This window comes from Molossus molossus, unplaced genomic scaffold (genome assembly GCF_014108415.1).
Source record: "Molossus molossus isolate mMolMol1 unplaced genomic scaffold, mMolMol1.p scaffold_m16_p_7, whole genome shotgun sequence".
Lineage (NCBI taxonomy): Eukaryota > Metazoa > Chordata > Mammalia > Chiroptera > Molossidae > Molossus > Molossus molossus.
In genome coordinates, this window is record NW_023425401.1 from 80,842,616 (window position 1) to 80,986,794 (window position 144,179).

A 144,179-nucleotide genomic window follows, 5' to 3' on the forward strand; every position below is an offset into this window, starting at 1 on the left:
AGCTTAATTTTTTTGCATGTAGCTGTCCAATTTTCCCAATACCATTTATTAAAGAGGCTGTCTTGACTCCACTGTATTCTCTTGCCACCTTTGTCAAATATTAACCGGGCATATTGTCTTGGGCTAATTTCTGGGTTCTCTATTCTGTTCCATTGATCTATCTGCCTGTTCTTGTGCCAGTACCAGGCTGTTTTGATTACAGTGGCTTTGTAGTATAACCTGATTTCTGGTAATGTGATCCCTTCTACTTTGTTCTTGTTTTTCAAGATTGCTGTGGCTATTCAGGGCTTTTTTTGGTTCCATATAAAGTTTTGGACTATTTGTTCTAGTTCTGTGAAATATATCATTGGTATTTTGATGGAGATTGCATTGAATTTATAGATTGCTTTGGGTAATATGGACATTTTAATGATGTTAATTCTTCCAATCTATGAACAAGGTATATGCTTCCACTTTTTTATAACTTCCTCTATTTTTTTTTTTTTTCAATGACCTGTAGTTTTCTGTGAATAGGTCCTTTACTTCTTTGGTTAAGTTATTCCTAGGTATCTTAATTTTTTGCCGCAATGGTAAATGGGATTTTATTTTTTAGTTTCTCTTTCTGTCGGTTCATCATTGGTGTATAAGAATGCCCCTGATTTTGTGATGTTAATTTTGTGCCCTGCTACTTTGCCATATTCATTTATTAAGTCTAGTAGATTTTTGATGGAGTCTTTAGGGTTTTCTATGTACAATATCATGTCATCTGCAAATAATGACAGTTTCACTTTCTCCTTTCCAATTTAGATCCCTTTTACTTTTTCTTCTTTCTAATTGCTGTGGCTAAGACTTCCAATACTTTGTTAAATAAAAGTGACGAAAGTAGACATCCCTGTCTTGTACCTGTTCTTAAGGGAAATGTTTTTAGTTTTTGCCCAGTGAGTATATTGGCTGTAGGTTTTTCATATATGGCCTTTATTATGTTGAGATATGATCTCTCTATTCCCACATTGCTGAACATTTTTATCAGAAATGGGTGCTGGATTTTTTCAAATGCTTTTTTAGCATCTATTGATATGATCATGTAGTTTTTATTCTTCATTTTGTTTGTGTGGTGTATCACATTTATTGATTTGCAAATATTGTACCATCCTTGCATCCCTGGGATGAATCCCCTTGGTCATGGTGAATAATTTTTTTGATGTATTGCTGGTTCTCATTTGCTAATATTTTTTTAAGGATCTTGGCATTTGTATTCATCAGGGATATTGGCCTGTACTTTTCTTTCTTTGTAGTGTCTTTTTCTGGTTTTAGATTATGCTGGCTTCATCAAATGAGATTGGAAGTCTCCCATCTTCTTGGATTTTCTGGAAAGTTTGAGAAGAATGGGTATTAGATCTTCTTTGAATCTTCAGTAAAACTCCCAGGTGAAGCCATCCAGCCCTGGGCTTTTGTTTTTTGGGAGTTTCTTAATTACACTTTCCATTTCTTTTGTTGTTATTGGTCTTTTCAAGTTTTCTATCTCTTCCTGGTTCAGTTTTGGGAGACTGTGTGTTTCTAGAAATTTGTCCATTTCGCCTAGATTGTCCAATTTGTTGGCATATAAGTGTTCATAGTATGTTTAAATAATTCTTTGTATTTCTGTGGTGTCAGTTGTTAATTCTCCTCTTTTGTTTCTGATTTTATTTGGGTTCTCTCTTTTTGTTTCTTGGTGAGACTCGCTAAAGGTCCATCGATCTTGTTTATCTTTTCAAAGAATCAGCTTTTTGTTTCATTGATCTTTTTACTGTTGTTTTTTTTTTTAGTCTCTATGTTGTTTTTTTCTGTTCTGAACTGTACTATTTCTTTCCTTGTACTTCTCTGGGGTTTTCTTTTTGTTTTCTTTCTATATATTTAAGTTGTAGGGTTAGAGAGTCAATTGGGCATTTTTCTTGTTTCTTGAGGTAGGCCTGTAGTGCTATGAACTTCCTTCTCAGGATTGCTTTTGCTGCATCCCATAGATTTTTTGTTGTTGTGTGTTCATTTTCATTGGTTTCCAGAAAGTTTTTAATTTCTTCCTTGATCTTGTTGGTAACCCATTTGTTCTTTAATAACATCTATTTAGACTCCAAGTGTTTGAATGTTTTTGTGTGTTTTTGTTATAAGTGTCTTCTAGTTTCATGCCACTGTGGTCTGAGAAGATGCTTGATATGATTTCAATCTTTTTGAATTTGTAGAAACTTATTTTGTGTCCTAACATGTGGTCTATCTTTGAGAATTTCCTGTGTACACTTGAGAAGAATGTATATTTTTCAGCTTTGGGGTGAAATGTTCTGTAAATATCAATTAAGTCCAAATGATCTAGGACGTCATTTAAGGACTTTATGTCCTTGTTAAGTTTTTGTCTGGAAGATCTATCCAGTGGTGAAAGTGGGGTGTTAAAATTACCCATTAAGATTGTATTGCTATTGCTCTCTCCCTTGACGTCCTCCAAAAGTTTTAAAATATATTTTGGAGCTCCAATATTTGGTGCATATATGTTTACCAGTGTTATATTCTCTTGTTGGATTGATCCTTTTAATATTATGTAGTGACCTTCTTTGTCTCTTATTATGGACCTCATTTTGAAGTCTGTCAAATATGAGTATTGCTACACCAGCTTTTTTTTTTTCATTTGTGTTTGCTTGGTAAATTTTTTTCCATTCCTTTACTTTCATCCTCTGTGAGTCTTTAGTTGTGAGTTGAGTTTCTTGTAGACAGTAAAAATATGGGTCATGCTTTGTTATGCAATCAGCTACCCTATGTCTTTTGATTGGAGCATTTAAGCCATTTATATTTAAGGTTATTATTGATAGATAGTTATTAGTTGCCATTTTTATTTTATGCCTGTGTTCATCTTTCTCTTTCTTTGTTTCTTCTTATTCTTCTTAAAACAGTCCCTTAAGCATTTCTTGCAGTGCTGGTTTGGTGGTGGTAAATTCCTTTAGTTGTTTTTTTGTTTGTTTGTTTGTTTGTGTTTTTGTTTTTTTTATCCATGAAGCTCTTTATTTCTCCTTCAATTTTAAATGATAGCCTTGCTGAATAGAGTAGTCTTGGATTCAGACCCTTGCCTTGCATTACATTGTACACTTCATGCCATTTCCTTCTGGCCTGCAATTTGGGGCATGTTTTTGTAGTCTTAAATCTTGTACAGTTTTTTTTTTTATTTCCTCAAAGGAAATTTATAATTTTACATTTTTCTTTCTTTATTTTTTGATGTTTCTTTTTCTTATTAATTTGTTTTTGTTTCAGATGTTTCTCCTTTTCCCCCATTGATATCCTCCTCCCATCCCCCCACCCCATCCCCAGCTTTGTTGTCTGTGTCCATTGGTCATGCATACATGCATATAAATTCTGTGGTTTATTTCTCCCCCCAAATGCCCCTCCCCCTAAGGCTTGTCAGTCTGTACCCCATCTCTATGTCTCTCGGTCAATTTTGTTAATCAGTTTGTTTAGTTCTTTGTATTCCACAAATAAGTGGGATAATGTAATATTTGTCTTTCTCTGCTTGGCTTGTTTCACTTAGCATAATACTCTCCAGGTCCTTCCATGCCATCTCAAATGATAAGAGTTCTTTCTTTCTTACAGCTGCATAGTATTCCATTGTGTACATGTACCATGGCTTTTTTATCCACTCTTCTACTGATGGACACTTGGGTTGTTTCCAGAGCTTAGCTATTGTAAGTTGTGCTACTATGAAACATTTTTCTTTATTAAAAACACAGCACAAAGTATGCAGTTTTCACTGTGTTCCTTGCCATACCTTAAGCACATTCAATATTGTCTGATTTCAAGACTTTTCTCTGTAAGACTTCTTTTAGCTGTCTCCTTGAACAGCCTCCTTGCCTCATGGGACCTCAGTGCAGTCTTTTCTGGTTGTCCCTTGCAATGCTTTATAATTTATTCCTCTCCTCCTTGCCTTTTGGATTGCAAACTCCATAAGAGCTTAAATTTTTTGTTCATAGTTAAATTCCCATCACTTGTAGAATGTTTGGTGAATAGTAGTAATTCAATTTGTCAAATACATAATAATAACTGACACTTGTCAGGCACTATGTGTAATCTTCACATGGTCTTGTTGAAGTAAATATTATTTGTGTCCTCATTTTATGATGAGGATATGAGATGCAGCAAGGTTTAGTGTCTTGCTCCAAGTTACTGAATTAGGAAGCTGAGAGCTCGAATGTAAACCTAAGCATTCTGGATTTGAACCTACCCAGTCTCACTCCAGGATTTTCACATTTACCATGATACCACACCAATTCATTCATAAATAGATGAATATATATCATTCTTGTAAATTCTGTTTTTAATGGCTCAGAGGAAAGATTTTCATATTCCTTGCAACTTATTTAAACCACTCATACGTTTAAATTCATTTGTTGGACACCCTTCTAGTGCTTGTTGATGTGGAAAAACTCAAGTGGAGGAAGAAAACCTGACAATTCTTGACATCAAATCAACACCCATTTAATTCCACTGTGGCTTAGAGCAGTGGTCTCATTTTGTCCCCTATGGAATATTTGGCAATGTCTAGAGAGATTTTGGCTGTCAACACTAAGAAGTAATACTGCTAAATACCCCACATGCACAGGACAACCCCCTACAATAATGTCAACAGTACCTAGGCTTAGAAACATTGATCGAGAGTCTATATTATACACTGGGGAGCAAAGATGAAAAAGATCTAGGTCTTCTGCCCTCAATGAACACACAAATGTTTAGTATTTATTAACAATGCAAGTTAATAAGGGTCAGACAATGTGTACTCTATCTTTACCATTAGTATAGAAGGAGGGAGTCATAAATTACCTAGAGCATGTTAGGGGGAGTCATGGGTGATTTCAAATGAAAGAAAACTTTTTTAGCTGGGCTGGAAGAATAAGCGGTATTTTGCTGGGTCTTCCAGTCACAACTTACCCATCACAGTAAAAGTTAATTAATTCATAAGAGAGGCACAAGCAAAACACCCAAGAATCAGAGGAGAGAAAGGTCATCTGTGGTACCTTGACCAAGGTTAACCCTGGTAGAGAAGAAGGAATTTGAATCAGGTCCTAAAGAGTAGGTGAATTTTGACATGGGACATCTAATAAAATCTAGATGGGAGAAAGAAAGAACTTTGTATATTTTATAATTGAAATTATGTTGTCAAACCATTTGGAAAACATGCATACTCTAAAACAATATGTTGTATAGTGCAACAATATTTGACTTGAATATTTAGCTGTTCATTGTTGTGAATTCTCCCAAGTATTTGAAATCTTAGAAAATTGTAAAATTGTGAATTAATTTTAGTGTGTTTGGTAATATCCAAACTAGAGTACATTTACTCTTCCTTTAATAAGTTAATAACAGAAAAGAACCATTTAATACACATCTGACTTTTGGTGAATATTTGACTTCCTCTAGGCATCATATAAACAGACTGTTTTTCTCACTCATGTGGACAGTTTGGAGAAATACCCTTTATGAAAGTCTTTAAATTTCACCCCACCCCCTCATTTCTAATCCCAACCCCACTAGGTTTATTGTGTAAGGTGGTGCATATTTAGGCCACTTTTTGGAGGGAGCAAGTGGAACTGAGAAAACCATATTCCCACTGACTCTGGTCTGTGCCAAAGGAAGAGAGGGCATATTTTTCTAATTTTCAAGGGTATTTCTATAGGATAGTGATGGCCTGGTCTCAGTGCCATCACAAATACTTCCAAATGTGTTCCCTTGATGCAGCCTCTGCTGGCATCTGCCAATCTCCTGGATGCTAGTGCTGCATTGCTATCTTCAGAAACTCATGGATTATGTCTTTGCCTGCACTACTGATCCAACTTGTTTTAACCTCATTTCCATGTAAAACAAATCCTTCCCAATTTTGATGGGGTTTACTATCTTTTGGTATTTTTCTAGTTTTCTATGTTTAAAGAGTTACTTTCTATGCCCACTGATTCTGCTCAGAGCACCCTCCCCCACACACCTTAGTTCTTCAACTTTCCTTAATGATACAGCCCTAAATTACCATCATGGAACACAAACTGTAGAAACGTGGACATGAATCTTAACCTGTATGAACTTGTTTTCTCATATGAAAATCTTGTAAAAGTAAATGAGAATAAAATTATTCAGTGCAGTATTAGTAATAAAGAGGTATTTGTTTCCTTTTACTTTGTGTTGAAGAAATAAAACTCTAATCCATTTTACCTTTCCTGTTTTCCTTATTCCCTTTGTCTTACTATTTCAGTTCTGTGCTGCTCTTAATGCAAAACTTGCCATAAACTTGGCTATCACCAAATTGCATATGACACCAGGTATATTATTATTTTCCTAGCTTTACTGAAATGTTTTGGTATTATAGTAGATAGGAATATTGTTCAACAAACATTCACTTACCTCTTCCTGACATGTTCCCCTTTCCTGCTGACTTGGTTTGCCCATGTGACTTCCATGGGTGGTAGTAACAGGAGGCCTTTTTCTAGAAGAACTCCTCACCCTCTTGCACCCATGCATCCTCCTGAGAACAGCATTTTTAGCTAGCAGCACAGCTAAATCTTCAGCCTAGGTGCCAGCATGACATAATGCAAATCTCAACTCAAGCCTAGTTAATACTGGGAACCCAGCTAGCCATATCAGAGCCCTAGTCACAAGTAAAAACTAATTGTTTATTAATTAAGCCTCTGGCACTTTGAGATTGTTTACTGTACCAGGAAAAAGCTGACTAATACAAAAATTATGCAGAGAGGGTCCAAGCATATATAGCTTCTGGCTGTATATTTCATTCATGCTGTTCCCAGGACGAGTACTCTGTGTCTTATTCCTGGATTCTACAACCCTCCCCTCCCTTACCTATTCCATAGCCATTCATTGGTACCCCTATATTGGTCTCTTTTATTGTGCAGAATTGTTTTTCCCTTGCCAGTGAACTTGCAAGAGACTCATCAGCTTCATTGTGTGTATCTCATTTGCAATGTACTTACCCAAGTACATTCTCAACAATCAGGCTTTTCTCCACAATTACTTTACCAGCTGCAAGAAAAAAGTTTTCATTATATGTTACATTAGATAGATGCTTTTATCCTGTAATCTCTTCTGAGATGTAAGTGAATCTTACTCAAGTTTAGGTAATCATGTTCGTACCTGGTATTTATTTCCTAAGGACTTGTACCTGTTTCTTATTATTGCTATGACAAATGAACACAAACCTAGTGGCTTAAAATAACATACTTTTTTAAATTTCAGAATTCTGAAGGTCAGGAATCCAAATAGTTCTCACAGGGATAAAATCAAGATGTCAGCCAAATGTGGTTCTTTCTGGAGGCTCCAAGCAAGAATCTGTTTTCTTGCCTTTTCCAGCTTCTGGATGCTGCCTACATTTCTTGACTGCTGACTCCCAGAAATCAAATTACTCTGACCTCTGCTTCTATCTCTCTCTCTGACTCCTTCTTCCCCTTTGCACATATAAGGACACTTATATTTTTACTGGTCTACCTAGAAAATCCAAGATGATCTTCCCTTTTGAGACCCTTAACATAAACATCTCTTTCCCCTTTGTGTTAATATATGTCTTGTAAATAGATACTTTTTGGTGTAAGGTGATAGCTCCTTATAGTTTTGATATACATTTCCCTGATGCTTAGTGATGTCAGCCACCTTAAAAAAAATGTTTGTATTGATTTTAGAGAGAGAGGAAGGGAAGGTGGAGAGAGAGAGAGATCAACAGGAAAAAGAAACATGAATCGGCTGCCTCCTACACATCTCCTCCAGGGATGGAATCCACAATCTGGGCATGCACCCTGACTGGGAATCAAATGGGTGACCTTTTGGTGCAACTGAGCCAACCAACTGAGCCACAATGGCCAGGGCTCAAGTACCTTTTAATATGCCTGTTGACCATTTGTATGTCTTCTTAACAGTGTCTATTCAGTTCCTCTGCTCATGTTTAATTGGTTTATTTTGTTTTTGCTATTGAGTTATATAAATTATTTATATGTATATAGGATATTAATTCATTTTCAGATATATTTTTTGAAAATATATTGTCCTATATCATTGGTTTTCTTTGCATTTTGTTGATTATTTCTTTTGTTACTCAGAAGCTTTTTTGTTTGATGTAGTGCCATTTGTTTTTTGATTTGCCTGAATACTTGACATATCAAGGCTGTTGACCTATTGTCATTTTATTGCATATGTCATTTTTGTTGCATATAACAGAAATAATTTTCATTTGGATTAACATATTTTAAATTGGTGATTCCTTGTAGTAATCGACTCTACTCTCAGTAATAAATTTACCCTTTACTGAACTATCATGTTATTTAAATATGTCTTCTTCATATGATCATTAATATTTTTTCTCTAGACATAGTTACTACTTATATCTGATTACAATGTTTTTAAATCTAGAGCAGTTTACTCACAGAGCTAATTATGGTACATTTGCATTTTATTTTTTCCTATTTCAATGATGAATAATTGTGAACCTTCTTTAGTCTCTATAACTAAGAAATATTTTCTCTACATAACCTTTCTTCTATTGATTTATTTTTCCTTTGCATCTGATTCATAAATAATTATAAGGTAATAGGAATTTGGAAGAATTTGTCCTGAATAGGAATTTAAGTCATTTGTAAGATATTTTATTTGATATGCACTTCATTTATTAAACAAAACAAAACAAAACAAAGCCCCTGCCTTTTCTTTATTAAAGAAAAAACTATAGTTCTAAAAAATCTTTTTTTATTGTCTGTCTCCTCATATAATTACAAGTCATCCAGTGGACAATTTAAGTACTTCTCTGCTTTTTAAAGTAGGGTTTTATTGTAGGATACATAGAGATGGAAACTGATCTGAGATAATTCTCAGGCAATGTATGTTTTTCATTAGTATGTACAGATTCAGATTATATAGGACAAAAATGCTTGATGTTTCCTTTGTCTTGTCTTTATAGACTGATTATATATATATATATTATCTATATATATATATATGTATATATATATGTATATATATAGATAATATATATATATAATAGATAAACATATCATAGATGAACATATTGTTCGTAATACAGACTTTAACACTCAGGAACTGAGGATGAAAATCAATTTATATAAAAGTAACCAACAATTGTTTAAAGGAGTCAGAACTAGTTAGGGAGAAGAGGTGAACCAATAGACAGTATAGTCATGAGGAGAAAAGGGAGTCCAATGAAAGAAAGGGAAGAGAAGGGGAGAGGAGAGAAGGAACATGGAGAGATGGGGAATACCTGAATAGGTAGAAAAAAAGAAATAGCAAGGAGAAAACAGAGGATCTGGGGCAAAGAGGCAACTAGACAAAGTTGAAATGGGAAAAGGCATTAAAAATATGTTTAAGAGAAAAGAAACATGGGGTTGCCCTAGCTGGTTTGGCCCAGTGGTTAAAGCGTTGACCAATGGACCAAAGGGTTGAGGATTCAATTCGGTCAAGAGTGCATACCTGGGTTTGCAGGTTCTATGCCCAGCACTGGTTGGGGTTGTGTGGGAGGCAACCAATGTGTGTCTCTCTCTTTCTCCCCCTTCAGGGAAGGATTAACAACAACAAAATGAAATGAGGTTAAAAATGAGTTGAGAGAGAAGAGAACTGGTGCTTTATTTTGTAATGTATGTTGGCTATATAGAAGCACCACATCTCTGATTTTGTCTGGAAGATTCCAAGAAAGTGCTCCATAGATCTTACTTCCTACTTATTATGATCAATGTATAGGCCTAGATTATTCATGCATATGTGTTGACTGATTTTCTCCTTTTATGTTTTTTATATTTAGAATTTTTATAATGCTGTGCTACTTTTACTATGATTGATTGTTTCACTTGGGATTTTGTTGGAATATTCAACCAGCAGGGAAGTACAAGTAGAATCTAGGACACCTGATTACCTTGAGCAATTAAGGTAATTGAGAGTGCAGGAGAAAAATGTTAATCAATGTGTACTTCAGATACTTATTATTCACAGAGAGAAGTCAGGTGTTCCAGTCAACTAATACTTACTGAGTTCTCATTATATGTCCAGTAATATTTTTTAGTTAACTGGAGAGGGTACAGATTGAAAATCTTTTATTCTTTTTTAAGAAATTATGTTTTAGTTATATATATATATATATATATATATATATATATATATATATTTCCATGCCTTGTGTGGTAGGCAGAATTATAAGATGACCCCCAGTGGCCCATGCCTTGAGTGTGGATGGACCCTGTGAATATTATGAGATACCATTCCCATGATTATGTTATCTTTATGACAAAAGGGAGATTATCTGTTTGGACCTTATCTGATCACATGAGTGTTTTAAAGCTAGATCTAGAAAGTCAGACAGAAGAAGTCAGAGATGTAAGTATGAGAGAGATTTAAAGAGAGGAGAATTCTCCTGATGGCTTTGAAGGGGACCATGTGGCAAGAACATGTAAGTGGCCTCTAGGAGCTGAGGTCATTTTCTAACAAAAAGCGAGTAGGAAAAAGGAGACCATAAGCTTGCAGACACAAACCACTGAATTCTTCCCACTCTTTTATGAACTTTTAAGAGATCCCTGAGGACCAGATGAGAATGCAGCTAGTGGATATCTTGATTTGAGACCCAGAGTAGAGAGAAGATAGAAGTATATTATTGTAAGGTTCTTATGATACAATATTATGTGAAATGATATAATATTATTGGAAGATATGCTGTGATATGGTGTGTATGTGTGCTAAATTCAAGAGCAACCACAAAATTAAAAATAAAATAGATATAACCAAAAGTCAATAGTAGAAATAACATGAAACCTTCCCATTAAAAATATGTATGCAATTTTTCCAATAGAAGGGAGAAAAAAAGGAAAAGCCAAAAAAATAGGGACAAATAGAAAACAAGTAATATATGGTCAATTAAAATTCAAACATATCAATAATTCATTAAAGGTAAATAATTTAAACACTTCAATTAAAAGGCAGAGAATCTCAGTATCAGATAAAAATAACAAGATTTTCCCCAGCTGGTATGGCTCAGTGGATTGAGCATCATCCCATAGACTAAGAGGTTCCGGTTTGATGCCGGGTCAGGGCACATGCTTGAGTTGGGGGCTTGATCCCTAGTAGGGGGCACGCAGGAGGTAGCCGATAGATGTTTATCTCTCACGTCAATATTTCTATCTCTCTCACTTCCTCTCTCTCTAAAAAAAGATAAATACAAACATATTTTTGACAAATAGTAAGATTCAATTCTATACTGTCTATAAGACACCCACTTTAAAACAAAAACAAAAGGTTATTAAAAATAAAACAAAAAATAATATACCATATAAACACTAATCAAAAAATTGTATTAGCTATATTAATACTAGATGACGTAGATTCAGAACAAGAAATATTACCAAGGAATATTCTCTTTTTCTAATTTAAACCCCCTTTTTCTCCTCATGACATAGGGTTTATTTAATGAAGAAGATATCTAACCCTAAATATGTATATATATAGTAACAGAGCTTCAAAATACATTACGTAAAACTGATACAACTAAAAGGTGAGACAAATCTACAATGATTGTTTCAAACTTCAGCACTTTTCATTCAGTAATTTATAAAACAAACAGACAGGAACTTCAGCAAAGATATAGAAACACTATGACTTTGATATAATTGACATTTACAAAACATTCTACCTGCAATAGCAGGATACACTTTTTCTTCCAAGTACACCCAAAACATTCATCCAGATAAAGCATATTCTGGGACATAATGAATGCAAATCTCAACAATTCACAAAGATTAAAATGTTGTAAGTATGTTATTTGACAACAATAAAACTTGAAATCAATAAAAATATATCTGAAAATCCCTTGATATTTAGAAATTAAACAACATACTTCAATTAACCATATGTCAAAGAAATTTCTAAAGCAGCTTTAGCAGGACAACTAAAATGGTACTTGAGAGGAAAAGTTATGCTATCCTTGATTATATTAAAAAAAGAACTATCTCAAATGAAAAAATGTAAGATTTCACCTTAACAAACTAGAGGAAAAAAGCACACACACACACACACACACACACACACACACAAAGCTTAAGGAAAGACATAAAGAGCTGAAATCAATAAAATAGCAACAAAAATTAGTGAAACCAAAATTATTAAACTTATAGCCAGAATGATCAAGAAAATAGAAGATGCAAATTGCAAATATCAGAAATTAATAAAGAACCCAAATTATGGATTATATAGATACAAAATGGATTATAAGGGGAAAATATCGATAACTTTATTCACATAAATTTAATTACATAGATGAAATGTACAAATATCTTAATAGTATAAACTCTTAAAACTCATTCAAGAAGAAATATCTAACATGAATAGACATCTGAATACTAAAGATACGTAGCTAAATGTTCAGATGGCTTCCCTTATTCAACATAATGGTAGAAGTTCTACCAGTGTGATAAAGTCAAGAAAAGGGAATAAAAAGTGTAAAGATTGGAAAGGGAAAAATAAAAATTTTCCTATTTGAAGATGACATAATTGTATACATATAAAATCTGAATAAATCTACAAAAAATTTCTAGAACAAAAAGTAAATATGTCAAGGTTGAATAATATAACACAAATATTCAAAAATCATTGATATTTCTTTCTATATACTATCAATGAACAAGCGGACATCAAAATTAAAAATATTACTTAATAAATGAAATAAAACATGTATGGAGTTTATATACTGAAAACTATAAAATGCTCAATGAAAGAAATAAAAAATATGTAAATAAATGAAGAAATATGTTTGAAGATTAGAAGACAACATATTAAAGATGCTAATTCTTTTGAAGTTGATGCAGATTTAATACAATCTTAGGAACATTCCAGCAAGAATTTTTGTAGACATAGGCAAAATTATAAAATTTATATGGAAAGGCAAATGAACAAGAATAGCTAAAACAATTTTGAAAAATAATAAAGTGGGAAGAATTATAAAACCTGATTTAAAGACGTATTGTATAGCTACAGTAATCAAGACAGTGTGGTATTGGTGGAAGAATAAACATATGGAATAGAAGAGAGAATGCAGAAATAGACCCAAACAAATATGCCTGACTTCTGACAAAGTTGTAAAAGCAATTCAAAGCAGAAAAAATAATCTATTTATAAATTGCAGCTGGAGCTACAGAACATCTGTAGGAAAAACAAACAAACAAACAAAACTTTTGACCTTAGTTTCACACCTTCTATGAAAATAAACTCAAAACAGATCATGGACTCAAATATAAGATATAAAAGTATAAAACTTTTAGAAAACAAAAAGGAACAAAACAGGAGAAAATCTTTGGCTTCTAGGGCTAGGTAAAGAGTTCTTAAATGTGACACCAAAACCATGGTATATGAAAGGAAAAACTGATAAATTACACTTAATACAAGCTACAATTAGAAAAAAAATTGCAAATTAAATATCTGACAAAACACTAGTAGTTATCTAGAATACATGCAGAACTTCTAAAACTCAATAGTAAAAAAAAAAAAAAAAAAAAAAAATGAAATGAAATGAAAGAAAGAAAACAAAGAAGCAAGCCAGTTAAAAAAGAACAAAATATATGAAAAGACATTTCACCAAAGAAGGTATGCAGAAGGCAATAAGCACATGAAAAGATTTGCAACATCATTAGGGAAATGAAAATTAAACCTACAGTGCACCACTATATACCTATCAAAATGACTAAAATGAAAACAGAGTCAATGTCAAATACTGGTTAAGACACAGAAAAATTGGATCACTCATACATTGCTGATGGGAATATAAAATGTTGCAGCTGCTCCTAAAAATAATTTGGCAATTTCTTTAAGTACTAAACATATAACTACTACACAAATCAGCATTTGCACTCCTGGGCATTCATTTTAGAAAAATGAAAACTTATCTTCAAACAAAATCCTGTACACTAATGTTCATTGCAGTTTTGTTTGTAATAGTCCCAAACTGGAAACAAACCACATGTCTTCCAAGGGTTGATTGGCTAAACAAATTGTTGAATGTCCACACTATGAAATACTACTCAGCAGTAATAGATTGATACACTATTGATACACACCTCAATCTAAGTGAATTACTGGAGAATTATGCTGAGTGTAAAAGCCATCCCCAATGTTTACCTACAATATAATTCCATTGAAACCATATTTTTTTAATGCAAAACTACAGAAACAAGAAACAAACAGATTAGTGGTTGCAAAGAGTTAAGGAGGTAGTGGGAGATGGGAAGAAAATGAGAGTGGCTATAAAAAGGCCACAAAAATTATCCTTGTGATGATGAAAATGTTCTATATTTTAACCTACCAATGTGGATATCTTGGTTCTTGAAGTATAGTTTGCATGGAGGAAACCAAGGGCAAATGAGATTTCTGTTACTTCTTTTGTTGTTGTTGTTTTGTTTTTTGTTTTTGTTTTTGTTTTTGTTTTTGCTTTTCTTCTCCCTCAGATGACTTTATTGATTTATTTTTTCTTAAGTAATTTATTTATTTTTGTTACAGATGTTTTTCCTTTTTCCCCCACTGATTCCCCCACCCACTCCCTTTCCGCCCTCTACCAAGCTTTGTTGTCCCTGTCCATTATTCAGGCATGCATATAAGTTCTGTGGTTTATCTTCCCCCGCAGGCCCGCTTCCGGGGCTAGTCAGTCCGTACCCCACTTCTATATCTCTGGGACTAACCCATTCCTCAGACTGTTATGTTCATTATATTCCACAAATAAGTGAGATCATATGATACTTGTCTTTCTCTGGCTTGTTTCACAAAGGATGACACTTTCCAGGTACCACCACTTATTCTCAAAGAATAAGAGATCTTTCTTTCTTACAGCTGCATAGTACTCCATTTTGTATAAGTACCACTACTTTTTTATCCATTCACCTACTAATGGACATTTGAGCTGATTCCAGATCTCAGCTATTGTAAATAGTGCTGCTACAAATATAGGGGTAGGGTACATATATTCTTTCAGATTGGTGTTTCAGGCTTCCTAGGGTATATTCCTTGAAGTGGGATCACTGGGTCAAATGGAAGTGCAATTTTTAACTTTTTGAGGTAACACCATATTGTTTTCCACAGTGGCTGCACCAGTCTGCATTATCACCAGCAGTGTACTAGAGTCCTCTTTTCTCCACACCGTCGCGAACACTTGTTGTTTGATGATTTGTTGATGGCAGCCATTCTGACAGGTGTGAGGTGATACCTCATTGTTGTTTTAATTTGCATCTCTCTGGTGATTAGTGATGTTGAGCATTTCTTTATATGTCTCTTAGCCATTTGTATGTCCTGTTTGGAGAGGTGTCTATTCAGATCCTCTGCCCATTTTTTAATTGGGTTCTTTGACTTCCTTTTGCTCAGTTGGATGAGCACTTTATATATATTGAAAATTAACCCCTTATCTGATATATCATTGGCAATTATGCTCTTCCATATAGTGGGTAGTCTTTCCATTTTCATAATTGTATTTTTTGCTGTACAGAAGCTTTTGAGTTTGATGTAGTCCCATGTGTTCATTTTCTCCTTTGTTTCTGTTGCCTTAGGTGATGTGTCAGTGAAAATTCTGCTGTGTATGATGTCTGAAATTTTGTTGCCTACATTTTCTTCTATGATTTTTATGGATTCATGAGTCACAATTAAGTCTTTTATCCATTTTGAGATTATTCTTGTGTAGGGTGTAAGTTGATGGTCTAGTTTCATTGTTCTACATGTAGCTGTCCAATTTTCCCAGCACCATTTATTAAAAAGGCTGTCCTTACTCCACTGTATGCTCTTGCCACCTTTGTCAAATATTCATTGATCATATTGCCTTGGGTCCATTTCTGGGTTCTCTGTTCTGTTACACTGGTCTATATGCCTGTTCTTGTGCCAGTACCAGGCTGTTTTGTTTACAGTGGGGTTGTAGTATAACTTGAAATCTGGTAATGTGATTCCTCCAACTTTGTTCTTCCTTTTCAAGATTGCTGTGGCTATTCGAGGTCTTTTTTGGTTCCATATGAACATTTGAAGTACTTGTTCTAATTCTGTGAAGTATGCCGTTGGTATTTTGACGGGGATTGCATTGAATCTATAGATTACTTTGGGTAATATGGACATTTTAATGATGTTAATTCTCCCAATCCATGAACAGGGTATGTGCTTCCAATTTTTTATATCTTCCTCTATTTCTTTTTTCAATGACCTGTAGTTTTCTGCAAATAGGTCCTTCATGTCTGTGGTTAAGTTTATTCCTAGGTATCTTAATTTTTTTGCCGCAATGGCAAATGGGATTGTTTTCTTAGTTTCTCTTTCTGTGACTTCATCCTTGGTGTATAAGAATGCCATCAATTTCTTGACGTTAATGTTGTATCCTGCTCTTTGCCAAATTCATTTATTAAGTCTAGTAATTTTTTGATGGAGTCTTTGGGGTTTTCTATGTATAGTATCATGTCATCTGCAAATAATGACAGTTTCACTTCCTCCTTTCCAATTAGGATCAATTTTATTTTTTCTTCCTATCTGATTGCTGTGGCTAAGACTTCCAGTACTGTGTTAAATAAGAGTGGTAAAAGTGGGCATCCTTTCCTTTTTCCTGTTCTTAAGGGAAATGCTTTTAGTTTTTGCCCATTGAGTATGATGTTGGCTGTAGGTCTTTCATATATGGCCTTTATTATGTCTAGATATGATCCCTCTATACCCACATTGCTGAGTGTTTTTATCAGAAATGGATGCTGGATTTTGTCGAAGGCTTTTTCGGCATCTATTGATATGATCATGTGGTTTTTATTGTTTATATTATTAATGTGGTGTATTATGTTTATTGATGTGCGAATATTGTACCAGCCTTGGATCCCTGGGATGAATCCCACTTGGTCATGGTGAATAATTTTTTTGGTGTATTGCTGGAGCCGATTTGCTAGTATTCTGTTCAGGATTTTGGCGTCTATATTCATCAAGGATATTGGCCTGTAGTTTTCTTTCTTTGTAGTGTCTTTTTCTGGTTTTGGAATTAGAATTATGCTGGCTTCATAAAACAAGTTTGGAAGTCTTCCTTCTTCTTGAATTTTTTGAAATAGTTTGAGGAGAATGGGTGTTAGGTCTTCTTTGAATGTTCAGTGAAACTCCCCCGTGAAGGCATCTGGGCCTGGGCTTTTGTTTGCTGGGAGAGTCTTGATTACATCTTCAATTTCTTCTGTTGATATTGGTCTGTTCAAGTTTTCTATCTCTTCCTGGTTCAGTTTTGGGAGACTATGTGTTCTTAAAAATTTGTCCATTTTGCTTAGATTGTCGAATTTGTTGCCATGTAATTGTTCATAGTAGTTGTTAACGATCTTTTGCAGTTCTGTGGTGTCAGTTGTTACTTCTCTTTCATTTCTGATTTTGTATATTTGGGGTCTCTCTCTTTGTTTCTTGGTGAGTCTAGCTTAGGGTCCATCAATCTTGTTTATTTTTTCAAAAACCAGCTCCTTGTTTTATTGATCCTCTGAATTGTTTTTTTGGTCTCTATGTCATTTATTTCTGCTCTGATCTTTACTATTTCCTTCCATCTACTTGCTCTGGGGTTTTCTTTTTGTTTGCTCTCTAGTTCTTTAAGTTGTGAGGTTAGATAGTCTATTTGAGATGTTTGTTGTTTTTTTTTTAGGTAGGCCTGTAGTGCTATGAAGTTCCCTCTCAGAACTGCTTTCGCTGCATCCCATAGATTGTGTTGTTGTGTCTTCACTTTTATTGGTTTCCAGGAAGTTTTTGATTTCTTCCTAGATGTCCTCGGTGACCCATTCATTGTTTAATAACATGCTGTTTAGCTTCCATGTGTTCAAATGTCGTTGGATGTTCTTGTGGCAAATGATTTCTAGATTCATGCCATTGTGATCTGAGAGATGCTTGATATGATTTCAGTCTTCTTGAACTTGTAGAGACTTAGTTTGTGCCCTAACATGTAGTGTATCTTTGAGAGTGTCCCATGTGCACTTGAGAAGAATGTGAATTCTGTAGTTTTGGGATGTAATTCTCAATAGATATCTATTAAATCAATTTGGTCTAGTGCTTCATTTAGAGTTTCTGTTTCCTTGCTAATTTTTTGTCTAGAGGATCTATCCAGTGATGTCAGCAGGGTGTTGAAGTCTCCTTCTATGATTGTATTGCTATTGATTTCTCCTTTGAAGTTCTCCAGAAGATTTTTAATACATTTTGGTGCTCCTATATTGGGTGCATATATGTTTATGAAGGTTATATCTTCCCGTTGGATAGATCCTTTCAATATGATGTAGTGGCCTTCTTTGTCTCTAGTTATAGCCTTCATTTTGTAGTCTATTTTATCAGATATGAGTATTGCTACCCCACCTTTTTTTTCCTTTCCATTTGCTTGGAAGATTTTTTCTATCCCTTCATTTTCAATCTATGTGAGTGTTTTGTTGTGAGGTGGATCTCTTGTAAACAACATATAGATGAGTCATGCTTTCTTATCCAATCAGCTTCTCTGTGTCTTTTTATGGGAGCATTCATTCCATTTACATTTAAGGTGATTATTGACATGTACTTATTTATTGCCATTTCTGTTAGTGTGGTTCTATTTTTCCTCCCATTTCTCCTGCTAATTACAGCAGTCCTTTTAACATTTCTTGCAGTGTTGGTTTGTTGCTATTGTATTCCCTTAGCCTTTTTTTTTTTTTTCTTCTGGAAACTCTTTATTTGACCTTCCATTTTGAATGATAGCCTTGCTGGGTAGAATAGTCTTGGATTCAGATCCCTTTTTTTCATGACCTTGATTACTGTATGCCATTCCCTTCTGGCCTGCAGTGTTTCTTATGAGAAGTCAGCTGAGAGCCTTATGGGGGTTCCTTTGTAGGTAACCAGTTACTTATCTCTTGCTACTTTTAGGAGTTTCTCTGTCTTTAATTTTTGGCAGTTTGATTACTATGTGTCTTGGTGTGGGCTTGTGTGGGTTCTTCTTACTTGGGGCTCTCTGTGCTTCTTGAACTTGAATGCCTTCTTCCTTCACCAAATTAGGAAAGTTTTCTGTCACTATTTATTTGAATATATTCTCTAACCCTTGCTCATTTTCTTCCTCTTCAGGGACTTCTATGATGTGAATGTTATTACGTTTCCAATTGTCCCAAAGTTCTCTTAAGTTCTCAGTCTTCCTGTTTTTTAATTGTTTTTTTTTTTCTTTTTGGTTTTCTGATTGGTTGATTTTTTCTATACTGTCTTCAAATTCAGCGATCCGGTCCTCAGCTTCCTCTACTCTGCTTTTTAGACTTTCCAATGTGTTTTTCGTTTCTGATATGTCATTTTTAATTTTCAACTGGTTGATTTTCAACATTTCTATGTCTTTACTCATGGTGCTCATGTCCTTACACATGCTGTTGAGCTTCCTCAAGATCATGGCTCTGAATTCTAGTTGTGTTAACTTGCTTAACTGCACCTAATTTATCTCATCTTTGGTAGAGGTCTCTTGTTCTTTCATTTGGCTTTTGTTTCTGTGTTTCACCATTTTGGCTATCACAGTGGGCTTTGGAGCCTGCCAAATTTTCTCTGTGGGTGTTAGTGTTCTGCTGTTTGTGGCTTCCTCTCCTAGGTTTGGATGAAGCTGGAAGGACCCACTTGAAACACCACTGTCAAGTCTTAACTTTCCTCTAGCTTTTTTTTGCCTGGGGCTATTAGTAGAGGTCACTTGAAGAACCTCAGTTTCTGAGTTGCCTGAAAAACTCCCTCAGGTGCTCAGTGTAAGAGGATTTCCTGAGGGTGGGGCTAATGCTGGTTGTTAATGGGCCTCAATTAGCATTTCAATGGCCACCAGGTGAGGTTGAATCTCTGAGGGAGGGTCCACTGACTCCCCCAGGGCCCTGGGAAGAAGTAAGATGACCACTGTCCTGCGTGGCTGCACTCAGCATAAGCTCTGAGCACCTTCCAAATCCTGAGTGTCCACACACAGTTCCAGTCCTGTCTGCCTTCCTTCTATGGGAGCCCAAGGAGAGTGGCTGCTGCCAATTTAGCCTCAGTCCGACTCTGTGTCATGGTGCCACCTGGTACTTGTAACCCGAGGGTGCTGCTTCCAGCTAAGGGCGGCCGAGTCTGTGGCACAATCCAAGGGCATAGCTCTCAGCCGAGTTCACAGGACTCAGCCTCGGCAGACGCAGCCGAGGTGGCAGCAGCTTCCAGCCGAATCCCCTGGTCCCAGCCTAGTCCGCTGGTCCCAGCCCAGGCCTCTGCAGACCGTAAGCTCGCAGCCCCCTCTCGCATCCTTGCAAGCCTACCAGGAGTGAGTTAGTGTCCCTGGTTATGTGGTCCCCCTTCCTGACGATTTGTCTTTATTTTCGTTGTAAATCCACTTTGGTCCTGGGAGATGGTCTGTGTAGCTCCATTCCTCCGCCACCATTTTTTTTTTCCACCTTTGTCAAATATTAATTGAGCTTAATACCTTGGACCCATTTCTGGGTTCTTTGTTCTGTTCCACTGGTGTATATGCCTGTTCTTGTGCCAGTACCAAGCTCTTTTGATTAAAGTGACTTTGTAGTATAACCTGAAATCGGGTAATGTTGTCCCTCCTACTTTGTTCTTCTTTTACAAGATTGCTGTGGCTATTCACGGTCTTTTTTAGTTCCATATGAACTTTTGAAGTATTTGTTCTTGTTCTGTGAAGTAAGTCATTGGTATTTTGTTGGTGATTGCATTGAATCTGTAGATTTCTTTGGGTAGTATGGACATTTTAATGATGTTAATTTTTTCAATCCATGAACAAGGTATGTGCTTTTACTTTTTTACATCTTCCTATTTTTTTTTCAATGACCTGTAGTTTTCTGTGAATAGGTCCTTTATTTCTTTGGTTAAGTTAGTCCTAGGTATCTTGATTTTTTTGCTGCAATGGTAAATGGGATTGTTTTCTTAGTTTCTCTTTCTGTGACTTCATTCGTGGTATAAGAATGCCATCGATTTCTTGACGTTAATGTATCCTGCTACTTTGCCAAATTCATTTATTAAGTCTAGTAAGTTTTTGATGGAGTCTTTGGGGTTTTCTACGTATAGTATCATGTCATCTGCAAATAATGACAGTTTCACATCCTCCTTTCCACTTTGGATCCCTTTAATTTTTTCTTCCTGTCTGATTGCTGTGGCTAAGATTTCCAATACTATGTTACTATAAGAGTGGCAATAGTGGGCATCCCTGTCCTGTTCCTGTTCTTAAGGGTAATGCTTTTAGTTTCTGCCCATTGAGTATGATGTTGGCTGTAGGTCTTTCATATATGGCCTATATTGTGTCTAGATATGATTCCTCTATTCTGACACTGCTGAGCATTTTTATCAGAAATAGATGCTGGAATTTGTCAAAACTTTTTCAGCATCTATTGATATGATCATGTGGTTTTTAGTCTTCATTTTGTTTATGTGGTGTATCACATTTATTGATTTGTGAATATTGTACCAGTTGCATCCCTGGGATGAATCCCACTTGATCATGGTGAATAATTTTTTTATGTGTTTCTGGATCCGATTTGCTAGTATTTTGTTCATTATTTTTGTGTCTGTGTTCATCAGGGATATTTGCCTGTAGTTTTCTTTTTTTGTAATGTCTTTTCCTGATTTTGGAATTAGAATTATGCTGGCCTCATACAACGAGTTTGGAAGTCTTCTTTTTCTTGAAATTTTTTAAATAGTTTGAGGAGAATGGGTGTTAGTTCTTTTTTGAGTGTTTGGTAAAACTCCCCCGTGAAGCCATCCGGGCCTGGGCTTTTGTTTGCTGGGAGAGTCTTGATTACATCTTCAAGTTCTTCTGTTGTTATTGGTCTGTTCAAGTTTTCTATCTCTTCCCGGTCCAGTTTTGGGAGTCTATGTGTTTCTAGAAAGTTGTCCATTTCACCTAGATTGTCGAATTTGTTGCCATATAATTGTACATAGTAGTTGTTGACAATCTTCTGTATTTCTGTGGTGTCAGTTACTTCTCTTTCATTTCTGATTTTGTGTATTTCGGTTCTCTCTCTTTGTTTCTTGGTGAGTCTAGTTAATGGTCCATCAATCTTGTTTATCTTTCTGCAAAACCAGCTCTTTGTTTCACTGATCCTTTGAATTGTTTTTTTGGACTCTATGTCATTTATTTCTTCTCTGATCTTTACTATTTCCTTCCTTCTACTTTCTCTAGGGTTTTGTTGTTGTTTGTTTTCTTGTTCTTTAAGTTGTGAGGTTAGATAGTCTATTAGAAATTTTTCTTGCTTCTTGAAGTACACCTGTAGTGCTATGAACTTTCCTCTCAGAACTGCTTCTTTTGTTTCCCATAGTTTTGTGTAGTTGTGTGTTAATTTTCATTGGATTCCAGAATGTTTTTAATTTCTTCCTTGATCTCCTCATTTACCCATTCATTATTTAATAACATGCTATTTAGCTTCCATGTCTTCAAATGTCTTTGCATGTTCTTGTTGCAATTGATTTCTAGTTTCATGCCATTGTGATGTGTGAAGATGCTTGATATGATTTTAATCTTCTTGAATTTGTAGAGACTTAGTTTGTCTAAGTCTAACATGTGGTGTATCTTTGAGAATATCTCATATGCACTTGAGAAGAATGTGAAATCTGTAGTTTTGGGTTGTAATTCTCTGCAGATATCTATTAATCTATTTGGTCTAGTGCTTCATTTAGAGTCTGTTTTTTTGCTTTTTTTTTTTTTTTTTTGTCTAGAGTATGTATCCAGTGCTGTCAGTGGGGTATTGAAGTTCCCTGCTTTATTGTATTGCTATCAATTTCTCCTTTGAAGTCTTCCAGAAGATTTTTGATATATTTTGGTGCTCCTATATTGGGTGCATATATGTTTACCAAGGTTATATCTTCCTGTTGGATAGAGCCTTTCACTATTATGTAGGGGCCTTCTTTGTCTCTAGTTATGGTCTTCATTTGAAATCTATTTTATCAGATATGAGTATTGCTCCCCATGTTGTTGTTGTTTTTTTTTCCCTTTTCGTTTCCTTGGAAGATTTTTTTCCATCCCTCACTTTCAACCTTTGTGAGTGTTTTGTTGTGAGGTGGGTCTCTTGTAAACAACATATAGATGAGTCATGCTTTCTTATCCAATCAGCTTCTCTGTGTCTTTTTATCGAAGCATTCAGTCCATTTACATTTAAGGTGATTATTGATATGTACTTATTTACTGCCATTTTTGTTTAGTGTGGTTATATTTTTCTTCCTATTTCTTCTGCTAATTTCAGCAGTCCTTTTAATATTTCTTGCAGTGCTGGTGTGTTGGTAATGTATTAACTTAGCCTTTTTGTTTTTTTTTGGGGGGGGGGAGCTTTTTATTTGACCTTCTATTTTGAATCATAGCTTTGCTGGGTAGAGTAGTCTTGGATTCAGATTCTTGTTTTTCATGACCTTGATTATCTCTTGCCATTCCCTTCTGGCCTGTAGTGTTTCTGTTGAGAAGTCAGCTGAGAGCCTTATGGGGTTTCCTTTGTAGGTAACCTGTTGCTTATCTCTTGCTGCTTTTAGGATTCTCTCTTTGTCTTTAATTTTTGGCATTTTAATTATTATGTGTCTTGGTGTGGGCCTGTTTGTGTTCTTCTTACTTGAGGTCTCTGTGCTTCTTGAACTTGAATGCCCTCTTTCTTCACCAAATTAGGGATGTTTTCTGTCACTATTTCTTCAAATATATTCTGTAACCCTTGCCTATTTTCTTCTTCTTTGGAGACTCCTATGTTGTGAATGTTTTTACTTTTCCAGTTGTCCCACAATTCTCTTAAGCTGTCTTCCTGTTTTTTAATTTTTTTTTTTGTTTTGTTTTGTTTTCTGATTGGTTGATTTTTTCTACCCTATCTTCTAATTCACTGATCCGGTCCTCAGCTTCCTCCACTTTGCTATTTAGACCTTCCAATGTGTGTTGTTTTTTTAATTTCTGATATGTTATTCCTCATTTCTTCTTGGTGGTTTTTAATTTCCAACTGGTTAATTTTCAACATTTCTATGTCTTTACTCATGGTGCTCATGTCCTTACACATGCTGTTGAGCTTCCTCAAGATCATGGCTCTGAATTCTAGTTGTGTTAACTTGCTTAACTGCACCTAATTTATCTCATCTTTGGTAGAGGTCTCTTGTTCTTTCATTTGGCTTTTGTTTCTGTGTTTCACCATTTTGGCTATCACAGTGGGCTTTGGAGCCTGCCAAATTTTCTCTGTGGGTGTTAGTGTTCTGCTGTTTGTGGCTTCCTCTCCTGTGTTTGGATGAGGCAGGGAGGACCCACGTTAAACAACACTGTCAAGCATTAATTTTCTGGTTAGAGTTGCTAGCCCAGGGAATGGTCCAGTTATCCTCTAGCTTTTTGCCTGGAGGCTATTAATAGCAGTCACCTTAAGATCCTTGGCTTCTCAGTTGCATGAAAAACTCCCTCAAGTGCTCAGTGTAAGAGGATTTCTCGAGGTGGGGTAGATGTTGGTTGTTAATGAGTCTCAATTAGCATTTCAGTGGCCACCTGGGTGGGGTTGAATCTTTGAGGGAGGAGCCACCGCCTCTCTCCAGGGCCCTGGGAGGAATATGATGACCACAGTCTTGTGTGGCTACAACTCAGCAAAAGCTGTGAGCACCCTCCAAATCCCGAGTGTTCCCACACAGTTCCAGTCCAGTCTGCCCTCCCTCTGCCAGAGCCCAAGGTGAGTGGCTGTTGCTATTTTAGCCTCTGTTGTTTCTCTGGGCTGTGGAGCTGCTTGGGAGTTTAAGCTGAAGGTGCTGCTCCCAGCTAAGGCTGGCGCTCCAGGCCGAGGCTGCCGCCGCACCCACCTGCTGCTCCCAGATGAGGCTGTTGCTGCTCTCAGTCGAGGGGGCAGCTCCCAGCTGAGGTAGCCACCACTCCCTGCTGAGGCTGCATATACCAGCTGAGGCTGATGCTGCTCCCAGTCGAGGCAGTAGCTCCCCACCAAGGCCACAGCTCCCATCCGAGGCTGCTGCTGACAGTGGGCTCCCAGCCCCCCTCCTGTCTCCACAAGCCTACCAGGATTGAGTCAGTGTCCTTGTTTATGTGGTCCTCCAAGCTGCCCTTCAGTTGCCTTTTCCTGATGATTTGTCTTTATTTTCATTGCAATTCCAGTTTGGTCCTGGGAGATGGTCTGTGTAGTTTCCACTCATTCCACCGCCATTTTTTCTGTGTCTCTGTTACTTTTTACAATAGCATGTAAAATGACAATAATAAAAAAAAAAAAAAAAACTGAGTTAAAATTACATAAATATAAAAAGAATTACTAGAGCAAAATGCACTCCTCTGTAGGTCCGGGTACCTAAACATAGATAACTCTTTCCCACCTAATATAATTTTAAAGAGCTTTACTTAATGACTCTACTTCTTTGAAACTTGTAATTATTCTATACAGTTGGACAGCCAGGCTCTGTTCTATGTGTATGATGTTCATATTTCTCCAGAGACATGCTAATTTTCAGTAAAAATAGATTTTTTTGATGTATTTATTTTTTTAAACAATAGGTGGCATCTTAGTTTCACAAATAAAATTGATGATTCTTCCTTTTGTATCAGGAAATAAAACTGTAGTTTTAAAAGTAGTTTGAATTTAATTTATGGTATTCCTCATAGTTTATAATATGTATCTAAGTATTGGTGAGCTGACTGAAAGAGTAAACATTTTCTTCTAAAACTGACATTAGGGATTTTGCTACTTTTTTAAAAAATGTGAAAATAACCTGTGGATTTCATAATGCAATTTTATGTCCCTCTGAATATATTGTAATTTATACATTGTATGAGAATTCTTTTTCTTTCAAATCATACTGAAAGTTTTAACTAAAATTTAGCAAATTCTAATCAAATGTTAACTTTTCTAATGTTAGTTAATATTATTTTGATATGTAGAGAAATCTAATATAAGTATTCAATATATGAATAATAGTAACTTTATTGTCTAATAAAATTTACATTATTTGGAAATATTAGCCTTCCAAGTCTATGAAATTTGACCACTTTTAAATCTTAGGCACCAAATGATTTCTTGTTGCCCTCCTTTAGGATTTTAAAGTTATTCTGGGGTTATTTTAAGCCTGAGGGGAACCACCCTCAGTGAGACTAATCACTTCCTATTGCTTTCAGGTGTCATATTTGTTGGCTGCTTCTACTCAGTTTTAAAAAAATGCCTAGAACCTTCCATGTTATTTCTCTAGTTGTAATCACACATTTATTCAGAGTTGTTAACTTTATTCCCTCCTAAGAACTATTAGGCTATATTGTTCTGAATATATTTATATTTTATGTTGTCTTTGTTTCATGGCTGTCACACATAACCCTTCAGAGGAGGCCAAGAAGGGTGCACCGTCCAGCTTTGCCATGACTGTCTGGGTCCTGCCTTCTGTCTCTGCCTCCCAGCCTAATAGGATAAAAACTTAAACCCGACTCCATGAGTTGTAGAAACAATTCCAGGTTTTCCATCGAGAGGCTTGACTTGAATTCATGCCCTGCCATTTTTGAACTCAGAAACCACTGTTAAATTTTCAAATCTAAGATTCAATTTCATCTATAACATGATCTGGTGTGAGAATTAATCTAAGTTAAACGATGTATGTGTAGGCTATTCTACAACAGGGACCTTATTCATTTTTTTTTTTTTTTTTGGTGTTCATTAGAATATAAAAATTAAAAATTTTAATAAATAAGTTGAAGCTCTTGTTAGAAGAGTATTAAATATGAATTTCCATTAATACCTTGCTAGCAGTTGTCAGCTATAGGATATAGGAAAAAATGGAAATGAAAAAAAGGTGAAAGAAAAATTTTCTCATTCTAGTTTGGAAGTAAGTGCTCAGGTGGAAATGTTCTGTATTGTCACAGTCTCACCTAACTCATCCAATATACTGCTATAAGGTCTTTGAGTTGGTAGTTTGGAAAAGCAGAAGCAGTCATACAGAGAGCCTATTTTCACTGAAAACCAACTTCAGGAGAGATGAGCAGTACTGGAAAGGCTTTGGTACTCTGGGAAGTGTGTTGGGGGAGAGGGGCTATCAATTCTGAATCGAGTATGTAAATGTATGGCTTAAAAACCTAAACTAAGCCCTGGCTGGTTTGGCTTAGCAGTTAGAGCATCAGCCTTCGGACCAAAGAATCGCAGGTTTGATTCTGGTCAAGGGCACGTACTTTGGTTGTGGTTCAGTCTCTGGCCCTGGTTGGGGTCGTGTGGGAGAGAGCCAATCGGTGTGTCTCTCTCACGTTGATGTTTCTCTCTCTTGCTGTCTGAAAATAAATGGAAAAATATCCTTCGGTGAGGATAAAAAAAAACAAACCTAAACTAAGATATCATCTCACAGCAATATACTATCATATCATAGATAATGTTCATTATTTAATCATTTTTGTGGGAATACTATATAAATATATCTATTTCTGTGAAGATAGCTTTTGGAGTGGGAGTGGTTTATATTTCTGTGTCCCTTAAAGTATCAAGCACTATAAAATATAATCTGATTATGTAACAGATACTAAATCATGACAAATTATTAGCCTTTTCATCTGTAAAAATAAATTCGTAAACTATACATCTAGATTACAAAATGGTTTTTATTTTACTTTGAAGTTATATTTTATTTTCATTTTTACCTTTATGCTCTTCAAGGATTTACTGTAGCTAAATCTCTTTAACCGAGAATTATTTATTTTCTATAATTTTATGTAGAAAGATAGGAATACTCCTAACTGTATTCCTACTTGAGATGAGTGATAACTTTCAAATATAGAGTGTGGAGCAAAAGTAGGTGTACAGTTGTGAGTATGCAAAACACAGTTATTCTTATATTATTATTTATTAATTATTGTATTATTTTCCCATATGAACAACTGTAAACATACTTTTGCCAAATTCTGTATTTATAGATGCCAATTTAGCTAATGAGGAAAATGTTTTGCTTAAGACCTTGCAGATAAGAGGAAGAAAAGGTAGGTTTACAGTTGTTTGTAATATATAATACAATAATAAATAAATAATATAATAATAAGTAAAATTTGTGTTTTGTATACTCATGACTATAAACTTATTTTTGCCAACCCTTGTATAATTAGTATGTAAATGAAAAAAAAAAATCCTTGTGGCAGTGGAGGTAACACAATCACTTATTTGAGCAATTTCTCAGAATTTACTATGAATTTGACTGATGTAGGATACTCAGGATAAATTTTAGGTGCCTCAAGGAATCATGTCTCAACATATTCCCTTTCACTCCTAAGACTATAATGTCCATAAATTATCAAAGATATATTCAAATGATTTAATAATATATCTAGGTTTGTTTTGGTTTTTTTTTTTTAAGTAAGCTACATTAACTTATTTTAAATTTAGATTCCGTAATAAAGAAGTCGTGTCACTCTTTTGGTGTACCATATCTATAACAAACTGCACCAGGGAGAACATGGTTGAATATTAAATAATATGGATTCCTTCTGGTGTGGTTCTTTTCTATTGATTTACTTTATCAATCACTATGTTTATAATTAACTGGCCAAATCAAACTAAACCTGCTGAATTTAGAGTGAACATGATCTTTGTGTTCTGTGCTGAAACGTTCATCCACAAACTGTCAACAAATTCTATCAATATTCTATTGTCTGCCCAGTGTGAAGCAAAGCCTTTCCCCGCACACATACACTTATGGGAGAGGAGTTAAAGAGAAGGGCCATGACATGGCCCCGTCTTCTTTTATTTATGAAAACATGGTTCTCCCCTTGTGTGCACTGGGTAGGAATATAGTAGCACGCTGCAAGCACATTCACTGTTCAGTTATCTGTGAACATGAGTTTATCTGTGAAGATGACTTCCACGTGCAAATTTAAATAAAGGAGAAATATGCTTAGATGTTTTTGTATAGCACAAATGCCACCCTCATATAGTATTTCCTTTTGCTTGGGAACACTGCTGAGCTCAACTTAATCTGTAGGTGCTGTAAATTGTCTAATAAATCTTCAGCCCTGCTATATATTGAAGAAAAAATACAGTGATGTGACAAACACATCAGCACTGGAAATGACTGTTCATACCAAACGACCTAGTGCTAGGATTAGTTTAACTTATTGGTTTAGTGAACATTCCATATAGTAGAAAGTTTTAAGCAGATCTTGTTATTCATGTTTCCTATTAATTTTAGTAATATTAAAAGTTAATCCTTTAGCCTGGCCAGTGTGGCTCAGTGGTTGAGCATCAACCTGTGCACCAGGAGGTTGACAGTTTGATTTCTGGTCATGGCACATGCCCAGGTTGTGGGCCCAATCCCCAGTAGGGGGGCATGCAGTAGATGGCCAATTGATGTTCTCTTTCATTGATGTTTCTATCTCTTTCTCGCTCTCCCTTCCTCTCTCTCTAAAGTCAATAAAGAAAAAAAAATTTTCATTAAAAAAAGAAAATCCTTTAACTGTTGAACTGTAGCTATTGTAATGGTGGGTGGCAGTGAGTTATTTTCCTGATTGGTCCTCTTCTGGTAAATGCTACTTATGGATACTTTCATCTGCTATTTAGCTTGACTAAATTCTAACATTAGTAGAGTGATAAATATGTGTAATATGTAGAATATTTATTGTAACAATCAGAGTCCCAGAAAGAAATAGAATCAAACTTAGATGATATGAACTTTTATAAATACAGACTTTAAGGAATTATTGCAAAATTAAGGAAATCCACAAAAAAGTTGAGGAACGTAGAGACAAGTAGTACAGTAATACATTTACTACTAGCCCAGTGAGAGCTGGAGTCTGCAGACAAGGAGTGATAGACAGAAACTGTAGTAGTGGAGGGATGCAAAGCATTGCCAAGAAACACATTTTAAAGGAGATAGGGAATGGGTAATACACTAATTCCTTTCTCCTAGCACCCTCTAGTTACTGATGCCTCCAATTGGCTAAATACAAATGGCAGCCACTTGGCAAGATGCAGTCCATAGGGTGCAGTATCTTGGTGTATAGAGCAGGGCACAAAGATGGCTAAGAATGAACATGGGGCAAGGTAAGTGGCAAAAGGTGAATAGCCAGCAAAGTCTGACAAAAATAAACTTTACTAAAGTAGCCTTCTGTAATGACCACTTCTTATGTGAATTTTTCTAGGTTGGACACCAACTAGAGATTTAGTGGTAATTCTTATCAATTTAATAATAGAGAGGTTCTTTAATTTAGAACTTGATATGCTGTGGTTCGTGTTTCTGGTGGTGTCCCAATGCAAAATATCCACTTGCATCTTTAATGTACACAGAAGTCATGGAACCCAGGAAAAAAAATGTCTTAAACTCTTCCTCAATGGGATTCAGACAAGCTGATCATTAAGGAGGTTCTAATAAATGCTAGTTTGCAGAGAAAAAAGGGAAAGTAGTCTGGTGATCTAACAATAAAGCTTCAGTTAGCAGGGAAGTATGTTACACTTACAACTACATAGCTGATTTTTGGTAATTTTACTACTTCTGGCCTCATTACCTGGGAAATCTTGGCTGCAACACTGCTTTGTGTTGCTTGTTCTGAAATCAGAGGAAGTAGGCTGCCTTGTGGTGGCACTGTATAGCAGGAGCTGTGCCTCTCCACACAACTGTCCTGAGCTTTGAAATCCCAACTTGGTTTGCTATGGTGACCAATAGAAAAGCTGTATTAATAGCCATCAGAATATTTTATATCTCAAACAACAGGATATACTCCCTACCTCTATTGAATGCAACACAGAATATTCGTCTTTTCATATCTCAGAAGCAATAATGTAGAATTCCTACTTATTAGCCAGTCACAGTGATCTCAAAGGTAGCGATACCTTTGTCAACTTTTGACCCTACCTTTGTCAACTTTTGACCCGTCCTGCAGGTCGAACAAGGAGGACTCTAGAGGGGGAGTGAGGATGAGGAGGGACAAGAGACAGGAGAAATGGAGACAAGACAAGGCTCTTATCAAGTCTCCTTTATTCTGGGGAAATCCACACTATATATAGGGCAAGAAGCAGAAAAACAAGAACATTTGTTGCCAAGAGATAAGTTTGTGGTAATCACCCCAAGCAATTTCAAGTAAATATCACATAAATATCATGGGTGGAACAAAAGATAAACAGAGCATAACTGGCTGAGTAAATGGTTACTTAAAGGAATGCAGAAACATTGTATACAGAGATATCCTGCCTTGGGGCAGGAGATGGCAGAGCAGATTTTAACAAAATGGATGCCATGTAAATAGTCTCCCACAAATTTTGATGTAGTGGATTTACAGCTTCACTTGGCCACAGTTTCTATAGAGTGAGGATAAAAAAGATGACATTGGAACTCTGAATTCTGCTGTGGAGCTCAGTTATCACTATTGTGGGACAGTGAAATCTGTCCTGATTTGTTAGCAAGAGCACACATATTATTGTGGTTCTATGACAAAGACTGAACTTCCCATAGTGTAGCAGGTGGGTAATTGAACACAGATTTGAATATTGATGTGACTATATCTGCATTCACCACCTGGTGGAGCTCATTCACTGAATTTATAGCTCATATACTGAAGTTATAAATAAATAAACTGTGAAAGGATAATCTACTAAAATATTAATTTGAGTGTGTTCTCCCTATAGTTTACCTCTCTCTCCAGTTTATATAGGTTGCTAGGCTTGGTAATGTCTTGCCTGAGGAATTGGAGAAGACTGAAAACAGAAGGGCTTTAAATCAAAGGCTCTTCACTTCTTTGGCAAAAGCAGAGAAGGATAGTCCTTGGAATAAATGGTGTAGGGAAAACTGGATATCCACATATAAAAGAACAAAATTGGACCTCAAAATGTTAAACCTTTTGAATTCAAGAGGAAAAGCTAGAAAGAGAAGGTTATTGAGCACAGAGAGAGGAAAACTTCCCAGAGATTGGAAAGGGATAAGATAGGTATCTATGGGTTAAAAAATGGTTCATTTTTTTCACACAGGCATTGCAAAGAGGCAGTGGGCCCTTATAACCAGGGTTCTCATCTACCCTGAATAGTCCGTGTCCTGAGTGTGGCCTGCATGCCAGAGTCCAGAGGAGCAGGCCACCTGGGAGAATGATTATTAGTACAGATGGATTGCTAATGAACAAGGCTTGCCTATCCAAATCTCTGTGAAACCTTGCAGTGAGGTAGGAGCCCCGAATGTAATTGAATTGAATTGAATTTCCTGTCAGCATGGTCAACAGAGGTCCAGAGATGTAAATAGTTTACAAAAATTTGATGCAGTGTTTTTGCATTGTAGAGTGTATAGACTGAGATTCCTTGACCTTACCAATGATTTCTATTACAAAGGGCTTTAACTAATTTCTTACAAGCCTTTTTGATTAGAATCTGGTTCAAAGTTTTAGTCAGTGTGGCCAGGGACACCAGTCATCTATGTTCTTGTCCAAGTTGTGTCCCTCCCCCCAGCCCCCACATCCTCAGGTCACAAGAATACTCATGTGATTTTTTATAACCTCTATTCTCAGTTTCTATGTATGCATCTGCTCAGAGATATCTCTAAGGAAAGCCTTTATCTAGTGATACCTATGAAATCTTGCCTACTAAATATGCTTTTAAAAAATGTGGGGGATCTTCCCTACTTGTTTACTTGGTGTTCGGCATAAGGCTATATCCTAAAGTCCTAAAAAATGGCTGCAGAACCATGTAAAAAATGATGAAAGCCACTTTTTCTTTGGCTCAGAGCACCTCTTGCCACATTGTACTCCATATCTTTTCTCCCATTGTTATCTCATCTCCCCCATGATTCTTGACTATGTGCTTTGCATCTTGTGTGAATTTTCTCATTAGTCAGCGATTTGCATTTGAAAACCCAATTCTAGATTTGTTTATATGAGGTATAAGATATAATGGGACTTGATTGCAAACTATATTACAAACTTATGTTTTTTTAATAGTCTGTTATAGTATTACAGACACACATATCAATGGAATAGAATATAGGGCTTAGAAATAAATCCATATATATACGGTCAATTAACTTTTGACACAGGCAACAAGAATACATGATGGGGAAAGGATAGTTTCTTCCATAATTGATGCTGGGGAAACTGGGTATTTACATACAAAAGAACAAAAGTAGACCTCTATCTTCTACCATACACAAAAAACAACTCAAAAAAGATAAAAATTTTGAACATAAGAGTGAAACTGTAAAAGTCCTAGAAGAAACATAGGGGATAAGATTCTTGACATTTGTTATGGCAATGATATTTTGGATTTGGCACCAAAGCACTAGCAACAAAAGCAATAATAAACAAATGGGACTATCTCAAACTAAAAAGCTTCTGCTAGGCCAAGGAAACTACAGAATGCAAAGGCAATCTACAGAATGGAAGAAAATATTTGCAAACCACATACTCGATAAGGGGTTAATATCCAAAATATATAAGGAACACATGTAAGTCAATAGCAAAAACCAAATAACTAAATTACAAAATGGGCAAAGGAACTGGATAGACATATTTCCAAGGAAAACATACAAATGATCGATATGAAAGGCTCGATATCATTCATCATTAGGGAAATGCAAATCAAAGCCACAGTGAGCTATCACCTCACATTTTTTAGAATGCCTATTATCAAAAAGGCAATATTGAACAAAGATATGGAGAAATAGGAAACACTTGTATACTGTTGGTGGAAATGTAAACTAGAATTGTATATTTGAATCTGTATTATTATACATGTTACCTTCATCAATTGTTTAATTGACTCATAAATTACATGGGCTTTGGAATTTGAGTTTTCTTTCTCTAGAATAAGATTTCTCAATTGCTATGCTATTGACTGTTTGGGGCAGATGATTTTCTTTTTTGGAGACTGTCTTAGGCATTTTAAAATGTCTGGTATCCTTGGCATCTACCCATCGTATGCCAGTAAGCATCCCCTTGCCCCCATCATGACAACAAAAAAATGTTTCTGGACATTGTCAAAAGTCCCATGGGACAAAAATCACCTCCAGTTGAAAGCTAAAGTTTTAGGATAACTCATAGTTTAATTTCTGTTTTGATATGTTATTAATATGCACAACACACACTGAAAGTTTTTTACATTCCCTTTTTTCTTTTGTTTGTATGAAGTCATTTAGCATTGAGAAGTACATTGATGGTATTCTACATTACCACAATTTCCTTTAGGTCTACAGATACAAACCTTAGAATCTTTTAAGAAGACAACTTTTAGATTAAACAGAAATGCATACAAATGTGGTTTATTCTTGTATATTTTTATGTGAATCCGTTCACATATAAATTTATTATTATATCCAAGAACAGAAATTCAAATGAATAGTGGTGCTTAGCTTAAAGAACAAAAACTAAAGAAATGATGTTTAGTGAATCAGCACCCAAGCCTCCAGAAAAAAGGAAAGCTAAAACTTTGCAATAAAACTCAAAATGCTGGCATTTTGAAGTAGTTATAGATACAAAGAGTCAGATTTCCTCAAAATGTAATATTGTAAAAGTTGTACCAAAAGAGAATTTCCTGGTTTTATGACAATAAACTTTATATTCGACACATTTAATTTGCTAATAAAAACTATTCATTCATAAAAATTTCTAAAAAGTGCTCAAGTTATTTCCCCAAAGGCTTTTCTTCAAAAGATAAGCAAGTTCAAATTTAAACCTTCTTTTTGACTGTATTAAGTACAGCTATTACACTATATTTGGGCTATAAAATCTTTTCTAATAGAAGCAGAAAAAAATTAAACCTGTGTTCTGCATGCCAAATCTTCCCAGTACTCCCCAGCTGTGTTGGCATTTTAAGGCAGAATCTTTCTCTGGAGTCAATGTAATGAGCTATAATTGACGGTGGCAATGATGATGAGGGAGCACCAACAGAGCATTTCTCATGTAAGCTCATTCAAGGAGTTTTGTGCAATCATTTCTGTGTCAGAGTTCTTTAAGTTTTCACAGTGAATGAACAAAATCATGAAAAAAAAAAAAACCCTCCACTTTGAACTTCTTTTTCTTTCTGAATTAAAAATCTGAAAGTTCTTTTCTTGCTTTGCAGTGGTTCTCAACCTTTCTAATGACATGACCCTTTAATATAGTTCCTCATGTTGTGGTGACCCCCAACCATAAAATTATTTTTGTTGCTACTTCATAACTGTAATTTTGTTACTGTTATGTCTTAGGTGACCCCTATGAAAGGGTCATTCAACCCCCAAAAGGGTCGCAACCCACAGGTTGAGAACTGCTGCCTTAGAGGTTTAAAACTGGATTCTTTTCCATAGCTAAAGTTTCCTCCATTCTATCAGCTTCTTGAAAGTGCTTAATAATATTAAGAAGAAAAGTTATAAATTAAGCATAAGATTAGGAAATATAATTTCTATGTTCTTTTGGGTGCTGTAACAATTTTGCTGTAAAAATTCAAAATAGTGTGCAGCATGTTATATTACTAGTGAGTGGAAGGGTATATAGCATTAAGTTAAATAATGTCCTGATGAATAAACTGTGCTCACATATAAAGAAAAATAAATATTGAGGCCTTTTATAAAAAATATTAAAACTTCGGTTAGGAATCGCTGACTAGTTCAAACATAAAAATCCTAGAGTTGATAGGGACCAAGTACAGATTCCCAAGTTCTACAAAAATCTTGTCCAAAAGCAGTGTGATTACTGGAATGAAACTTGATGAGGAACTTTAAGGAATGATGAGGAATTTGAAGCTATCTAAGAGCTAGTATTCTCTCCTGGTTAAACATCTTTATAACCCTATTGTTTAAATGTTTGCATCTTTAGTTTATAGAATAGAAAACCATAGCTGAGGAAGGCAAAGTAAATTGCTTATGAATTTAAAGATGGAAAGTAGGTGAGTAGGCATTTAAACCTCATTTCTAAAGGCCAAAGCTCTGTCTGCTTGGTCACATTTCTGTAATTTCCTTTTTTACCCAAATGTTTTAAAAATAATTTTCCAAGCATTCAGAAAAATTGAAATAATTTGTATATACCCTCTATATAGATTATATTTTATACTTGCATTATTACACATCCATCTATCCATCCATCAATTCATTTTTTAATTGATGCATTTCTAAGTAGGTCATGGACATTAGTATACTTTTCCTCAATATATATATATATATATATATATATATATATATATATATATATTTATTATCACCTGAGGACATTTTTGCATTTCTCTTCAGATAGAGCAGGAGGGAGAGAGGTGAGGAAGAGAGAGAAACATTGATGTGAGAGACACATCAACTGGTTGCCACCCACACGACCCCAATTGGGACTGGGGACAAACTGCAACCAAGGTATATGCCCTTAGTGGGAACCAAACCTGGAACTCTCTGGTCCGTGGGCTGGTGCTCTAACCACTGAGCCAAACCGGCCAGGGCTATTTATATTTTAAGATAACATTTATATATAATGAAATGCTCAAATCTCAAGTATACCAAGGAATGAGTACCCACAAATGCATATATGTGTGCAACCCAACCTCCTATCAAGATACAGAATATTACTCAAAAAGATTCCCTCATGTCTCTTCCCAGTATACTCCCTTCCTCCATCAAAATTATTTTTATTTTCTTCTACCCTAATCAGTCTTGTTTATTCTAGAACTTTATATAAATAGTCATACAGTATATACTATTTTGGGTACTGCTTCTTTTTCTCAGCATACTATTTTGAGATTCATCAATGTTATTATTATTACTTTATCCTTTTTTTGTTGAATAGTATTTCATTATTGAATACATCAAATTTTGTTTATCCATTTTCCTATTAATTGACTCCTGAGAAGTTTCCAGTTTTTTATGTATCAAGAACAAACTGCTGACTTCTAGTTTCTATTTTGACAGGTAGGAGCTTGAAGTCACTGCTCTGTTTTAACAAATAAAAACTGAACACATTGAAAAATCAAGTCTTATCACGTCCTTAAGACAGGGGAGTAGACAGGGTGAACCTCTGCCCCTCAATTTGTAGAGACAGGTGAATTCAGGGAGTCATGACGTAGCAGAGCAGAAATTCACAAGCAGAAACTGCTGCAGGGACCAGTAGGAAAACCTGATGAATTGAAGAAATAAGCAGTTGCTGGAGGCTCAATGTAGACAAGTCTGAGAGTTAAAACTCCAAGGGGACCCCCACAATATTTTTTTTATTTACCTCCTAGAACTTCACTAAAAAGTAGAGAAAATCTCCATACTTCTGGCAGAGAGAAGGGGGAAAGGAACCATTATGCCAAAGTACTCTGCTCTTAACAAGAAACTATCTAACCTGAGCCTAACCTACTGGGGTATTATCAGAGCCTAATTGACCAGGGGGAAGGGACATATCCAACTACAGCCCCTCTGGCCATGTTGTCTTACCTAAAAGGGGAGGAAAATGCTAAAATTCGTGGATGTCCACAATTCAGTGGCACAAGCTCATTTAAAGACTGAGGCCTAATCATAGGACCATAGACTGTTTCTCTGCCCCCACATATTATCACCACATTACTAGTGATCTATTTATAACTTTTCCTTTTATCTGGTATATTCTGTCCAGCTATCAAGAAAAAAATGCTAAGTATACCAAATTGCAAAAAAACAAATATGAAGAGACAGAGTAAGTACCATAAAAACATGGTAGGGATGTCAGAATTATCAGACCAGAAATGTAAAATAACTATAATTAATATGTAAGGACTTTAATGGTTAAAACAGAAATCATACAAGAAAAAAAGGGCAATGGAAGCAGAGATTAGAGTCCAAAGGAAGAACCAAAAATAAATGCTAGACATTTTTTAAATAAAATAATATTTTATAGTTGACAGAAGTAATGGATATCTAATAAATAACATAGACAATAAGCCTTTTTAAAATAATGCTTCTTGAGAAATAATTTAATGTAGAGAAGATAGAGGTATATAAAGTTATTATCAGCATCCATTTTCTGACTTGGAAATCACATTCATTACTTTTCTATAGTTTGTAATGTCAACATTCAGTACTTGTTTTCAACATTATATTCTAAACGTTCATTCCCCCTGGCTATAATTATTATTCTCAATAGGAAAAGTATAGCTATGTAAAGACTCACATTTGGGGAAAAAAATCATCTTAAAAGTAGTGACGAGATTTTTCAGAACTCTGTGGCTTTCATATCTGGACAAAATTATCTTCTATTTTTCATTAAGATGATAACACTAGATGGTCCAAATCATGGTGAGCTGCCTTCATACTTACTCTGTTTATATATGTTATTATAGTAAAAACATTATTTTGGGGTGTGGCTAGAAAAATTATTATTTTTTTTCGAATAAAGTTTAATGTATAAATTATGGAATCATACAAAAAGGAACATTTTTGCCCTGGCCGGTTTGGCTCAGTGGTTAGAGCATCGGCCTGTGGTCCAGAGAGACCCGGGTTCAGTTCCCTCTAAGGGCATGTACCTCCGTTGCAGTTTGTCCCTGGCCCTGGTTGGTCGTGAGGGTGGCAGCCACTCGATGTGTCCCTTTCACATCGATGTTTCTCTCTCTTTCTCTCTCTCCCTCACACTTATCTGAACAAAAAATGGAAAAATGTCTTCGGGTGAGGATAAAAAAAAAAGAACATTTTCAATTTCAGGCACACGCAGTAATTTTAATGGTAATATGATTCTAGTAAGAAGTCTCAGTGATTACTTTAATACACAAATTGATGAACTACATTTGTAAATAAGTGCATCTACTTTGGTTTAAACAGTAGATGTTCTAAAAATCCATAAATTTTTTTTTATTTAAATATGTTTTATTGATGTTTTAGAGAGATTAGAAACATCCATGTAAGAGAAACATTAGTCGGCTGCCTCCTGCACGCCCCCTACTGCAGATTGAGCCCGCAACCTGGGCATGTGCTCTGATGGGGAATTAAACTGGGACCTCTCAGTCCATGGGATGATGCTCAATTCACTGAGCAAAACTGGGCTAGAATTTATTATTAAAAAATGTAAGTAGATTAAAATTTCAGTGCTAAAAATGACTTTGGAGATGACTTGTCAATAGGGGAAAGTCATCTGTTTAGCAAACTCATTCTTTATAGAAAGGGAAATAATACATTTCAGTCCAGCTCAGTTTAAATGATCAAACATCCAAGATTATGCTGAAATACTTAAGATTCAAATATAGCAAATGTATAATTTTGTCAAGAGCTTATGTATATATTTTCATATTTTAATTTCTGACATAAAAAATTCACTGTATCAATCAAGAAAAATTTAACTCACAGATAAATTATAATTTTAGAGTAGCAAAATTTTATTTTTAACTGAAATAAAAATGTATGGTTTCTCATGGGACATTTTTAAAACTGATCTTAAAGAGGGAAAAAAGAGAGAGAAACATTGATGTGAGAGAGAGATATCGATTGGTTGCCTCCTATACTTGCCCCAACTAGGGATCAAACCAAAACCTTGGTGCGGGCCCTGACCTGAAATTGATCCCATGACCTTCCTTTGCACTGGATGATGCTATAAACAACTGAGCCACACCAACCAGGGCCTTCCTGTTACTTTACGTGTCCTTATTTAGTGAAAAAAAAACAAAAAAATTTTTACATAATTAAAAAGATTTACATTTTTTTTTGCATCAGTGCAAAGTCTTAGAAGTCATGCCCTGGCCGGTTTGGCTCAGCAGTGGAGCGTCGGCCTGCAGACCAGAGAGTCCCAGGTTTGGTTCCTACTAGGGGCACGTATCACACAAAAGAAAAAAAAAAAAAAGAAGAAGAAGAGAAGTCTTGGAAACATTTGAGTTTTTAATATTTTTTTCTTGTGTTTTTTTAATATCTTCCTCTATTTTTTCAATGTCCTGTAGTTTTCTACTAATAGGTCCTTTACTTCTTTGGTTAAGTTTATTCCTAGGTATCTTAATTTTTTTGCTGTGATGGTAAATGGGATTTTTTTTTTAGTTTCTCTTCTGTGAGTTCATCTTTGGTGTATAAAAATGCCATTGATTTCTTGATGTTAATTTTGTATCCTGCTACTTTGCCAAATTCATTTATTAAGTCTAGTAGATTTTTGATGGAGTCTTTAGGGTTTTCTATGTACAATATCTTGTCATCTGCAAATAATGACAATTTAACTTCCTTCTTTCCAGTTTGGATCCCTTTTATTTTTTCTTCATGTCTAATTACTGTGGCTAAGACTTCCAGTACTATGTTAAATAAAAGTGATGAAAGTGGGCATTCCTGTCTTGTCCCTGTCCTCAAGAGAAATGCTCTTAGTTTTGCCTATTGAGTATGATGTTGACTGTAGGTTTTTTTAATATATGGCCTTTATTATGTTGAGATTTGATCCCTCTATTCCCATATTACTGAGTGTTTTTATCAGAAATGGGTGCTGGATTTTGTCGAATGCTTTTTCAGCATCTATTAATATTTTTTTTCTTTTTTTTTAATCCTCACCCGAGGACATTTTTCCATTTTTCACTCAGATAGAGCGGGAAGGAGAGAGAGGAAGAGAGAAACATCGATGTGAAAGGGACACATCGAGTGGCCGCCACCCACACGACTCAACCAGGGCCGGGGACAAACTGCAGCCAAGGTACATGCCCTTAATGGGAACCGAACCTGGGTCTCTGTGGACTGCAGGCTGACGCTCTAACCACTGAGCCAAACCGGCCAGGGCAATATTTTTTTTCGTAAAAATATTTTAGTCATGAGGTATTCAATGTAGGTTTAAGGTCTGTGGAAATTAATTTTGGTTTTAGTACTTTTGTACAATTTTTTAGTATAATTTTTTTTTTTTTTATCCTCACCCGAGGATATTTTTCCAGTTTTTGTACAGATAGAGTGGGAGGGAGAGAGAGGCAGGGAGAGAGAGTGAGAAACATCGACGTGAAGGGACACATCGAGTGGCTGCCACCCGCACGATCAACCAGGGCCGGGGACAAACTGCAACCGAGGTACGTGCCCTTAGCGGGAACCGAACCCGGGTCTCTCCGGACCGCAGGCCGACGCTCTAACCGCTGAGCCAAACTGGCCAGGGCTTTAGTATAATTTTTATTCAGTTAACTAAAATTTACATAACAGAATTCCAAGTTTAAGCAATTTTAAACTTATTTCATAACTTAAGTTACAGATTTACTCCCAAGAATACTGTATCTTCATTTGTGCATTCTCATGTCCACCATATACTACTGTTCCAATAAAAAGTTCTGCAGTGATAGAAAAGTTCTACATCTGTGTTCTCCAATTTGGAAGCCAGTAGCCATGAGTCCTTAATATGTGGAAAGTAATTTTTAAATTATGTTTAATTTTAATTAATTTAAATTGTTAGTGACTACCATATTAAACAGCATTGATTCCAGACTTTTATGTTCCTAGCTGGAAATTCTACTTTATGCCATGAAGTTCAGCAGAAAATAGCTATGGTCTAATTCCTGACGTTTCCAAGATATATACATATATATGTATATATGTATATATATGTATATATATACACACACACAAATATACATATATATACACACACATAGATATACACATACATATATATACATATATACAAATACAGTGATACCTCGGTTCTCGAACGCCTTGACTTTCGACCAAATCGGTATTCGACCAGGAGATTCGAGAAACTTTTGTCTTGGAATCCGAACAAATATTTGGAACTCGAACTTCCGAGATGAGCCCAGTTGAGCCGAATGGTGTTCATTCGGCCCAGCGCGCCTTGCTTGCGTCATCAGTGTGAGTGCAGAGAGAGAGTCACGCTTTGTGGAGAGAGTCACGCTTTGTGGAGAGAGTCACGCTTTACACTGAATTTAACCCTTAGACATACTGTACACTTTTATTTCTTGTTGAGACTTATGTTTTTCTACATATTATATATAAATTAGGCCAGTAAATAGGCATTTTCTGGGGCTTGGAACGAATTAATCCAGTTTCCATTATTTCCTATTGGGTTTTATTGCTTCGGTTCTCGAATAATTTGGTTCTCGACCGTCCTCCTGGAACGAATTATGTTCGAGAACCGAGGTATCACTGTATATATACCTATATATATACATACATATATATATACATATATATATATATATATATATATATATATATATATATATAAAATCTCAAACCCACAAACTTTTGGTGTAAGCACAATGCTCCAACCAACTGAGCCATCTGGCTAGGGCTCCAAGATATTTTTTAAGTTCAAAAGCAACTAACATTTGAAAAAAAATGTTTATTAATAGACTGACCAACACCCTATTATTTTGAGTTGTGCCTCTTTCTCTTGTACAAAAAATAAAAAATAAAAATAGAAGCATTAAAAGATGTGAGAGATCTGAGATATGCATTTGAGTTTACATAATGGGGAAATGCAAAAACAAAAACTTAAGTTAAAGAAAATGAAGCCACCAACCTATGTTCTGAGACAAACCGATATTCAGTCCGGGGATAGGGTAAAGAAGTGCCCTGGGTTATCTAGTGACTGAAGAAATATACAGTAAATAATCAAATAGCAAGTATTTACTGTGCAGCTCTTTTTGTGTGTCCAGCATTGACTTAGGTAACATGGAAAATACAAAAGGAATCTAAGATACCGTTTATTTTCTAATGAGAAAATAACAATAAATCCAGATGAATCAGGCTAAGAGAAGTAAAAGATACAGAGCTGTAAGTTGAGCAGTGGAAGGCCAAAGACTTGAGGGGAAAAGGATGATTTGTATGGATACCTCCTTAAGTAAGTCCATCAGTTATATTGTTTCTAATCTGAATATTATGTGATCATTATTATTATATGATTATATAATGATTATGAGCATTTTTTTCATTGAAATAACTTCAGGTAATTAATTTAAGCATAATTACAATTGTTTAGGAGCAGTGAATTCTTACTTGGGATTTATTACCATGTGGAGAAAAACTAACAGGTATGGCTGATGGATGACTGTGAATAGAGTCAAAGTTCAAAATTGATTTCCTGTCAGCTTTTAGTATCTTACTCTACAATAATTACATACAGTAGTATTCATTGTTTTTGGCACCGAGTTCTGTTAGTTTTAACACATGCATAGATTTTTGTAACTACCATCTCGCTTTCATATAGAATTATTGCAACATGGCAGGAGGTTCTCTGTTGTTGACCCTTTTAATCAGACCCTGTTTCTACCTACCCATAACCACTGGCAACACTAATATTTTCTCATTCTAATATTTTTCCCCAGAATGTCATATTAATGGAATAATATGATATGTAACAGTTTGAGACTTACTTCTTTCACTCAACAAAATGCTTTTGAGAATCAAGTGGTTGTGTATGGCAGTAATTCCATTACTTTTATTGGTGGATAGAATTCCTTTGAATGAATGTACTTCAGTTTATTAATTCACTCACTGAAGTATATCTGTTTTTGTTTTTTTTTTCAATTTGGGGCAATTTTAAATTGTGCTGATATAAACATTCATGTAACCGCTGAGCCAAACCAGTCAGGGCAAACTGGGAGAAAGTGGTCATTGCTTTCACAGAGACCTGAGAAATGTATTTGAGTTTGCATAAGTGGAGAAATTAAAAAACAGACCACCAACCTATGTTCTGAGGAGAACCAAGATAATCATCTACAAAATCTGGCCTTCCTGCATTTAGGTATCTTTCTGTTTTTCATATTATTTTGCATTACTGTTAGAGCTATATTATAATGTTCCTATCATTTTTTCCTTTCAGAACAAGATGAAATCCTTGCAGGTTTAACATTACCATTCAATTTCCCTAATATTATTTTCCTTGTTTCAGGGAAAATCTTTTCTTATATAGTTCAAGAATAAATTTTTGATATTCTAAACACAATGTGATTTTCCTACTCTGTGGCTTATCTTTTCATTCTCTTAACTGTTCTATCAGGGCATTTTAAAGTGAAGCAGTGGGAGAAAGTGGTCACTGCATTTACAGAGCTGCTGTACATATTGAAAACATGAGAGTATTGCCCTGGCTGGTTTGGATCAGTGGTTAGAGTGTTGGCCCTCTGACCACAGGGTCATGGATTTGATTTCTGATCAAGAGTATATACCTGGGTTGCAGGTTTGATCCCCCGCACTGGTAGAGGTGGTGCAGGAGGCAACCAATCCATATGTCTCTTTCACATTGATATTTCTCTCTCTCTCTGTCTCCCCTTCCCTCCCTTCTACTCTGTCTAAAAATCAATGGAAAATATCCTTTGGTAAAGATTAACAAAATAATAAATTAAAATAATAAAATATAAGAGTGTCTGAGCATGAGCTCTGGCATTTGGAGAATTTTAGATGTGGGAAGCCAGGTCACAGAAGTGATCAACCAAAACATGTGGGAAGGAAGGACATGTGATTTCCTAATTGTTTTAAGGCTGAACATATTAATGGAGACCAGAGAACAAAACAGAAATTTGAGCAGAAGTAAATCATATATCACCCGGAGCTTAAAAAGGGCAGGTGGTAGTAAAGGCTTTGGGAAACAAACATAAAATGATGTGTAGAGAGAACAGTGAAGGAAAAGGCGTATATGAAGGAGCTGGAAAGAAAAACACAACTAAGCAGAAAAATGCCTAAGTGGTAGTTTGTGGCTATGGCTGTTTCTAGAAATGGTAGTTCCACTTCAGAGTGCTCTCCTACAGACAAAGACTTCAATGATAGTCGCAGCTGTGCATAGGAAAATAAAGAAACTTACATTGTTTTCAGAAGAAACTGTCTTGGAGAAATTTAATGCTGGTTATCACATTCTTTTTTCAGGTGTTTTCTGAAATCAAACTGTGTTCAGGCCCTGCCTTTGTTTACTCTAATATGCTCTTGTAAACCACAATGTGAAGTAGAGACTTCTAAAGAAAAATTTCCCCCAAAGATTTGACTTCTATTTAGTGATATCAAATAACTCATAGAAGATAAAAAATATGTAGTAAAAATAAAATAATAAATGATAAACAATAAAATTTAATAAATATTTATATGCTGTTATGGGACTGTTTTGTAAACTCCAATTATTATTAAGAACAGTATAAAATGGGTTTTTGAATTTAGTGATGGTCAGGATCAGAGGGAAAGTGAGTGTGTGAGAGAGTGAGCGAAAGTGTGAGAGAGTATGAGTGGACGTGAAGGTGGACGACCAAACCCTAGCACAGAAAGTTCCTGTGCTGTGGACAGAGCAGCTGGCTACCACAGTAAGGATCCCTTCAGGGCACTTCTCCCTGCACCACAGGGAGGTCCCACTATTTTGGAAGATCCCCGGTCTTCCCTGGGAAGAGGCACTGGGAGCAGCTAGGGCCAACAACCTGAGCCCACCAGCACACCTGGCACCATCAGACCAGTGGACATTCTGTGTCAACACAGACCAGTGCACAGTAGTGGAGCTTGCTAGGTTCTGGCCATAGACAGCCTGGAGCCCAGCACCATCTCCCATAGTAGCAGCTGGATCAGAGTCTAGATATACCCCCAGGAACAGAGGCTGAGGAGCAGACATCCATCCCCAGGCAACAAAAGCACAGACCGGCAGCTGAGACCCATCCCCAAAAACTACAGCAAAAGCTGAGTAGGAGTTGAGCCCCACGGGCAGCAGCACTTCCCAGCCACCAGAAGTGGACCTGGGGATCCACAGAGGCCTATGAGGTCCAGTAGCTAACATGAGCAGTGGGAAGCCAGAGCCCGAGAGAGACTATAGCCCTTGGGAAATGTAGGGTGCAGGGGCACCAGAGAGGCCAGTGTGAACCAACAGGGACTGTGCCATATAGTTACCCACTGGACGAGTGGGTTGCTGCAGCACCAGAGAGACCAGCACGATCCAGCAGGGACTGTGCCATCCAATTGTCCATGGGACCTGTGGGGTGCTGAAGCACCAGGGAGGCCTATGCAACCAAGCAGCCCATAACATAGGCATAGAGCCAGGTGCCCAAAGGGACTGTGCAATTTAGTTACCAGCAGGACCTCAGAGTGTGGGGACACCAGGAAGGCCTGTGTGACCCAGCTATGCACATGATAGGCATAGAGGATGTGAAAATGGAGGCGGAGTGAATCAAAGCTACACAGAGGATCTCCCAGGACCAAACGGAAATTACAACTAAAATAAAGACAAATCCTCAAAAAAAAGCAACAGAAAAGCAGCAGGACAGGACCATATAACCAGAAACACTGGTAGGATCTGCGGAGGTGCCAGAGGGTGATGAGTTGAAAACCCATAGACAGCAGCACTCTTAGCTGTGAGCAGTGTCTTTGGGGAATAAAGACAAAGCTCGCTCCACAGTCCATAGAGTTAGGACAGAGCACTAAATAAGCCACAGTCACTCACCTCAGGGCTACGACAGAGGGAGGGCAGACTGGGCTGGAACTCTGTGGGGAAACCCGAGATTTGGAGGGCAATCAGAGTTTTTGCTGAGTTGTGGCCACAAAGGACAGTGGCCAATGTGCTCCTTCCAAGAGCTGTGGGGAAAAGCAACAGCCCACCCCTTGGAGATTCAGCCTTTCCCAAGAGAGGCAAAGAAATGAAAATTGAGGCTCATGAACAACCAGCATTTATCCCACCCTCTGGAAATCCTTTTATACAGAACACCTGGGCTCCATTCCAAGGCACTGAGTAACTGAGACTACTAGCTACCAGAAAAAAGCTAGAGAATAAATGAACATTTCCTGGGCTTGCAAATCTACCCAGGAAAGTAAGACTTGACAGTGGCGTTTAACGTGGTCTCACACAGGCTCATCCAAACGCAGTAGAGGGAGCCACAAACAGCAGAACACCAACACCCATAGGCAAATTTTGGCAGGCTCCAAAAGCATTGAGATAGCTAAAATGTAGAGACAAATCCCAAATGAAAGAACAAGAGAATTCTATCAAAGATGAGATAAATAAAATGCTGATAGCAAATTATCAGAGGTAGAGTTCAGAGTCATGATCTTGAGGAAGCTCAACAACATGAGTAAGGACACCAGCATTATGAGTAAGATAGAGAAGCATCAAAAACAAACAAAGTAGAAATGGAGCTTGACATAGCAGAAATTAAGAGCACATTGGAAAGACTAACCAGCAGAGTAGAGGAACCTGAGCACCAGATCAGTGAATCATAAGACAGGGTAGAAATAATCAACCAATCAGAAAGCCAAAAGGAAAAAAACAATTAAAAAACAGGAAGACAGTTTAAGGGAACTGTGGGACAACTGGAAACCTAATAACATTAACATCATAGGCATCCCTGAAGAGGAAGAAAATGGGCAAGGGTTAGAGAATATATTAAAAAAAAAATAGTGACAGAAAACATTCTTAACTTGGTAAAAAAAAAAAAGGCATTCAAGTTCAAGAAGCACAGAGAGCCCCAGGTAAGAAGAACCCAAACAGGTCCACACCAAGACACATAGTAATTAGAATGCCAAAAATTAAAAACAAAGAGAGAATCCTAAAGGCATCTAGACATAAGCAAAAGGTTACCTACAAAGGAAACCCCAAAAGGCTCTCACTGACTTATGAACAGAAACATGACAGGCCAGAAGAGAGAAGAGAGTGGCATAAAGTAATCAATGTCATGAAAAACAAGGATCTGAATCCAAGACTACTCTATCCAGCAAGGCTATCATTCAAAATAGAAGGTCAAATAAAGAGCTTTCCAGACCAAAAAGAAAAAGAAAAATGGTAAGGGAATATATTAACACCAAACCAGCACTGTAAGGTATGCTAAAAAGCATGCTGTAATTGGTAGAAGAAATAGAAATAAAAATAAAAATAGAACCACACTAAACAAAAATGGCAATAAATAAGTACACATCAATTATCACCTTAAATGTGAATGGTTTGAATGCTCCAATGAAAAGACAGAGTAGATGACTGGATAAGAAGACATTGGAAAGACTAACCAGCAGAGTAGAGGAACCTGAGGACCGGATCAGTGAATCAGATGACAGGGAAGAAATAATCAACCAATCAGAAAACAAAAAGGAAAAAAAAATTACAAAACAGGTAGACAGTTTAAGAGAACTGTGGGTTCTCATATATAGGTTGTTTACAAGAGACCCAACTCACAACAAAAGACTCACATAGGTTGAAAGTGAAAGGGTGGAAAAAAATCTTTCAAGCAAATGAAAAGCAAAAAGAGCTGGGGTAGCAATACTCATATCTGATAAAGTAGATTTCAAAATGAAGGCCATAACAAGAGACAAAGAGGGCCACTACATAATACTGAAAAGAACTATCCAACAGGAAGATATAACCTTGGTAAACATATATGCACCCAATTTAGGAGCACCAACATATATTAAAAATCTTTGGAGGACTTCAAAGGAGAAATCAACAGCAATACAATCATAGCGGGACTTCAATACCCTGCTGACATCACTGGATAGATTTTCTAGACAAAAAATTTAACAAGAAAACATATACTCTAAATGAAGCGTTTGATCAAATGGATTTAATACATATGTACAGAGAATTACACCCCAAAACTATAGAATTCACATTCTTCTCAAGTACACGTGGGACATTCTGAAAAATAGACCACATATTAGGACACAAACTAAGTCTCTACAAGTTCCAGAAAATTGAAATCATTTCAAGCATCTTCTCAGATCACAAAGGCATAAAACTAGAAATCAATTGCAACAAGAACATGCAAAGACATTTGAAAACATGGAGGCTAAATAGCATGTTATTGAACAATGAGTGGGTTACCAAGGAGATCAAGTAAGAAATTAAAGCCCTGGCCGGTTTGGCTCAGCAGTTAGAGCGTTGGCCTGCGGTCCAGAGAGACTCGGGTTCAGTTCCCGCCAAGGGCACGTACCTCGGTTGCAGTTTGTCCCCGGCCCTGGTTGGGTCATGCGGCTGGCAGCCACTCGATGTGTCCCTTTCACGTCGATGTCTCTCTCTCTCTCTCTCTTCCTCTCTCTCCCTCCCACTCTATCTGAACAACAACAACAACAAAAATTAAAAAAAAAAAAAAGAAATTAAAAATTCCTGAGAACCAATGAAAATGAACACACAACAACACAAAATATATGGGATGCAGCGAAAGCAGTTCTGAGAGGGAAGTTCATAGCACTACAGGTCTACCTCAAGAAACAAGAAAAATTTATAATAGGCTATCTAACCTCACAACTTAAAGCATTAGAAAGAAAACTAAAAGAAAACCCCAGAGAAAGTTGAAGGAAGGAAATAGTAAAGATTAGAAAAGAAATAAATGACATGAAGACCAAAAGAACAATTCAAAGGATCAATGAAACAAAGAGCTGGTTCTTTGAAAAGATAAACATGATTGATGGATCCCTAGTTAGACAAAGAGAACCCAAGTACACAAAATCAGAAATGAAAGAGAAGAAATAAAAACTGACTCCATAGAAATACAAAGGATTGGTAACAAATATTGTGAGAAATTATACGGCAACAAGTTCGACAATCCAAGCAAAATGAAAAAAATTCTAAAAACACATACTGTCCCAAAATTGAATTGGGAAGAGATAGAAAACTTGAACAGACCAATAGCAATAAAAGAAATGAAAGATGTAATCAAGACTCTCCCAGCAAACCAAAGCCCAGGCTTGGATGGCTTCACATGGGGAATTTTATCAAACATTCGAAGAACTAAAACCCATTCTCCTCAAACTACTTCAAAAAATTCAAGAAGGAAGACTTCCAAACTCATTTTATGAGGCCAGCATAGTTCTAATTCCAAAACTAAAAAAGACACTGCAAAGAAAGAAAACTACAGACCAATATCCCTGATGAACATAGATGCCAAAATCCTGAAGAAAATAGTAGCAAATAAAATCCAGCAATACATCAAAAAAATTATTTACCATGACCATGTGGGATTCATCCCAGTGATGCAAGGCTCATACAATATTCACAAATCAATAAATGTGATACACCATATAAACAAAATGAAGAATTAAAGTGACATGATCATAACAATACATGCTGAAAAAGCGTTCAATAAAATCCAGCACCCATCTGATAAAAACGCTCAGCAATCTGGGAATAGAAAGGTCATATCTCAACATAATAAAGGCCATATATGAAAGACCTACAGCCAACATCATACTCAAGGGGCAAAAATTAAAAGCATTTCCCTTAAGAACAGAAACAAGATAAGGATGCCCACTTTCACCACTCTTATTTAACATAGTACTGGAAGTCTTAGCCACAGCAATCAGAAAGGAAGAAAAAATAAAAGGGATCCTAATTGGAAAGAAGGAAGTGATACTGTCATTACTCACAGATGACATGATACTATACGTAGAAAACCTTAAAGACTCCATCAAAACTTTACTAGACTTAATAAATGAATTTGGCAAAGTAGCAAGATACAAAATTAATGTCAAGAAATCGATGTCATTCTTATACACCAAGGATGAAGTCACAAAAAGAGCGACTAATAAAACACTCCTATTTACCATCACAGCCAAAAAATTAAGGTACCTAGCAATAAACGTAACTGAAGAAATAAAGGATCTATTTAAGGTAATTAAAAAAAAAAAATTGAGGAAGATATAAAGAAGTGGAAGCACATACCCTTGTTCATGAATTGGAAGAATTAAAATCATTAAAATGTCCATACTACCCAAAGCAATCTATAGATTTAATGCAATCACAATCTAAATAACAGTGACATACTTCACAGAACTAGAACAAATACTTCAAAAGTTCATATGGAACCAAAAAGAACTTGAATAGCCACAGCAATCTTGAAAAAGAAGAACAAAGTTAGAGGGAGCACATTACCATATGTCAGGTTATACTACAAAGCCACTGTAATCAAAACAGCCTGGTACTGGGCCAAGAACAGGCATATAGACCAGGGGAACAGAACAGAGTACCCAGAAATGGCCCAAGGCAATATGCTCAATTTATATTTGACAAAGGTTGCAAGAGCATACAGTGGAGTCAAGACATTCTCTTTAATAAATGGTGTTGGGAAAATCGCACAGGTACATGCAAAAAATGAATCTAGACCATCAACTTACACCATACACAAGAATAAATTCAAAATGCGTAAAAGACATAAATGTGACTCATAAATCCATAAAAATCCTAGAAGAACATGTAGGCAACAAAATTTTAGACATCATATGCAACAAAATTTTCACTGATACATCACCTAAGGAAAGAGAAACAAATGAGAAAATGAACACTTGGGACTACATCAAACTCAAAAGCTTCTGCACAACAAAAGAAACAACCACCAAAATGCAAAGGCAACCACTGTATGGGAGAGCATCATTCCCAATGATACATCAGATGAAGGGTTAATTTCCAATATAAATAAAGTGCTCATACAACTCAACAAAAGGAAGACAAAGAACCCAATTAAAAAAAGGGCAGAGGAGCTGAATAGACACCTCTCCAAACAGGAAATACAAATGGCTAAGAGACATATGAAGAAATTCTCAACATCACTAATCATCAAAAAGATGCAAATTAAAACAACAGTGAGGTATGACCTCACACCAGACAGAATGGCCACCATCAACAAATCATCAAACAAGTGTTGGCGAGGGTGTGGAGAAAAGGGGACTTTAGTGCACTGCTGGTGGGAATGCAGTCTGGTGCAGCCACTATAGAAAACAATATTGTGTTACCTCAAAAAGTTAAAAATTGAGCTTCTATTGGACCAAGTGTTCCCACTTCTAGGAATATACCCTAGGAAGCCTGAAACACCAATCATAAAGAATATATGTACCCCCATGTTCAGAGCAGAACTATTTACAATAGCTAAGATCTGGAAACAGCCCAAGTGTCCATCAGTAGACGAATGGATAAAAAAGCAGTGGTACATATACACATTGAAGTACTATGCAGCTGTAAGCAAGAAAGATATCTTATCCTTTGAGACAACTTGGATGTACCTGGAAAGTATTATCCTAAGCAAAATCAGCCAAACAGAGAAAGACAAGTATCATATGATCTCCCTTATTTGTTGAATATAATAAACATAACAGTCTGAGGAACAGGGCAGTTCCAGAGTTGTGGAAGTGGGGTACAGAGTGACAATCCCCAGAAGAGGGGATGGTGGGGGTGAGATAAACCCAGACTTATATGCATATATGCATGAACAGTGGACAAGGACAAGAAAGCTCGGGACAGGTTAGGGAGAAGGGGAAGGGGGGAATCAGTTGGGGAAAAACGGGAAACATCCGTAACAAAAATAAAGAAATTAATAATAATAAAAAGAACGGTATAAAATGTCTCACTAGATGTTAGGGTAGAAGGAAGCAATGGTTTGTAATCCTGTGTACTTTAGGTTACAGATCACTTACCTATTTTTTTATATAAGAAGCAAATTACTACTTATCTATATCTACTTAACTATATATATTGATACATATCTCATATGTATATCTATATATGCAAAATAGGAGAGAAATGCCTCAAATAAAGGGCTATTAGATGAAAAGGGCTGGTGGAAAAAGCATTAGCAGTTTGAAAGTACATGAGGCAGATGTGTGTGTCTAAGTTTCACCTCGTGGACCAGTTACATAATCTTCTGGAGACTTGGTTTTCTAATCTGTAAAATGGGGATGAAAATACCCACTGTCTACCTTGGTCTGGGCAATTAAACAAAGTAACAATGTACAGAGCCTAGCAGAGTGTCTCATAGATATTAGTTTCTTAAAAAATAGCCAATGATATTCTCCTTTCCTGGTTTGTGAAATACTACTCTTGCTAGACAACCGAAGCACTCCTTCTTGACATTAGAAAGTAAATGTTCTATCTTTATATTTCCGTTTATTGAACCACCTTATAAATAACCTGAACCTACAGTTTTAACTGGGGTCTTTGGCAGATATGCTTTTTCAAACTACCCATCTTCCACAAATTGTGAAGCACTCTCCTTCAGAGGGGAGGTCTCATGCCACTGAGGATCATTCATCTCCAGACAGAAGATTTGGAACTCAGAGAAGGGTATCAGGGTCTTGTGAAACTACTATGGTCATTCATGCCTCTGAGGCTTTGGTCTTCTTGTTTAATTCACCTAGACAGCCTCTCCTTTCTTATAACTCCCCGTATATTATCTCATCTTCAGATCTCAGATCAAGGACCCTTTCTCCATGAGGCATATCATTGCCATATGAAGTACTTGGAATTTCTAACATATTTCTACCGTACAGTAAGTGCAACATAGTTCAGGCTATATAAACACATACATTTTTTTCTTTTTATTTATTTATTTTTTGGTACATGCCCAGAGCAGGAACTGAACTGAGACCCTCTGGTCTGCAGGATAACGCTCCAGCCACTGAGCCAAACTGGCCAGGACCACACATACATTTTTCATTTGTGTAGTTTGGTCTAACTGAAGTTTCATAGATTCTAAAATTATCTCTGTGGCTCCTCTCAAGGGAAATTGATACAGATCTCCAAACAGATAAAGCAATAGTGGTTCATTTAATTATTATACAGTCAGGTGGCTGGCTAAGGACAGAGTTCTTGAGAAAATGCCGGAGCAATTTCAGATGCCAAGGTTGAATACAGCCAGAGAATCCCAGGCCTATCTGTCTAAATTTGCACTGTCTTGTCATTCTCCTTGGTCTATAATTAGACTTTTCCTTTTACTAACAAGTTACTATCCTGAAATACATATAGAATACACTGCATTTTACTCTTTCTACTGCTGCCACCCTGGTCCCACTCCCACCACCAATCATCTGGGTTATAACATCCTTTCCATCAGACTCCCTGCTTCCACGCAAGTCTTGCCTTCAGTTTATTTTGAACAGAACTTTCAGAAAGATCTCTCTTGAACCTCCTCTGAATTCCTGCCCTTTTCCAACTAAAATCTAAATTCTTTATAATGACCTCCAAAGCCTTAAAATTTTTAAATAAAAGGACTATTTTATTTCTGTCCTTTTCTCTATTTCATTCCTTCTTCAAGGCAATGGCTAACCATATAAGAAAATAACTAGGTATAGATGAAAAAATGATGGCAGGGTGAATGGAAGCTACACAGACCATCTCCGAAAACCAAACTGGAATTACAATGAAAATAAAAACAAATTGTCAAGAAAAGCAGCTTGGAGGACCACATAAGCAGGGACACTGACTCAATCCTGCTGGATTGTGGAGGTGTGAGAGGGGGACTGGGAGCACCCGGTCTGCAGCAGCCTTAGCTGTGAGTAGCACCCTCGGGTTAAATTCCCAAGAGGCTCCACAGCGCAGAGCCAAGACAGAAGCTAAAATAGCCACAGCCTCACACCTTGGGCTCTGGCACAGGGAGGGCAGACAAACTGTTGGGGACACTCAGGATTTGGAGGGCACTCAGAGCGTTTGCTGACTTGCGGACACACAGGATGGTGGTCATCTAACTCTTTCCCAAGGTTCTGGGGAGAGGCAGCGACCCCTCCCTCAGAGATTCAAACCCACCCAGTAGCCATTGAAATGCAAATTGAGGCCCATTAACAACCAGCATCTGCGCCATCCTCAGGAAATCCCTTTATACTGAGCACCTGAGGGAGTTTTTCATTCAACTGAGAATCCAAGGCTCTTCAAGGAACCTCCACTGATAGCCTCCAGGCAAAAAGCTAGAGGATAACAGTACCATTCCTGGGCTAGCAACCCTAACCAGGAAAGTAAGACTTGACAGTGGTGTTGAACGTGGGTACTCCCAGGCTCATCCAAACCCAGTAGAGGGAGCCACAAACAGCAGAACACCAACACCCACAGACAAAATTTGGCAGGCTCCAAAGCCCACTGTGATAGCCAAAATGGTGAAACATAGAAACAAAAGCCAAATTAAAAAACAGGAGACCTCTACCAAAGATGAGATAAATGAGGTACAGTTAAGCAAGTTAACAGAACTAGAATTCAGAGCCATGATCTTGAGGAAGCTCAACAGCATGTGTAAGGACATGAGCACCATAGAAATGTTGAAAATCAACCAGTAGAAAATTAAAAACGACCAAGAAGAAATGAAAAATGACATAGAAGAAATAAAGAATACATTGGGAGGTCTAAATAGTAGGATAGCAAAGGCTGAGGACTGGATCAGCGAATTAGAAGACAGGGTAGAAAAAAATCAACCAATCTAAAAACCAAAAAGGAAAAACAATTAAAAAACAGGAAGACAGCCCTGGCCGGTTTGGCTCAGTGGTTAGAGCGTCGGCCTGCGGTCCTGAGAGACCCAGGTTCGGTTCCCGCTAAGGGCGCGTACCTCGGTTGCAGTTTGTTCCCGGCCCTGGTGGGTTGTGCGGGTGGCAGCCACTCGATGTGTTCCTTTCACATCGATGTTTCTCTCTCTCTCTCTGTTTCTCTCTCTCCCTCCCACTCTACCTGAATAAAAAATGGAAAAATGTCCTTGGGTGAGGATAAAAAAAAAACAGGAAGACAGCTTAAGAGAACTGTGGGACAACTGAAAACGTAATAATATTCACATCATAGGAGTCCCCAAAGAAGAAGAAAATGAACAAGAGTTAGAGAAAATATTTGAAGACATAGTGACAGAAAACTTCCCTAATTTGGTGAAGGAAGAAGGCATTCAAGTTCCAGAAGCACAGAGAGCCCCAAGTAAGAAGAATCCAAATAGGCCCTAACCAAGACACATAGTAAACAAAATGCCCGAAATTAAAGACAAAGAGAGAATCCTAAAAGTAGCAAGAGATAAGCAAAAGGTTACGTACAAAGGAAGCCCTTTAAGGATCTCAGCTGACTTCTCAACAGAAACACTACAGGCCAGAAGAGTATGGCATGAGGTAATCAAGGTCATGAAAAACGAGGATCTGAATCCAGGACTAATCTATCCAGCAAGGCTATCATTCACAATGGAAGGTCAAACAAAGAGCTTCCCAGACAAAAATAGGCTAACGGAATACATTACCACCAAACCAGCGCTGCAAGAAATGTTAAAAGGACTGAGGTAATTAGTAAAAGAAATAGGAAGAAAAATATAACCGTACTAAACAAAAATGGCAATCAATAAATACATATTAATAATTACCTTAAATGTAAATGGTTGAATGCTCCAATAAAAAGACACAGAGTAGCTGATAGGATAAGAAAGCATGACTCATCTATATGTTGTTTACAAGAGACCCACCTCACAACAAAAGACTCACATAGGTTGAAAGTGAAGGGATAGATAAATCTTCCAAGCAAACGGAAAGGAAAAAAAAAAATGGGGTAGTAATACTCATATCCGATAAAATAGATTTTAAAAGGAAGGCCATAACTAAAGAAAAAGAGGGCACTAGATAATATTGAAAGGATCTATCCAACAGGAAGATATAGCCTTGAAAAATATATATGCACCCAATATAGGAGCACTTAAATATATAAAAAATCTTATGGAAGACTTCAAAGGAAAAATCAATAGCAATACATTCATAGCAGGGGACTTCAATACTCTGCTGAGATCACTGGATAAATCCTCTAGGCAAAAAATTAGCAAAAAAACAGAGACTCTGAAGGAAGCACTAGACCAAATGGATTTAGTAGATATCTACAGAGAATTATATCCCAAAACTACAGAATTCACATTCTTCTCAAGTGCACATGGGACATTGTCAAAGATAGACCACATGTTAGGACACAAACTAAGTCTCTACAAGTTCAAGAAGATTGAAATCATATCAAAGATCTTCTCAGATCACAATGGCATGAAACTAGAAATCAATTGCAACAAGAACATGCAAAGACATTTGAACATATGGAAGCTAAATAGCATGTTATTAAACAACTAATGGGTTACCGAGGAGATCAAGGAAGAAATTAAAAACTTCCTGGAAACAAATGAAAATGAACACACAACAACACAAAAATCTGTGGGATGCAGGAAAAGCAGTTCTGAGAGGGTAGTTCATAGCACTATAGGCCTACCTCAAGAAAAGGAAAATCTCTAATAGACTATCTAACCTCCCAACATAAAGAACTAGAGAGCAAACAACAAGAAAACCCCAGAGCAAGTAGAAAGAAGGAAACAGTAAAGATCAGAGCAGAAATAAATGACAGAGTCCAAAAAAACATTTCAAAGGATTAATGAAACAATGAGCTGGTTTTGCAAAAAGATAAACATGATTGATGGACCATTAGCTAGACTCACCAAGAAACACAGAGAGAGAACCCAAATACAGAAAATCAGAAATGAAAGAGGAGAAATAACAACTGACACCACAAAATACAAAAGATCGTCAACAACTACTATGAACAATTATATGGCAACAAATTTGACAATCCAAGTGAAATGGACAACTTTCTAGAAACACACAGTCTCCCAAAACTGAAACGAGAAGAGATAGAAAACTTGAACAGACCAATAACAACAGAAGAAATTGAAGATGTAATCAAGGCTCTCCCAGCAAACAAATGCCCAGGCCTGGATGGCTTCACGGGGGAGTTTTACCGAACACTCAAAAAAGAACTAACAGCCCTGGCCGGTTTGGCTCAGCGGTTAGAGCGTCGGCCTGTGGTCTAGAAAGACCCCGGTTCGGTTCCCGCTAAGGGCACGTACTTCGGTTGCAGTTTGTCCCCGGCCCGTGCGGGTGGCAGCCACTCGATGTGTCCCTTCACGTCGATGTTTCTCTCTCTCTCTCTCTCTCTCTTCCTCTCTCTCCCTCCCACTCTATCTGTTTTTTGTTTGTTTGTTTTTTTTTTATCCTCACCCGAGGACATTTTTTCCATTTTTTGTACAGATAGAGTGGGAGGGAGAGAGAGAGAGAAACATCAGCGTGAAGGGACACATCGAGTGGCTGCCACCCGCACGACCAACCAGGGCCGGGGACAAACTGCAACCGAGGTACGTGCCCTTAGCGGGAACCGAACCTGGGTCTCTCTGTACCGCAGGCCGACGCTCTAACCGCTGAGCCAAACCGGCCAGGGCCCTCCCACTCTATCTGTACAAAAAATGGAAAAATGTCCTCGGGTGAGGATTAAAAAAAAAAAAAGAAAAAGAACTAACATCCATTCTCAAACTATTTCAAAAAATTCAAGAAGAAGGAAGACTTCCAAGTTCATTTTATGAGGCCAGCATAATTCTAATTCCAAAACCAGGAAAGGACATTACAAAAAACAAAACAAAACAAAACAAAAAATTACAGACCAATATCCCTGATGAACATAGACGCCAAAATCATGAAGAAAATACTAGCAAATCGGATCCAGCAACACATCAAAAAATTATTCACCATGATCAACTGGGATTCATCCCAGGGATGCAAGACTGGTACAATATTCACAAATCAATAAATGTGATACACCACATAAACAAACTGAAAACTAAAAACCACTTGATCAAGTCAATAGATGCCGAAAAAGCCTTTGACAAATTCCAGCATCCATTTCTGGTAAAAACGCTCAGCAATGTGAGAATAGAGGGATTATATCTAGACATAATAAAGGCCATATATGAAAGACCTACAGCCAACATCATATTCAATGGACAGAAACTAAAAACATTTCCATTAAGAACAGGAACAAGACAGGGATGTCCACTTTTGCCACTCTTATTTAAGGTAGTATTGGAAGTCTTAGCCACAGCAATCAGACAGGAAGAAAAAATAAAAGGGATCCAAATTGGAAAGGAGAAAGTAAAACTGTCATTATTTGCAGATCACATGATACTATACATAGAAAACCCCAAAGACTCCATCAAAAATCTACTATACTTAATAAATGAATTTGGCAAATAGCAAGATACAACATTAATGTCAAGAAATTGATGGCATTCTTATACACCAAGGATGAAGTCACAGAAAGAGAAACTAAAAAAAAAAAAAAAATCCCATTTACCATTGCGGCAAAAAAATTAAGATACCTAGGAATAAACTTAACCAAAGAAATAAAGGACCTATTCGCAGACAACTACAGGTCATTAAAAAAAATAAAATAAAGCAGGATATAAAAAAGTGGAAGCACATAGCTTGTTCATGGATTGGAAGAATTAACATCATTAAAATGTCCATACTACCCAAAGCAATCTATAGATTCAATGCAATCATGATCTAAATACTAATGACATACTTCACAGAACTAGAACAAATGCTTCCAAAGTTCATATGGAACTAAAAAAGACCTGGAATAGCCACAGCAATCTTGAAAAATTAGAACAAAGTTAGAGGGAGCACATTACAAGATTTCAGGTTATACTTCAAAACCATTGTAAGCAAAACAGCCTGGTACTGGGCCAAGAACAGGCATATAGACCAGGGGAACCGAACAGAGCATCCAGAAATGGATCCAAGGCAATATGCTCAATTTATATTTGACAAAGGTTGCAAGAGCATACAGTGGAGTCAAGACATTCTGTTTAATAAATGGTGTTGGGATAATTGCACAGGTACATGCAAAAAATGAATCTAGACCATCAACTTACACCATACACAAGAATAAATTCAAAATGCGTAAAAGACTTAAATGTGACTCATAAATCCATAAAAATCTTAGAAGAAACTGTAGGCAACAAAATTTCAGACATCATACGCAGAAGAATTTTCACTGATACATCACCTAAGGCAACAGAAATAAAGGAGAAAATGAACACTCAAACTCAAAAACTTCTGCACAACAAAAGAAACAACCATCAAAATGGAAAGGCAACCCACTGAATGGGAGATCATAATTGCCAATGATATATCAGATAAGGGGTTAATTTCCAATATTTCTAGAGTGCTCATACAATTCAACGAAGGAAGACAAAGAACCCAATTAAAAAATGGGCAGAAGAGCTGAATAGACACCTCTCCAAACAGTACATACAAATGGCTAAGAGACATATGCAGAAATGCTAAACATCGCTAATCAGCACAGAGATGCAAATTAAAACAACAATGATGTATCATCTCACACCTGTCAGAATGGCCACCATCAACAAATCATCAAACAACAAGTGTTTTTGAGAGTGTGGAGAAAAGGGGACTCTAGTACACTGCTGGTGGGAACGCAGACTGGTGCAGCCACTATGAAAAACAATATGGTATTACCTCAAAAAATTAAAAATTGAACTTCCATTTGACCCAGTGATCCCACTGCTAGGAATATACCCTAAGAAGCCTGAAACACCAATCAGGAAGAATATATGTACCCCCATGTTCATAGCAGCACTATTTACAATAGCTAAGATCTGGAAACAGCCCAAGTGTCCATCAGTAGACGAATGGATAAAAAAGCTGTGGTACATATACACAATGGAGTACTATGCAGTGGTAAGAAAGAAAGCTCTCTTATCCTTTGAGACGACATGGAGGGACCTGGAAAGTATTATCCTAAGTGAAATAAGCCAAGCAGAAAAAGACAAATACCACATGGTCTCACTTATATACGGAATACAATGAACATAACAGTCTGAGGAATATGGTAGACCCAGAAACATGGAAGACTGACATCCCTCAGAAGAGGGGGTGGGGGAGTGGGAAGAGATAAACCACAGAACTTATATGCATGTATGCATGACCAATGGACATGGACAACTAAGCCGGGGATGGGGCGAGGTGGGGGAGTGCCAATGGGGTAAAAAAGGAGAAATATCTGTAACAAAAAAATAAATAAATAAATAAAAGAAAAAGGAAGGAAGGAAGGAAGGAAGGAAGGAAGGAAGGAAGGAAGGAAGGAAGGAAGGAAGGAAGGAATACAATATGGTGTTACCTCAAAAAATTAAAAATTGAACTTCCATTTGACCCAGTGATCCCACTTCTAGGAATATACCCTAAGCTTGAAACACCAATCAGAAAGAATATATGTACCCCCAGATTCGTAGCAGTACTATTTACAATAGCTAAGATCTATTAGCTAGGAAACAGCCCAAATGTCCATCAGTAGATGAATGGGTAAAAAAGCAGTGGTACATATACACAATGGAGTACTATATAGCTGTACGAAAGAAAGATCTCTTATCCCTTGAGAGGACATGGAGGGACCTCGAAAGTGTCATCCTAAGAGAAACAAGCCAAACAGAGAAAGACAAGTATCATATGATCTCATTTATTTTTGTAATATAATTAACATAACAGTCTGAGGAATGGGGTAGTCCCAGAGATGTGGAAGTGGGGTACAGACTGACAATCCCCTGGAAAGGGATAGTGGAGAAGAGATAAACCACAGAACTTATATGCATGTATGCATGAACAATGGACATGGACAACAAAGCTGGTGACAAAGTGGGGAGGGAGGGGAAGCGGGGAGTCAGTTGTGGAAAAACTAGAAACATCTGTAACAAAAATAAATTAATTAATTAAATAAAAAATAATAGGTATATGAGGAGACTCAAGAGGATATTCTGCCATATAGTTGACACATGTGTTGTGGTAGTCTGCCACTGTGCCATTGCAAAAAATAAGGTTGACCTAATAGTTGTTAGCAGAAATCTTACAACTGTTTCCTGAAACAATTACAAAAAATCCTTAGTGGGGTTATAGTCAATGGATGAAGGAAATCTGTAGGATTGGTTCTTTTTCTCACTGCTTTAGAGTTTACAAAACTTTAGTGCTAAAGCTGTGCTATAACTTGACAAGGATTAAAAAAAGTAAATTGGACAGGGATGTAGTTGCGGTTTGGGGAAAGGTTTTAATCCTGTAGTAATGTCCCCTATAAAATGGTCAGGAATCTAAATCATTGTATCCAAGTATGAGATACAATCTGTATTCATACTTGGCAGATGTCAGTGTCACAGTAGAGCTAGTCCAGAGCTGTAGGGTGATAAGACGCATCTTGGGGGGCAGGGAGAAGAAATAGTGGCTATAGACTGCTGTATGATGATGGTTTGCACTTGGAAAACATTGAGTTATAGTTGGATTCCAGTTAGCAGAGATTGGGATGTTAATCTGTGGAGTTTGTAAGAGTGAGATAAGACATCAGTATACCTGCCAAATGCACTAGGGTTTAGTTAGGTAGGTCTCCAGGTTTTTTGTTTTGTTTTTCTTTACAGAGGAATCTGGAGGGCAACCAAATTTGTGAAGGCAAAATTATCATGAGAAAGGAGGAAAAACAATTTATTGGTGTTAAAGAGGATGCTAGGATACTTACCATACGTGGGTGGGTAATTTACATATAGCAGCTTATTTTGACCTTTTAATTAAAGTTATTCAGAGGTTTTCCCCAGGCACATCAGGATTAGGCAGGAAAATAAGTTTTAAACCTAACCTAGTCAGGCAGGATTATTTCAGGCCTTGGATAGATCTGAACCTACAGGTTATTGAATTTATATACCCACAGCTAGGTGGAACCAGGATGGCAGATTGGGTAATTCCTAAATTCAGTCGTTCTCAACTATGACACAGATTCACTGTGTGTGCAGTATCTACCTGAACCTGCATCGTTATCATCCCACAGACTTGACAGAGGCAAAGGGAACTAATGCAAACATGAAGTGCATGCTGCTTACTGTGCAATAAGCAATAAACTGTCTAAATCCACTGGAACTAGTTTTCTTCTTGCCAGCCAAATGTGTGGAAGTGTGGCAAGCCAGCCTAGCAGCAGCTCCTACACTGCTGCTCAGGGACTGCTTAACTACTTGCCAGGACAGAGGAAAAAATACAAAACATCACTCACTGTGCTCTTTTCTGCCTTCCCTAAGTCTACTAGTATAATAAGAGTTCTTTCCCAGATCTTGAGAAATTGAAAAGTATAAATGTTCTAGGAAATGCTCCTATATTTGGACAAGTTCATTATTCAGTGTAGTTAAGTTGGGCAGATTTCTTGGTCATCTTTCCCATTTCCCAATCATGCCACATTACCAAACAAAACTGGTTTCTGTTATTTAAAAATATCATTAAAGTAGATATCGATTTTTTTAGAGCTGAGCTTCACATATTTAGAAAATAAAATATTTTCTCTTACATTTATTAATTGCTATATTATGCCACATTTTATTAGATGAACTAACATGTGGACTGAGTCTGCTATATAGGACACATCTCTGAAGGAGACTATCTGGTAAACTGAAAAAAAGAAATTGGTGTATTCTAAATCCTGATCTCTGGGGGAAAGAACTAATTTTATGCTGAGGGGTTTAATGAGTCAGATTTATCTTTGAAGCATTAGAAAAGATATGGAGCACAACTCACCGACATACCTAACAGAGCTTTAACAGAGACAGGAAATATTTCCAAATTAATGTCCTTGATAAATATTTAAATAGGGGTGAAATATAATGTCAAAGTTACTATGTGGACAGAAATAATAAAATTAGTACTCAGATTCAAAAAATGTTCATTAAAAGTAAACTACAATAAGCATTTCAGTTCTCTTGAATATAAGAAAACTGTGATTGCATGTTTCCCTATGGATATTTTGCCAGTTTTCAATAGAAAACTATGTACTGAAGCTTAAAAACAAGGCATATCACATGAGATAGTGCTGAAAACCAGTAACTACATATAATTATATACACATTAAATGAGAAGAAAATAGAATACCTAGATATTCATTATAAAATAACACATGCTATTACAAATAGTAAGAGGGGCGATTATTTTTCTTGCTGAGTAGCTGCTAAAGTAAAGTTGAAATCGTACAGAACGGGTCTGAGGCTACCTGTCACTACTTGAGCCAAATTAAGCAGGGTTGAATCATTTGCAAGTGTTTACTCCAGTAATGCTGGCAGTATGGAGAGAGCCACAGGATATCTTGTAAATTCTGCTCTAACATTTCTTATTAGCTGGCTGGTTGTATAAAGATAAGAAAAGGGCTGCATGGTGGACAGAGGGGCAGAGGGCAGTGGGCAGGGTAAGGGCTGCAGGTCCATGGTTTGTGTGTCTCCTTTCAGGATCTTGACATTTGATAACAAAGTAGTTAATTTTCTATGATGTTAAAACAGATTTTCCCATTCCTGGGACCAGAGAATGGTCAGCATTCCTGAAGCAAACTCCTGGAGTGGAGTTAGGGTCCAGGCACAATAACCAAATCAAAGTGTGTCCTGTCTTCTGTTTGTTCTCAAAATGTATTTTCTTTTCTAAATAATGGACTCTCCAGTCTCTAAGGCATTTTATCCTTTTTACAGTCTTTTTTCCTTCTTGCAGCACATTCTCCAATTTCCCAGAGTATGTAAGAAATAAATCTCTTATCTCTAGTTAATAAGGTGAATAATCATCAAATAACTTTGGTCCTATTCCTATTATGTATACCTCCCCCCCACCCCCCCATCAAAGTGACTGTATGTTGGGAGTAACTCTCAAGGTTAAGTGTTAACAGTTTGTATAGCCCTCTATGTACTTTTTTTTTTTTTTATCCTCACCCGAGGACATTTTTCCATTTTTTGCTCAAATAAAGTAGGAGGGAGAGAGAGGAAGAGAGAGAGAGAGAGAAACATTAACGTGAAAGGAACACTTCGAGTGGTTGCCACCCGCACAACCCAACCAGGGCCGGGGACAAACTGCAACCGAGGTACGTGCCCTCAGCAGGAACTGAACCTGGGTCTCTCTGGACCTCAGGCCGACGCTCTAACCACTGAACCAAACTGGCCAGGGCTCTATGTACTATTTGAGAGGTAAATGATAGATATAATTCTAGCCATAGCATTAGTAAACAAAAGTACTATCAAATTTCTTTAGGGAGGAAAGCAACAATTATTTTCAAGTTTGAAGGAAAACTTCAGTTCAGGTGGGTTAAAGATAATTTGCTCTGTTCCGAGTGTTTAATATTCTGGGCCCTTGAGGGGTAGCCTACTGGCTGGAAAGAACAGGGTGATGACATGACAAAGTCTATATTGGATGCATCTCACAACTTTTTTTATTCCATATTACCTTAGGATTTCAGGCCATTGGTCTCTCCTGCCAGTTTCAAAAAGTGTTGACATCTGGAAACTTTAGCTGGCTTCTTTTCAATTTAAATTTGAGTAAGCATCCAGCTTGTAGTATGTCTTTTTAGTGACCTGGAAATCTTTAGAAACTGTATCAGTTATTCCCCAAGAGAAAAAGAATTTACATTAATAGTAATAAAAAAATGTCTTCTTCTGTTGTTAACATATTTATTTTTAAACATCTGAGTATCCTGAAAGATTCCTGAGTTAGTTCTTCCATTATTTAAACTACACATAAAGGTCTTTAGTGCCCGTCTTAGCCCTATTAAATAGGCCACTCTTAAGAGCCATAACTTCTCTGAGGATTGATATAAGTGGACTAGAATGGCCCAATTTAGATTTTTCCATGGCAAAAATTCTTTCTTGACAATGGTATAGAAATACAAAAATAAATATCTATGTATTTATGTGACCACATATCTCAGAAATATTTGCCATCTTGTTGCACAGGAGCTCTGTGAATATAGAGCAGATAAATTAGTCACCAAACTCTTTTTTTCACCAGTTTTCCTTAGTGGCATAATTGCAGGAGAACTTATCCCTTTTTTAAAAGACAAATCAGATAGTTCTTGATATCAAGAACATTCTATTTCTGTATTTAAAATATGTGGTCAATTCATCATCAAAAATAGATCTGATTTATGCCATCACATATCCAACAAGAACTAAGTATTGTAAGAGATATTAGTGAGAAAATTGTGGGACAAGTGAGGGAGAAAGAGCTACAAAGTTTTTTTTTTTAAATCAAATTTCTATTCTTCTGTGACCTACAGATGTAGATCTACACTTAAGTCATTGATTACTATGGATTTTGAGTTTTTACTTTTCACTAATGAAATATAAAATATGAAATTTTGAAAATAAATCTTTCAGGCTTAAAAAACAATAACAACACTAGGAGATAATACTCCTGATGGTTTTTTTTTCCTAATAATATTTTTCATATGTACAGTTGTGTTAGTAGCAACATTTAATTTATTCAGTAGAGATTTTGCCACCTTCTGTTATCATATTGGTTTTTACTTTCCTGGATAATAATTTTTTGTTTTATGAACACCCACAGTACATTTGAAATTCTGAGGAAATAAAGTTGACAGCTTTAGGAAGATTTTATCTCTATCTAGAAAATTCACACATATCTGATATTTGTTTTTACATGATATGTTTAAATTTACCATCACAATTGCTCTGAAGTAGATGTTTTCATGCCAAATCATGAATAAAACCCAGACTCACAGAGACTTTACCAAGCCAAATGACCTTTACCACACTAAGGAAGAGATACTAGATTCAAAGCCACATAATCTAATTAAAATCCAATGGTCTTTTTAGGACTCTATAACAAATTGGAGATTTGTGGTTGTTCCAAGCTATCTATCTTTAGAGGAAAGGTGATTAAATACTTCAGGAGGAAGAAGCTTCTCTCAATTGTTTTTGAGAGAATAAAAACATAAGGGACAATTTTCTTACACACTTAATGAATATTTTATAGGAGAAATTCTCCAGGTTGTAGAGTATAAATCAAGGCTGAATAGAAACAACTGCAGAGCTTGAGAGCAGGAAGCAAGAGAATGTGGTAAAATATGATCAGGTAAGTGCCAGATCTCCAGATAACCATGGAGAGTGCCACTGTCTGGGAAGGTAGAGGTTTAGTCATCATAGCTGAATGTGTTACAACCTAAGCATTTTTTTTTTTTTTTGCTAAACCATGACAGTCACCCTGACTTAACTGACTAGGGAACCCCAATATAGAGAAATATTTACCAGGAGGAAATAAGAGATTTTCACCTCATTTTCCCTAAAGCTTTACCAGAACCAGGCACAGAAATAAAAGTGATTTGGGGGGGAATGTGGACAAATGAATTTTGTGACATCATCCCAAAATATACCACACCAATTAGAAAACTAAACCACTGTAGATGCACTTATGTTTCTGAGCTTAGAAAAAATAGATTTTCTAGGAATATTGGGTGGTGTGTACATTACATATATTGAGTTTTTCTGGTTCTGTAGTTCAGGGACCCTCCTCTTGCTTCCCGGGCATCAGCCACAATTTGTTAGGCAGAATCTGCCTGAACTCTCTCTGCAGACATAGATTATGGCTTTAATGGACTTGTCAATTCCATGCTAGGAGGAACTGAAAGCTAGTGAAAACTGCAACCTTTTCAATCTTTTAAATGGCTTTTAGGTCTATGCTAATAAATTTTAAATTCATAGTTCATAATTTTTGGCTCAAACACATAATTCTTATTTTGTATACAGTCTCAAGAGTCTTAGCATAAAATGCTACTTTCATCATTCTAGACCCTTAAGAAAAATTACCTGTCAGTTTGAATTAAAGGTAGTTTCATTTTTTAAATATGTAAGAAAAATCTTGTTTGAAAGTACTAAACAAGCTCTAAACTTTTTGTTCAGATACTTTTAAAATGTATAATAATGTTGCAATTAGCTAATTATTAATAATGGAAGGGAGAAAGGAGAAGGCCAGACATTATAGGCATATTCCCTGCAAAACACTGGGGGAAAGGGACTGGACACAGAGGAGACAGGCACATGCCCAGTAAAGCTGGGGTGACATAAGGAAGATTCTTGCCTGTCAGTCATTCCTGGGAACAGAGGTCATTGGCCAGAATGGGCGTGGCCACTGCAAGCCCCAGAAGACTTAGTATATTTAACCCCCCAAGAAGCTTGCTCTCATATGCTCTTGGCTCTCTTGGGACACATGTGACTCTGGGCTTGTGGGGCTCTTTTGCTCCTGCTTTCTTGCATTCACCCACAAGGCCCATGGCCATGTAGATCCCACACACAATGGACTGATAGACTGTAACTAACCTGATACTCAAATGGACCCAGATCCAACATAGAACAGAAACTCTGGACACTAGCTTTGCTTTTAGCTTTACTGAAACCCCAGCTATACTTCTTCCATGACTGGGCTAAGGAAAATGGGACTCTGGAAACAGGTGTGTAATTCCATGGAAAAAAGCTTTGTAGATTCCAAAATGGCAATGGAGTAAATGGAAGCTGCACTATTTCCCAGGACCAAACTGGAATTACAACTAAAAGACAAATCATTGGGAAAAAACAACAGAAACGCATCTGGAGAGGACCCATATAATCAGAGACAGAAAGTGGACACTAAACTGAGCCTGGTAGGAACTGCAGAGGCATGAGAGCAGGCTGAGAGCCCATGAATGGCAGCAGTTTTAGCTGTGAGCACCTCTCTCAGGGTTAAAATCCCAAGTCGGCTCCACAGAACAGAGGGCCAACACAGAGTACTAAATTAGCTCCAGCCACTCACTTTGGGCTCTGGCAGGGGGAGGGCAGACTGGACTGAAAGTGGGTGAAGAGACTCCGGAGCTTGGAGAGCTGGGACAGCAATGGGAGTTTTGTGCTGAATCACACCCTCACAGGGTAGTAGCCATCTTACTCAAAGAGCCCCTTTCCAGACCCCCAGGAGAAGCAACAGCCCCTACTTCAAGAATTTAACACCATCCAGCCAGGACAGAAAAATGCAAATTGAGGCCCATTAACAGCCAGCAAGCATCTGCCCCACCCACTGCAAATCCTCTTATCCTGAACACTCGAGGGACTTTTTCATTCAGTTCAGGGCTACAACCCAAGGCTCATAAGAAAAACTGAGACTAATAGCCTCTAGGCAGAAGGCTAGAGGATAACTGAACCTTTCCTTGGCTTTCAAATCTACCCAAGAAAGTAAGACTTGACAGTGGTGTTTAACATGGGTCCTCCTACACTCATCCAAACCCAGTAAAGGGAACCACAACCAGCAGAACACCGACACCCACAGGGAAAATTTGGCAGGCTCCAAAATTCACTGAGACAGCCAAAAAAATGAAACAAAGAAATAAATCCCAAATAAAAGAACAATAATTAGACAGAAGATGAAATAATTGAAAGGGAATTGAGCAAGAGAATTCAGAGTAATGATCATGAGGAAGCTTAACAGCATGAGTAAAGATATTGAAACACTGAAAACCAACCAATTGGAAATGAAGAATGACATAGAAGAAATAAAGAACACATTGGAAGGAATAACCAGGAGAGAAGAGGAAGCTGAGAATTGGATCAGTGAATTAGAAGACAGGGTAGAAAAAATTGCCCAATCAGAGAACCAAAAAGAAAAAAAAACAACAACTAAAAAACAGGAAGATAGTCTAAGAGAACTGTGGGAAAATATGAAATGTAACAACATCTGCATCATAGAAGTTGCAGAAAAAGAAGAAAATGAGCAAGAGTTAGAGAATATATTTTAAAAATAGTGACAGAAAACTTCCCTAACTTGGTGAAGGAAAAAGGCATACAAGTCCAAGAAGCACAGAGAGCCCCAAGTAAGAACCCAAACAGGCTCACACCAAGACACATAGTAATCAAAGTGCCAAAAATTAAAGACAAAGAGAGAATCCTCAAGGCAACAAGAGATAAGCAAGAGGTTACCTGCAAAGGAACTTCCACAAGGCTATTAGCTGACTTTTCAACAGAAACACTATAGGCCAGAAGGAATTGACAGGAAGTAATTAAGGTAATGGAAAACAAGGATATGAATCCATGACTACTCTATCCAGCAAGGCTATCATTCAAAATAGGAGGTGAAATAAAAGCTTCCTAGACAATAAAAAGCTATGGGAATATATTAGCACTAAACCAGCACTGCAAGAAATCTTCAAAAGTCTGCTGTAATCAGTAGAAGAAATAGGAAGAAAAACAGAACCAAAATAAACAAAAATGGCAATAAAAAAGTACATATCAATAATAACCTTAAATGTAAATGGCTGAAATGCTCTGATCAAAAGACACACAGTAGCTGATTGGATAAGAGAGCATGACTCATAAATATGTTGTTTACCAGAGACCCATCTCACAACAAAAGGCTCACATAGTGAAGGGATGGGAAAAAAATCTCCCAAGCAAATGGAAAGAAAAACAGAACTAGGGTAGTAATACTCAAACCCAATAAGATAGACTTCAAAATGAAGTCCGTAACTAGAGACAAAGAAAGCCATTACTTTATATTGAAAGGATCTATACAACAGGTAGATGTAACCTTGGTAAACATATATGCACACAACATAAGAGCACCAAAATAAATTCAAAAAAAACTTCTGGAGGACTTCAAAGGAGAAATTGACAGCAATACATTCCTAGAGGGGACTTAAACACCCCAGTGACATCACTGAATAGATCCTCTAGACAAAAAATTAACAACAAAACAGAGACTATAAATGATGCACTACATCACATGGATTATATACATATCTACAGAGAATAACACCCTAAAACTTCAGAGTTCACGTTCTTCTCAAGTGCACATGGGACACTCTCAAAGGTAGACCACAAGTTAGGACACAAACTAAGTCTCTACAAGTTCCAGAAGATTGAAATCATATCAAGCATCTTTTCAGATCACAATGGCATGAAACTAGAAATCAATTACAGCAAGAACATTCAAACAAATTAAGGCTAAATAGCACATTATTAAACAACTAATGGGTTACCAAGGAGATCACGGAAGAAATTAAAAACTTCCTGGAAACCAATGAAAATGAACAGACAACAACACAAACTAAGGGACGCAGTGAAAGTGGTCATAAGAGGGAAGTTCATAGCATTACAGGCCTACCTCAGGAAACCAGAAAAATTTCTACTCACTATCTAACCTCACAACTTAAACAACCAGAAAGCAAAAAAAAGAAAAACACAGAGCAAGTAGAAGAAAGAAATAGTAAATATCAGAGCAGAAATAAATTACATAAACACTAAAAAGAAAAACAACTCAAAAGATCAATGAAACAAAGAGCTGGTTCTTTGAAAAGATAAACAAGAGTGATGAGCCCTTAGCTAGACTCACCAGGAAACAAACAGAGAGGACCCAAATACACAAATTCAGAAATGAAAGGGGAGAATAACAACTAATACCACAGAAATACAAAGGATCATTTAAAAATACTATGAAAAATTATATGCCAATCAATTGAACAATCTAGGTCATATTGATCAAGGGAATAGACCAGAGAACCCAGCAATTGGCCCAAGACATTATGCTCAATTAATATTTGACAAAGATGGCAAGAGCATACAATGAAGTAAAGACAGCCTGTTTAATAAATGGTATTGGAAAAATTGGACTGCTACATGCAAAAAAATAAAACTAGACCATCAACTTACACCATACAGAAGAATAAACTCAAAATGGATAAAAGACTTAAATGTGAATGGTGAATACATAAAAATCCTAGAAGAAAATGTAGGCAACACAATTTCAGACATCAAATGGAGCAGAATTTTCACTGATACAATGCCTAAGGCAAGAGAAAAAGGATAAAATGAACACATGGGACTACATCAAACTCAAAAGCTTCTTCACAAGCATCAAAATGGAAAGGGAAACCCACTATATGGGAAAGCATAATTGCCAATTATACATCAGATAAGGGGCTAATTCCCAAAATATATGGAGTACTCATACTACTCAACAAAAGAAAGACAAAGCACCCAATTAAAAAATGGGCAGAGGAACTAAATAGACCTCTCTCCAAACAGGACATACAAATGGCCAAGAGACATATGAAAAATGCTTAAGGTCACCAGTCATCAGAGAGATACAAATTAAAACAACTATGAGGTATCACCTCACACCTACCATAATGGCTACCATCAACAAATCATCAAACAGCAAGTGTTGGCAAGGGTGTGGAGAAAAGGGGACTCTAGTACACTGCTGGTGGGAATGCAGACTGGGCATAGCTGCTATGGAAAACAATATGGTGTTTCCTCAAAAAATTAAAAGTTGAACAGCCATTTTACCCAGTGATCTCACTCCTAGGAATATATCCAAAGAAGCCTGAAACATCAATCAGAAAGAATATATGTACCCCTATGTTCATAGCAGCACTATTTACAATTGCTAAGATCTGGACACAGCCCCAGTGTACATCAATAGATGAGTGGATAAAAAAGTTGTAGTACATATACACAATGGAACACTATGCAGTTGTAAGAAACAAAGATATTTTCTTTTGAGATGACATGGAGGAACCTGGAGGGTATTATGCAAAGAGAAATACTGTAAGCCAATCAGAGAAAGACAAATACCACATGATCTCACTTATTTGTGGAATATAATGAACAACAACAACAAAAAACTGATGAACGAAAACAGACCCAGAGACATAGAAAGGTGTATGGTTCAGACTGACAAACCTCATAGGAGGGGGACAGAGGGGAAGGGATGCGATAAACCAAAGAACTTATATGTATGTATGCAGAACCAATGAACATAGACAACAATTCTTGGGGTGCGGGGATAGGGAAGATGGTGTCTGTAGGGAAAAAGGAGAAAAATCTGTAATAAAAATAAATTAATTCATAGAAAAAAGAAATAAAACTTCATAAAACTTTATACCATATCTCATCCTCCTGTGGGGACCTGCATGCACAAGGGAGAAGCCTTGCTATGAATCAAGGTCAACTGCTATCAGTACCAGGCCTGGGACAGATAAAAAAAGGCACAAGACACCCTAAGACCTGCTGCCACCTAACAGCTTACTATAAGGCTCTACCACTGAAGAGCATTGGGCAGTATGGGAGTTGGATGGGGCAGGGTCTGAGGTAGTCACCAGTCTGCAGTGAGTAGTATTTACCAGGTTAACACAGATTCAGATTTGGTGCCAGTGCTATGCCTGTGGCCACTCAGCAAAGATCTCAGGATACAAGGAGGCCAGCCACCAACACCTGGGGCCTGCTGACCTTTTTTGTGGGGTGTGGTCTCAGGTAAGCATCAGGGTGGACCTAGTGGAGTTCACCAGGCTAATGTAGATGCAAATTTCGTCCTGTGGGGGAAGGGCTCAATACAAGAACAAAGGTAGCCCTCTCTCCAACCCTCATACTAAAGCAAACAACTCAATTTCTACCTGTATGTCCCTGGCATTTCCCAATCTGCTGTCCCTTTGCCTGTGAGCAAGTGAGTCGGTGTATGGGATCTTTGAGAAGATGTCTGGGTTCCCAGTAATCTTCTATCTCACCCAGATGTATGGAACACCCCAACGATTGTCACAGCCATATGTTTTGTGGGTTCCTCTTCCTGACATTGGTGCTTAGGACTTGGGAATTTGGTGTGGGGCTGGGACTCCTTGTTCCTTGTGGGGAACTCTGCAGCTAAAATATCACCCCATCCCATCAATTCTCAACGGTCACCTGTGGGTGTGGGTCCAGCATGGTTTGTGTCTCTGCCCCTTCTAACAATCTCCATGAGGCTTCTTCTTTATATTGCTATTTGTAAAGACTTCAGCCTTTAGTTGCAATTTTAATGTGGTCATGGGAGGAGGTGAGCACAGTGTTCATCTACTCTGCCAACTTAAGGGAACCTCTGTCTTCTCTGCTCTCTTTAATAACCCAGTTTCTCTTAAAGGCATTTTTGCACACTGGCTCTGCTTTCCCACTTCCCTTTACTTTTCCTTTTGTGCCAATCCACTAGGACAGCACCCCATTAACTTAAATTGCTTTCATTAACAAAGATTGAATTTGTTTTCGAAGAATGTTTATTTGGAGGATAGCTTTTCCAAACTCTCACAACTCTAGGTTCAGATCTGTCTTCAATAAATACTTCACTCAAACCATGATCTTGTAATTTTTGGTCTGTTTCTGTTATTGTGTACGGGGAGTTTTACTCTCTTATGTCTACAAGTTTATTGTTTCTAGGAAATAAATTTTAAAAAAGGTGACTCAGTTATAGTTCCAGAGTTGGGAATGAATCTTTCCACCCCATACCTAGTAAGAATTCAATATAAAGTTATTTAAATTACTTAATCTAGTAGTTGCCTTCTTGTTTTTAATTCTGGTAGTTTACTAGTTGTATCCTAAAATGAGCCGACAACACATCAGGTCAAGAATAAGGGGATGGGAGTATAGTATTTTTAAAAAATCCAATGTCTTTTTTATAGATTGGAGTTATAAATGTGTGTAAAAACATTCTGTTATTTTATTTGAACATTACATTTAAAAGTATTGCTTTTCATTGAATCTATAGATTGCTTTGGGTAGTATGGACATTTTAATGATATTAATTCTTCCGATCTATGAACAGGGTATGTGCTTCCACTTTTTTATATCTTCCTCTATTTCTTTTTTCAATGTCCTGTAGTTTTCTATGAATAGGTCCTTTATTTCTTTGGTTAAGTTTATTTCTAGGTATCTTAATTTTTTTGCCATAATAGTAAATGGGATTGTTTTCTTAGTTTCTCTTTCTGTGACTTCATCATTGGTGTAAAAGAATGCCATCGATTTCTTGACATTAATTTTGTATCTTGCTACTTTGCCAAATTCATTTATTAAGTCTACTAAATTTTTGATGGAATCCTTGGGGTTTTCTACATATAGTATCATGTCATCTGTGAATAATGACAGTTTCACTTCCTCCTTTCCAATTTGGATCTGTTTTATTTTTTCTTTCTGTCTGATTGCTGTGGCTAAGACTTCCAGTACTATGTTAAATAAGAGTGGAGAAAGTGGGCATCCTTGCCTTGTTCCTGTTCTTAAGGAAAATGCTTTCAGTTTTTGCCCATTGAGTATGATGTTGGCTGTAGGTCTTTCATATATGGCCTTTATTATGTCAATATATAATCCCTCTATTCCCACATTGCTGAGCATTTTTATCAGAAATGGATGCTGGATTTTGTCGAAGGTTTTTTCAGCATCTATTGATATGATCATGTGGTTTTTATTCTTCATTTTATTTACGTGGTGTATCTCCTTTATTGATTTGCGAATATTGTACCAGTCTTGCATCCCTGGGATGAATCCCACTTGGTCATGGTGGATACTTTTTTTGGTTTATTGCTGGATCTAATTTACTAGTATTTTGTTCAGTATTTTGGCATCTGTGTTCATCAGGGATATTGGGCTGTAGTTTTCTTTCTTTGTAGTGTCTTTTTCTGGTTTTGAAATTAGAATTATGCTCACTTCATAAAACAAGTTTGGAAATCTTCTTTCTTGAATTTTTTAAAATAGTTTGAGGAAAATGGGTGTTAGTTCTTCTTTGAATGTTCGGTAAAATTCCCCATGAAGCCATTCCGGCCTGGGCTTTGGTTTGCTGGGAGAGTCTTGATTACTTCTTCAATTTCTTCTGTTGTTATTGGTCTGTTCAAGTTTTCTATCTCTTCCTGGTCCAGTTTTGGGAAAACTATGTGTTTCTGGAAATTTGTCCATTTTGCTTAGATTGTCAAAGTTGTTGCCATATAATTGTTCATAGTAGTTGTTAACGATCTTTTGTATTCCTGTGCTGTCAATTGTTACTTCTCCTGGTTCATTTCTGATTTTGTGCATTTGGGTTCTCTCTCTTTGTTTCTTGGTGAGTCTAACTAAGCGTCTATCAATCTTGTTTATCTTTTCGAAAAACCAGCTCTTTGTTTCATTGATCCTTTGAATTTTTTTTTTTTTTTTTTTGGACTCTATGTCATTTATTTCTGCAATGATCTTTACCATTTCCTTTCTTTTACTTGATCTGGGGTATTCTTCTTGTTTGCTCTCTAGTTCTTTAAGTTGTGAGGTTAGATAGTCTATTAGAGATTTTTCTTGCTTTTTGAGGTAGACCTGTAATGCTCTGAAATTCCCTCTCAGAACTACTTTCTCTGCATCCCATAGATTTTGTGTTGTTGCGTCTTCATTTTCATCGGTTTCCAGGAAGTTTTTAATTTCTTCCTCGATTTTCTTGGTAACCCATTCATTGTTTAATATCATGCTATTTAGCTTCCATGTGTTCAAATGTCTTCGCATATTCTTGTTGCAATTGATTTCTAGTTTCATGCCATTGCGATCTGAGAAGATGCTTGATATGATTTCAGTCTTCTTGAACTTGTGGAGACTTAATTTGTGTCCTAACATGTGGCTATCTTTGAGAATGTTCCATGTGCACTTGAAAAGAATGTGAATTCAGTAGTTTTGTGGTATAATTCTCTGTAGATATCTATTAAATCCATTTGGTTTAGTGCTTCATTTAGAGTCTGTTTCCTTGCTAATTTTTTGTCTAGAGGATCTATCTAGTGATGTCAGCGGGGTGTTCAAGTCCCCTGCTATGATTGTATTGCTATCAATTTCTTCTTTGACATCCTCCAGAAGATTTTTGATATATTTTGGTGCTCATATATTGGGTTGATATATGTTTATCAAGGTTATATCTTCCTGTTGGATAGATCCTTTCAATATTATGTAGTGGCTGTCTTTGTCTATAGTTATGGTCTTCATTTTGAAATCTATTTTATCAGATATGAGTATTGCTACCCCAGCTTTCTTTTTTCTTTCCATTTGCTTGGAAGATTTTTTCCACCCCTTCACTTTCAACCTATGTGAGTCTTTTGTTGTGAGGTGGGTCTCTTGTAAACAACATATAGATGAGTCATGCTTTCTTATCCAATCAGCTACTCTGTGTCTTCTTATGGGAGCATTCAATCCATTTATATTTAAGGTGATTATTGATATGTACTTATTTATTGACATTTTTGTTTAGTGTGTTTCTATTATTCTTCCTATTTTTCCTGCTAATTACAGCAGTCTTTTTAACATTTCTTGCAGTGCTGGTTTGGTGCTAATGTATTCCCTTAGCCTTTTTTTTTCTTTTTCTGGGAAGCTCTTTTTTGACCTTCTATTTTGAATGATAGCCTTGCTGGGTAGAGTAATCTTGGATTTAAATCCTTGTTTTTCATGACCTTAATTACCTCATGCCATTCCCTTCTGGCCTGTAGTGTTTCTGTTGAAAAGTCAGCTGAGAGCCTTATGGGATTTTTTTTGTAGGTAACCTGTTGCTTCTCTCTTGCTGCTTTTAGGATTCTCTCTTTGTCTTGAATTTTTGGCACTTTGATTACTATGTGTCTTGGTGTGGGCCTGTTAGGGTTCTTCTTACTTGGGACTCTCTGTGTTTCTTGAACTTGAATGACTTCTTCCTTCACCAAATTAGAGAAGTTTACTGTCACTATTTCTTCAAATATATTCTCTAACCGTTGCTCATTTTCTTCTTCTTTGGCGACTCCTATGATGCAAATGTTATTACGTTTCCAGTTGTGCCACAGTTCTCTTTAGCTGTTTTTTTGTTTTTTAATTAGTTTTTCTTTTGGTTTTCTGATTGGTTGATTTTTTCTACCCTATCTTCTAAGTCACTGATACGGTCCTCAACTTCCTCTACTCTGCTATTTATACTTTCCAATGTGTTCTTTATTTCTGCTATGTCATTCTTTATTTCTTCTTGGTGGTTTTTAATTTCCAACTGGTTGATTTTCAACATTTCTTTGTCTTCACTCATGGTGCTCATGTCCTTACACATGTTGTTGAGCTTCCTCAAGATCATGGCTCTGAATTTTAGTTCTGTTAACTTGCTTATCTGTATCTCCTCTTTGGTAGAGGTCTCTTATTCTTTCATTTGGCTTTTGTTTCTGTGTTTCACCATTTTGGCTATCACAGTGGGCTTTGGAGCCTGCCAAATTTTCCCTGTGGGTGCTGGTATTCTGCTGTTTGTGGCTCCCTCTCCTGAGTTTTGATGAGGAAGGGAGGACCCAAGTTAAACATCACTATCATGTCTTACTTTTCTGGTTAGACTTGCTAGCCCAGGGTATGGTAGTTATCCTCTAGCTTTTTGCCTGGAGACTATTAGTAGGGGTCACCTGAAGAACCTTGGTTTCTGAGTTGAATGAAAAAATCCCTCAGGTGCTCAGTGTAATAGGATTTTCTGAGGGTCGGGCAGATGCTGGTTGTTAATGGGCCTCAATTAGCATTTCAATGGCCACCTGGGTGGGGTTGAATCTCCGAGGGAGGGGCCACAACCTATCCCCAGGGCCCTGAGAAGGATTAAGATTACATCAGTCCTGAGTGGCTGCAATTCAGCAAAAGCTCTGAGTGCCCTCCAAATTCAGAGTGTCCCCACACAGTTCCATTCCAGTCTTCCCACCCTCTGCCAGAGCCCAAGGTGAGTGGCTGCTGCTGTTTTAGCCTCTGTCTCGGCTCAGAGCTGTGGAGCTGCTTGGCAGTGTTACCCACGGGCAACACTTCCAGCTAAGGCCGACGGTCCAGGCCGAGGTTGCCACAGCTCCCAGCCAAGGGTGCAGGTCCCAGCCGAGGCTGCCACAGCCCCTAGCCCAGGCCATAGCTCCCAGCCCAGGCTGCTGCAGACTGTGGGCCCCCCACCCCCTCTCGCATCTTCGCAGTCCTACCAGAATTGAGTCAGTGTCCCTGGTTGTGTGATCCTCCAAGTTGCTTTTCGGTTGCCTTTTTCTGACGATTTGTCTTTATTTTCATTGTAATTCCAGTCTGGTCCTGGGAGATTGTCTGTGTAGCTTCCATTCACTCTGCCACCATTTTCCCCTCCTATTTTTTTAAAAGAAAGATGTTGTATTTTTTCTGGTGTGAAAATTTTGTTGTAATCACATTAATTTGAAAATTGAGATGTGATATGGAAACTTGTGATACTTTTTGAATGCAATGAATAAATAATATAGGCTTGAAATTTCCTTCTGAAATGTGACTCCTGGAAACAAAGAAAAGCAACTGATTATTAGAAATTATGTTATGAATGATACACAGTTGCTTAAACTTATAAGGACCTACTTTAGAGAGGGGTCCTAAAAAAGATTTCTATCACAGCTATTACAACTCTCCCTGGCCAGTTTGGCTCAGAATTTAGAACATTGACCCTCAGACTAAAGGGTTGAAGGTTCAATTCCAGGTCAAGGGCATGTACCTGGGTTGCAGATTTGATACCTGGTCCCAGTTAGGGTCATGAGAGAGATAATCAATCCATGTGGCTCTCTGGCATAGATGTTTCTCTCTCTCTCCTCCCACCCCCACTCTATCTTGAATAAAAAAATCAATGGAAAAATATCCTCTGGTGAAGATTAAAAAAATGAAATAAAAAATAACTATTAAAATAGCAACAATAAGGGTACAAAGGTGAACATATCTAAATGTTCAAATAAGTATAATAAAACGCTGTATAAAATGACAAATCAGCAGATTTTGTGTTGACCAATGAAAGGGTTTATTAAAAAGTAATTAAGTAAACTGAGAATAGAAAATTATTATGGGTACAATAGTTGCTCTTTATTCACAGTTTTGTTCCCAATGGTTTCTTTTTTTAGGATACGTGTAGCTGAAGTGAGCACATGTTGGGTTATTCTTATGTGCACTACATTGTCAAGATTTAAGAGTTTGATGCAAGATTGATTTAGAGTCTATATTACTATTATGCAATATTTGGAGTCCTACAAAGGATTTGCTACTTTACTCTGCATCAAATGTGGAAAAAAATAAAAATCTTATATATTATGGTCTTTTAAAATATGTGTGTATTTTCGTTTTATTTTACCCTGACTGTGATGGAATGCAATAAGCTAAAAGAGAAAAAAATTTTAAACTTGAAACCACAAAAATTCTAGAAGAAAATATAGGCATTAAAATCTCAGACATTTCTCTTAGCAATATTTTTTCTAATGTATTTCCCAGGTCAAGGGAAACAAAAGAACAAATTAACAAATGAGACTACATCATACTATAGACTTTTTTTACAGCAAAAGAAACCATCAACAGAATGGGAAAACATAGTCTAAATGGGAGAACATATTCACCAAAAATACATATAATAAGGGCTTAATATCCAAAAAATATAAGGAACTCATATAATTTAACACCAAAAGAAACAAACACTCTGATGTAAAACTGTCAGTGGAACGCAGGTCGATGTGGCTTAGTGGTCTGGTACACCAAAAGATGGCAGGTTAAATTCCCGGTCAAGACATATCCAGGATGCAGGTTCAATCCTGGGTCAGGGTGTGTTCAGGAGGCAACCTATCAATGTTTGTCTCTCTTTCTCTACCCCCATTGCTAAAATAAATAAATAAAAATGGACAGAAAATATTAACCCTTTTTCAGAGCCGTTGTTTGCAAATATCTTCTCCCATTCATTTAGCTGCCTTTTTGTTTCGTTGTCCATTTCTTTTGCTGTGCAGAAGCTTTTTAGTTTGATATAGTCCCATTTATTTGTTTTTGCTTTTGCTTCCCTTGATTTTGGGGTCAAATTCATAAAATGTTCTCTATGACCAAGATCCATAAATGTATTACCTATGTTTTCTTAAAGGGTTAATATAAAAATTACATAAAGAACTCATAAAACTCAACACCAAAGAAACAATTCAATTAAAAAAAATAGGCAAAGAACCTGAGCAAACAAGTCTTCCAAGAAGACACACAAATGGCCAACAGATATATAAAAAGATGCTCAACTTCACTAGCTCTTATGGAAGTGCAAATCAAAATTACAATTAAATACCACTTCACACCTCTTAGAATGGCTATTATCAACAACACGAGAAATAACAAGTATTGAAGAGGTTGTGGAGAATAGGGAACCCCCATTCACTGCTGGTGGGAATGTAAACTGAAATAGCCACTATGGAAAACAGTCTGGCAGTTCCTCAAAAAATTAAGAATAGAGTTACCATATGACCCAACAACCCCTCTTTTGAGTATCTATCCAAAAAATTTGAAAACATTTATTCGCAAAGATATGTGCATCCTCTATGTTCACTGCAGCAATATTTATGGTAGCCAATACATGAAGACAACCAATGAAGATAGATGATTAGATAAAGAAGATGTGGTACATATGTACAGTGAAATACTACTTAGCCATAAGAAAAAAGAAATACTGCCATTTGCAACAACATGGATGGAACTTGAGAATATTATGCTAAGCAAATGTCAGTCAGAAAAAAACTAAGAATCATATCATTTCACCCATATGTGGGATATAAAACTGAAACTCATAGACACAGACAATAGTGTTGTGGTTGCCAGAGGGAAGGGTTGTGGGGTGGCGATGGAAGGGGGCCTAATATATGGTCATGAAAGATTATTTGACTTTGGGTAGTAGGCACACAGTGCAATATGTGGGTCTTGTATCATATGAATGTATATTAGAAACTTATATGATCCTATTAACCAATGCCACCTCAAGAAACTTAATAAAAATAAATCATAAATAAATAAAAATAAAAAATGGGCAGAGGAACTGCATAGATATTTTTCTAAAGCGGAAATACAGAAGGTCAATAAACATATAAAAAGATAACATCACTAATCATCAGGGAAGTACAAATTAAAAGCACAATGAAATATCACTTTACATCTGTCAGAATGGCTGTCATTAATAAATCAACAACAATTGTTGGCAAGGATGTGAAAGAAAGGTAACACTAAGTGCATTGTTGGTGGAGTTGTAAATTGGTGCAACCACTATGGGAAACAGTATGGAAGTTTCTCAAAAAATTAAAAATAGAACTGCCATATTACCCAACAATTTCTTTTCAGGATATTTTTCTGAACACACTAAAACTCTAGGCTGCCTTTAATTTAAAATTTAAAAAGAATATATTGATATCAATAGTTCTTAACCTGGGGAAGTTCACTGATGCTCTCCCCATAGTTATCTTTGATGATTCGAGCTAATAGGGAGTAGAGGTCACCTTTCATCTATGTCACTCAGTGATAGTTCCCTTCTTGAAGCTGCCACTCTGAGTATCCACCACAGCCATCCCTTTTCCCTGGCTGGCTTTATCTCATGCTTGACATTAGTCTTCTTTTTTTGTTTTCCACAGAATCATCTCATGATTGTCACACCTGGAAGTCTTTTATTGAAATTTGAGTGATTGCAGAGAGCCTAGGAAAAACTTAATACTGCTTATCACTGTTTCTAGAAACTTCCTGCTATTTCTACTAACACATTGTCTTTCTTACCTGTCTTGTCTCTCTGCATGGCCCTCTCTTCCCACCACATTTCCAGATATAGTTTTGCTTTCTCACTATCTCCTTTTTGTTGTGTAATTTTATTATAATACACCTCACATATTTCCTTCTTAATTTTGTGGAACATTTTAAGTTTTTTGTGGTTGTTTTATCCTCTCTTTTCAATTCACATGCAGGGCAGTAGTTGAGGTATGACTACTACTGCAGTAACTTTTCATGCTCAAATTGGTTCATCAAAGTATTTTTATAGACAAAAAAGAAAAGAGAAAGCACACCTCAGATAATCATTAGTATTGAGATTTCCCTTAAAAACAAAGCCACTGCAGTCAATGAACCTTGAACTTATCGTCAGATTCTACTCAGACAACACCTATCTGGCAACCTATGAAAGGGTAAGGGTTCTCCTGAGCATTAATTCTAAGATGTGTTCTAACATGTCTCTCCATACTTAATGATCTGTGTGATTGATGGACAGACATTTATAGTATAGACAACAGGAATAAAATGGACCTCTGATAATAACACATAGAACTTGAGAGGTAGATATGAATTGTTTTCAGTACCACGTGAGGCTTAGAGACAGTTGTTTTTCAATTTTATAAGGTCTGTCACTTGGGATCAGTTCTATTTAATTATGTGGCTTCCATAACTGTTTTACTACCTCCTTATTTAAGGAACAATTTATGCAAAATCTGTGAAGTAAAAAAAATAACATCTGGTGAAAATATAAATAAAAATGTGTTTACCATCATAATTGTGAGGTGTCATTGTTTATATTTCACAATTAAATAAAGAGGAATGCAGAGTAATGAAATGATTCTCAGCCCATATATCATATGATTGGCACAGTTGAAAAATAAGGTCAATGAACTCTTGTTTCTGATTCACTATTTTCAGTTCCGGTCAAGTTCATTCTCTCTAGTACACATAAAAAAACTTCAGGAATTTTTTTTTTTTTTTTTTTTTATCATAGCGAAGAAATTTATGTAATAAGGGGAAAATATTTTTTAGCCACTCTTTAAATTTTAGAAGCTATGGATAAGAATCTTCTAATTTTACGAACAGGTTAACTGATCTGGCTCAGTAATGGGTGAAATTTCTCTGTATTTATATATCCTATGTCGTTTGAGGCCCTGCAAGAAAACTGTACATTGTAACCTACTTGTTTAAGCACTCATTTCTTATTAGCCAAATGTAAAATAGTCAGGAACATGTACATAATAAATTAGTTTTGGTTGAAGGGAGTGGTCATGGATTGAGATTAATGATACTACTCAGTTTTGTATCATTTTGCCCAAACCCCAGCTAACACAGCTAAATACAGCAAGAGACTTAATCTTTATTGAAACCGATAATAAGTGTGAATTGTCTTAAACCATATAAAAGTGTCTATGGTAATTATGACCTTGAGTTTTTTGAACTATAAATTGTTGCAGAATATCTTCTCCCAGCTTGAATGGAGTGAGAGATGTAGTCTCATCATGGTTATAATGTAAGTGCTCTCAAAGGGGATAGAGCACCTTGAGCAGTTTCTGGCACTTAGTAGGAGCAAAATAAACTGAAATTTTCCCTTACCATTGCTTATAAAGTTTTTAAACAGGTAACAAAAGAAAACTTTTCAGTTTTGAAAGAGTGTATATTTCTAGGAATTTTTCCAATTTGTTGGCAAATAGTGGTTCATAATATTTACCCACAATCCTTTTATTTTTTTGATGTCAGTTGTTCTCTTTCATTTCTAATTTTATTTATTTGGGTTCTCTTTCTTTTTATCTTGATGAGTCTATTTGAAGATGTGTCAATCTTGTTTATCTTCACAAAGAACCAGCTCTTGGTTTCATTGATTTTTGTATTTTTTAAAACTCTATTTTGTTTATTTCTGTTCTGATATTTATCATTCCCTTCTTTCTACTCACTTTAGGCTTTTTTTGTCATTCTTTTTACAGTTTCTTTAAGTGTAAATTTAGATTTTTTTTTTTTTTTTTTTTTGATATTTTTCTTGTTTCTTGAGTTAGGCCTATCATGCTGTGAATTTCACTCTTGGGACCACTTTTGCTGTGTCCCGTTGATTTTGGGTTGTGTTATCATTATCATTTGTTTCAAAATATCTTTTGATTTATTCCTTGATCTCATTGTTAATTCATTTATTGTTTAGTAATGTGTTATTTAGCCTTCATGACTTTGTGTTCTTTCCAGTTTTTTTTTTTTTCTTGTGATTTATTTCTGCTTTCATGCCATTGTGTTCAGAGAAGATACTTGATATAATTTCAGTATTCTGAAAGTTATTGAGAAGTTTTGTGCCTTACATGTGGTCTATCCTAGAAAATTGTTCATGTGCACTTTTAAAAAATGTATATTCTACTGTGTTGTAGATATTAATTAAATTTATATAATCTTATTTGTCATTTTAGGCTGCTTTTTTCTTTTGATTTTCTATCTTGAAGATCTATCCATTGGTATCAATGGAGGTGTTAAAGTCCCCTACTAAGATTGTATTACTCTCAATCTCTCCCTTCATGTCCATCATTTTGCTTTGCATAATCAGGTTCTCCTATGTTGGGTGCATATGTATATACTAGGGTTATATCCTCTTGTTGGATTGCTCCTTTTATTGTCATATAGTGTCCTTGTTTGTTTTTTACTATAGCCTTTGTTTTAAAGTCTGTTTTGTCAGATGGAAGTATTGTTATTCCAGCTTTTATTTATTTATTCATTCATTCATTCATTCATTCATTCATTCATTCATTATCATTTGCATGAAATAATTTTTTCCATCCTTTTTCTTTTAGTCTGTGTGTATCTTATGTTCTGAGGTGGGTCTGTTGTAGACAGCATATATATGGGTCTTGTTTTCTTATCCCTTCAGCCACCCTATATCTTTTGCTCGAAACATTTAAGCCATTTACATTTAAAGTGCTTATAGATAGGTACATACTTATTGCCATTTAATTCTTTTAACTGTGTTTCTCTGCTTTTCTTCTTTTTCTCCTTCTTTACTTCTTCTCTTCTTCCTCCCTTCCCCTTCCTCCTCCTCCTTCTTCTTCCTTTGTCCTTCTCCTTCTTCTCCTTCTTCTCGAAGACCCTAACATTCCTTGTAATACTAGTTTGGTGGTAGCAAACTCTTTTAGCTTTTTCTTGTCTGTAAAGCTCTTTATTTTTCCTTGAATAGCCTTGCTGAATCAAGTAGTCTTGGCTGTAGGTCCTTGCTTTTCATCATTTTGAATATTTCATGCTAATACCTTCTGGCCTGAAATGTTTCTATTGAGATATCAGCTGACAGCCTTATGGGAGCTCTCTTGTAAGTAACTAATTGTCTTTCTCTTGCAGCTTTTAAGACTCTCTCGTTGCCTTTACTGTTTTAATTATGATGTGTTTTGGTGTGGGCCTCTTTAGGTTCATCTTGTTTGAGACTCTCTGTGCTTCTTGGACTTTATGTCTTTTTCTTTAACCAGGTTAAGGAAGTTTTTGGTCATTATTTCTTCAAATATATTCTTAATCCCTCATATTCTTTTTTCCTTCTGGTACCCCTTTGATGTGGATTTTGTTGTGCTTTATGCTGTCCAAAAGATCCTTTAAACTACCCTCAATTTTTAAAATAATTTTTTCCTTTTGCTGCTCTGCTTATGTATTTTTTTCTCACTTGTCTTCTAAATCACTAATTCAGCTCTTTTTTATCCAACCTACTGTTTATTTCTTGAAGTGTATTTTTCATTTCAGATAGTGTATTTTTCATTCTTCACTGATACTTTTTATGGTTTCTATATCATTTTTAAATGTTGTTGCAGTTCTCACTAAGATCTTTGATCATGCTTATAATCATTTTTTTGAACTCTATATTTGATAAATTGCTTGCCTCCATTTTATTTTGTTCTTTTTCTGGACATTTCTCTTGTTCTTTTATTTTGGTCATATTTCTTTTGTCTTCCCATTATAGCTCTCTCTTTGTGTTTGTTTCTATGGTTTAGGTAGATCTGCTATGACTTCGAGTCTTGATAAAGTGACCTTCTGTAGTAAGTGACCTGTGCACCCAGTGACACAGTCTCCTTGATCACCTGAGCTAAGTACTCCAGGAATGTCTCTTGCATAAATTATGTGGACCCTTCTGTGGTAATTGACTGTTGATTTGCATTCACTCATTTTTGAGTGGGGTAAACCTTCAGGCTGGCTCACTGTGAGGATGAACCTTGACCACATTTTACAAGCTGCTGTGGAGGTGCTAACCATACAAAGTGAAGTTCTCCTCAGCAGGGTCTGATGCCTGCTAAAATCTCTCTTTGAAGATGCTGCTTGTGAAACTTATCAGATACTGCTCTGATGTTGTCTGAAGCTAGTCACTAGGTATATTGGTTCTGGGGCCTCTTGGGAGGGACTAGCCTTGGACAACCTGTTTAGAACTACAAAGTGATTCACAGTTTGCGGCAACCTCTGCTGGACCTGGGTGTGCATGGAAAAAGACCAAGCTGCACATCAAGTCTGACTTTTACCAGCACTAGGCTTAGGAGTGGGTTAGCAAAAGTCCCAAGGTACCCTGAGATCTGCCTCTTTCTGCTGACTGCCTGTTAGGCTCAGTCACTGAAAGTGCCTTTGGTGGTACTTGAGTTGAATCAGGTAGATTCTCAGTGAGTCACCAGGCAGGGGCAAATGGTGTTCACCAGATTGATTCAGGTTCAAACTTGTTGCCAGTGCTGTGTCTGAGGCCACTCTGCAAATGTCCTAAGGTATATCAAGTCTAGCTTTCACTCAGTTGGTGCTCACACACCATTGTGGTGGGGTGGGTTCTTAGGAAGTCACCGTGTGAGGCCAGAAGAGTTTATTAGGCCCAAATAGACCAAGGTTTGGCTGTGTGAAGGAATGACTCTTCTCCAGTTGGGTGTGTGAGTTGAAAAAAAAATGGCCCATGTTCTAGAGCCATAGAGCTCAATCTATCCTAGATTCTGCTGAGAGGAGATGAAACTCAGCAGGGTGGGACTCCTGGGAATTGGGAGGATGGGATAGTGGATCTCTCATGAGCAGAAGGTGATAGTCAGGCTTCAGAGATGGTGGAAGTTTTGCCTCCCCCCCCCATGCAGTTTGTCCCGAATTTTGCCTGACCTCGGCAAGGTGGGGCCACTAGAGTTTCTAGCAGATCTCTCATGAGGAGGAAGCCCCGTCAGGTTCATAGGAAGTGCAGGGAATGGCCCTTCTCCCAAAGTCAGACAATTCAGTCACTGACATCCTCTGAGTCTGCCCAGACCTCTATATCTTGACCAAGGCAGGATCCTCCTCAGCAGGGCATAAGTTCCAAAGGGTGGGGTAAGAGGAAGTCCAGAGGGGGTGGTAATTGCTTTCCTGTAGTCTTATTTCTCTTGGAGGTGAGTAAAACTGATATAGTTTTAAAACAAAACTATTTGGAAATAATTCATTTGAGTACACATTCTTATGTTGCTAATGGAACTTTGGCTTCATATTAAAAAGAAATAAATATATGTATAAATGATAGTTTTTCTTCACAAGTTGTATTCTAACTTTAATATAGTCTTGAGATGTTATTAATCTAAGCAGGTTTAGAAATTCAACAATAAAAGGACACTCTCTTGTTGCAGCATTTTTGTGTTTTTAATTTCTGGGCCTTTTTTATGGTGTTCACATATTGGTTAAAGATATTAGGGTGTGTTTTTTTTTTCATTTTTCTTCTAATCTTTTAATCATACCTGGAATGATAAAATGGAGAAGTGAATATAAATATTTAATGTGCAGAATTTTATATAACCATTTGTATTTATCTAGCTTTATAAGTTTCCAACTCACTTTCATGTTGTTATTCATTCATCCAACATCTGTGTTCATATAAATATATGTGCTTTTTTCTTACAGAGGAGGCAGAACTAGCATTGAGATAACAGATTGCAGCATTGAGCATGTGGGCTTTCTTATTTTCCTCCTTTATCTTGAAATATTATAGAAGACAAATACAATATATTTTGCTTATTTGAAAAGCTCACCTAATCCCTGTGGTGAATTTAGGTTATGTCAACTGGGGGCAAGGGGAGGATTACACAATATTTATCTGAAGAGTTACTTGGAGGAGAAGTGTAACAGTTTAACATACCCTGAGCACTTCTATGTGTTAGACTACAAACATAAAAGTTAATAACACTGTCTTTTATTGTTGGTCCAATTCTGCTCTCATCTCACCTTTTTAGTTTCACCAACCTCAAATCATTCCCTACACTCTAACACACAACTACTGAGCAGATTTCTCTTAATGTAAATTTGTTATTTTCTCCCTGGATAGAAATCTTTTAAAGCCCTTAGCAGTCCACAAGAAGGAGGTCAAGTATCCACATTACACCTGGGTTCACCAGGGTCCCTGTCCTCACTCAGCTCACCAACCACTTCATGGTTCATGAGATGAAGGATGAGGAATGAGAACTATTTCACACCTCCACACTCTCGCTTTCTGTTCCTACTTTCTGAAACATTTTCTTACCAGAATAGCTTTCCTGAACCCCTGAGAGGGTAACATCCACTGCCCTGTCCAGTGAGAAAAGGGAGAAGCAGGAGACACCCAGGAGTCCCACTGTGAAGTGGCACAGGACTACATCTTCCCCTGAGCACTGACATTCTAGATTTTATCTGCCCTTTGCTCTCCCCCAGGGGAACCATCAGTGCTGCAAACTCCTCCCCACCCAGCCCCTGGGGAGCAGGATCTTGAAGGTACAAAATGGGCCATGCATACCATCGGTCCTCAAGTTAATGCCTGACAACTTGGAGCCAGAAAATAAAAAGGAAGCATTAGGTGATCACAGTCCAAAGGATAACTCAAAGCCACCTTATTCCTATGCAAAATTAATTGGACAAGCAATTATGATGGCTCCTGATAAACAGCTCACCCTAAATGGAATGTATGTGCATGTATATCACTAAAAATTATCTGTGCTGCAGGGCTGTGGACAAGGGCTGGTAGAATTCAATTTGCTACAGTCTATCTATGAATCATTATTTCATCGAAGTACCTCATTCCCAGGAAAAAATAGGAAAAGTCTCCTTCTGGGGGACAGATCCTGCTTCTGGAAGCAAAGTACTAGAGCAGCTTTTACGATGAAATGTCTTAGGGGTGTGTCTGGGCCTGCTACCTTCTAAAAGGGCACCAGCCTCTCCTCATCACACTGGAGCTCTGTCTACTCACTCAAGTGTTGCCCAGACATCTGAGAGCCTGTAGATGGAAGGTCATTGGTCCCTCTGGAGCCCAAGAGTGGTGCCTCACAGCCCAAATTGGCTATCGTCCAGGAAGCAAGGTTTGCAGAGTGCACCAGGCTCCCCTGTGTTTAGTAAGCCCGTTTTAATAGCCTTGTAGTGGCAACTGACCCCGATGATCAAGCCTGTCACCTATATTGTCTCTGCCCTGTGACCACTTCCAACTCCCAGCAGTCAGTGGTACATGTGGTTCATGTTGTCCACCAGGTTCCAGCAATGTCTGTCACAGGCATGGCCTGACTGGCTTCAGGAATAAGTGCACAGTCACCAGGCAGGCTCTGGTCATGCAGGCAGCCTAGCCAGCCCCTCCTAAGGCAGAGCTGCAGGAGAATGGAGAACACTGAAAAGTGAAAGTGGAAACAATTACTGAGATGAATCAGGCGACTCCGTGTGCTGCCAGTTGGGTCATTGAGACAGCACAGACCATCTCTGTCTAGACAATCACCATCTTGTAACAGGCAACTCTAGGTCAGCACTTGCTACCAATAAAAACTGTAATGCAAAAACGGGACTCATATGGTGACAATATCTGCCACACACAGCCAGGTAAACAATTCAGCATGCAGTGATGAGTCCTCTACACATGCTGGCCACACAACATCAGCATTGGCCTCCCTGCCCACAGAGTGCTACACCGGGGACCATTTGGAGCAGTGGGAGCTAAAGCAGGTCAAGACTGAAGGTGGCAAGAGAATAGTTACAGCCCTGAGTGTGGAGATGCTGATGGCAGCCCTCCAGAACCAGCAGCCAAGAGAGCTTTTCTACTTTGCTGTCAACTCTGTGGTGCCAAAAGTAGACACTGCTTCTCACCCATGCTGGGGTGCATTCTTTTTTTTTTTTTTAGTATTTTATTAATTTATTTTTGTTACAGATGTTTCTCTTTTTTATTCCCATTGACACCCTACTCCCCATCCCCTTCACCCATGCCAGACTTTGTTGTCCGTGTGCATCGGTTATGCATACATGCATATAAGTTCTGTGGTTTATCTGTTCCATCCCTCCACCACCCCCTTTTCTGAGGGTTGTCATTCTGTAACCTACTTCCACATCTCTGGGTCTACCCAATTCCTCAGACTGTTATGTTCATTATATTCCACAAATAAGAGAGATCATGTGATATTTGTCTTTCTCTGCTTGGCTTGTTCGCTGAGGATAATACTTTCCAGGTCCTTCCATGTCGTCTCAAAGAGTAAGGGATCTTTCTTTCTTATAGCTGCATAGTACTTCATTGTGCATATGTACCACAGCTTTTCTATTCATTCATCTACTGATGGACACTTGGGCTGTTTCCAGATCTTAGCTATTGTAAATAGTGCTGCTATAAAAATGGAGGTACATATATTCTTTCTGATTGATGTTTCAGGCTTCTTAGGATATATTCCTAGAAGTGGGATCACTGGATAAAATGGCAATACAATTTTTAATTTTTTGAGGAAACACCATATTGTTTTCCATATTGGCTGCACCAGTCTGCATTACCACCAGCAGTGTATTACAGTCCCATTTTCTCCACACCCTCGCCAACACTTGTTTGATGATTTGTTAATGGTGGTCATTCTGACAGGTGTGAGGTGATTCTTCATTGTTGTTTTAATTTGCATCTCTCTGATGATTAGTGATGTTGAGCATTTCCTTATATGCCTCTTGGCCATTTGTATGTCCTGTTTGGAGAGATGTCTATTTAGCTCCACTGCCCATTTCTTAATTGGGTTCTTTGTCTTCCTTTTGTTGAGTTGTATGAGCACTCTCTATATATTTTGGAAATTAACCCCTTATCTGATATATCATTGGCAATTATGCTCTCCCATACAGTGGATTGCCTTTCCATTTTGATGATTGTTTCTTTTGCTGTGCAGAAGCTTTTGAGTTTGATGTAGTCCCATGTGTTCATTTTCTCCTTTGTTACTGTTGCGTTAGTTGATGTATCAGTGAAAATTCTACTGTGTATGATGTCTGAAATGTTGTTGCCTACATTTTCCTCTAGGATTTTTATGGATTCTTGGGTCACATTTAAGTCTTTTATCCATTTTAAGTTTATTCTTGTGTATGGTGTAAGTTGATGGTCTAGTTTCATTTTTTTGCATGTAGCTGTCCAATTTTCCCAACACCATTTATTAAAGAGGCTGCTTTACTCCATTGTATGCTCTTGCCTCCTTTGTCAAATATTAATTGAGCATAATGTCTTGGGTCCATTTCTAGGTTCTCTGTTCTGTTCCAGTGGTCTATATGCCTGTTCTTGTGCCAGTACCAGGCTGTTTTGATTACTATGCCTTTGTAGTATAACCTGATATCTGGTATTGTGATCCCACCTACTTTGTCCTTTTTTTTTTTTAAATTTTTTATTTATTTATTTTTTTGTTACAGATGTTTCACCTTTTTTACCCCATTGGCACTCCCTTCCCCATCTCCCCCGCCCTGTCCCCGGCTTTGTTGTCCATGTCCATTGGTTATGCAGACATGCATCTAAGTTTTGTGGTTTATCTCTTTCTACCCCCCATCAACCCCTCTTCTGAGGGATGTCAGTCTGTGCCCTACTTCCATGTTTCTGGGTCTAACGTATTCCTCAGACTGTTATGTTCATTATATTTCATATATAAGTGTCCTTCTTTTTCAAGATTGCTGTGGCTATTCAGGGTGTTTTTTGGTGCTATATGAACTTTTGAAGTATTTGTTCTAGTTCTGTAAAATATGTCATTGGTATTTTGATGGGGATTGCATTGAATCTATAAATTGTTTTGGGTAATATGGACATTTTAATGATGTTAATTTTTCCAATCCATGAACAAGGTTTGTGCTTCTACTTTTTTTATATCTTCCTTTATTTCTTTTTTGAATGTCCTGTAGTTCTCTGCAAATAGGTCCTTCACTTCCTTGGCTAAGTTTATTCCTAGGTATCTTAATTTTTTTGCCATGATGGTAAATGGTACTGATTTTTTAGTTTCTCTTTCTGTGACTTTATCATTGGTGTATAAGAATGCCATCAATTTTTTTAACATCAATTTTGTATTCTGCTACTTTGACAAATTTATTTATTAAGTCTAGTAGAGTTTTGATGGAGTCTTTAGGGTTTTCTATGTGTAATATTATGTCATCTGCGAATAATGACAGTTTCACTTCCTCCTTTCCATTTTGGATCCCTTTTATTTTTTCTTCATGTCTGATTACTGTGGTTAAGACTTCCTGTACTATGTTAAATATGAGGAGCAAAAGTGGGCATTGCTGTCTTGTTCCCGTTCTTAAGGGAAATTCTTTTATTTTTTGCCCACAGAGTATGATGTTGGCTGTAAGTCTTTCACATATGGCCTTTATTATGTCTAGATATGATCCCTCTATTCCCACATTGCTGAGCATTTTTATCAGAAATGGATACTGAATTATGTCGAATGCTTTTTCAGCATCTATTGATACAGTCATGTGGTTTTCATTCTTCACTTTGTTTATGTGGTGTATCACATTTATTGACTTGCAAATATTGTACCAGCCTTGCATCCCTGGGATGAATCCCACGTGGTCATAGTGAATAATTTTTTTGGTGTATTGCTGGATTTGATTTGCTAGTATTTTGTTCAGGATTTTGGCATCTATGTTCATCAGGGATATTGGCCTGTAGTTTTCTTTCTTTGTAGTGTCTCTTACTGGTTTTGTAATTAGAATTATGCTGGCCTCATAAAATGAGTTTGGTGGTCTTCCTTCTTTTTGAATTTTTTAAATGCTTTTTAGGAGAGTGGGTGTTAGTTCTTCTTTGAATGTATGGTAAAACTCCCCTGTGAAGCCATCCGGGCCTGGGCTTTTGTTTGCTGGGAGAGTCTTAAATACCTCTTCAATTTTTCTACTGTGTCTTCTAATTTACTGATTTAGTTCTCAGCTTCCTCTAGTCTGCTGTTTAGTCCTTCCAATGTGTTCTTTATTTCTGCTATGTCATTCTTCATTTCTTCTTGGTGGTTTTTAATTTTTAATTGGTTGATTTTCAATGTTTCTATGTCTTTACTCATTGTGCTGATGTACTTACACATGCTGTTGAGCTTCCTCAAGATCATGGTTCTGAATTCTAGCTCTGTTAACTTGCTTAACTGTATTTCATTTATCTCATCTTCAGTAGAGGTCTCTTGCTCTTTCATTTGGGATTTGTTTCTTTGTTTCACTATTTTGGCTATCTCAGTGGGTTTTGGAGCCTGCCAAATTTTCCCTGTGGGTGTTGGTGTTCTTCTGTTTGTGGCTTCCTCTACTGGGTTTGGATGAGCAAGGGAGGACCCATGTTAAACACCATTGTCAAGTCTTACTTTTCTGGGTTGGGTTGCAAGCCCAGGAAGGGTTCAGTTATCCTCCAGCTTTTTGCCTGGAGGATATTAGTAAGGGTTACTTGAAGAGCCTTAGGTTTTCAGTTGAATGGAAAACTTACTCAGGTTTTCAGTGCAAGAGGATTTCCTGAGGGTGGGACAAATGTTGGTTGTTAATGGGCCGCAATTTGCATTTCAATGACCACCTGGTGAAGTTGAAACTCCGAGGAAGGGGCCACCCTCTCTCCCCAGAGCCCTGGGAAGGAGTAAGATGACCACAGTCCTACGTGGCAGCAGCTCAGCTAAAGCTGTGCGTGCCCTCTAAATCCCGAGTGTCCCCACACAGTTCCAGTCCAGTCTTCCCTCCTTCTGTCAGAGCCCAAGTTTAGTGGCTGTGGCTGTTTTAGCACTCTGTTCTGGCTCTGAGCTGTGGAACTTCTTGGGAGTTTAACCCCAAGGGCGCTGCTCACAGCTAAGACCACTGCTGTTCGTGGGCTCCCAGCCCCCCTCTTGCACCTCTGCAATCCTACCAGGATCGTTTCAGTGTCCCTGGTTATATGGTCCTTGCAAGTTGCTTTTCTATTGCTTTTTTCTGATGATTTGTCTTTATTTTAGTTGTAATTCCAGTTTGGTCCTGGGAGATGGTCTGTGTAGCTTCCATTCACTCTGCCTCCATTTTGCAATCTCAAAATCATATTTATTCTTTTATTATTATTATTATTATTATTATTTTTAATCCTCACCCGAGGATATTTTTCCATTTTTTGTACAGATAGAGTGGGAGGGAGAGAGAGGAAGGGAGAGAGAGAGAGAGAAACATCGACGTGAAGGGACACATCGAGTGGCTGCCACCCGCACGACCAACCAGGGCCGGGGACAAACTGCAACCGAAGTACGTCCCCTTAGCGGGAACCAAACCCGGGTCTCTCCAGACCGCAGGCCGACGCTCTAACCACTGAGCCAAACTGGCCAGGGCAAAATCATATTTATTCTTATAGCATTTAATGGGACAGCCAGAACTCCATTAAGAAACTTTCAGCTCTTCTGGAAAAAAATAACTAAGGGGTGAGTTTGGGGAAACTTCTGCTGCTGGAAAACAGTAAAGAACCCCATAAGAGAGAGAACAATAAAGAATCACAAAATCATGTGTATTGGAGTTCAGTCTTTGGTGGGCTGAGGGTTCTATGGTTGAACTTCACATCAGCACTGAAAACACAACACACTAAAACTCCTTAAAGACAAGTCACAGTTTAAAACCACACAATGAAACCTGGTTTCAACAGTGTCTCCCTGCCCAGTGCTCATCTTTTAACTCAGAGCAAAGACTCTCAGTCCTTCCCTGTGAAGACAGCGCCTGGTGCAAGCAGATCGGCCAGACCCAGCCTTTCTTCCGGGGACAACGCGGGAGCCATCCCTGCCACCTTCAGAGGACACACGGGGCTGGCCAATCAGACAGTATTTTGTTGTTCACATATGGAATTAGAATATTTTGAGATGTACTTTCTTTCTTTACAAAACAATGGGGTCAGAGACATTTCAGATCACTCCATTTCTACTCTGGATATTTTGGAACCCCACAGGACATTTAATGTGGATTTCATTTGAAGAAAAGAAAGAACATCGTTTTGCTTGTTTTCGGCCCATGGATGATTTACTTTGGTTAAATTCAGGAAGAGCTATGTGATGACAGCTGCCCATTTTCCTGTTGGAACAGCTGCCTGAAGTGTTAACTCCTCCACTGCAGTGTATAGGATGGACAGTAGGACACCATCAGGCTGCATGAATGAACTGCTGGAATTGGAGAGCTGCACTTAACTCTTTCTCTTTCTTTGTTACTTTTTGTTGTTTGTTTCCTTGTGTTGATTTTGTCCCTGGCATAATTTTCCACTCTAAGTAAAACAAGACTCCCAAATATTATGTGTTTACAATGACAGATCTATACTTTATTTGGGTATAAATTCAATCTTTTATTATACATCCTTTCACACAAATGTCACAGATCTCTTTGTGGCATGTTTGCTATTTTAGGTGCCGTCACCAGCTCTTCATTGTTTGACCAGTGGTCTACCAGACTCGGTGCCCGACTCACACAAAAGCAGCTGCTGGGGTGGAGCAGAAACTGCTATTAATTAACAAGGGTCTTAGAAGCAAGTGACCCGGGGTTAGGCACTGGAAATATCTAGGTCATTTTCTGATTTTAATGGGAAAAAGGTTCCCCTGAACCTTTTGAAACTGAATTCACTACTAAGGCTGACTTCTCTCACACACAAAAAAAAATAAAAGCAAGAGGCAAGGAAACAACAGTGAAAGAATGAGAAACAGAAGTGCACCCCATCCCCCCAACCCCGCTCCTCCAGAAGAAACCACTCTCCTGTTCAGAGCATTCTTGGATGCTCAGGGCTGAGCAGCCATGCAAGTAGAAAGAGAAAGAGCGCTTAGGTTTTATTGTGAATTTTTAAACATGGTCATCATTACATTATTTATTTAAATGCAATTAGTCTGGTATTTACTTTTTTTTTTTTTTTTTTAAGGGGGTAGGGGCAGAAACCCTGTATTTTTCTGGTGGAATGAAATGGTTCAGAATGGTATATTCAGGCTAATTAAAAACATTTTTTATTAGACCAAAAATGATAAATCTGTTCTAAGTTTTGTGTGTCAATGCAATCCATGGAGCTGTTACAATGTTACTGCAGATTATACATATCAAAAATTATGAAATTTTAAAACAAGGAAGTGTGAACATATGGGAAGTTTCTCCCTTAGGGGGATTTTATCCATACTAAATAATTTCAATAAGTGGCACATATTTTAGAATGTATTTATTTGTGTGCCTCTCTCTTTCTCTCTGTGTGTGTGTGTGTGTGTGTGTGTGTGTAAGTAAAACAAAGCAGGGCATCCAGTTCAAGCCCAATACTTTAAAGTCAAGAGGTGCATCTTACAAAGGACTCAGCAGAATTGCAAGAGAAGGTAGAAATTTATAAGTGACTCTGTGATATTAAGTTTAGCCGTGGGTTAGATCAGGAAATTTGGAATTAGGTTGCAAGTGCTCCATGCTCTCTTTCTTGCTATTTTCTAAGAATGTCATGTGAGACAAATTATTTCAGTCTTTTCATCAGTATATCTGCCATATAAAATGGTTGTGAGTAATGTTTCAGAATTTTCTGTTCTATACAGTCCCTGAAATTTGATCCTAGATCTCAGAGTTCTAGGAAAGATCTTATTTTAACCAATCCTATCTCATTTACATGAGTTGATTTAAAAAGTAGGGAGGGGGACATGTTGGCTGCTATGGAGAGAGAAGGCTTGCACTAGCTTTTGTTCCAGCACAGTGTCTCACCAAAATTAAAAGCATAATTAATAGCCTTATGATCTACTGTTCTCAACATAGGAGAGGCTGGTATATATTGCCTGTTCTGAGATCTGACTCTACTGAGCTGGCTACATTTCTAAAGCTGAATTTTAGAATAATGAATGGCTTAGATTGTATGATCTCAGGGTTTCATCTAAGTAAAAAAGGTGTGTCAACAGCTTTACTTTCAATTCCTGACCAGGTTCCTGCATGATCCCTTACTCCTTAGTTTGCATATGTGAAAGAGGGTCTATCTCCCTCAAAGTAATGTTAGAAGTGAGGACATCTGTTGAAAATGTATTTCTTAAAGAAGGAATTTATTCTTGGGTCAAATTTTAAATCTTATTTATGCAGAGTAAAGTTAATAATATTTTAAATTGATACATTTTTTCAAAATATATTTTTATTTATTTTTATAGAGAGAAAGGAAGGGAGAGCGAGAGAGGAAAACATCAATGGGATGCCTCCTACTGGGGATGGAGCCTGCAACCCAAGTATATGCCCTGACTGGGAATTGACCTCTAGATACATGGGACTAAACTCAAGCAACTGAGCCAGTTTGTACTTTAAGTAAACTCCAATTATTCTTGTAGTGTGTATATCATGAGTGAATGTTCTGATACCTGATCATAGTGTAAAGTGTGTTGGTATATATACTGCTTCTCTAGTATTTAGGTTGGTGAATCAGTTTTCTTACAGTCTCTAGAAATCTTGAAATACCATATCAAGAAACCCTGATGTTTATACTCCACATTTGTGGTGGGTACAAAGAAGACACTGTGGGACACTTAAAGGGCTATGGTCTACTTGGGAAATATGCTGGATTATTTTGGAAACTAGAAATGGAGATTCACTCAGCTTACCTATAATAGTAAGAATGTGGTTACATTGCACATGAGAATGAAGACAAGTGTAGTTTAATGGAAATTCAGAACTAAACCATAGATCATACAAACTAGAAAGTAGTTTAGGATCTAAGAAAATTCACTTAATCTTAACCCTTATTCAGTAGGGGATCCTTCATCTCCTGACACTGAAATATACACTCTTCCTTGTTTCTACTTCTACTGTAATCATTTCCTTCACTTTCTTTTCTATTATGAACATCTTTATCAATCTCAGTTTTGACTTACTTTTCACATAAACATAATCATATTTTTACTTGTGATTCTGATATTTCATGACCTCTTCTTAGGTGCATATTTTCAGCTCCTGTTACCAACTCTTTATTTCTTCTATAACTCATGTTTATATTCCCAATAGACATATTTGAATAAATTACCCAGTAATTGTCATGAAAATTTGATTAGAGCTTTAGAGTTGGTTAACCTACAGATTTCTTTCCTTTGGTCATTGCTTTTCCCTGGTTCATCTCCTAACTGGCATGATCCTTTAGTACAGAATGTGGCTTCTTAGAGGAATAAACTACTTGAAGTTGCTTCTACATCCTGCCTTAAATTTTAATGTACATGGAAACATTCTTAGAAAAAGACTGTGGGAGTGGAAGGCAGTATGGTTATGTTGTCCAGTATAGGAGGAAATGCATATGCTCAGAAAGTTAATTTTGTGTTTGCTACTTAAGTTAGGTGATCAAAAATTAAAACTTTGACCAATGGAGCTGAATTAATGGCTTTCAGGATCCAAAACATCATTGAAGACAAGAAAATAAAGAGATCAGATGCTTAGAATAATAAAGTTTATAACTGAAAAGGATCTTAATAATTATAATGGCAAACTACCCAGTGTATACAGGCCAAGGTATAGATTTAGGTAGATATTAGGATATAGATGTACATTCTATTCCAAGTTTATTATTGCCCTTTTCATTCTATCCCACAATGTACTTATGCAAACTTATGAAAAGAAAAAAAAAAGTATTTGTAACATAATTGCTTCCAAAGGAAACTTTATACATTGCTTTATATTCCAAAGTCCTTCATATTATATATCTGTATCTGGATGGCTCTGTTTATGGTAAGGCCAAAAAAAATAAAGGGGTTAAGAACCTTTAATAAAAAATCTATTATTTGATGAGTAACAGCCACAAATTACTATATTTATAATTAAAATTTATCCTTGAAAATACATGTTTTCAATTAAATCAGAAATAACATTTTTAGCTTTAGTTCAAGATAACTGATTAATTGTGCATTTTAAACAATTTTTTTCCTAAGAAATTATAAAAATGATAAAAGATTTTAAGGAAACATACAGCCTACAAAGAATGCTCATGGGAGCAATCAGTAGATAATAGATTTAAATACATTTTTGAAATGAAAAATGTATCGAAGACTGCTAACAGATAAAACAGTTCCAAGAAAGCCACAGCCTACACTATGTTTAAGGTATGTTTCTTAAAAGAGAGGTGATTTTCCTGCTAGAACCTCAAAGAAGTTCTGAATTCTGGAGAGGTGATACTGATACTGTTGAGGTGAAATACGGGGAGATTATAAAGACTACAAAGAGCAACATTCAACCCAACTCTATTTCTAGTAAATGGGGAACAAAACCCATTCTATTTTGTCTATGGAACATTCTATCAGTATAAAGAAAGATCAGGCCCTGTCCAGGTGGTTCAGTTGGCTGGAGCATTGTCCTGAACACCAAAAAGTTGGGGGTTTGATTTCCAGTCAGGCATATACCTAGGTTGTGGGCTGATCCCTGATTGGGGTGAGTATGGGAAGCAACCTATTGATGTTTCTCTCTCACATCAAGGTCTCTCTCTTTCTCTCTCTCTTTCTTTCTTTCTTCCTCTCTCTAAAAATCAATAAACATATTCTCGGGTGAGGATTTAAAAAAAAAGTAAAGTATGATCCGGTGCCCCATATGATCATGATCATGCTGAAGTGGAGCCTGCCCTCTACAAACCCATTCTCAACAGATAGAGCTTGTAATAAATATTTTTGTTTCTTTATTCTCAAGTGTGCACTTCAAATATTTGAATACAAGTGAGTGAATAGGAGTAACACTAAAAATAATGAGATAAAATATCAGAACTAGATAACAAATTACAGGAGAAATGAAATCTGCATCCTATTGCATTTTTTTTTTATCTTCGTGAACCTTAGGGAGCAATCACAGCAAGGAATTCTAAGAAGTCTCTCTCGGGGTGAATAACTAGATGGAGAGGAGTGCTGCTATGGAAGGAACACTGAACTCCATTAGAACACTTTCCTCTATCTCATTTGGAACAGGAGTCTTCATTTGTGGGGATAAGGGAAACAAACACTTTTGCTCTTAGAAAACTAGTGAAAACAGATTGCAGCTGGAGAAAAGAACCAGAAAAATCTATTCTTAGTTGAGGGGCAGGGAAGTACTTAAATTACTAAGAGGACCAACATACCAAATTGAAGAATATAACATCTGGATAAGATAAACAAAAAATCAGGCAGGCAAAATTTAAAGAGAAACAGGATATTTATATAGTCTCAAAGTATCTCCACTAAATATTATTTATCAAGGGGAAAAAAGTAACTTTATAATGAAAAAACATGGTGGATATCACCTTAACTAAATGACCATCTGTCTGGTATTCATCTCAAAAATCCATAACTTTATTCAAATTTTAAGAGATATGTCAGATAAACTAAAAATTGTGAAGCTTTCTACAAAATACATGACAATTACTTTTAAAAGTTGTCACATAAAATACAAAGAAAATCTCAGGAACTATTATTACAGATTGGAGATAAACTATGATAATTAATGGCTATTCAGGATCCTGGAATGGATCCTAAAACACAAGAAGAATACTTTAAGGAAAATGGTAAAACCCAAATAAAGTATTCAGCTTAGTATACAGTATTGCATCAATGTTAATTTCTTAATATTGATCAATGCACAATGCTTAAGAGATAAAGGATATAGGGGAACTCTGTACTATTTTTACAACTCTTCTCTAAATATAAAGTATTTAAATATAAAACATTTCAAAATTAGAAGTTAATTACATATATAATTTTGTCAATTATATGTTAAAAGAGCTGTCAAAATATGAAAATTTGAAAAATACTCTAAGGTATCTAGAAAAGATTAAGGTGAGTTAATGGAAGTAACAAGAAAACCAGTAGAAGTTGAGAAGATTTTTCAAAGTGTGGTCCAGAAATAAAAAAGAGATTCAACAAAATGTATGACTGAGTGCTTAAAAAAATATTCTGGATATAATAAAGCCATCAAAAATGATTAATTTATTTAAATTTTATTATAAAAATGTCCTTTTTGTGGGGCACAGGAGTCATAGCAACAGGCCTGTAGAGTAGGGAATGTAATTCAAGCCTTGGAATAGACAGAGAACTTACGTACTTATCACCTATCAACCTCCACCTGACCCTTACAGGTGTCCTCATTTTACCAAATGTGAAGTCAAAAGACATTGGCTGTTGTTTGTGGTATAGGAAATACAGGTTTTAATGTCTTGCTTGAATTTGCAATGTTGACCAATCAGAGTAGTGATTAAATAATGCTAGAAGAAGGAGTAGATAAGGGAGTGTAAGGAAGATCATCCTTATCTATATCAGGAAGTCAATAGCACACACACACACACACACACACACACACACACACACTGTGTTATTTGGAGAAGAAAAATTAGCCACTCAAGGAACAAAAAAAAAAAAGAAAGAAAAGAAAAGTATGAAAAACAAAACAAAACTGATGGAGGTCATGGGTTGGATTATCAATAGGGGCTTATAGTTCCTATAAACCTATGACCTTTAACCATGAATGTGTAGATACTACATTTTTTTTTTTTTTTTGGACTAAATTGTCAATATAGCAGAGAGTCTATTAGAGATATAAAACTCTGGCCAAAACAAATAAGTGTATATGTTTTTTTCTTTTCTTTTATGTAGAAATATTATAAACACATACACATACATATGAAAGATAACTTTATACATTTAATATTGTTATCAAATGTAAAGCTAAATCATGAAGAATAATTTTTAATAATAGATTTAGAGATTCAAATAGCAGTTATCTTCACATTAATTATTTCAGCAATGACTTTTTTTTTAAACTGAGGGCAACAAATTGGTAGCACATTTTCTAAAATTGAAAATCACCTCCTTCCTATGTCTAGAGATTATTTGAATACAACTAAAATTAATTTATTTAAAAGTTCCTTGAAAATTACTTTTATTACTGCAACACTTGAAGTTTGAAATTGAAAAATAATCAAGGATGAGTGATTCTTTAGGGAGTAGATGCCTAGTGAGTAAATGTTTGGGATAATTTGACCTAAAAGCTGATTGTATGATTCTTTAGGTATATTATTAGCTCATATAAACTATCTTAAGCAAACAGTCAGTGGATTTAACATTTTGAAGAGGTTAACTTACATATTAGTATTAAATAATTGAATAAGAAAGAAGCATACATAATTGTTGTCCTAAATAGGTTCAGGTCAGTGCTCGTTCATATGTTCTTTGATGGCTTAGCAAATGACATGCTTAGGAAAGAAGTTATTGATGCCCAGAACTTAACCTGGATGCTACTTGACAGGATTTCACCATGGACATAGCCTGGCAAATGTTTTAGCTTACAGTAAGAAAAGAAGATTTGGTACAAAAATCACATCTTATCTAAGACCTTAGGGTACTATGGCTGGCCATTATTGAGCATTAAATAGATCTACATAATTTACTGACTCCAATCCAACTTGTGAGGCCCAGATGCTGTTGTGTCTGAGATTTATTCAGAGGGACTCCTGCCTAGCTGTTCACATTTTTCTGACTATCAGGACATTCACTAAGCTTGTTGTAGGAACCCTGTATTTTCTTGCACTGGTGGTCTGTTCTGGATACACTCCTCAGGTGATAACCCAACACATTCTCTCTCAGAAATGGTCTGGCAAGTCCCACTCTGGCTTGATCATTATTGTATCCATTGTTGCTTCATCTGCCTCCCAACTGAGTGGGGAAATGGCAACATTGAACCTGGTCTGGAAACATTTGTGGATGTGCTCAACCACTGCCAGCCGCACACAGTTCTGGCTCCACTCTTTCCTTTTCAAAGAGTAGAGACAGCCTTTGCATTGGAGCCAGAGATTTTCAAATCCCAACTCCACTACTAACTAGTCATGTGTCGTTAGAAGTTTCTCCTTTGCAAGGCTCAGCTTTCTCATCTATAGAGTGTGAATAAAAATTGCATTTCTTCATAACATTCTTGTCATGAATGAATGAAATTTTGCTTTCAGTGTGCTTGGTTAGTACAGTGCTTCCTGTGTAGCTGGCACTTTATGAATACTAGCTTTTTTTGTTTTTCCTTTTCTTCTTCTTCTCTGCTGCCCCAAATACTCAGCAGCATATGGAGTGAGGATAATCGATAAATAAGTCTAAGAGAATATATTGACAATTTAATACTGAAAAATGTGTCTAAAATGAATCACTAGGATTAAATAGGATGCTGACCTACTCTAAAAATCAGAAAACACAATCACTTTACCTTTGACATAGATTATGCTGCTTAACTACTACCAGTCTGCACCCTTGCAAAATACCTATTATAATATGGATTATCATTTCTGATGTAATCATCTGAGAACACCTGTGAAGAGGGGGGTAATAATATTGCCCTATACTTGAAAACAAAAGCATGAGTTCTGGGTTCTGTTCTGCTTCTTTAGATAAGTTTTCTTCCTGTATTTTTTGAGCAAGTCTTTCTCAGTAAAATTCAGTTCTTTCATCTGCCATTGATCTAGAATAAACTGTTAACTAGCATTAAATAGTTAAATTATTTTCTGAAAACAATAATGATTATGTTAAAGTAAAATTTGGTAGTATGTTTTTCTCAAGAGATTTTTGTCAAATGTGCTTTTAATACTCACTTTCATGAAAGCTAAAATGCTATTACAGTGCTCCTAAGTTGCTGTCAATACAATTGTATAGTAAATAAAATTATAATGTAAGATCAAGAAGATAACATGAGCTCTGGCCGGTTTAGCCCGCGGGGCCAGAGAATCTCGGGGTTCCATTCCTGTTATGGGCATGTACCTAGGTTGCAGTTTGTCCCTGGCCCCAGTTGGGGTCTTGTGGGTGGCAACCACTTGATGTGTCTCTCTCACATCAATGTTTCTCTCACTTTTTCCCTCTTTCTTTCCCTCCTGCTCTATCTGAAGATGAATGCAAAAATGTCCTCAGGTGAGCATAAAAAAATAAATAAATAAAAATAAAATAATTCTTTAAAGAAAAGCTTATGTAAATTTTACTGAATAAAGGTAATTTCAAGCTATCACAGCCAAGGTACCTTCATACCATAAGGTACTATCATAGCTCCTGTGACAATTCCATATTTCCCTACTCTTATTGACAATGCCTGATGTCCTTGGACTTGAGGGATTTTATGGAACTAATTCACAGGTTCTTCCACCATGATTTGCTGATAGTACTAGGGAACTTCTAATTTTAAGAAAGGGATGAGGGAGTTAAGATGCTCTAATTCCAAGGCCTGGCCTCTGCTATGACTTTCTTCCTTCCAGCCTGCTTTCTTGCTTTAGTACTGGGAGAATGAATTGAGATCTTGGAACTACTGAAGGCTTCTCTTGGTGGGAAAGAGTGGCATCTTGTACATTTAGCTAATTTATAGGTTCTTCTATTACAGGGATACGATTTTAAAATGTTACTGCTACTAAGAAGAGTAATGCATCAGAACTTGTCCACATTTATTGAAATGTTTTTCAAAGTATGGTCAATGGATTGCATGCATTTGAATTCCCTGGGATTTTGTGGAAAAAGAAATTTTTTTTCTGAATTCTCTCTGGGGTCCTGAGACAGAATATCTGGGGATTTCCGCCCTTCCTGTGGGTTCTGAAAAAGCTTAGCTACCAAAAAGAATACATTCACTGTGGGCTAAGAAAAATCTAGCCATTAATCATCCTGAAACCAATTCTGGCACTTATTTTTTTCTCTGCCTGGCTTTCAGAGTACTGTCTCTCTGTCTTGAGAAGTGTCTGTTACTGAGTAATTTTCAAAGATCTTTTGGAAAGGGCATTAAGTAGATAAAGCTCTCTGTTTATCCTTTTCACCAGCTTATTTATTCTCTTGCCCAGAGAGACTGAGAAGCAGCACCCCTCACAACTGCCATACATTTTTAATTTTGTTCTTATAAGTAAGGTGACCATATAATTTAGTGTCCCAGTTGGGGCATTCCTGAGAGAGAAAGGAAGTGCTATTAATTATGCTGGCCCAAAGGAGAAGATCAAGACTCTCCCAGACAAACCTAGGCATATTAAACCCTACTTGCTTAAAACAGTAATACCAATGAAACTTTACCAATTAATTCTAAGTTTAAAATTATAGCCTCTTAATTTTTCTGCCAGAAAATTATAACTTACTGTCTCTTAGTCTGTGAGGCCAATTATAATTCTCCTGATGTCTTCTATTTCTTCCTCAATCTTTCCCGAACCTCCCACTCCCTTAAGACTGTGGTTTTCCACAAAAGGTCCCTGGACAGAAGCATTTAGCAGAACCAGGGAACTTGTTGGAAATGAACATTTTGCTCTCACCTCTGACCTACTGTTTCAGAAACTTGGGGATGTGGCCCAGCAATCAGTACTCTAACAAGCCCTTCAAGTGATTCTGATGCACACTAAAGTTTGAGCACTACTATCTTCAGCTAGGGCTGTTAAATTTTTTTCCTTCTGAAGTCAGTTCTCCTTCCAAACTCCAATTCTTTATTTTTCCCTTCTGTATGACTGAACCAGTGATATTACTAATTCTGTTCTTCTTCTACTCCAATCAGTGAAGTTGAAAGTGTGGGAGGACTTCGTGACTGATTTTTAAATTAAATCTATTTTATGAATTAATTAGATAATTTTTGAGCATTTAATATGTGTTTTGCATTGAGGATACAAATGCAAATCAGATTCTGCTCTCTTTAGAGCTGTGAGTTGTCTGCTACAGAGACAGAAATGTAAACTAACAACTATAAGGAGGTAAGTGCTGTGGAACTTGGTATATTGATAACAATGTTTCTTTTCAGGGACATCTCAGAATTCTGACAAGGTCAACACTTCTCTCTGGAACAGGGAGCCAGAGAGCATTCGGACCTCCAGGCTCCGAGCCCACTCCTTCATGAGGCTACCTGGTCTTTCATATCTATTTTTGTGAGTCTTTTCCTTTCTCTTCCCTTACTACCTTATTCTGATTCCTTCACTTACACAAGATCCTTCATTATCACCTTTCAGCCCAAAGGCCTAAATAATCTGTGGCTTCTCTTTATGATTCTCAACTGACATTTTTGATAAACAGAAAGAAAGAGAGAATGGATCTAATCCACTCAATTTTTTTTCATTTTTAGAAATAACCCTAGAGTCATCAGTCACTGGCCAATTTATGATTTGTTTCAACTTGAACCATGGTTTTTAACCTGAATAGGGAAGTTAGATATGGCAAGCAACTTACTTTGTAGAAATTATTTTCAAAATAATTTGTAGGTAATCTCCTTTATGGCCATAAAAATATTTTTGTTCGGTTGTTCTAATATAGTCTAATAATATTGTTTTATATTTAACTGGTTATCGCATTTGCATATTTCATGCAAAATTTTTTATTTATTTAAAAAAACACTTTCTTTAAATTTTAAAAAATATGTATATTCAAGAAATGGATCCAAGGCAATATGCTCAATTAATATTTGACAAAGGTGGCAAGAGCATACAGTGGACTAAAGACAGCCTCTTTAATAAATGGTGTTGGGATAACTAGACAGCTACATGCAAAAAAATGAAACTAGACCATCAACTTACACCATACACAAGAATAAACACAAAATGGATAAAAGACTTAAATGTAACTCATGAATCCATAAAAATCCTAGAAGAAACTGTAGGCAACAAAATTTCAGACAACATACACAGCAGAATTTTCACTGATACATCACCTAAGGCAACAGAAATAAAGGAGGAAATGAACACATGGGACTACATCAAACTCCAAAGCTTCTGCACAGCAAAAGATACAATCATCAAAATGGAAAGGCAACCCACTCTATGGGAAAGCATAATTGCCAATGATATATCAGATAAGGGGTTAATTTCCAAAATATATAGAGTGCTCATACAACTCAACAAAAGGAAGACAAAGAACCCAATTAAAAAATGAGCAGAGGAACTAAATAGACACTTCTCCAAACAGGGCATACAAAAGGCTAAGAGACATATGAAGAAATGCTCAACATCACTAATCATCAGAGAGATGCAAATTAAAACAACAATGAAGAATCACCTCACACCTGTCAGAATGACTGCCATCAACAAATCATCAAACAAGTGTTGGCGAGTGTGTAGAGAAAATGGGACTGTAATACACTGCTGGTGGGAATGCAGACTGGTGCAGCCACTATGCAAAACAATATGGTGTTACCTCAAAAAATTAAAAAATTAACTTCCATTTGACCCAGTGATCCCACTTCTAGGAATATACCCTAAGAAGCCTGAAACACCAATCAGAAAGAATATATGTACCCCCATATTTGTAGCAGCATGATTTACAATAGCTAAGATCTGGAAACAGCCCAAATGTCCATCAGTAGACGAGTGGATAAAAAAGCAGTGGTGTATATACACAATGGAGTACTATGTAGCTGTAAGAAAGAAAGATCTCTTATCCTTTGAGACGACACGGAGAGACCTGGAAAGTATTATCCTAAGCGAAACAAGCCAAACAGAGAAAGACAAGTATCATATGATCTCACTTATTTGTAGAATATAATGAACATAACATTCCGAGGAATGGGGTAGTCCCAGAGATGTGGAAGTATGGTTTTGACTGACAATCCCCAGAAGAGGGGGTGGTGGGGGAGGGATAAACCACAGAACTTATATGCATGTGTGCTTGAACAATGGACATGGACAACAAAGCTGGGGACAGGGCAGGGAGGGGGGAGGAGGGAGTAATTAGTGGGGGGAAAAGGAGAAACATCTGTAACAAAAATTAATTAATTAATTAAATAAAAAAGAAAAAAATATGTATATTCAAGTTTTATTAAGAAATAAATTGCCAAACTTACATCTGTTTGGATTTTTAATAGATTTAGCTAACATTATTAATAGCACATCACAGGTCATATCAAATAATTCTGGATTTTGCAAAATCCAATTAATTTTGTTTTATGTGAAAAATCACAATTTGCTCCTTGAAATCTATTATTTCAGCTTACTCTAACAGTTCATCTTGTACTATGTCTAAATTAATTCTATGTTTTGTGTGTGTGTTTTTCAAATTTGATATATATTTACTCAGGACTTTTCATCTTGGAGCAGATCCATAAAATATTATGTGTTATTTATTAATTGCTCTGATGAAGGTCAGAGCTGTAGCTACCAATAAGACCATTTTCCCTGGTAACAACTTCAAACTATAGGCTGCCATGTATAGCGCGAAGAATGCCTCTAGATTGAAGGTAAACTCTTGATTTTATACTTTTCCTTTTACCAATAAAACAAAGTCATAACCAAGATGGCTAAAATTAAAAAGACTTATAATACTAATTGTTGACAAGGACATGGAACAATTAAAAGGCTCATATGTATTTAGTGACCATCTAGTCTGAAAAATAGTCATACATGGTACTCCTCTAGACTTATATTTATTCAACATAAAGAATAATATAAGCTTTAATATGCAAACATTCTCCAGATGCCATTTGCAAGTGTTATGTATATTGCCCTAATTTCTAACTATCTCTGGAAACTCAATTTGGAACAAAATGAGAAACCAGGAAATGGGCACTTGATATTACTTGGAAATATTAGTACTCATGAGAGAATCCATTACATTCATGTTTTCTGTGAGAAAGAAAGGATTTAACAAATTAATTAATTTGTTTTTCCTTTTTCTTAAGTGTTTCTACTACTCAAATCTTACCCCCTGTTCCGATTAGTTTCTGACACCTGCATGGCACAATCTTTAAACTTTTATGGATTTATTTTTGTTGTAGCTCACTGTCCTTAGAATCCAATTTGTCTTTAAGCTGCCCTAATTAACAACCTCAGAGACAGCAAGATGAACAATGGGGAATGTTATAGAGGGCTTTAGTCCCATAAAAATTAACCAGAGTCTGACCTTCACTGGGAATTTGAAAAGCAACATCCTTCAGGAAAAGGGAAGACAGAAACGGCCCCAAGGCCAGAGTGTCCTGAATGCTCTGTAAAGAAACTGATAGGGAGAAACTGAAGCTCCCTTTACCACATAAAACTGTAACTGTTCAACATGTTTGTACTGCACCTGACTGACCGCTGATATCCGTCTCGAATTTGTTAGTTTTTAAAACTTGGATAATGGAATGAATAGCAGAATAGATGTATGCTGACCCAGTTCACCCAGTTCCCTTTTGCCTCAGCTCCCTCCCACCTTCGTTCCCTCCTGCTTATCCCTAACTGCCTCCGCTTCTGTACAAGCAGCTTGCTTGCTCTGCTAAACTCTTGAATGACCCCTGCCCTATATAAGCAACCCTCCCCCTGAGCTGGGGGCTGCAGTTCTCCTCTGTGTAGGTTGGCTGCAGTCCCTGCGCAGGTAATAAAACATCCCCAAAAACTGGAAAATTGAGTCTGAGTGTGGTCGATCTCCTGGGTTACAACATTTGGAGGCCCCAGCGAGATCAGCCACGAGGTCCCCCTTTTCCGTGGGGTTGACCTCCTCAGACTACGCGGAGGGCTGCCTCCTCGCCCTCCGCACCTACATTCGTTCTGGCTTTGCTTCGGCTAATTCGGACTAAGACTTCAGCCTCGAGGATCTGGGTAAGAGATTTCCCCTTCCATCTGTTTTCTGTTCGGTAGCTCCGGAGCATTCTGGGATTGTTGCGGGCGGGATGCCGCTCAACCGCACTTCCCCCTCAGGGTCGGGGCGCCGACTCCTGACCTGGGAAACTGGTGGGTTTCCATCTGTTCTGAAATTGGTACCAATCTGTTTTCATCTGGCACTTTCGGGTGCATCTGGCACTTTCGGGTGCGTCTGGCACTTTTGGGTGCAGGAAACCCGGTGGGTTTCCATCTGGCACTTTCGGGTGCGTCTGGCACTTTCGGGTGCGTCTGTTCTGAAATTAGTATTTTGTGTTTTGACCGCGGTTGTCTGTCTATTTGTGTTCCGTGTTCTCTGCTGCTCTAACTGTTTTGCTTTCGGTTGGGACAAGGACCGTCAACGCCCCGTACCCCCCTTGAATGCATTCTTGCTAACTTTTCTGACTTTTCCAGGAGATCCCAAGGCTACAGAACACCAGCCGATCCTGGGGTCCTCCGGACCCTCTGTGAATTGGAGTGGCCAACATTCCGAGTTAATTAGCCATCCGAAGGGTCTTTTGACTTGAGTCTTTTGTTTGCTGTGAGGTCCGTTATGTACGGGGTTCCCCACCCTGATCAAAGGTATACATTAATATTTGGATTAGAAATGTCAGTGTCCGGAGGTTCAAATGAAAGGAAAAAAGTTTTGTTAACAATGCCTCTGCCTGTCCTGAAGGACAGTTAACTCCTCCCAGCCCCCGAGGAAATTCTATCCCATCCTTCAGGACCCCCTTGAGGTATACTAAAATGTCAATTAAACTGAGTTTTCCTACTTTGGGTTCTTATTACAGAAAAGCTAGAAAATGAATTTAGTTAATAATGATCTGTTAATGATCTATTGATTCAAAAAATGTCTATTAAAAATATAAATATATTTGCTAATCAGAGGAATGTTAATTACTTGTACTTGCCAAAAAAAGAAAAAATATTCAACGTTTCTAAAAGTTAAAAGTTCAGATTAGGTTAAAAAGAAATTATATAGTTTTAATAAAGGAAAATATATGATATAGAAATATATATATATATTTTAAAATTGTTCTAAAAGTGGTTATTTCTGACTAGATAAAAGGTTTATGAAAGTTAAAAAATTTGTTAAGAGAAATCTTAGAAAGAAATTATAAATAAAATAAATTAATATAGAATTTATTTGGTTCTTTTTCAGCCTGTTAAAAGGGGAAAACGTTTTTTTTTTTCCCATTATTTGCCTGGAAAGCAAAAGTTATATATATATGTTATTGAAATGGTTTTATGTTATGTTAATCAAGTACTTGATTCCTTAAAGAGCCATTTTTTAAATCATAAGAACTGAAATTTCACTGACCTATGTTTATGTTTAACATTTGTCATTGTCACTTTAAATAAATAATTGAATAGTATTATATATATATATATATATATATATATATATATATATATAATCTTTTGGTCAAATATGTTTGACAACCTTTCCAGGATTCGAATTTTAAGAAACTTTTTCTTGACCTGGAATTAGTTTTGAGTCATTCCAGTAAGACCTGGAATTCCTCAAAGATTTATGTTCTCTCCTTATAAAAGGAAATCAAATCAGTGCAGATGGCTTAACACAGTCTGTATCCTCACTGAAACATAGATAAGAGGACAACATACTCCAAATGCAAGAGCATACACACTACTAAGAGTGATTATTTGTTCACTTAGCAGATGCACAGATGCCTCTTATATGTGGGTCTCTGCTAACGCTGTGGGTTATGCGAACAGTCCTCACTTTAAAGGGGCTTATAATATATTTTGTAAAGTCATGCTTGAATTATTTAAAGAAAGAACATAATTAAACCCCAGAGGCCTAAAGATCAGGCTCTTTTTAGTTTAACTAAAAAAGGTTTTCTTTCATGGTGCAATGATGTACTCACATATAAATAGAAAAATAAAATAAATAAATCTGAGCTATAGTTACTATAGCATGAATAAAATGATATCTCTAATGTACTTGGGTCTCCACCTGAGAAGGGCTTTATGAAAAGAAAATTATAAAAATAATAAAGATTTAAGATTTATGAATGATGGAAAATAAAAATTGACATAAAGGAATAAAAAAAAAAAAAAAAAGATGATTCTTTGCCGCTTTCTCCTGCCTTCTCGGCAGGGCAGTTCTCTCAGAGCCTCAGTTGCTGTGTCCCCTGTGTATAGGGGGACCCAATGTCTGAATGGATATAGATGTGTTCAGATGTACCAGCTTCTTTATGATGAGGTCTCAATGCCTCTCTGCAAGGCTTAATAATATTCTCACAGGCAAACTGTTTAACCATTGAAATGCCAGCCCGGGCTGCTCGTCCACAGTGGGTTTGACAGCAACTAGTTTCCAACAGGCTTCTCTGAACATTAGGGATCCCAGGCATGGATAGGAAATTCTCTTAGAGAGTTAAAAAAAAAAAACAACAACACCCTGCCCCGTGTAAACAATGTTAAGACATTGCTCCCCTTTCCTGTGTCCTTTTGTAAACCTGGGGTCAGAGGAAATGTTCCCATTCCTCTGCCCACGGTAGGACCCAAATACTGTCAGGGGAAGGGCTTCCTTAGAACACTTTTCACCGTGTTCTCCTGTTAGGCCTATTAGCCCAATTGGCTGAATTAGCAAAGGTAGTAATAGCAGACTTAAGAGAAACAGGGCACATAGAATAGGGTCACCCTAGGAAGGGAAATATGAGAAAGGGTCAGGACCACAGGCCTAGATACCAGTTAGGAATAGAAAAGACAAAGACAAAGTCAGATATAGAAAAACAAAATAAAAAGCCATCCTTAATTTAGGAAAATGACAGGGCCAGGGCTCCTTCCAACTGAGCCCTCTGAAACCCAGAATAATACTAAATAATAGGGGATAAACTAGTTAGTTTCCTAATAGACACTGGTGCAACAGACTCAGTCTTGACTGAGCCAATGAGGCCCTAACCTACCCCTGGACTTCAAAGAGGACTATAGACCTTGGGAAAAATACTGTAACTCATTTGTTTCTGTTCCTGCCGGAGTGCCCATACCCCCTACTTGGACATGATCTCCTCCAGAGATCATTTAATTGCTGGCCACTGCCACTCCAGGCCAGCCCCCGTATCAAGTTCCCCAAGACGTTGGCCATCAATCCTGCCAGCCTGCCTCCAGATGATGACCCGGAGTAACCTCTGCAGGATGGCCTGGAGGGAATCAACACTGCAGATGGCCACCCAGACCTCAGGGATGACCCACTGCCATCATCAGATGAGGTATTGTTCAAGGACGGGAGCAACTATGTCCAGGAAGATATCAAGTATGCCGGGCAGCAATAGTAACTCTGGACCATGTCATTAAGTAGGGGAACTTCAGCCCGATGGACTGAACTCATAGCCCTAATCCAGGCTCTCTGATGAGACAAGGGGAAACCATGCTGCAAATAAGGAAGATCGACATGTAGCCCTAAAACTAGTGGGGACCTCTCCAGATATCAGTTACCACACCAAACCCAAGTTTACCTCTGACTCCTACTTACACTGGGTCAGAAAATGACTTAACTGAGCAGAAACAAGTCATAAAGAAAATCAACGAATAATAGACACTGCCTGCTGGGAGATTGTTGGTCCCAGAGGCTTTAGGTCGGACTTTAGTCAACCAGCTGCACTAGCCTACCCTCTTAGGTTATACCAAGCTTACTGAACTCCTGGGAGGCAGATAATGTCCAATAAGGTCACAGGGAAAAGGAAAAGATAGAAGGAAGCAAGAATATATAGGTCTAAATGGGGAGGAAAAGAAAAAGGCTAGGGGATATGCAGACAGCAGATAGATTGAGCAACCTCTCAGGTTCATGTCAGGGGAGGGACTAGAAAAGTCACAGAGAGTCTATGTAAGTTGAAGAAGGATTATGCAGAGAAAATAAAAAGATAGGAAGAAGAAAGATAGGGGCATACATATTACAGGAAGACAGGACAGTAGAGGATTACTCAGGAAGGGAAGAAGATAAGACACTGAGAGGGGAGAACTTGCCCCTACTAATAGAATAACAGTCTAGGATGTAATAAAGGGAGTAACAGGTTTAGGCTACTCCTGACCCTTAGATCAGACAATGACCCCGCCTTGATAGCAAAGATATCACAGGATATCTCTAAGGGATTAAATATAAATTAGAAGCTCCATTGTGCTTACCGCCCACAGAGTTCCAGGCAGGTAGAGCACATGAATAGGACCTTAGAGGAAACCTTAACCAAATTTACTTTAGAAACCGGTGAAAACTGGACCACTCTGCTCCCCTCGCCCTCTTACAGTTCTTACAGGCCCTGCAGTCTGCCCAGAAGGCCATCCATAAACACATCTATGATGCCCTGCCTGTGCCCACCTCAGACTCTGTGCACCCTTTCCAGCCAGGGACTCGATGCAAATAAAGAAATTCACCATCCAAGGACTAACTCTGGCCTGGAAGGGACCATACACTGTCATCCTGCCTTCACCAACGGCTATCAAGGTCAACGGCATCCCGGTCTAGCTGCATCATTCCTGGTTGAAGGCAGAAAAAGCAGAATGAATGGTGCAGACCTTTCCAGATCCCTTAAAATGAGACTCTTACGTTTATCGGGACTCTAATTTTTCTGATTATAACTGTACAGGGGAATCTTTATAGATCTAGACCCCAGTAGTACTGGGTACTTAGAAATAAAACATTTAAAAAAAAATCTTAAGAAATGTCAACCAGAAGAGGGTCTATATGCAGCCTTAGGTGAAACCTGCTATTTCTATGCCAACCATTCAGGTATAATCAGACAGAGCATCCAAATTCTAAGACAAAGAAACTAAGAGAAGGAGAACAGGTCTCCCATAATTAATATGAAAACTTATTTAATTAGTCACCATAGCTAACATCCCTGATTTCAGCTATAGCTGGGCCCCTACTGTTATTATTAATTGGAATAACTTGTAAACCCATCCTAATTAATAGACTCCTAGCCTTCATCAGAGAGAGAGTCTAATCAATAAAACTTAGGGTCTTAACACAATCCAACTAGAGATTGTCTCCCCATGACAATTGTAAATCAATGGTTTGATCCACTCTCAAGAAAAGGGGGGAATGTTGTAGCTCACTGTCCTTAGAATCCAACTTGTCTTTAAGCTGCCCTAATTAACAACCACAGAGACAGCAAGATGAACAATGGGGAATGTTATAGAGGGCTTTAGCCCCATAAAAATTAACCAGAGTCTGACCTTCACTGGGAATTTGAAAAGCAACATCCTTCAAGAAAAGGGAGGACAGAAACGGCCCCAAGGCCAGAGTGTCCTGCATGCTCTGTAAAGAAACTGATAGGGAGAAACTGAAGCTCCCTTTACCCCATAAAACTGTAACTGTTCAACATGTTTGTACTGCACCTGACTGACCGCTGATATCCGTCTCGAATTTGTTAGTTTTTAAAACTTGGATAATGGAATGAATAGCAGAATAGATGTATGCTGACCCAGTTCACCCAGTTCCCTTTTGCCTCAGCTCCCTCCCACCTCCGTTCCCTCCTGCTTATCGCTAACTGCCTCCGCTTCTGTACAAGCAGCTTGCTTGCTCTACTAAACTTTTGAATGACCCCTGCCCTATATAAGCAACCCTCCCCCTGAGCTGGGGGCTGCAGTTCTCCTCTGTGTAGGTTGGCTGCAGTCCCTGTGCAGGTAATAAAACATCCCCAAAAACTGGAAAATTGAGTCTGAGTGTGGTCGATCTCCTGGGTTACAACAATTTTGCCTTTGTTTTAAACATACATCAAATAATGTAGAGAAGAATTTTCTTGGGCCTTGGACAATGTTTATTATGAAGGTAGAATTATTGGTTTCTCTAAACCAGCCTTAACCCTGGACCCTGAGTGACTGAAATTATAGATAATCATTGTCCAATGTTCATTCTAGTATAACAGTTTGTGCCAAATATTTTAAAGAGCATCTAAAATCTAATAATGAAAAACGTTATGCAATATTCAAACTTTGTTTATGTGTAAGTATTATTGTACTGTACTTAATGAATGTTACCTTAAACAAAATATTCTATTTTTGAGTAGTTAGAAAACAAAAACAAAAATCTAGATGAAATATAAAAAATACTTAGAATTGATCTTGCTACATATTTGTTGCTCAATATCTTTTTTTTTATCCTCACCCGAGGACATTTTTCCATTTTTTGTTCAGATAGAGCGGGAGGGAGAGAGAGGAAGAGAGAGAGAGAGAGAAACATCGATGTGAAAGGGGCACATCAAGTGGCTGCCACCCGCACGACCAACCAGGGCCGGGGACAAACTGCAACCGAGGTACACGCCCTTAGGGGGAACTGAACCCGGGCCTCTCTGTACCGCAGGCCAACGCTCCAACCGCTGAGCCAAACCGGCCAGGGCTCAATACCTTAATTAATCTAAATTTGAAGCAGCAATTTTTGTGTAGTAATACATCTAATTTGGGTTTATTTTGAATCTGTTTACTGTCCTTTAATGTTGAGGTAAACAGGTGATGCTACAGCTCAAAGAATAAAAAGGTAAAACAAAAACAAATAAATATCTATAGCATCCATAAATGCAGCATTCTTAGCCCTTTTTAACTTATAACCCATGGGATAATTTTCCAAATATATTTCAATAGCAAAAAATTACTAAACTGTTTGCAAAATTAGTTTTCTTAACAGTATGCTGATATTAATCTATGAGGAAATATGTCAAAGAGACAAGACTGCTGTTGGTGCAGTGTTTTTCATTAAAGTTATTAAACACTTATTTGGCATAAATTGAGTCTGATTTTCTTACTCTTGAAAGATAGTCTTTTTCTGAGTATATGAGAGCAATTAGAATTAGCCAGAGCTGCATCAGTCTGCTGGAAAAGTTCCCAGGAGAGTGGTGGTAGGCCCCATGAACTGCTGGTTTCCTAAGGGATAAAAGCAGCCTGGAGTTAACTTTTAGAAAGCTGATGAAAGGAATGTCATGCCGGGCCCTCCACTTTTAAATCTGGGTAGCTGTGGGATAACTACTACTTTCCTACAGAATTAAAAGTTATCCATTCCTAGTTCAAGAGGATTTTTCTGTCCAAATAAATACTTCAAATATTAGAAATAAAAATGCAATGAATATTTCCACTTGTCTTTTAAAATGACCTTACAAAAATGACTTTAATCAAAGCTATTTAAAAATTTATTGTTTTGATTATCTCATTTGAAAAGTATGTATTAGAATAATAGTACCTTCTTCATAGTATTGGTATGAAAATCAAACAAAGTAGAGTTGTTTGGGCATCTAGCATTCACTGAATAAATAGTATTGTTATCAAAAATTATTTCATTTAAAATAATTCTGTACTTTTAAAGCAACTGTGTGCAAGTGTTTCTTTGCATAATGTCCTTCAAATTTTCAGAGGTATTTTGGAGGGAGCACTTATAATTTATAAGTTTTTGCTTATAAACACTCATTCACAGAAAATAGTAAGAGACTCAGACATGCAGCAAGGCAGGTTGATTAAACTCATAGGAATGAGATGAGATAAAAAAGTAAATGTCTCAGTTAGGAGCAAATCAAGTAAATGGTTTCTTCTGTTTTAGAATTAATCAGTCTAGCTGATTGGCATGCAGATAAAAAATGACTATGACATGATTATTCACTTTTTAATTATTTTAAGAATGATAAAAACTTAATGATCACATGCTGGTAAAACCAGAAAATCACTAATTCGAAAGAATATATGCACACTTTATTCATTATAGCATTATTTACAATATCAACAATTTGGAAATAGCCCAAGTTCCCATCAGTAAATAAGTGGATAAAAAAGTGTTGATACATTTACACAATAGGATACTACTCAGCTGTAAATAAGAAGGAAATCTTACCCTTTGTGACGATATTGATGTACCTGGACAGTATTGCAATAAGGAAATAAGACATTTAGAGAAACACAAGTATCATCTGATTTCACTCATATGTGGAACCTAATGAACAAAATAAACTAACAAAACAGAAACAGATTCATAGAGAACAGAATGACAGGTGTCAGAGGGGTTGTGGTTGCAGGACTGGGTAAAAAAAAGTGAAGGGATTAGCAAAACAAAGAAACAAACAAACAAAAAAAAACACAAAATAAAACCTCATAGACACAGACAACATGATGACTATCAGAGGGGAAGGATGTGGGGCAAGGTGGAGGAGGGTACAGAGGGGAAAATTAAAAAAAAAAAAAATTAAAATTAATTAAAGTTTAAAAAAAAAGGGAATCTTACCTTTTGTGATGGCATGGATGGACATGGAGAGTATTATGCTAAGTTAACTAAGCCAATAAGAGAAAGCATATAATCTCAGTTATATGTGGAATCTAATGAACAAAATAATTTAACAAACAAAATGGAAACAGAAGCAGAGATACATAGAACAGATTGACAGCTGTCAGAGGGGAGGGGGTTGGGGGTTGGGGGGAAGTAGAAAAGAGCATGGGGGTATAAATGATGGTGGAAAGAGACTTTACTTTGAGCAATTGGCACACAATGCAGTATGCATATGATGTTTTTTGGGGTTGTACACTTGAAACCTGTATGGTTTGTTAGTCATTGTCACCACAATAAACTCAATTAAAAACTTCATTTAGAAATTAGCAATTGATTATGTAGCAATTTGCAATTCTTAAAGCCTCTTTATTAATACTGAGTGTAATGTAATCACATTTGTAGAGCTAAAATTATACCTTAGAAGGAGGGATAATATGGAACCAGAGAAATGGTCCTCAAGTATTGTCAAAGTTAAATACTGAGCTCTATTCACTTCTCAGGACGGTCCTTCTTCAGTGATCTCAGAAACTCATCCAAAGCTCTCTTTCTTTCCACACACATATGTGATAAATGCACACATGCATATATATGCATAAATATATACTCTATATCACAAATATACATACATTGAACATCTATAATTGTCATATAATGCACATCTAGTTATATATATACATATATATATGTATAAATGCACATATGTATATATCAATATTTTATCTTTTTGGGGATTCTGATGAATGTTTGTATGTCCTGGAGAATAACTGAGGACTTCCTATTCTGGGAAATCAGAGATAGAATGTATAGGAGTTGTTTAGTTTATAACTTTCCTGATGTTCTTGCCCAGCTTTGGGAGTTTTGCTCTTTTCATGTCCTGCTGCTACTCTGCTAAAAGTGAGAAGGATTCCTATGTAGATGTCTGGTGATCTTATTCTGCTTAGCTCCCTTCCCCATCTGGAGCTCTGCTCTAAATCTTGCAGCCACCTCTATCTTCGAAAAACCCATGGGATCTGACCTTAAATATCAAGTTGCTAGATTGTGTAGCCCTCTAGCATCACTTTCTACTAAGTTTTTCCACTAAAAATTATACACAGTTTATTTTTCTCAAATAAGTACTTTGTAACCTATACAATTTAGTACAATCTCAGGATTTATAACATTTTTGTTGAAGAGGACAAAAAATATTTTAACTTTATTCTAATAATAGTTTGATAAATATTAAAGAGTTGACTTATTGTAAGTTTCAACAGAACCATATTATAAACACTTTTTACTCCAAGTTATATATAGGAGTCATTCTATGTAATAAAGTCAGAAAATAAATTGATGTGAAAATTAGCTCAACAAACCTCCTAAAACCTATTATACAGGTCATTTGTGTTTATTTTTATAGTTTAGTTCAGCTGAATTTTTTTAAAATACAAAACAAAACTTGACTGATGTTCAACTTAGTTCTCCATCTCCTGGACTTCCATTTAGAATGCCTTTATCCTTGGTACCCTGAGTCCTTTTACCTCTGCATTTATGTGAGGATAGGAAGTTCATCTCCCTTCATATCACATCACCTTGCACCCTCATATATTTCTTCCATGCCAGCCCTGCCCCTAAGGCAGGTCATCTCTATCCCATGATGCAGAATCTACCTTAATGAATGCCAAGGTTGTTTTTATTTTATTTTATTTTTTATCCTCACCCGAGGATATTTTTCCATTTTTTGTACAGATAGGGTGGGAGGGAGAGAGAGGAAGGGAGAGAGAGAGAGAAACATCGATGTGAAGGGACACATCGAGTGGCTGCCACCCGCACGACCAACCAGGGCGGGGGACAAACTGCAACCGAAGTACGTGCCCTTAGCGGGAACCGAACCCAGGTCTCTCCGGACCGCAGGCCGACACTCTAACCACTGAGCCAAACTGGCCAGGGCAATGCCAAGGTTGTTATTCTGAGCCAAAGCCTTCGACATATCTCGGTTTCTGAAGTTCATAGTTTTCCTAGACCTCCAGCAACATCAACTCTTTGTATTAAAACATTTATCTTTATTGTTGAAAGTATTACAGATGTTTATTTTTCCCCCATTGACACACTCCTCCCCACATTGTTTGTGTCCATTAATTATGTATATAAGCATACAAGTTCTTCCCACCTCCCCCATCCTCTTTCCACTAAAGTTTGTCAGTATGTTTCCTGCTTCCATGTCTCTGGATCTGTTTTGTTTGTCAGCTAATTTTTTTTATCATATTCCACAAATAAGCAAGATTATGTAATACTTTACTTTATCTGACTGGCTTATTTAGCTCAGCATAATAATCTCTAGGTCCCTCCATGTGGTCTCAAAAGATAGATATCTTTTTTTCTTACAGCTGCATAGTATTCCATTGTGTATATGTACCATAGCTTTTATATCCACTCATCTATTGATGGACATTTGGCTGTTTCCAGATCTTAGCCATTGTAAATAGGGCTACTATGAACATAGGGGTGCATATATTCTTTCTGATTGGTGTTTCAGGCTTCTTAGCATATATTCCTAGAAGTGGGATCACTGGGTCAAACGGAATTTCCATTTTTAATTTTTTGAGGAAACACCATATTGCTTTCCATAGTGGCTGCACCAGTCTACATGCTCACTAGCAGTGTACTAGAGTCCCCTATTCGTCACACCCTCGCCAACACTTGTTGTTTGATGATTTGTTGATGGCAGCCATTCTGATAGATGTGAGGTGATACCTCATAGTTGTTTTAATTTGCATCTATCTGATGATTAGTGATGCTAAGCATTTTTTCATGTGTCTTGGCCATTTGTATGTCCTGTTTAGAGAGGTATCTATTTACATTCTCTGCTCAGTTTTTAATTAGATTCTTTTTCTTCCTTTTGTTTAGTTGTATGAGCACTCTATATATTTTGGAAATTAACCACTTATCTGATGTATGAGTATTATATATATTTTGGAAATTAACCCATTATCCATTGTATCATTGGCAACTGTGTTCTCCCATACAGAGGGTTCTGTTTTCATTTCAATGCTGGTTTCTTTTGCTGTGCAGAATCTGTTTAGTTTGATATAGTCCCATTTATTAATTTTTTCCTTTGTTTCTCTTACCCTAGGCAATGTATCAGTGAAAATTCTGTTATGTGTGATGTTTGAGATTTTGTTACCTACCTTTTCTTCCAGGATTTTTATAGTTTCACTAGATACATTTAAGTCTTTTATCCATTTTGAGTTTAATCTGGTGTATGGTATAAGTTGGTGGTCTAGTTTCACTTTTTTTGCAGGTGCATGTCCAATTTTTCTAACACTATTTATTGAAGAGATTGTCTTTACTTCATTGTATGCTCTTGCTTCCTTTGTCAAATATCAATTGAGCATAATATATTGGGTCAATTTCTGGGTTCTCTGTTCTGTTTTATTGATCTGTATACCTCTTGTGCCAATACCAGGCTGTTTTGATTACAATGGTTTTGTGGTATAACCTGATATCCAGTGTTGTGATTCTTCCAACTTTGTTTTTCTTCTTCAAGATTTCTGTAGATATTCGGTATTTTCTTTTGTTCTATATAAGCTTTTGGAGTATTTGTTCTAGATCTGTGAAATATGTTGTTGATATTTTAATAGAGATTGCATTGAATATATAGATTGCTTTAGGTAGTATGGACATTTTAATGATGTTGATTCTTCCAATCCAAGAATATGGTATATGCTTCTACCTTTTTATATCTTCGTCTCTTTCTATTTTCAATATTCTTTATTCTTCTGAGAATAGGTATTTTACTCCTTTGTTAAGTTTATTTTTAAGTATCTTAATTATTTTGTTTCAATGGTATTTGGGATTTTGTTTTAGTTTCTCTTTCTGAGAGTTCATTATTGTATAAAAATGTCATCAGTTTCTGGTTGTTAATTTTGTATCCTGCTACTTTGTTGAACTCATGTATTAAATCTAGGAGTTTATGGTAGGGTTTTTATGTACAATATCATGTCATCTGTGAACAATGACACTTTCACTTCTTCCTTTCCAATATGGATGGCTTTTATTTTTCTTCTTGTCTAATCACTGTAGCTAAGACTTCCAGTACAATGTTGAATGAGAGTGGTGAAAGCAGATATCCCTGTCTTGTTTCTGTTCTCAACGGAAATGCTTTTAGTTTTTGCTCATTGAGTATGATGCTGGCTGTAGGTTTGTCATATATGGCCTTTAAGTTTTTGAGATATGATCCTTTTATACCCACTTTGCTAAGTGTTTTTATCAGGAATGGGTGCTGGAGTTTGTCAACTGCTTTCTCAGTTAATATGATTATATAATTTGTATCCCTCATTTTGTTTATGTGGTATAACATATTTATTGATTTGTAAATATTGTACCATCCTTGCATCCCTGGGATAAATTCCACTTGGTCATGGTGAATGATTTTTTAAATATATTCCTGGATCTAATTTACTAATATTTTGTTGAGGATTTTCGCATGTTCATCAGGGATATTGGCCTGTAATTTTCTTTCTTGGTAGTGTCTTTATATGGTTTTGGAATTAGGATTATCCTGGCCTCATAAAAGGAGCTTGAAATTCTTTTCTCCTGTTGAATTTTTTGGACTAGTTTGAGGAAAACAGCTGTTAGTTCTTCTCTGAATGTTTGGTAACACTACTATCAAGCTGTCCGGACAAAGGCTTTTATTTGCTGTGAGTTTATTGATTACTGTTTAAATTCCTTTACTTGTTATTGGTCTGCTCATGTTTTTTTACTCTTCCTGGTTGAGTTTTGGAAGTTTGTATGATTCTAGAAATTTGACCATTTTCACTAGGTTTTCCAATTTTTTTGCATATCATTGTTCATAGTATTTTCTTATAGTCCTTTGTATTTCTGTGGTGTCAGTAATTTCACCTTTCTTTTTTAATTTTATTTATTTGAGTCCTCTCTCTTTGTTCTTGTGAGTATAACTAAGTTCATCAATCTTATTTTTCCTTTCAAAGAACCAGTGAATGGTTTCACTGATTTTTTTTTTTAACTCTATGTTATTTATTTCTCCTCTGATATTTATTATTTTCTTCTTTGTATTTACTCTCAGTTTTTCTTTTTGTTGTCTTTCCAATTCTTTAAGTTATAGGGAGAGATAGTTTATTAAAATTTTTTCTTGAGGTAGGTGTGTAATGCTATGAACTTTCTCTCAGGACTGCTTTTTTACTGTTCCATAGATTTTGTGTTTGTTTATTGTCTTTGGTTTTCAGAAAGTTATTTATTTCCTTTTTGATCTCACTGGTATCCCATTCACTGTTTTGTTATTTACCTATTTAGCCTCCATGTGTTTGAAAGTTTTTGAATATTTGTATTGTAATTTATTTCTAGTTTCATGCTACTGTAATCTGAGAAGATGCTTGTCATGATTTCAATCCTCTTGAACTTCTAGAGACTTAGTTTGTGTCCTACCATGTGGTCTATGAGAATGTCCCATGTGCACTTGAGAAAAATGTATATTCTGTAGCTTTGGGGTGAATTATTCTCTAAATGTCAATTAAATTTATTTCATCCAGTATGTCACTAGGTCACTGTTTCCTTGCTGAATTTTTTTTGTCTAGAAGACCTATCCAGGGATGTCTGTGTGGTGTTTGAATTCCCTACTATGATTGTATTGCTATCAATATCTCCCTTAATATTCTCCAGAGGTTTTACAATTTTGGTTCTCCTATATTGCGTGCATATATGTTTACCAGGGTTATATCCTCTTTTTGGATTGATCTTTTTTTTTTTTTTAATCCTCACCCGAGGATATTTTTCCATTTTTTGTACAGATAGAATGGGAGGGAGAAAGAGGAAGGGAGAGAGAGTGAGAAACATCGATGTGAAGGGACACATCGAGCGGCCGCCACCCGCACGACCAACCAGGGCCGGGGACAAACTGCAACCAAAGCACGTGCCCTTAGCGGGAACCGAACCCGGGTCTCTCCGGACCGCAGGCCGACGCTCTAACCGCTGAGCCAAACTGGCCAGGGCTGGATTGATCTTTTTAATATTATGTAGTGACCTCTTTGTCTCTTGTTATGGCCTTTACTTTGAAGTCTTTTTTGTCAGATATGAGTATTGCTACACCAGGTTTTTTTTTTTTCATTTTTATTTGCCTGAAAAAAATTGTTTCCATCCCTTCACTTTCATCCTGTGTGAGTCTTTTGTTCTGAGCTGGTCTCTTATAAATTGTATAATATACGGGTCATGTTCTCTTATCTCTTCAGCTACCTTATATCTTTTGATTGGAGGCTTTAAGCCTTTTACATTTAAGGTTATTATTTATAGTTACTTATTTGTTGCCATTTGTATTCTTTGTTCCTGTGTTCCTCTCTCTCTCTCTCTCTCTCTCTCTCTCTCTCTATATATATATATATATATATATATATATACATATATATATCTTTTCTCTTCTTACTACTGTCCCATTAGCATTTCTGTCAGTGCTGATTTGGTGGTAGTAAACTCCTTTTTTTTTTTTGGTCTGAGAATCTCTTGGTTTCACCTTTAATTTGAATTGGTAGCCTTGCTAGATAGAGTAGTATTGTATTCAGTTCTTAGCTTATCATTACACTGTATATTTCATGCCACTCCCACCTTGCTTGCAATGTTTTTATTTAGAAATCAACTGACAATCTATTGGTAGATTTTTTTTTTATAAGTGACATTCTGACTCTCCCTTGCTGCCATTAAGTATCTTTCTTTGCTTTAATGTTTGCCATTTTAATTATGATGTATCTAGGTGTGGGTTTTTGTTTTTTGTTTTTCCTCCAATTTTTATTAATTTATTTTTGGTTACAGATGTTTCTTCTCCCCCCCCCCCCCCGAGACTCCCTCATCCTTATCCTGCCCCAACATTACCCCCTAACATTGTTGTGTCTATCCATTGATTATGCATACATGAATATAAGTTTTTGGTTCATCTCATCCATCACCCCTGCCTCCCTACACTGAGGTTTGTCAGTCTGAACCATACTCCTTTCTCTATCTCTGGATCTATTTTGTTCATCAGGCCCCTTTGTTCATTATGTTCCACAAATAAGTGAGATCATGTGGTATTTGTATTTCTCTGATTGGCTTATTTCACTTAACATAATACACTCGAGTTCCCTCCATGTTGTCTCAAAGGATAAGCGATCTATCTTTTTTACAACTGCATAGTATTCCTTTGTATATATATACCACAGCTTATTTATCCACTCATCTGTTGATGGACACTTGGGCTCTTTTCAGATCTTAGTAATTGTAAATAGTGCTGCTATGAACATGGGTGTGCATATATTCTTTCTGATTGGTGATTCAGGCTTCTGAAGATATATTCCTAGAAATGGGATCACTGGGTCAAATGGCAATTCAATTTTTAATTTTTTGAGGAAACACCATATTGTTTTCCATAGTGGATGCACCAGTGTGCATTCCCACCAGCAATGTACTAGAATCCCGTTTCTCCACATCCTCGCTAACACTTATTGTTTGATGATTTGTTGATGGTGGCTATTCTGACAGGTGTGAGGTGATACCTCGTTGTTTTAATTTGCATCTCTCTGATGATTAGTGATGTTGAGCATTTCTACATATGTGTCTTGGTCATTTGTCCTTTTTGGAGAGGTGTCTATTTAGCTTCTCTGCCCATTTTTTAAATGGGTTCTTGGCATTTTGTTGAGTGTTATGAGCACTCTATATATTTAGGAAATTAATTCCTTATCTGATGCTCTCCCATAGAGTAGGTTTTCTTCCCATTTTGATGTTTTGTTTTTTTTTGTTTTTTTTTTTTTTTTGCTGTGCAGAAGCTTTTTAGTTTGATATAGTCCCATATTTTCATTTTTTCCTTTGTTTCTGTTGCCAGAGGTGATGTATCAGTGAAAATTCTGCTGCGAATCATGTCTGAAATTTTGTTGCCTACATTTTCTTCTAGGATTTTTATAGATTCATGAGTCACATTTAAGTCTTTTATCCATTTTAAGTTTATTCTTGTGTATGGTGTAAATTGATGGACTAGTTTCATTTTTTTTTATTTTTTTTTTTGCATGTAAGCTGTCCAATTTTCACAACACCATTGATTAAAGAGGCTTTCTTTACTCTATTGTATGTTCTTGCCACCTTTGTCAAATATAAATTGAGCATAATGTTTTGGGTCAATTTCTGGGTTCTCTGTTTTGTTCCACTGGTCTATATGTCTGTTTTGTGCCAGTACCGGGCTGTTTTGATTGCAGTAGCTTTGTAGTGTAACCTGATATCTGGTATTATGATCTCACCTACTTTATCCTTCTTTTTCAAGATTGCTGTGGCTATTCAGGTTCTTTTTTAGTTCCATATAAACTTTTGAAGTATTTATTCTAGTTCTGTAAAATCTGTCGTTGGTATTTTTATGGGGATTGCACTGCATCTATAGATTGCTTTGGGTAGTATGGACATTTTAATGATGTTAATTCTTCTAATCCATGAACAAAATTTGTGCTTCCACGTTTTTATATCTTCCTTTTTTTCTTTGTTCAATGTCCTGTAGTTTTCTGCAAATAGGTCCTTAACTCCTTTGCTTAAGTTTATTCCTAGGTACCTTAATTTTTTTGCCACCAGTATAAGTGGGATTGCTTTCTTAGTTGCTCTTTCTGTGAGTTCATTATTGGTGTATAAGAATGCCATCAATTTCTTTATGTTAATTTTGTATCTTGCTACCTAACTGAATTCATTTATTAAATCTAGCAGATTTTTGTTGGCTTCTTTAGGGTTTCTATGTATAATATTATGTCATCAGTGAATAATGACAATTTCACTTTTTCCATTCCAATTTGAATCTCTTTTATTTTTTTCTGATCCCTTTTACCATGTATGATTCTGGTGGCTAAGACTTCCAGTACTATGTTAAATAAGGGTGGCAAAATTGGGCATCCCTGTCTTATTCCTGTTCTTAAGGGAAAGGCTTGTAGTTTTGGCCCATTGAGTATGATGTAGGTTTATCATACATGGCCTTTATTATGTTGAGATAGGATCCCTCTATTCCCACATTGCTGAGCGTTTTTATAAAAAATGGGTGCTGGATTTTGTCAAATGCTTTTTCAGCATCTATTGATATGATCTTATGGTTTTTATCTTTCATTTTGTTTATGTGGTGTATCCCACTTATTGATTTGTGAATATTGTACCAGCCTTGCATGCCTGGGATGAATCCCACTTGGTCATGGTGAATAATTTTTTTAATGTATTGCTGGATTCGATTTGCTAGTATTTTGTTCAGGATTTTGGCATCTATGTTCATCAGGAATATTAGTATGTAGCTTTCTTTCTTTGTAGTATCTTTTACTTGTTTTGGAATTAGAATTATGCTGGCCTCATAAACCGAGTTTGGGATTCTTTGTTCTTTTTGAATTTTTTGGTATAGTTTGAGGGGAATGGGTATTAGTTCTTCTCTGAATGCTTGGAAAAACTCCCCCATAAAGCCATCCAGGCTTGGGCTTTTGTTTTCTGAGAGAGTCTTGATTACATCTTCAATTTTCTGAGTTATTATTGGTCTGTTCAAGTTTTCTATCTCTTCCCAGTTCAGTTTTGGGACACTATGTGTTTCTAGAAATTTGTCCTTTTTTCTCTGATTGTCCAATTTGTTGCCGTATAATTATTCATAGTATTTGTTAACAATCCTTTGTATTTCTGTGGTGTTTGTTGTTACTTCTCCTCTTTCATTTCTGATTTTGTGTATTTGAGTTCTCTCTCTTTCTTTCTTGGTTAGTCTAGCTAAGGGTACATCAATCTTGTTTATCTTTTGGAAAAACCAGCTCTTTGTTTCATCGATTTTTTGAAAAATTTTTTTTTTGGTCTCTATGTCATTTTTTTCTGCTCTGATCTTTACTATTTCCTTTCTTTTACTTACTCTGGGGTTTTCTTTTTTGTTTCCTTTTTAGTTATTTATGTTGTGAGGTTAGATAGGCAATTAGAAATTTTTGTTTTTGTTTTTTGAGGTAGGCCTCTAGTGCTATGAACTTCCCTCTCAGAACTGCTTTTGCTGCATCCCATAGATTTTGTGTTGTTGTGTGTTCATTTTCATTGTTTTCCAGGAAGTTTTTCATTTCTTCCTTGATCTCATTGTTAACCCATTTATTGTGTAATTACATGCTATTTAGTCTCCATGTGTTCAAAAGTCTTTGCATGTTCTTGTTGCAATTGATTTCTAATGCCATGCTATTGTAATCTGAGAAGATGCTTGATATGATTTCAATCTTCTTGAACTTGTAGAGATTAGTTTGTGCCCTAACATGTGGTCTATCTTTGAGAATGTCCATGTGTACTTGAGAAGAATGAGAATTCTTCAGTTTTGGGGTGTAATACTCTGTAGATGTCTATTAAATCTATTTGATCTAGTGCTTCATTTAGAGTCTGTGTTTTCCTGTTAATTATTTGTCTTGAACATCTATCCAGTGATGTCAGTGGGGTTTTGAAATCCTTTGCTATGATTGTATCACTGTCAATTTCTTTTCTGAAGTCCTCCAGAAGATTTTGAATATATGTTGGTGCTTCTATATTGGGTGCATATATGTTTACCAAGGTTGTATCTTCCAGTTGGATTGATTCTTTCAATACTATGTAGTGGCTTTCTTTGTCTTTAACTATGGGCTTCATTTTGAAATCTATTTGATCAGATACAAGTATTGCTACCCCAGCTTTTTTTTCCCTTTACATTTGCTTGGAAGATTTTTTTCTATCCCTTTACTTTCAACCTATGTGAGTCTTTTGTTGTGAGGTCAGTCTCTTGTAAACAACATATATATGAGTCAGGCTTTCTTATCCAATCAGCTACTCTATTTCTTTTGATTGGGGTGTTGGGTCCATTTACATTTAGGGTTATTATTGATATGTACTTATTTATTGCCACTTTGGTTTATTGTGGTTATATTTTTTCTCTTATCTACTAATTACAGCAATCCTTTTAACATTTCTTGCAGTGCTAATTGGTACTAATATATTTCCTTAGCCTTTTTTTTTTTTTTTTTTTTTTGTCTCTAAGCTTTTTATTTAATCTTTTATTTAGAAAGATAGCCTTGCTGGATAGAGTAGTCTTGGATTTAGATCCTTGTTTTCATGACCTTTATTACTTCCTGCCATTCCCTTCTGGCCTGTAGTGTTTTTGTTGAGAAATCAGCTGATAGCCTAATGAGGGTTCCTCTGTAGGTAACCTGTTGCTTTTTTCTTGCTGCCTTTAGGATTCTCTCTTTGTCTTTAATGTTTTTTTATTTTTATTTTATTTTAATTATTATGTGTCTTGCTGTGGGCCTATTGGGGTTCTTCTTACTTGGGGCTCTCTGTGCTGCTGGAACTTGAATGCTTTCTTCCTTCACCAAGTTAGAAAAATTTTCTGTCACTATTACTTCAAATATTTTCTGTAACCCTTGCTCATTTTCTTCTTCTTCTGGAACTCCTATGATGCAAATGTTGTTATGTTTTCAGTTGTTCCACAGTTCTCTTAAGCTCTCTTACTTTCTTGTCATTGCTTTTTCCTTTTGGTTTTCTGATTGGTGGATTTTTTTCTACCCTGTCTTCTAATTCACTGATCCGGTCCTCAGCTTCCTTTACTCTGCTGGTTAGTTTTTCCAATGTGTTCTTTATTTGTGCTATGTCATCCTTTATTTTCACTTGGTTGGTTTCAATGTTTCTATATCTTTACTCATGATATTGATATCCTTACTCATACTGTTGAGCTTCCTCAAGATTATGGCTATGAACTCTACCTCTGATAATTTGCTTACCAGCATTTCATTTATCTCATCTTTAGTAGAGTTCTCTTGTTCTTTCCTTTGGTATTTGTTTCTTTGTTTCACCATTTTGGCCATCTTAGTGAGTTTTGGAGCCTACCAAATTATCCCTGTGGGTGTTAGTGTTCTGCTGTTTGTGGCTTCCTCAACTAGGTTTGGACCAGTGTGGGAAGACCCACGTTCAACACCACTGTCAAATCTTACTTTCCTGGGTAGATTTTCAAGCCCAGGAAAGGTTCAGTTATCCTCTAGCTTTTTGCCTGAAGACTATTAGTCTCAGTTACTTGATGAGCTGTGGGTTGTAGCCCTCAGCTGAATGAAAAACTTCCTCAGGTGTTCATCATAAGAGGATTTCCACAGGGTGGAGCAGATGCTGATTTTTAATAAGCCTCAATTTGCATTTCTCTGGCCCACCAGGGTGGAGTTAAATCTTTGAGGGAAGGGCTGTTGCTTCTCCCCAGTGTTTTGGGAAGAAGCAAGATGACCACCATTCTGTGTTCCCAGAACTCAGTAAAAACTCTGATTGGCTTCCAAATTTGAGGAGTCTCCATAGAGTTCTAGTACAGTCTTCCCTCCCTCTGCTGTAGCTCAAGGTGAGCAACTGTAGCTAATTTAGTGCGCTCTCCTGGCCCTCTGTGCTGTGGAGCTGGCTGGGGATTTTATCCCTGAGGGAGCTGCTCACAGCTTAAATAGCTGCTGTCTGTGGCCTCCCAAACTACCCTCTTGCACCTCCACAGACCTACCAGGCTTGATTAAATGTCCTTTTTTCAGTCCCTGGTAATATGGTCCTCTCTAGCTGCTTTTCTGTTACTTCTCCCCAATGATTTGTCTTTATTTTAGTTGTAATTCCAGTTTGGTCCTGGGAGATGGTTTGTGTAGCTTCCATTCACTCTGCTGCCATCTTGGAATCTCCTCAGTCTCATAATTTTGTACTGGCTGATTTCAAGAAGACTGCAACAGCTTCAGGCAGTCCCTGACCCTTTTTCTATACCAATGTTTGAAGGCAGAAACAGAGACTCTATCTTTGCCTTACATTTCTTTATAAAAACTAATCTGGGCTCAAAATTTTAAAAGCAGAATCTTGTAGCCATTTTTTCACAGGGGCCTCTCCTGCAAACTGCACCTTAGGGAGAAGCCTGCACTCTACTGCCTGCCTGCAGGGTGTTCCAGAGCTGAGCCAGCCCAGACTAGGTGTGGGTACTTTTGTGTTTATCTTGATTGGGAATCTATATTTCCTGAATTTCAATGACTTTTTCCTTCATTATGTTAGGGAAGTTTTCTTCCATTATTTCTTCAAATAGGTTCTCTAGTTCTTGCCCTGATTCTTCTCTTTCTGGTAAACCTATGATGAAGATACAGATATATTTCATGTTGTTCCAAAGCTCCCTGAAACTATCCTTCTGCTTTTTAATTGTTTTTGTATTTGCTGCTCTGATTTTTTTTTTTCCCCCCTACTTTGTCTTCTGATTTTCTGACTTGGTCCTCAGCTTCTTCTAATCTACTGTTGATTCCTTCCAGGGTGTTCACCTGTGTCATTCTTCACTTTTGATTGGTTCTTATTTATTGTTTCTATACCTATTTTCATGCTGATGAAGTTTCTACTAAGTTCTCACTAAGTTGTGTGAGCATCCTGATAACCCTTACTTTGAACTACATATCTGATCAATTGTTTGCTTGCATTTCATTTAGCTCTTTCTCTGGAGATTCCTCCTATTCTTTCATTTGGGGCCTCTTTCTTTGTTTCCCCATTTTTGCTGTTTCTTTGTGTGTTTGTGTGTGTGTATGTGTGTGTTTTGTGGGGTTTTTTTTTTTCTGTGTATTGGATAAGACTGCTTTGCTCCAAAGTCTTGATGTGTTGGTCTTCTTGTGGGACCCAGTGGAGTAGTCTTCTTGACCTTTTGAACTGTGTTCTGTAGGAATGACCCATGTATGGATTATGTGGACTATCCCATTGAGTTTGGATCTTGATTGTGGTTGTACATTTGTGAGTGGGCTTAGCCCTCAGGGTTGTTGACCGTGAGTCTCAATCCTGACACTGTCATGCCAGTCATAGTATAGGTGCTTGCAGAACAAAACATGCAGCACCAGACCAAACCAAAAAATACCCCCAAATAATTTCAGTGATAGCAGTAATAAAAGCAACATCATCAACAAAAAAAGATTAAAAGACAAACAATTAAAACACACACACACACACAGACACACACACCGAATATTAAAAGTCATGAGACCAAAATAATTAGAGGAGATGAAAAAATTATATGAAAGCAAAGCAGGCAGAGACCAGATAGGGTAATTATAAAAAGTAAAACGTTAAAAATAATGAATGAAATAGTAATAATACTTTTAGAAAGTAATAATGCTAAATAAAATAAAATATAGAATATTAAAGTAAAAATTGGGAAAAGAAGAAAGAATTGAATTAAATTTAAAATAAAATTAAATGATCATGTGGTTTTTATTGTTCATTTTGTTTACGTGGTGTATCACATTTATTGATTTGCGAATATTGTACCAGCCTTGCATCCCTGGAATGAATCCCACTTGGTCATGGTGAATAATTTTTTTGATGTATTTCTGGATCCAATTTGCTAATATTTTGTTCAGGATTTTGGTGTCTATGTTCATCAGGGATATTGGCCTGTAGTTTTCTTTCTTTGTAGTGTCTTTTTCTGGTTTTGGAATTAGAATTATGCTGGCCTCATAGAACATGTTTGGAAGTCTTCCTTCTTCTTGAATTTTTTGAAATAGTTTGAGGAGAATGGGTGTTAGTTCTTTTTTGAATGGTCGGTAAAACTCCCCGGTGAAGCAATCTGGGCCTGGGCTTTTGTTTGCTGGGAGAGTCTTGCTTACCTCTTCAATTTCCTTAGTTGTTATTGGTCTGTTCAAGTTTTCTATCTCTTCCCGTTCCAGTTTTGGGAGACTGTGTGTTTCTAGAAATTTGTCCATTTCGCTTAGATTGTCGAATTTGTTGCCATATAGTTGTTCATAGTAGTTGTTAACGATCTTTTGTATTTCTGTGGTGTTGGTTGTTACTCCTCCTCTTTCATTTCTGATTTTCTGTATTTGGGTTCTCTCTCTGTGTTTCTTGGTGAGTCTACCTAAGGGTCCATCAATCTTGTTTATCTTTTCAAAAAACCAGCTCTTTGTTTCATTGATCCTTTGAATTGTATTTTTATTTTTTTTTTGGCCTCTATGTCATTTATTTCTGCTCCGATCTTTACTATTTCCTTTCTTCTACTTGCTCTGGGGTTTTCTTTTTGTTTGCTTTCTAATTCTTTAAGTTGTGAGGCTGGACAGTCAATTAGAAATTTTTCTTGTTTTTTGAGGTAGGTCACATGATCATATCAATAGATGCTGAAAAAGCATTCGACAAAATCCAGCATCCATTTCTGATAAAAACGCTCAGCAATGTGGGAATAGAGGGATCATATCTAGACATAATAAAGGCCATATATGAAAGACCTACAGCCAACATCATACTCAATGGACAGAAACTAAAAACATTTCCATTAAGAACAGGAACAAGATAGGGATGTCCACTTTCGCCACTCTTATTTAACATTGTACTGGAAGTCTTAGCCACAACAATCAGACATGAAGAAAAAATAAAAGGGATCCAAATTGGAAAGGAGGAAGTGATACTGTCACTATTTGCAGATGACATGATATTATACATAGAGAACACTAAAGTCTCCATCAAAAATCTACTAGACTTAATAAATGAATTTGGAAAAGTAGCAGGATACAAAATTAACGTAAAGAAATCTATGGCATTCTTGTACACTAATGATGAACTCACAGAAAGAGAAACTGAAAAAAACAATCCCATTTACCATCGCATCAAAAAAATTAAGATACCTAGGAATAAACTTAACCAAAGAAGTAAAGGACCTATTTGGAGAAAACTACAGGTCATTGAACAAAGAAATAGAGGAAGATATAAAAAAGTGGAAGCACATACCCTGTTCATGGATTGGAAGAATTAACATCATTAAAATGTCCATACTACCCAAAGCAATCTATAGATTCAATGCAATCCCCATCAAAATACCAACGACATATTTCATAGAACCAGAACAAATACTTCAAAAGTTCATATGGAACCAAAAAAGACCCCGAATAGCCACAGCAATCTTGAAAAAGAAGAACAAAGTAGGTGGGATCACAATACCAGATATCAGGTTATACTACAAAGCAACTGTAACCAAAACAGCCTGGTACTGGCACAAGAACAGGCATATAGACCAGTGGAACAGAACTGAAAACCCAGAAATGGACCCAAGGCAATACGCTCAATTAATATTTGACAAAGGTGGCAAGAGCATACAGTGGAGTAAAGACAGCCTCTTTAATAAGTGGTGTTGGGAAAATTGGACAGCTACATGCAAAAAAATGAAACTAGACCATCAACTTACACCATTCACAAAAATAAACTCAAAATGGATAAAAGACTTAAATGTGACCCGTGAATCCATAAAAATTCTAGAAGAAAATGTAGGCAACAAAATTTCGGACATCATAAGGAGCAGAATTTTCACTGATACAGCACCTAAGGCAACAGAAACAAAGGAAAAAATGAACACATGTGACTACATCAAACTAAAAAGCTTCTGCACAGCAGAAGAAACAATCATCAAAGTGGAAAGGCAACCCACTGTATGGGAGAACATCATTCCCAATGATGTATCAGATAAGGGGTTAATTTCCAATATATATAGAGTGTTCATACAACTCAACAAAAGGAAGACAAAGAACCCATTTAAAAAAATGGGCAGAGGAGCTGAATAGACACCTCTCCAAACAGGACATACAAATGGCCAAGAGACATATGAAGAAATGCTCAACATCACTAATCATCAGAGAGATGCAAATTAAAACAACAATGAGGTATCACCTCACACCTGTCAGAATGGCCGCCATCAACAAATCATCAAACAACAAGTGTTGGCGAGGGTGTGGAAAAAAGGGGACTGTAGTACACTGCTGGTGGGAATGCAGACTGGTGCAGCCGCTGTGGAAAACAATATGGTGTTACCTCAAAAAATTAAAAATTGAACTTCCATTTGACCCAGTGATCCCACTGCTAGGAATATACCCCTAGAAGCCTGAAACACCAATCAGAAAGAATATATGTACCCCCATGTTCATAGCAGCACTATTTACAATAGCTAAGATCTGGAAACAGCCCAAGTGTCCATCAGTAGACGAATGGATAAAAAAGCAGTGGTACATATACACAATGGAGTACTATGCAGCGGTAAGAAAGAAAGATCTATCCTTTGAGACAACATGGAGGGACCTGGAAAGTATTATCCTAAGTGAAAGAAGCCAAGCAGAAAAAGACAAATACCACATGATCTCACTTATATACGGAATATAATGAACATAACAGTCTGAGGAATACAGTAGACCCAGAAACATGGAAGTAGGGCACAGACTGACATCCCTCAGAAGAGGGGGTGGGGGGGTGGGAAGAGATAAACCACAGAACTTATATGCATGTATGCATGACCAATGGACATGTCAACTAAGCTGGGGACGGGGCGGAGGTGGGGTGGGGAGGGGGGTGCCAATGGGATAAAAAAGGTAAAATATCTGTGACAAAATAAAATAAAAAAATTAAAAATAAATAAATAAATTAATTAATTAATTTAATTAAATTAAAAATAACACAAAAGCAATCACCACACGAAAAAAACCCTTGAATCTACTATTGGTGGCTCTCACTGGATTTTGCTTTGATATTGTGGGATCTATCCCCTTAGAATATGACTCCCTACTCTTTTGTGAAGTTCTATGGTGCAGGCCAATGTAAATCACCATCCTTTCCTGTCCCTGTGAAACCTGGCTGAAGCCCTCCAGGGAGGGATCCCAAGTAGTTCATTGGGTGGAGTTTCCCTCTCTTAGAGGCTGAGTCTAAATTAGGGCTTACCCCTTGAATGTAGTTGTTCTGGGCTGCTTTCCCTTTCCCCACAGAATTTGTCTCTGGGGGCTATCAGGTCTTGTCAGGATGGTTTAAACAGATTTGCATAAGGGGTGGTGACTGTAGCTTGTTGGGGTGGCAGGCAGTTGCTTCCTCTACTTCCAATGCCTCAGCTCTGCCTGGGTTGCTGGCACCATCTGTTCCCCACCCCAAGCAGGAGAGGATAGAATTTCAAAAAGAAGAAAAATGGAGGAAAAAAACAGCCATGCTTGGCTCTTTAATCTTTCAGCATAGCTGGCTCTTGCTTAGCACATCTTCTGCCAAGGCTTCCCACCAGGCCAGACGTCCGAATCCCCAGTGCCACCAGGCCCAGCCAACAGGGTGCCGATTTCCAGCCCAGAGCTGTTCCATGAGTAGGGGAAGGAATACCTGTTCTTTGCTTGAGGTGGGGAGGATTGTGCCTCTTTCCCTGGGCATTCTGACTAGCCCCTATCAAAGTTCCTTCAGTGAATAAACAGCTTCTCAGATTCACTGCTGAGTGATCTGCTTAGATCCCTCTGTAGGTTTGGAATTCTGCCTGGTGGCCCCTCCTGCTGTCCACAATAAGGGCAAGTTTCCCAGGCTGGTGTTGTAACCAAGCACTCCCTTATAGCCTGGGATAGTGCTGCCTGAGTCTCCTGGTGGGCCAAATTACCTCTAATTCCCACTTCTGATGCAGCATGGGCTCCCCTTCCCTTCTCTCTCTCTGGACCACAGGCTGATGCTCTAACCGCTGAGCCAAACCGGCCAGGGCCCCTTCCCTTCTCTGTTGCTCTTGTTTGAAAATCTCTATGTGGGGTTGAGTCCCCTGACTCCCAGGGGGCAGGAGATATACTGCCACACCTTTCTTCTAGGGCTCTGAAGTGCAAGTTGGCTCACCCACTCCACATCATCTCTTGTCCCCTCTCTGCACTCCCTATTCTCAGTGTACTTAATCAGCTATATTTAGGTGGTTTTTCAAGTCGAATGTTCTGCAGTTCAGCCTCAAATCTGGTGCTAGAAGCAAGAAGACAGAATTCCTTAAGCTTCAGCCATCTTGCCCCTCTCCATCAACTCTTTAAGGGTGTCACTGAAGACTACTAAAGGTTATAGTTAGTAATATAATTTACTGTATATGTTGGGCCTTTTGCTCTACTGAAGTTTTTCTTTAATCGTATAATTATATATATTTTAAGTGGAAACATGGCATTATTATAATAAAGAGTGCTTCTGTGTCCAGTAACTTATACCCAATAAAAGAGCAATAAGCCTCTGGTAGAGCTTCAGACACTATTCATTATAACATCTCTGAACAGTCTTTCAGTCTCAGGTGGCTTCTCGATTTAAATATTAATCCCTGGGAAAGATTATAGATTCATAGCTAAAAACCCAGCACCCAGGAGCATTTTGGTGTTTAAGGTTAACATTCCTTTCTAAGAGAAAAAATAAGGGCAAGCTTAAAAGTGATTATTTGATGAATTTGAAAAAGATGTGTGTGCAAATACATGAAGAAAATCCAGATAAGAACAGAGGCTATTTATTCAGCATTTGCTACAAAGAGGGAGTCACCCACAATCATTTGTGTCTGGCAGAGACTCAAAGGCAAGCAAGGGGGTGAGAAAACTTTAGAGTAAAAGGAAGGGAAAGCTTCAGGTATGCTCTGATCAGAGATTGTTGGCATTGGGCGTGGAGTTGGGCTAACTAGAACAGGGTCATGTCATGATTGATTTAGGGAATATATTTATTTGACACTTTCCTGTTGGTTATGAGTTGGAAGTGGAGACAGACTATGGAAGCAGGTATCATTGACAGTCCTGACCATTGTTTGCTGCAGAGGTGGTGGGTTGGCTTGCCAGGCTGGTTGCTGGAGAGGTAGAGCTTTTTTTTTTTTTTTTTTGTCATGTATGGTCAGGCCATTGTCCATTTGTATATTCAAACTTTAAGGTGTAATGACAGAAACTTTTCTTTCATAAATATTAAAAATACATTGTAAAAACAAAAATTTAAAATCAGCATTAAAATGGTGCAGGGGTAGTCAAATAGTAGAACAAAACAGATAATCCTGAAACTATTACTTATAGTATATTAATATTGAATGAAGAAAGTTTTATAATGCAATCAGAAAGAAAGGTTTAAAAAATATTGTTAACTGACAACATTGAAAAATTTAGAAAATTATTGGAACCCAACTTTTACATGAGAATATACTCCAAGGAAATTCTAGACTAAAGCATAAATGTTCACAATTTAACAAACCTATGTAGATGAATACTTATTTAGTCTCTAGGTAACTATTTTATAATAATATAATCATTAATATATATCTCAAAGAGAAAAATGTAGATCTGAACATACAAAATTATAAAACTGATTTGTGTCAAAAAGGTAATATAAAGGTCACAGAAATCAATAGGAAGAATCCCGAAAGATGAAGCCAAAGATAAGTAAAGGCAAAGGGAAGGCAAATTATAAAATTTGAAATACATATTATTAACAAATATATTACAAGTTTAGCCTTAAATGTAATCAAAGAACAAAAAAACATAGCAGCATAGTGAACCATTTTTTTTCATCTATTGAATCAAATAATGATGTATAAACTTTACTATTACCGAGGAGATCATGGACAGATGGATTCATATGTACTTCTGATAAGAGTTTATATTGGATCCTCAAATTTGACAATGTGTAATAATCTCTTAAATATTCTTACCCCTTTATCCAACTGGGCAGAGGAAGATATTCATTGCAACATTATTTATTATGATGAAAATGTGGAAATAACTGAATGTTTAAAATTAGAGTAATATTAAGTAAATTATAGTGCACCAAATATAATGGGACATTATACAGCTATGAAAATATATTTATGAGGAATATTTACTGGAATGGAAATGTTCATGCTTCAATGTTAAGAGAAAAAAATGAAGGGGATACAGAATGCTCTGGGAAATATCCATGAACATATACTTTTAAAATGCATCTTTTGTTATTTTATTATATAAATTCCAATATGTAAAATCATTAGGTATATACATTTTAAAGCTTTTCATATATATGGCCAAATTTTCTTCCATGAAAATTGGTTCAGTTCACATTTTTACAAGCAATATATCAGAATAAGTTGTCATTAGTATTTTTATCACTTACTTTCTCAAATATAAAATATTAAATATTTTAAAAATATTTGTCAATATGTTGATAATAAGTATACCTCATTAATTTATTCTAAATTAGGTTAGAATTCATATTTCAAGACATTTCCATTACTTTGGTGTATATATGAATCACCTCTTTGTGATCTGTGCCTATTGTGTACTGTTTTTTCTTTCTAAATTGTAAAACACTTTATATTTTAAAGAGAAAATATCTAATCTCAAGTTACTCCATAATGTTACATGAGTCAAGGACCAGTAGAGAACCTTGAGACTTTCTGATTTATTCAACATCTATTTATGAAATCACTATTTTTCATCAATTATGCTTCAACATTGTTAGGACCAAAGAAACAATATGGTATAGTTTTTAGGCAAGCTACAAATAAAATGAAGACATTGACGTATACATAAAGTTTCCAGGTTATACTGGGTCATATAATTACTTCTGATTTTGAGAATGAGGGACTTTTTTTTTTTAAAGTTAGAATTATCTTTAAACTGTGTCTTCAAGAACATGCTTGCTTGATGGCTAGTTTAATTAAAGTCTTTCTGAGTCGAAGAGAACATCTAGTCATAGGAAGAATACCTGAGATAAGGCCAAGACATATGTTGCCTGGAGAAACCCGGCTCTTTATCCCCTCAATCCATATGGTTGAGTTCACCTTTGACATCTTTACTGCCTGGATACAAACTCTCAGGTACTGCAGGTCATAAACTCTCAGAAGTGTTCTTAGAACTAATTATATTTAAGGAAGCTGACATATTAAATCTCAGAAGAACCTAATATAGAAATTCAAATTTTCAATTTAGTTTAGTTGAAATAAGAATATGGAAGTGGATTAGATATTTGTGTTAATCATACCAATGCATTCACTCCCAGTAAGCATGGTACATGGATGACTTCAGTATTCTCAGAATCAATAGAATCAGAACAAAAGTATTATCCATAAGACTCAACTGTTTAATGGCACCATTTAATGGCCACAATAAGGTGCCCTTCACAACCTACGGCATACTTGACATTGCGGCGCTCACTTTTCTATGAATTGGCATGTCCAACATTTACCTATGAGCATCTTTTTTCATGTTCTACTATTATATTGTCTTTACCCAATTATGATGAATATATTATTTCATTTGATATTTAATATTGTCAATCAAGTTACAAGGGAATGCTATGCTTCAGAATTTTGTCTGTTTTAGCATTGATTTTTAGCTTTTCCTCTATTAATACTATACTTCACAGGTAGAATGCTACCCCATCCATAACATTTCTCAAAGGAATCAGTGGTTATGAACTGGTTTTAGGCTGAGGGAAAAGGAAATGTGAGTAATATAAAAAATCAGGTCAGACATTCTGATATATATTCTTCTTACTCCTCTGCCATTTTCAGGTACCAAATAACACCTCCTTTACTTTTTTCAGGCAATGTACAATTTATCTGTGGGTACCATGGTTTCAAAGAACAAAAGAATACCTATAAGATTAATATTCACAGCCCTGATCAGTTGTCACAGTTGTTTGGAATGTTATCCCATGCACTAAAAAGAATGTGGGCTCGATTCCTGGTCAGGGCACTTACCTTGGTTGCTATTTGATCCTCAGTCAGGGCACATATGGGAGGTAACTGAATGATGCTCTCTCTCACATTGATGTTTCTCTCTAAAGTCAATAAGACATATCCCAGGGTGAGGATTAAAAAATAATAATATTGATAGAAAAGGGAGTTTTACAATTGGATGCCTTAAGTATAAGGCCATTTATATACAGCCGGCCCTCATTTATCACAGTTAATCAGTTCCAGACTTTACTGCAATAAATGAATTTCCGCGAAGTAGGATTCTTTATCTACAGTCGTCTTTCGCCACTTAGCACTTTGGCAGCTTCACTCTATCGTGATTTTTTTTTAAAAAATCGTAATGAGTGAAGCCGAGGAAAAAAACTGCAATAGAGTGAAGCCGGGAAAGTCAAAGCGCAAAGTGACGAGGAATGACTGTAAAATATTTAAAATTTTATTTATTGAATTTAGAGAGAGAGAAAAAAATCCATTTGGAAACTTATGGTCAAGATAGCAGTGTAGGTAAACACAGTTCACCACATCACATCAAAATTACAACCGCATCAAAATGACAACTAAACTACAGAACAACCATCATGTAGAACTGCCTGAAACTGAGCTTAATGGAAGTCCTACAGCTTCAAAATTAAAGAAGCCACATAGAGGGTGATAGGAGGGGTGGAGACAAGGAAGGGCTGGTCCTACACCCAAATGTGGAGGATAAAAATCAGGAAAGAGATAAACCACAGAACTTCTGTGCATGTATACATAACTATGGACATATACAAAGCTGGGGTGGGATCGGGAGGAGGGTGTCTGAGTGGGGGGAGAAGAAACATCTGTAACAAAAATAGATTAACTAAAAACAAAAGGAAACTAAAAAACAAAACAAAACAATGGGAATCGAGGCTGAGGGAGGCTAAGGCTGCTAGAATCCAGGGTAGTTCCTCTTAAAGGGCCCACACACAGACTTACTAGGACCCACTCCCTCCAGGCTCCAATGATGGAGAGGCAGCTTAAAAGGCACCGGAGACATATGGGGAAAAACTGAGTTGTTTGGCATTGGAATGAGAGCTGGACAGGCAGTGTTCATCCAGAAAAAAGATGTTGGTGGAGGCCGTTGTTCCGTTGGTGAGCCCTTCCCCCATGGGGTAGGCAGATGCATGCCATATCTGGGACTCCAGAAAACTGGCTCACACTGTTGGCCCCACCCTGGTGATTCTCTGAGGTTCTGCCCCACTCAACTTTTGGGGCCACCCAAGCTGTTTCCAGTGGCTTTACCATAGTATTGTCCTGTTTTGGCTCTTGCTTCAGATTTTCCTAAATTCTCAAAAAATAAGCAGCATCTGGCCACAGTGAGACACATACCTCATTAAGTCTCCCTAGGCCTGGCACTAAAAGCAGCTAGCCTTGGTTCACAGCTTGGCTTTGCCTGGGTACCTCCAAGCCCAGCACAAGAAGCAGCCATCAGCAGATTGCTCTGTGGCTTATGCCTAGTGGCCCCAGGTAGAGCAGAGACAGTGGCTGATTTTGGCCCAGAGGCAGCACACCCCGTGGACAGGTTCAAACCATGTCAAACCACCACCACCCAACCACCTCCACAGGTGACACACTCAAGGAGTGGATTTGGTGGGTACCAGAGCCCTGCAAAAGTAAGTCTTGCTCTGTGTGGTGGGCCCTGCACAGCTGATCCTCTGAGGTAGTCAAAGGCCTGTGGTCAGTGGGCACAGCCAGTCATTGCAGCTGAGCAGCCTGGGTAAATCCTTCCCATTGACATACAACAGCAATCAAAAGTCAATTACAACAGAAGGGTAGACAGTTCACATGAGCGGCGCACCTCAAGGGCCCAGCTGGGGTGGTGACCAGAGAGCTGTGCCACTGGACCCTTCAGGATACCTACTATAACAGGCCACTCTAGGAAGCCTATGAGACATAGCAACTCTATCTAATACATAGAAATAAACACAGAGAAGGAGCCAAAATGAGGAGACAAAGAAACATTTCCAAAACCAAAGAACAGAAAAAAACCAGGTAAAGAACTAAAGAAAATGGAGATAAGTAATCTAACAGATACAGAGTTCAAAACACTGGTTATAAGGATGTTCAATGAATTTAGTGAGAATTTCAAGGAACTTAGTGAGGACTTCAAGAGCATAAGAAATGGACCAGTCAGAAATGAAGGATGCACTAACTGAAATAAAGAATAATTTACAGGGAATCAATAGTAGACTAGATAAATCTAAGAAGCAAACCACCAATTTGAAGTATAAGGAAGCAAAAAACACCCAATCATAACAAAGAATCCAAAAAAATGAGTATAGTGTTAGGAGCCTCTGAAACAAGTGTACTAACATTTGCATGATGGTGCTGGAAGGAGAAGAGAGAGAGCAAGAAATTGAAAATCTATTTTAAAAAATAATGACAGAAAACTTCCCTAACTTAGTGAAGGAAACAGACATACAAGTCCAGGAAGTTTAGAGTGTCCCAAACAAGATGAACCCAAAGAGGACCGTACCAAGACACATTATGATCAAAATGCCAAAGGTTAAATACAAAGAGATAATCTTAAAAGCAGCAAGAGAAAAGCAGTTAGTTACCTACAAAGGAGCTCCTATAAGACTACCAGTCAATTTCTCAAAAGAAATTTTGTTGGTCAGAAAAAAGTGGCAAGAAATATTCAAAGTGATGAAAAACAACCATCTACAACCAAGATTAGTCTATCCTGCAAAGCTATCATTTAGAATCGATGGACATACCAAGAGTTTCCAAGACAAGAAGAAGCTAAAGAAGTTTATTACCAACAAAACAGTATTATATGAAATATTGATGGATCTTCTTGAAGAAGAAGAACAAAAATGTGAACAATAAAATGTCAATAAATACATACCTATCAACAACTGAATCTACAAACAAAATGAGCAGGCAGAACAGAAAATGACTCATAGATACCTAATACATGGTTGACAGATGGGAGGGGGTTGGGGATATTGGTGAAAGGGTGAAGAAATTAAGAAGTACAAATTGGTTGTTAGACTGATGAAACTCAAAGGGAAGGGGGTGGCAGGAAGAGATAAACCAAAGAACTTTTATGCATATATGCACAACCAATGGACACAGACAATAATCTGGGGAAGGAAGGTGGAGGTAGGATTGAGGAGGAGGGGGCCAATGAGGGGGGAAAGAGAGGACATCTGTAATACATTCAACAATAAAGATAAGTTTAAAAAACAAAAACAAAACAGCCCTGACTGTTTTGGCTCAGCTGTTGGAGTGTCAGCCTATGCACTATAGAGTCCCGGGTTTGGTTTTCACTGGGGGCATGTACCAAAATAAATAAGTAAGTAAGTAAGTAAATAAATAAGTAAATAAATAAATAAATAAATAAATAAATAAATAAATAAATAAAAACATCCATTTGTTGATCCACTTATTTATGCATTTGTTGGTTGTTTCTTGTATGTGCCCTGACTGGAGATCGAACCTGCAAACTTGGTGTATTGGGATGATGTTCTAACCAACTGAGCCACCCACCCAATACCCATTTACATAAAATTTAAAAACAAATAAAACATATTTTTATATGTAGGTACATAATTGGTGAAGTATGGAAGCATGCATTGGAATAAAAAATACAAAATTTATACAATTTTTTTTTATTTGGGGAAGGAGTGATTAAAATAGGATCAGAGAGTATTAATCAAGGATAATTTTTAAATGACTTGAAGCAAATATTTAAACAAAGATATGATAAAGTAAGATAGATTAATAGGTGCTCTATATTATTCTCTTTATTTTTATGTATAAATAAAATGTACCACAATATTTGAAGATATTTTCTATATTAAAATAAATATAAAGTAATATTTTATATATATAATATTTACTTATTTCTTTCTCTTATAATTAAATTTAGCTATAAATGTATATTGTATAAATCTTTTGAATTAAGCTCATTTAATATGAAGTAAGCAGGGAGAGATTAGAGGTTTTTGTGGGTTTTTTTGGTACGTGCCCCTAGCAGGAACCAAACCTGGGACTTCTGGTCCACAGGCCAATGCTCCAACTGCTGAGCCAAATCTGCCAGGGTGAGATTAGAGATTTAAAACAATTTTTTTGAACACAAATTTTGATTGTGTTCACTACAATGTTGATGTTTCTTATGTGAGAGGAGCACAGAATCCTTAGAAACACTGAAGGGTGTCAATTTAACTTACAATTTTGTTTTCGGCAAGGCTTGGTATATATTTCAACCCAACCCATAGAAACATCATTACATTCATGTTTTACTTCTCACAACTAACTAAAGTGTCGGTCCTGGAAGAGTAAATTTTGATAGAACAGGAGAAAAAGTAAAGGATGGTTCTTAATTAATCTGTTTGGGATTAAGGAGCACATGACTTAATAGTTCAACTGAGGTACCATCAAATTAATTTGCTTTTGAAATTATTCACCTTAATTCAAATAAATGTTTTTACTTCTATTTTTGATAATGCTATTTTTAGAGAACATATTTAATCAATGTTATTTACCCATTTCCATTCTGAATTTAAT

General features: G+C 36.9%; 1 pseudogene; it reads left to right on the top strand.

The window, feature by feature from the left end:
• Positions 1-6,039: 6,039 nt before the first annotated feature.
• Positions 6,040-94,981, top strand: LOC118619667 (annotated as a pseudogene).
• The last annotated feature ends 49,198 nt before the right edge of the window (positions 94,982-144,179 follow it).